General features: G+C 41.6%; 2 protein-coding genes and 1 pseudogene across 2 annotated transcripts; 1 reads left to right on the top strand and 2 right to left on the bottom strand.

The window, feature by feature from the left end:
• Positions 1–10247: 10247 nt before the first annotated feature.
• On the bottom strand, positions 10248–23084 carry LOC132540299 (U6 snRNA-associated Sm-like protein LSm5). Its single transcript, XM_060197087.1, has 2 exons — positions 23058–23084; positions 10248–10968 (listed from the first exon to the last, which is right to left on the bottom strand). The coding sequence occupies exons 1-2, from the start codon at positions 23082–23084 to the stop codon at positions 10669–10671; spliced, it is 327 nt and encodes a 108-aa protein (XP_060053070.1). The 3' UTR covers positions 10248–10668.
• Positions 23085–28444: 5360 nt separating this feature from the next.
• On the top strand, positions 28445–73345 carry GMPS (guanine monophosphate synthase). Its single transcript, XM_007521081.3, has 16 exons — positions 28445–28739; positions 37787–37968; positions 41409–41523; positions 43806–43903; positions 46628–46731; positions 49004–49197; positions 49430–49595; positions 51244–51395; positions 52499–52672; positions 54603–54708; positions 56944–57059; positions 58858–58983; positions 60805–60920; positions 70481–70611; positions 72598–72770; positions 73223–73345. Exons 1-16 carry the CDS (start codon positions 28713–28715, stop codon positions 73322–73324), a joined length of 2082 nt encoding a protein of 693 aa, XP_007521143.1. The 5' UTR covers positions 28445–28712; the 3' UTR covers positions 73325–73345.
• A 27242-nt stretch (positions 73346–100587) lies between these two features.
• Positions 100588–109762, bottom strand: part of LOC103111761 (small ribosomal subunit protein eS26-like) — a 10497-nt pseudogene continuing 1322 nt past the window's right edge.

Here is a 109762-nt window from a genome sequence, read left to right as displayed (position 1 = left end):
CTCTGGGCATTTAGTGTTATACTGTTCTAACACATGTGCTGCCTGGGACTAAACTCAACCTCATGCTTTAGAGCCAATGCTTTTATCCATTGTACCACCACCCAAACCACTGAAGTAATTTTTTTTTTTTTTTGTCTCCAGGGTTATTGCTGCAGCTCAGTGCCTGCACCACGAATCCACTGCTCCTGGAGGCTATTTTTTCCCCTTTTGTTGCCTTTGTTTTATTGTTGTTGTGGTTATTGTTGTTGTTGGATAGGACAGAGAGAAATGGAGAGAGGAGGGAAAGACAGAGACGGGGAGAGAAAGAGAAATGCCTGCAGACCTGCTTCACTGCTCGTGAAGATTTCCCTCTGCAGGTGGGGATCAGGGGCTTGAACCCAAGTCTTTGTTCATTATAACGTGTGCTTAGCCAGGTGCACCACAAACTGGGCCCCGGCTTTTCGCTCTCTCTCTCTCTCTCTCTCACTTTATTTCTTTTTACCACAGCACGGCTCAGCTCTGGTTTATGGCAGTGTAAGGGATTGAACTTTGGACTTTGGAGCCTCAGATAGAGTCTCTTTGCATAACCATTTTGCCATCTATCCCAGCCCCAGGGGATAGATGGCTTGCTCTCCCCTCTCATTTTCTTTCTGTCCTCCTAGATAAAATAAAATGGGGAAAAAAATTTGGCCACCAATCCCCCAGCAATAACTGGTGACAAGAAAAAAAAAAAGTTAGCACACTTGTTAGATCTAAACTAAAATTTAAATAGGAAACCAAACCCTACAAATACCTTTCTGAAAATGAATTTTATGCACTGTTTCCATAGACTGCACAACACCAAGAGTTAACCCTAGTGTAAACTGTGGGCTTTGGATGGTAGTTATATTTGAAGGTTTTATCTTGTATAGCAAATATCCCACTGTGATGGCAGCGTGGGAATGGGGGTGGTCGATATGTGAGTGGGCTTGGGGGAGGTTACATGAGAAGTCTCTGTACCTTCCTCCCAGTGTTGCTGATAAAACTGCTTTAAGATGTGTCAATTTTTTAAATATTCAAATTCATGAGAGAGCTCAAAACACCACTCAGTTCACTATGTGGTTTTTTGAGCTAAATTATGAGGTGCCAGGCTTGAACCTGGGACCGCTCTCATTTAAATTCTGTTCATCGTAGCTGTGGTATCTCCCTGACCCTACATCTGTTTTGTTAAATTTGTATTTCAAAATACGTACATTTTGTTTCATTAAAGTAAGAACTGTAAAAAAGCAATTTGTGTGATTGTTTAGTGACTAGGGATAAGGAAGATACAATGAATTAAAAGTGGCAGGTTTCAGGAGTCGGGCAGTAGCGCAGCGGGTTAAGCACAGGTGGTGCAAAGTGCAAGGACTGGCGGAAGGATCCGGATTGGAGCCCCTGCCTACCCACTTACAGGAGAGTCGCTTCACAAACGGTGAAGCAGTCTGTAGGTAGCTATCTCTCTCCTCTCTCAACCCCTCCTTTCTCCATTTCTCTCTGTCCTATCCAACAACAACGACATCAATAACAATAATAGAGATCGCTTTCTCTCCTCTCCCGGATCAACTAGGAATACCAAAGGAGACCACCCGGACCGAAACAAGACAGGACTAGAATGACCACAGAAACCCAGTAAATCACCCGTGAGTACAAACACGCATGGCTGGTGACAGAGAGGAGAGAGGGGCCTAAGGAGAGATTAAGTGACTGCTAACAGTTCGACAGTTTGTCAGTGGAGACACCACCTCCAGTCTGCTCCACCAACAAGGGGACAGCTTAAGGGAGGAAAGGACTCCCCAGAGACTCACCAAGTACAACTCTGAGTCTCCATTGCTACTACCCTCAGAATCTGGAGAAGCAACAGGGAGGGACACCAGGGCACAGAGATCTAACCGGGAAACTCAGGAGAAGACCTATACCTCGGTGGCATAGCTGAAGGGCTGTGAAAGTCTCTTTGCATAACCACTGGATTATCTCTGCCACACCCTGCTTTATCTCTTGGCCAGGAGTCATTGATTAAGCCAAGAAGCCTATTGATAGTTTAAAAGCCCTCAGGCTACCATAGCCTACAGGGGAAAAAAAAAAAAGGCTTTTACACCACTGAACTCCAACTCAGGGATTGAAAAAACTGTTAACTTATATAAAATGGTTAAAACAACAAGAAAAAATAATGGAGACTCGAACCAGGACAAGAGTCCAGCTAAAAGTCCTCCAGAGGGCGAAGCACAAAACAACGAGTTCAACATCCAAACATTAGCTAAGGAAATAATAACAGGAGTGAGTAAAGAATTTGAAAAAATTATAATCAGAACTGCAGGAACAACAAATGAGAATATGGAAGAAAATTCTAATAATCTCATGGTTATTAGAGAGCTGAAAGCTGAAATTGCTGAACTAAGAAGGCAACTAGCTGAACAAGCTAAAACAGTATCAGAGCAGGGCAACAAAATAGATGAACTCCAGAAAGCAGTAGAGGGCAGAGAGAATAGAATCAATGAGGCTGAAGACAGAATTAGCAAGATTGAGGATGAATTAGAGACAACTAAAGAAGAAGTAAGAGATCTCAAAAAGAGATTAAGAGATGCTGAAAACAACAACAGAGTCCTATGGGATGACTTCAAAAGAAACAATATACGCATTATTGGCTTACCAGAGGAAGAAAGAGAAGGGGAGGAAGAAAGCGTTCTCCAGGCCATAATAGCTGAAAATTTCTCTAGTCTAGACAACACCAAAGACATAAAGATTCAAGAAGCCCAGAGGGTCCCAAACAGAATTAACCCAGACCTAAAGACACCAAGACATGTCATACTTAGATTGGAAAGGAATAAGGATAAAGAAAGGATCCTCAAGGCTGCAAGAGAAAAACAAAGAGTCACCTACAAAGGAAAACCCATAAGATTAGCAGCAGACTTCTCCATACAAACACTACAGGCCAGAAGAGAATGGCAAGATATCTATCGAGTGCTCAATGAGAAAGGCTTTCAGCCAAGAATACTATATCCTGCTAGATTGTCATTCAGACTAGATGGAAGCATCAAAACCTTCTCAGACAAGCAACAGTTGAAGGAAGCAACCATCACCAAGCCTGCCTTGAAAGAAGTTCTGAAAGGTTTGCTATAAACAACCAGACCACCACAAATAGAACATATATCAAAACACTCTAAAACTCTACAAGAATGGCGTTAAAATATCTTCAATCTTTCATATCAATAAATGTGAATGGCCTGAATTCACCATTAAAAGACACAGAGTAGGAAGATGGATCAGAAAACACAACCCAACAATATGTTGTCTACAGGAAACTCACCTAACGCAACAAGACAAACACAGACTTAAAGTGAAAGGATGGAAAACTATCATTCAAGCCAATGGCCCACAAGAAAGGGCAGGAACAGCTATTCTCATATCTGACATGATAGACTTTAAAATACATAAGATTAAAAAAGATAGGAATGGACACTACTTAATGCTCAGAGGATCAGTCAATCAAGAGGACTTAACAATTATTAATATCTATGCACCCAATGAGAAGCCATCTAAATACATCAAACTTCTACTGAAAGAGCTACAGCAATATATTAACAGTAACACAATCATAGTAGGGGACTTCAACACCCCATTATCTCAACTTGACAGATCATCCAGGAAGAAAATCAGTAAAGACATAAGGGAGCTAAATGAAGAGATAGATAAACTAGAACTATTGGACATTTTCAGAGTCATTCATCCCAAGAAACTGGAATACACATTTTACTCAAATCCACATGGATCATTCTCAAGGATAGACCATATGTTAGGCCACAAAGACAGCATCAGCCTATTCAAGAGCACTGAAATCATCCCAAGCATCTTCTCAGACCACAGTGGAATTAAACTAACACTTAACAATCAACAAAAGATTAGTAACAGTGCCAAAATGTGGAAGCTCAACAGTACACTTCTTAACAACTTCTGGGTCAAAGAGGAAATCAAGGAAGAAATCAAAATGTTTCGAGAGTTCAATGAAAATGAAGACACAAGCTATCAAAATATTTGGGACACAGCTAAAGCAGTCCTAAGAGGGAAGTTCATAGCTATACAAGCACACATTAGGAAACAAGAAAAGGCACAAATAAACAGCCTGACTGCACATCTTAAAGACCTAGAAGAAGAACAACAAAGGAACCCTAAAGCAACCAGAAGGACAGAAATTACTAAAGTTAGGGCAGAAATAAGTAACTTTGAGAATAGGAAAACCATACAAAAGATCAATGAAAGTAAATGTTGGTTCTTCGAAAGAGTAAACAAAATCGACAAACCTTTAGCCAGATTCACAAAACAAAAAAGGGAGAAGACCCAAATAAATCAGATAGTAAATGAAAGAGGAGATATCACAACAGACACTGCAGAAATTCAACATATCATGCGAGGCTTCTATGAACAACTATATGCCACCAAGTTAGAGAACCTGGAAGAAATGAATGATTTCCTAGATACCTACCAACTTCCAAAACTAAGTAAAGAGGCAGTGGATAACATGAACAGGCCCATCACAGCTAATGAAATTGAAACAGTTATCAAAAATCTTCCCAAAAATAAAAGTCCTGGACCAGATGGTTTTACAAATGAATTCTACAAAACTTTCAAAGAAGAACTAATACCTCTACTTTTAAAAGTCTTCCAGAAGATTGAAGACACTGGAATACTCCCTGCCAGCTTCTATGAAGCCAACATCACCCTGATACCAAAAGCAGACAGGGACACAACCAAAAAAGAAAACTACAGACCAATATCTCTGATGAACATAGATGCTAAAATATTGAACAAAATTCTAGCCAACCGGATACAGCAGTATATCAAAAAGATTGTTCATCATGACCAAGTGGGGTTTATCCCAGGCATGCAAGGTTGGTTTAATATACGTAAATCAATCAATGTGATCCATCACATCAACAAAAGCAAGACCAAAAACCACATGGTCATATCAATAGATGCAGAGAAAGCCTTTGACAAAATACAACATCCCTTTATGATCAAAACACTACAAAAAATAGGAATAGATGGAAAGTTCCTGAAGATAGTGGAGTCTATATATAGCAAACCTACAGCCAACATCATACTCAATGGTGAAAAACTGGAAGCATTTCCCCTCAGATCAGGTACTAGACAGGGCTGCCCACTATCACCATTACTATTCAACATAGTGTTGGAAGTTCTTGCCATAGCAATCAGGCAGGAGCAAGGAATTAAAGGAATACAGATTGGAAGAGAAGAAGTCAAACTCTCCTTATTTGCAGATGACATGATAGTATACATGGAAAAACCTAAGGAATCTAGCAAGAAGCTTTTGGAAATCATCAGGCAATACAGTAATGTGTCAGGCTATAAAATTAACATTCAAAAGTCAGTGGCATTCCTCTATGCAAACACTAAGTTAGAAGAAATTGAAATCCAGAAATCAGTTCCTTTTCTATAGCAACAAAAACAATAAAATATCTAGGAATAAACCTAACCAAAGAAGTGAAAGACTTGTATACTGAAAATTATGAGTCACTACTCAAAGAAATTGAAAAAGACACAAAGAAGTGGAAAGATATTCCATGCTCATGGGTTGGAAGAATTAACATCATCAAAATGACTATATTACCCAGAGCCATCTACAAATTTAATGCTATCCCCATCAAGATCCCAAGCACATTTTTTAGGAGAATAGAACAAATGCTACAAATGTTTATCTGGAACCAGAAAAGACCTAGAATTGCCAAAACAATCTTGAGAAAAAAGAACAGAACCGGAGGCATCACACTGCCAGATCTCAAACTATATTATAGGGCCATTGTCATCAAAACTGCTTGGTACTGGAACATGAACAGACACACTGACCAGTGGAATAGAATTGAGAGCCCAGAAATGAGGCCCCACACCTATGGACATCTAATCTTTGACAAAGGGGCCCAGACAATTACATGGGGAAAGCAGAATCTCTTCAACAAATGGTGTTGGAAACAATGGGTTGAAACATGCAGAAGAATGAAGCTGAATCACTGTATTTCATCAAATACAAAAGTAAATTCCAAGTGGATCAAGGACTTGGATGTTAGACCAGAAACTATCAGATACTTAGAGGAAAATATTGGAAGAACTTTTTTCCGCATAAATTTTAAAGACATTTTCAATGAAACGAATCCAATTACAAGGAAGACTAAGGCAAGTATAAACCTATGGGACTACATCAAATTAAAAAGCTTCTTCACAGCAAAAGAAACCACTACCCAAATCAAGAGACCCCTCACAGAATGGGAGAAGATCTTTACATGCCATACATCAGATAAGAGTTTAATAACCAACATATATAAAGAGCTTACCTGACTCAACAACAAGACAACAAATAACCCCATCCAAAAATGGGGTGAGGAATTGGACAGAATATTCACCACAGAAGAGATCCAAAAGGCCGAGAAACACATGAAAAAATGCTCCAAGTCTCTGATTGTCAGAGAAATGCAAATCAAGACAACAATGAGATATCACTTCACTCCTGTGAGAATGTCACACATCAGAAAAGGCAACAGCAGCAAATGCTGGAGAGGGTGTGGGGTCAAAGGAACCCTCCTGCACTGCTGGTGGGAATGTCAATTGGTCCAACCTCTGTGGAGAACAGTCTGGAGAACTCTCAGAAGGCTAGAAATGGACCTACCTTATGACCCTGCAATTCCCCTCCTGGGGATATATCCTAAGGAACCCAACACATCCATCCAAAAAGATCTGTGTACACATATGTTCTTGGCAGCACAATTTGTAATAGCCAAAACCTGGAAGCAACCCAGGTGTCCAACAACAGATGAGTGGCTGAGCAAGTTGTGGTATATATACTCAATGGAATACTACTCAGCTGTAAAAAATGGTGACTTCAGCGTTTTCAGCCGATCTTGGATGGACCTTGAAAAAATCATGTTGAGTGAAATAAGTCAGAAACAGAAGGATGAATATGGGATGATCTCACTCTCAGGCCGAAGTTGAAAAACAAGATTAGAAAAGAAAACACAAGTCGAACCTGAAATGGAATTGGAGTATTACACCAAAGTAAAAGACTGGGGTGGGTGGGTGGGGAGAATACAGGTCCATGAAAAATGATGAATGAAATAGTGGGGGTTGTATTGCTAAATGGGAATCTGGGGAATGTTATGCATGTAAAAAAAAAAAAAAAAGAAGTAGAAACGCAAAGCAGAAATTGACTGAGTTTGGAGTATGGCACCAAAGTAAGAAAGCAGAAGTATACTAGAGTTTGCAGTGAGTACCTCCCTAATACTTCCTCTCCACTTTTCCAAGCTTTGGGTCCATGATTGCTCAACAATTTGTTTGGCTTTGTATGTTAACTCTCTTTTCAGTCACCAGGTTCCAGGTGTCATCAGGATGCCGGCCAGACTTCCCTGGATTGAAGACACCACCAATGTGTCCTGGAGCTCAGCTTCCCCAGAAACCCATCCTACTAGGGAAAGAGAGAGGCAGACTGGGAGTATGGACCGACCAGTCAACGCCCATGTTCAGCGAGGAAGCAATTACAGAAGCCAGACCTTCTACCTTCTGCAACCCTCAATGACCCTGGGTCCATGCTCCCAGAGGGATAGAGAATGGGAAAGCTATCGGGGGAGGGGGTGGGATATGGAGATTGGGCGGTGGGAATAGTGTGTAGTTGTACCCCTCCTACCCTATGGTTTTGTTAATTAATCCTTTCTTAAATAAAAAAATAATAATAACAATAATAACTACAACAATAAAACAACAAGGGCAACAAAAGGGAATAAATAAATAAATATTAAAAAAAAGAATTTTAAAAAAGTGGCAGGTTTCATTCACTATTGAAACTGAAGGAAATCTGCTGAGGCCTGACCCCTACCCTCACCAAAAGAACTTATCTCACTGTAACAGACTGAAGGGGATGGGCTGGAAACAAGCAGACCTTCACCTACACAGAAGAACTTACTCCTGCCTACACCGGACACATCTGACCAGAAATATCTCTGAGTGGATTATAAATCTAAGACCACCATTGCCAAAAATATCCCTTGAGTTAAGGAGCTAAAACCCAATAAACCCCCTGGCTGGGCTCTCACTTCCCTGACCAGGGCTCCTAAAGACACCCCACCCCCAGCCCCACAGGCTACTGTAGCTGCTCTTCTCAGGCTTTTCCTTGGCTATTACATTAAAATGTTCCTTGGTCTACACACCTGACTCTACTTGTCTTATTTCTGTTTCATATTTCTAACAGAAACTTTCTGCAACTATTGGGAGTTCATTCTATCATTGTGGGACTTTTGGGGGTACATGTTCAAAATCTCCGTAATAAAAAGTAAAAACAAGAACTCAGTCAGAAATAGTTTAATAGCAATTTTTTAGTTCTGCTATTTTTAGTTCCAGAAAATACAAAAACATGATTTTACTGGAAGTAAAATTGATGGTGTTGGGCTGGTGCAGTAGCGCAGCTGGGTAGTGTGTTGCTTTGCTATGTGCACCACCCGCGTTCAAGCCCGTCCCCTGCCACACTGAAGGGAAACTTCATTGCTGTCAACTCTTTGCTTTAGAAGTTCTCTCTGCTTTGCTGCCTCTGTCTAAAACTAAAATAAAATGAGCAGCTTTGAGCTCCCTGGTTCATTTCCCAGTACTACCATAAGCCAGAGCTGAGCAGTGCTCTGGTAAATAAATAAGAAGAAATAACATTTAAAGTAACAGCATCTCAGAATCAGTGGGAAGGGGTTAGGGGGGAGACATGACTTAGAGAAAACACAAAAATTAACTCAGCTTAAAATATTCCCCCAGGGGCTGGGTGGTAGCACAGCGGGTTAAGCGCATGTGGCACAAAGCACAAGGACTGGCGTAGGGATCTCGGTTCGAGCCCCTAGCTCCCCACCTGCAGGGAAGTCGCTTCACAAGCTGTGAAGCGGGTCTGCAGATGTCTGTCTTTCTCTGCCTCTCTCTGTCTTCCCTTCCTCTCTCCATTTCTCTCTGTCCTATCCAACAACGACATCAATAATAACTACAACAAAACAAGGGCAACAATAAAAGGGAATATATATATATATATATATATATATATATATATATATATATATATATATATTCCCCCAAACTGGGAGAGTCAGGTGGGTAGTGCAGCGGGTTAAGCGCAGGTGGCACAAATTGCAAGGACCCGTGGCAGGATCCCGGTTCGAGCCCCCCGCTCCCCACCTGCAGGGGAGTCGCTTCACAAATGGTGAAGCAGGTCTGCAGGTGTCTTTCTCTCCCCCCTCTGTCTCCCCTCCTCTCTCCATTTCTCTCTGTCCTAGCCAACAACAACGACAACAATAGTAACTACAACAATTTTTTTAAAAAGACAACAAAAGGGAATAAACATATTTAAAAAAAATTCCCCGAAACTTCCAGACCTGTAGGCTCCAAGCTCTTCTATGGACAATACATATAAAAACCAAAACTCAAAATTTATTTGAACAATAACTTTTGTTTTATTGGTGATTGGAAAAAATCCAAGGTCTCAATACATATAAAATATTCACACCGTCAGTGAACCACATGGCTGGCATCCTTAGAATTTTTTTTATTACTTTGAGGAAAGAACACAATCAAATTTATTGGAGTATGATGTACATGCAGCAAAATGTTAGTGTTTAGCCCTGTGACTTTGGACAAATATAAACCATATACAACAAATAGTTGCATAGCCGCCAACACCGCATTCAAAATATGAAAGTTTTATAAAAAAATTTATTAAAACAAAATAAAGAGAAATGGAGAGAGAATCAAAGCATCACATACAATGCCAGAATGGAAGTCAGGGTCTCATACTCCAGGGTCTAACACTTTAGTCATTGTGCAACCACCTAGGATACAATATGAAATAGTTTTATTTTTAAAAATACCCTTGTAATCTTTCTTCCTTTTCAGTAATATGCTAGAACCTTTTCATAACTCTTATTATTTTTATTTTTTATATATATTGTATTTATTTTCCTTTTTTGTTACCTTTTTATCATTGTTATTATTGTTGTTATTGATGTTGTTACTGGATAGGACAGAGAGAAATGGAGAAAGGAGGGGAAGACAGAGATGGGGAGAGAAAGACACCTGCAGACCTTTCCATTGATATTTGCCCACTTTGCTTGCTTTTTAAAAAAATTATTTATTCCCTTTTGTTGCCCTTGTTGCTTTATTATTATAGTTATAATTGATGTCACTGTTGTTGGATAGGACAGAGAGAAATGGAGGGAGGAGGGGAAGATAGAGAGGGGGAGAGAAAGATAAGACACCTACAGACCTGTTTCACTGCTTGTGAAGCCACTTCCCTGCAGGTGGGGAGCGGGGGTGGGGGGTGGGGGTGGGGACTTGAACAGGGATCCTTACACTTTAGGCCACCTGCGCTTAACCCTAGCGCCTGACTCCCGGTTTTTTATTTTATTTTATTTTATTTTTCACTAGTAACCAAAACCAACTTTATTTAAGCATAGAAAGAACAAAATGTTCTTTTCCCAAGATAGCCATGATCAACTTACAAAAGTGAACATTTACAATGTATTTTCAAAGCGTTTCCCTTCAACAGGAAACTTAGCTTCACAGAATTCAAATATTAAAAGCTTACAAAAAATTCTATCTTCTTGTTAGTATGAGACAAAACAGAATCTAGTGTAAGTCCAGGAAATCCATTCATACTTCAGGTCCTTCTCCAGGGACCAGCATTGTTATATTATTTCCATTTAGCAAAATCTGATCTAATTTAGTTACTCTTCTTCCTTCTGGTGTGATTTCAAATTCAGTGGCATCCTCCAGGACCATGTCGACGAAGTCATCAAATCCTAGATGTGTCCCAACAATTTCCTTATCACTCTTCATAACAATGTGAAGTCTTGATCCTGTGCATTTGTCCACAAGCTCTAGAGGCAGCAACTGAAACGGGTTGGTGGTAGCGTAAGACGCCGTGGCTACGCCGGAAGTGGCCGCCGCTTGCTTATTTTTTTTTAATCATTTATTTATATATTTTGGATAGAGACAGAGAAACTGAGAGGGAAGGGTGAGATAAAATGGAAGAGAAGGCGGGCACACCTGCTTAAGCACAAACATTATAGTCCACAAGGACCCAGGTTCAAGCCCCTGGTCCCCACCTGCAGGGAAGTCTGCTGCAGGTGTGCAGCAGACTTCTCCTCTATACATCCTCCTCCCCTCTCAATTTCTATCTCCATGCAAAAATATAAATAAATAATATTATTTTTAAAAAGTTTTTTAAAAGACCTTTAAAGAAAAAGAGGGACACCTGCGGCAGTTCTCCTGGCTCCTGAAGGTACACACCACTGCCTCCCCCAACCTTTTCTGAGTACTAGTCCATCATATGACTACACCTGCACGTGTTTATCCACTCGTCATTTCAGGGACACCTGGGTTGCTTCTGGCTTGTGCCAATTGTGATTAAATTCACTATCAATACTTATACACAGACTTTTTTTTTGTCTAGTCATTAATTTTCATTTTTCTTGGACAATTGCAGACCTGCTTCACCGCCCGTGAAGCGACTCCCCTGCAGGTGGGGAGCCGGGGTTCGAACCGGGATCCCTATGCCAGTCCTTGTGCTTTGCCCCACCTGCGCTTAACCCGCTGCACTACAGTATTTTGCACTCTTGCCAGCAGTATGTTTGTCTATAAAAGGCATCTGTCCTTCCAGGTTTTCAGAATTACCATAGATTAGTTCATTTTTTTCATTTTTTGGTTACTTATTATGGGCTAGAGACCGAGAGAAATTGAGGGGGGGAGAAAGAGGAGGAGAAACAGAGAGACACCTGCAGCCCTGCTCCACCACTTGGGAAGCTTTTCCCCTGCAGGTGGGGACCAGGGTCTTGAACCTGGGTCCTTGTGCACTGTGATGCGGGCAGCTAACCAGGTGTGCCACCACCTAGCCCCATTAAAATTTTTTTTCTGTTACTTTATATTGGATTTCAGAAGGTTGGGAAAATGATACCAAACTATTTTAATTAGAATTCCATGTTAATCATATTTGCAGAACCATCATGCTGTCTCCCCAGCCCTTTTAAATCATATTTGTATTGTCTTATTTATGGATTTTATCCCACCTTTTCTCTGTTAGGATATTGGTAGATTTTATTTTAATTTATTACATTTTTCTGATATTATATACTAATTTAGAGATTAATATACTTACTCATTTGTTAACAAAATTTCCCCATTTCTTGCCATGTTCTAATATACAGGGTTTTCGAGATATGGACAGAGTACATAATCCTCTACTAAGTCATTTGCTGACATACATTGAATCCTCACAGCAGGTGAGGCACTAGAATCTATTCTGAAAGTGACTACATTTTGTGTAATGCCTTATCATTTACAGAATTCTTTGACCCATGCAAGGATTCCGGTTTAAGCCCTGGGCTACCCACCTGCAGGGGGATTGTTTCACAAGTGGTGAAGCGGGTCTGCAGGTTATCTTTTCCCCCCTATCTTCCCCTCCCCTCTCAATTTTTCAAGCCTATCCAAAAAAGAAAATCAAAAAATGGGGGTCGGGCGGTAGTGCAGTGGGTTAAAGGCACATGGCCTGAAGCACAAGGACCGTCGTACTGATCCCGGTTCAAGCCCCTGGCTCCCTACCTGCAGGGGGGTCACTTGACAGCCGGTGAAACAGGTCTACAAGTGTCTTTCTCTCACTCTCTCTGTCTTCCCTCCTCTCTCAGTTTCTCTCTGTCCTATCCAGCAACAACAGCAAAGACAACAATAATAGCAACATCAAGGGCAACAAAATGGGGGGGTGGGAATGGCAATAACCCCAGCAATAACCCTGGAGGCAAAAAAATAAAAAATTAAAAAAATGGCCACAGGAGCATTGAATTGGTATTGCAGGCACAGGCTCCCTTCCCCCCCCAAAAAAAAAGAATTATTCCATATATTTAATTTCTAATTGCCTTAACACTCATTTACAACACTATAGGATTTCAGGAGTAGTTTCACAGGATTGAATTACTATAGAATTAGAATTACTAAGAATCAGATTGATTACTATAATTATTTGTTTGCAAATGTGTTTGTTTTAGTTAGCTGTATTCCACATACAAAGGGAACCTTTGACAGTTGTCTTTTATTTCTTATTTCACTTAGCATAACCACCTCCAGTTCCATCTGTTTTTGTCCTAAACATCATCACTCCATATTTTAATGATTGAGTAGTATTTCATTATATATGTATTATACACTGTTGGGTAGTTGCCATCTCCCCCTGGCTTCTTCTTATCCATATGCCTATATAGGGATTTACTGATCCAAAGGTTTGGTCTATTTACATAAATCACTTTTACATAAAGCACTCCAGGGCATTGGTGGTTCAGTTATAGGATTCTCGCCTGTTCCGCCCCCTCCTTGTCACACTCTGATTTTCACCAGTCACTTTTCTCTCCACCCTCTCTATATCACATCCTGTTTCCACCCTACTTGGAGAGTATAAAAACAGCTGCTCTTCTGATTAAAGACACTTGGAAATTGCTTTCCGGCTCCGAGAGTTCCAGAGTGTATCTCCTGTGGAAGTTGGTGCAGCACGCGTTCCTGATCCCTCTCCCACACAGCAGCCTAGATCAGCTCCAGTTGAGTTCTCTCCAACCCAGAGAGCACCGGCTCGGGAAGAAGTACCCTCAGGCTATCCCGGCATCTGGCGCCCGGAACAGGGACCCGTAAGCAGCAGATTTACAAGAAGACATCTTAGATAAGTACACACCTTTTGGGTATCTGCAATATTGTGTTAAGGCACTGTGATTTTTTTTTCTTTTTTATTGTTTTCCGGAGATCTTTCCACCATGGAAAATCTTTTCCAAATCCTGCATTCTTTTTCCAATATACAATTTTTATATATCTGGGACATTTTTCTCGGGGCTTCACCTTATATCCTGTTGATCATCATAGCAGCTTTTAAGGGATATATAGGGCAACCTCTCAAAAGGCTTAAGAAACTAGAGGCTGAGGTCCAAGAGATAAAGGAAGTAATCATAGAACTTAACCAGCACCTTAAAAACAAGAAGAAGCAAAGGCCTGTCGTGATCTTGACCCACCCTAATTCCTCTGCATCTTGCCCTGAGGCCCCTATTTTGGCATCTTGCCCTGAGGCCCCTATTTTGGCAGACACGTGTCCGAATTCTCCTTTGGACTCCACAGCCACTTCTTCGGCCACCCCCATTTTGGCAGAAACGTGTCCGGAACCTCCTGCTGCCTCCACGGCTGCTTCTTCACCCCACCCTGTTTTGATAGACACATGTCCGAATTCTCCTGTAGCCTCCAAAACCACTTCTTCGGCCACTTGTCCAGAAGCTTCCACTTCAGTGACTCCTCCTACCACTACACACTTATCAGAGGAAGTCCACACATTTCCGGTCAATGTTGCCCCCAATAGACAAAAACCTCAGGCCTGGTATCCATATTCCGCCACAGACCTGAAGGAACTACGCCAGGCTATCAAAGATGACGGTGTTCATGCCCCATGGACCAGGTCCATTTTACAAGGCCTGCTTCAGAACCTTAATACCCCTCAAGATTGGAGAGATATGACTCGTGCTACGCTCCCAGGCCCCCTCTTCCTGCAATGGGAGGCATTCTTTCGCGATGAATGTTTACAACAATCGCGGAAAAATATTCAAAATCAGCCAGAGGGTAATTTTGATGCATTGTTTGGAACAGGCCAATTAGAAACAGGGATTCAACAGGCGGAAGCCAAGTTTCCAGCGGGGTATTTTGATCAAGTACGCCTGTGTGCATTAAAAGCATGGGAGCGATTAACACCACCCATGGGAGCAGCCTCAGCCCCCATTCTCTCCCTGCAACAAGAACCTGATGAATCCCTCGCTAAATTCATTGCCAGGGTCCAGTCGAGTTTGGAAAGGAAGATTTATAATCCTGACGCTCGTTTTCTCCTACTGCGATCCATAGTCTGGGATGGAATGCTTCCGCATTTTCGACAGGCCTGTATCACTCTTAAAAATGAACACCCAGATACTTGGATTCTAGCTACACAGGATCTCAGATCAAGCTCTTTTCAAGGACCTATGTTACAGGCCTATGCAGCTACCTTACATAAGCAAAAAGGAGCTTGCTTTCAGTGCGGTCGCCAAGGGCATTGGCGTAACCAATGTCCAGAAAATAGACCGCGACCCCGCCTCCAGTCAGGGCGACCCCACCTCCAGTCAGGGCAACCCCGCCTCCAATCAGGGCAACCCCGCATCCAGACAGGGAATCAGAGACCACGAATGCCTTGTCCCAGATGCCAGAAAGGATTTCACTGGAGGAGAGATTGTTGGTCAAGGTTCCATAGGAACGGCACGCCTCTGCCAAATGTAAACAGGGATTTAAACTAGGTATGGGGCTTCCCTTAGCCCCGCCCCCAAGAGGGAAGGAAGCAGGTCGCCCGCTTGGTGCTGTGCCCTTCTTCCACAAACAGAAGCCCAGCTTGGGACCCAATCCGTCGCTATACCCACCACGCCAAGTAACAATAACAGAGGGTGAGCAGAAGGAGGAACCCGTGGTATGTGGGAACTTCCAGCATAGAAATAACCGGCTGGAGCAAGAGAACAGCTCGAATTCAGAGCCTGAGATTTTATGGACCACCCCTGTTTTAGAAAGGGGTCACCCAACTATGACAGTAAAGATTGGTAATATTCCTTTTAAGTGTTTGATTGACACGGGAGCAGATAAGACAATATTAAGACAAGCAGAGGTTCCCCAGAGTTGGGAACTCCTCCCAGGACCACGCTTACATGGTGTTGGAGGATTGACTCAGGCATTCCGCACACGAGATTCCCTTGTGTGGGAAGATCCAGAAGGGACTACCGGACGCTTTCAGCCTTTAATAGCTGATATAAGCACCAATTTATTGGGAAGAGACTTGCTGGAATCTTTAGATGTAGTGATATCCTCAGACACCTCTGCAGGACACCACACTCACTCCTGTGAGACCACTAGACCCAACCAGCACCCCCAATACTAACTGCCACTGTTCGTAACAGAACTCCCCGCTTAGATTGGCTTTCTAATGAGCCTGTCTGGGTGGAACAGTGGCCTTTGCCTAGGGAGAAGCTAGAAATTTTAAAAAAACTCGTCCAAGAGCAGTTATCGTTGGGACACATTCGTCATTCTCGGAGCCCATGGAATACTCCAGTCTTTGTAATTAAAAAGCGCTCAGGAAAATGGCGCCTCCTCCAAGATCTTCGTGCAGTTAATAAAACCATGCAGGTTTGGGGCTCCCCCCAAAGGGGTTTGCCTCTTGCTTCCGCAATTCCCACAGGAATTCCAATCATAGCTATTGATATACAGGATTGTTTTTTCTCTATTCCCTTACACCCACAAGATTGTAAACGTTTTGCTTTCTCTGTTCCTTCTATTAATAATGCCAGCCCTGCCGATAGATTTGAATGGGTGGTACTGCCCCAGGGCATGGCTAATAGTCCTACTATTTGTCAAGAGGTTGTTAAATCTGCCCTTTTTCCATATATTCATAAGGGCCTTAAGGTTTTTCATTATATGGATGACGTGTTAATATGGGGAGAATTAGATACAGATCTCTCCGCCCTACGTGATTTTCTAATCCCTGCCTTAAAGAGAAGTGGACTTAATGTAGCTCCTGAGAAGATACAGCTAATCCCTCCAATATCTTTCTTAGGCTCAGAGATTTCCCTAACGCAGATTCGTCCTTTAAAACCTTGTGTTACTTTTCCTTCTAATCTCACTCTTGCTTCTTTACAAAGTTTTCTTGGAAATTTGAATTGGCTTAGGCAGTATCTTTATCTGCCTACGAGCTGCCTGCAACCACTGTTCGATCTGTTAAAAGGAAACAAACAGCCCTCCTCAAAGCGTATGTTAACCCCCGAAGCATCCTTGGCTCTGGAAAAAGTTAACCAGGCTCTCCAGGACATGCACCTCGTTCGATTCTCCCCCTCCTCTCCAGTAAATCTTCTAATCTTTAACTCCACCCCCACGGTAGTGGGGGCATTGTGGCAGAAACATGGCGTTCTCGAATGGCTTCATACGCCAGTAGGCGGAGCTCCAAGACTCCTTACTGAGATTGATGCCTTAGCATTTATGGTTCACCAAGGAAGAAACAGATCGGTTCAGGTCTTAGGAAGGGAACCAGATTCAATCATTCTTCCCTTTTCTCTCACTGATACAGAATGGCTCATACGCCACCATTCTCGTTTTGCCATAAGTTTAATGGGTTTTCCAGGACAATTAGATAATCATTTTCCCTCTAATAATTTGATAGCTTCTTTACCTCTGTTGCCTCTACTAGTACCTAAACTTTTCTCTTGAGATCCCATCCCCTCTGCTCCTACAGTGTTCACTGATGGTGGAAAAAAGGGAGCTGCTGCCCTTATATATTATCCAGACCAGCAATACCCCAAACCTCTCTTTACTGAACTTCCTGATAATTCCCCTCAGTACAAAGAACTTTATGCTGTTTTCCTTGCATTAAAAGCTGTACCAGAATCCTTCAACCTTTTTTCTGACAGTGTGTATACTGTTAACTTACTTCCATGGCTTGCTCGATCTTATGTAAGAATTGATGACAACCCACTTTCTCCTCTTTTAATTCAAATTGCCTCTATGCTCTGTTCTCGAACCCATCCACTGTATGTTCAGCACCTACGTTCCCACAGCCCTCTTCCTGGTCCCCTGTCCGAAGGGAATGCTGCAGCTGACCGCCTTGCCTCCACAGGAATTCTCCTAGCCTCTGTCTCTAATCCTGCTGACTTTCATTCCCTAACCCATGTTAATCTTAAAGGTCTTCAAGCTCGATTTCCTGATATTCCTCTGCCACAGTTAAAACGTATTCTTGCTACATGTTCCTCCTGTGCAGGTCTAATCAAAACACCTGCTATTCAGACTCTGGGGGTTAATCCTCGAGGTTTAAAAGCCAACGCTCTTTGGCAAATTGATGTTACCCACATACCTAACTTTGGCAAACAAAAATATGTGTTCGTCTCAATTGATACCTTCTCTAAGTTTATGTGGGCTACAGCTCAGACTGGAGAAAACTCAAAAAAGCTTATAAGCCATATGCTCTCCTGTTTTGCTGTAATGGGCTTACATCTTCAACTTAAAACGGATAATGGACCTGCTTTTACCAGCAAACAATTTAAAGATTTTTGTTCCCTCTGGAACATTACTCATACTACAGGCATTCCGTATAATCCACAGGGACAAGGCATTGTTGAGAGGGCCCATCAAACTCTTAAGGCTCAATTAAATAAAGAAAAAGGGGAAATGTACCCCCCTAATATCCAGCTGGCAAAAGCCTTAACTACATTAAATCTCTTTAATATTTACAAAAACTCCGACCAACCTCCTATAATTCTTCATTGGCAAACACCACCCACCCTCCCAGCTATTAAAGTCAAATGGAAAGACCCACTTGATAAAATTTGGAAAGGACCTGACCCCCTGTTGACTATGGGGAGGGGTTTCGCATGTATTTTTCCACAAAATTACTCCAAGCCTGTTTGGGTTCCTGCCCGCCATGTCCGGCAATACCCACATGATGGTGCTGATATCCCTGAAGAACAAGAAACACTGCAAGAAGACTGGCTGCAAGAGGACTGGCTACAGGATGCACCCCAGGATCCATAATACAGCATGGCAGAATAAAAAAAAAAAATCTGATTCACAGAACTCTCCCCCCCCCCCCCCCGAATGAATGTCTTATGCTATGACTGGCCAGTTGTGTTTTGTGAGTGAGTGAGTGAAAAAAAAAAAAATTGAGTGAGTTGAGTGACCAAAATTTTTGTATGACCCATTGTGCTCAGAGTACTCTGAAAGTTAACTGACTTTATATCAAACGGCTGGACACAGCCATGGTTTCTGGAGATGTCCAGAAACAGTCCAAAAATTGTTCATTCCCCCTTTTGATTTCTTTTTTAAGTCTTGATATCAATATGAAATGTTTAGTCTTAAACTGTGTGAGTAAAGATGGTTCAACTATGACAGTAGTTCTAAATTCACATTTGAAATGATATATCTTATTTACAAGTTTTTCTCCTCCTGTGTGTTATAAACTATATATTTAATATGCGTGTTTCAAGTTTGGTAAACATTAACTTGACAGTTAAATCGTAACTTCGAAGTTACATTTTTACGAGAAGAGGTAAAATCAATTCATTTAAGTAACTGAGTGTTTAAGGTAAAACTCTAAATATTCAATGTGACAATTCATCATCTCCTAAGTTAAAATACAAATTCTCTATACAGGACATTTTGGGAGGGCCCCCAAAAATGTCCTGTAAGCTATCTTGTGGAAATTAATCCACAACAAATTTGGCATCAATCTGATATTGTAAATGTACCAAAAAAAAAAAAAAATTGTCACTAAAATGTGTTAACTCTAGTAACCTGAGTTTGCTTAAAAACCCAATGTAAAAATAGTCAAGAATCAATATATGTAACTTAAACTCGGTATGAAAACTTTGCTATATAAAGACTGCTACATGAGGTCACGTAAGATGACCTTTACACAAAATTATAAAGATACCTAAACCAGTTATAATCATTGAGTTATCAATTGTAGTAAACTTCTAATTTGTTACAAAGTTTTTTCATAAGTAATTGACTACAGCTATGACAAGCCTTCGCATAAAGAAGCATCTGCTCATATAGAATCCCCAGAAATCCATCTTGGACCCCTGACCTCTGACATCACCCACAATTACAGCCATCCCCAGAAACCCATGATGTGACCTGACACGATCTGGAGAACCTGATTCACAGACTCCGAAGGACAAGACTTTCCTACTGCCTTTCTCTCAACCATCGGTGTCTGCTCTTCCTGCTTCTGTTTCGCCCATCATGTTTTGGCGGTTCCAGGTCACTCTCTACAGAGAAGAAAAGTTCCGGTGGCCGTCCTCCTCCATCAAGATAGACGTGTGGCATTTATTTCCTGGCCGTTGACATTGGACTGATGCTTCTATAGAACTTGCTGGACACTCCTTTTATACTCCTGGACTTCTTGAAGAATGACTGTAGCAGGCTGACTCGGGATTTTGCAATGCCAGATCACCCCTCTAGCCCCTCGGCTTATCAGGCCCCCACTCCTCCACCCATCAGGCTCACTCTGTCTCTTGCTACTCTTACTTATCCCTCCGTCTTGTGCTAGTTCTTTTTAAAGACACTTACACACTATCATTCTGCTTTCTTCCCAACAGGTTTCCGTTCACCCCTACACTGCTATTCCCCTGACAGAGATGAAGCCTTTTACAGACATTGACCCAGTTATATATGGCCATTAAGTAAGAGGAAGATGTTGGGGAATTGTGAGGATATGGTTGAGCTTGGAAGGGCTTGAGCCTGAGGGGTGTGTCAATCCTGTTAGTCTCTCTCTCCTCGGAGAGGTTGAGCAAGGAGGGACAGTAGAACCCCAAAAAAGGTGTGCCTCTTATCAGTCTCCCTGCCTCACAAAGTGCCCCACACTCCTGATACTATGGCAAAAAGTTAAAAAGAAAGGGGGAGATGTTGGGTAGTTGCCATCTCCCCCTGGCTTCTTCTTATCCATATGCCTATATAGGGATTTACTGATCCAAAGGTTTGGTCTATTTACATAAATCACTTTTACATAAAGCACTCCAGGGCATTGGTGGTTCAGTTATAGGATTCTCGCCTGTTCCGCCCCCTCCTTGTCACACTCTGATTTTCACCAGTCACTTTTCTCTCCACCCTCTCTATATCACATCCTGTTTCCACCCTACTTGGAGAGTATAAAAACAGCTGCTCTTCTGATTAAAGACACTTGGAAATTGCTTTCCGGCTCCGAGAGTTCCAGAGTGTATCTCCTGTGGAAGTTGGTGCAGCACGCGTTCCTGATCCCTCTCCCACACAGCAGCCTAGATCAGCTCCAGTTGAGTTCTCTCCAACCCAGAGAGCACCGGCTCGGGAAGAATTACCCTCAGGCTATCCCGGCAATACACCACAGCTTTTTTGTTAACAAATAAAGCTGCCTTTAACTTTTATCTAGAAATCCTTGTTTAGACACATCTTTCCTTTTCTCTTTTTCCAATATTTTATTTTTATTTATTAATGAGAGGGACAGGAGAGAGAAAGAACCATATATCACTCTGGTACGTGTACTGCTGGAGATTAATCTCAGGACCTCATGCTTGAGAGTCCAGCACTTTATCACCTGCACCACCTACTGAACCACATGACTTATTTTGAAATTGAATTTATTTATTTATTTTGCCTCCAGGCTTATCTCTGGGACTTGGTACCAGCACTACAAATCCACACTCCTAGAGGCCAAAATTTTTTCCATTTTATTGGATAGGTCAGAGAGAAATTAAGAGAGAAGGAGGAGCTAGAAAGGGAGAGAGAAAGATATACACCTGCAGACCTGCTTCACTGCTTTTGAAGCATTCCTCTTGCAGGTGGGGAACTGGGGGCTTGGATCAGGATCCTTGCTCACATCCTTGCATTTAGTACTATGTGCACTTAACCTGATGCACCACTACCCAGCTCCCCAATCAATTCCTTTTTTTTTTTTTTTTAAAAAGATTTTATTGTGGTTGGGGAGGTGATGCAGTGGATAAAGCACTGGACTCTCAAGCATGAGGTCTGGAGTTTGATCCCCGGCAGCACCTGTACCAGAGTGATGTATGGTTCTTTCTGTCTCTCTTTTCCTAGCCCTCTCATTGATAAATAAAATATTTAAAAATATATTTTATTTATTAACGAGAAAGATAGGAGAGAGAGAAAGAACTAGACATCACTCTGGTACATGTGCTGCCAGGGATTGAACTTGGGACCTCATGCTTGAGAGTCCAGTGCTTTATCCAGTGTACCACCTGTTGGACCACCAATTCCACTTTAAAAAAAATTAATATTTATTATTTTCCCTTTTGTTGCCCTTGTTGTTTTTAATTGTAGTTATTATTGTTGTTATTGATGTCGTTGTCATTGTTATATAGGACAGAGAGAAATGGAGAAAGGAGGGGAAGACAGAGAGGGGGAGAGAAATATAGACATCTGTAGACCTTCTTCACCGCCTGTGAAGCGACTCCCCTGCAGGTGGGGAGCCGGGGACTCGAACCGGGATCCTTACTCGGGTCCACTTATCTCGCTGCACTACTGCCTGACTCCCCAATTACACTTTTTAAAGTCACTTTATTTGCAAAATATTGACTTACAAAACTGCTTCATTTAAGAAAATATTTTTAATCTATTTTTTTATTACTGGATAGAGACAAAGAGAAATTGAGAGGGGAGGGAGAAATAAAGAGGAAGAGAGACAGACACCTGCAACCCTGCTTTACCACTTGTGAAGCTTTTGCTTTGCAGGTGGGGACCAGGGGCTTGAACCTGAGTCTCTTGCACACGGTAATGTGAGTGCTTAACCAGGTGCACCACCACCTATCCCCACTTCTCTATTTTTTGTATATTTATTTATTTTTTTAATTGTTGTTGTAGTTGTTGTTATTGATATCATCGTTGTTAAATAGGTCAGAGAGAAATGGAGAGAGGAGGGGAAGATAGAGGGAGAGGAAGATAGACACCTGCAGACCTACTTCACCGCTTGTGAAGCAACTCCCCTACAGGTGGGGAGCCGGGGGCTTGAACCCGGATCCTTACCCAAGTCCTTGTGCTTCGCACCACGTGCGCTTAACCCGCTGCACTACCGCCCGACTCCCATTGTTATTTTAAAGGTCTTCCACACTGTTTTCCTTAAGAGCTATACCAGTTTGCATTCTCATCAATGGAAAATACTTTCCAATACTCCAGGGTTCCACGCTTGGTTCCTGGTAGCACCACAAGCTAGAGTTGAGCAGTAGAAACTATTGGTCACCAAACTTCTTTCCTATTTATATTCTAACAAGCTAGTAAAGAAATGTGACAATAAGCACTGGGATAGACAAAATTCACGCCCAATTGACTAAAGGATGGAGAAAGATGGAGAGAGAGATGTGAGTGAGAGACTAGAACGTGGAGAAAGGAAGTACATTGGTGAGTACTGCATAGATGTATTTGTCCCACCTGAACAACACGTTTTACACTTTTAAAGCGCTGACTAAGTGATCACCTACCTTTTCCAGCAAGTAACTAAGTGCCATCATTCGGGAATGAAATCTTACATAACATGGGACTAGATATGAAAAGGCAGAATTTTTAATAAAAGGTTTTATTTATTAATGAGAAATTAGGAGAAGAGAGAGAGAGAAAGAAAGAACCGGACATCACTCTGGTACATGTGCTGCTGGGGATCAAACTCAGGACCTCATGCTTAAGGGTTCAATGCTTTATCCACTGTGCCACCTCCCAGACCACAAAACGCAGACTTAGTAAAGTTACCCTGCAAGAAAACTTTCTTTCTTTTTTTTTTTTTAAATATATATTTTTAATATTTATTTTTATTTATTTATTCCCTTTTGTTGTCCTTGTTGTTTTATTGTTGTAGTTATTATTGTTGTCATTGTTGTTGGATAGGACAGAGAGAAATGGAGAGAGGAGGGGAAGACAGAGAGAGGGAGAGAAGGATAGACACCTGCAGACCTGTTTCACCGCTTGTGAAGCGACACCCCTGCAGGTGGGGAGCCGGGGCTTGAACCAGGATCCTTATGTGGGTCCTTGTGCTTAGCGCCACCTGCGCTTAACCCGCTGCGCTACAGCCCGACTCCCAAGAAAACTTTCTAATCATTAACAATCCCTAAGTAACATTGCACCACACTGTTTTTTCTTAGCCACCTCCAACCTGATATCTTGGTTGAACTGAGGCTCTGAATGTAGAGCTGATTACCAGGAAGATAAAATTTAGAGGGCTGGGCCATAATGTACCTGATTGATTACACATGCTGCAGTGCACAAGGACTCAGGTTCAAGCCTCCAGGTCCCACCTGCAAGGGGGAAGCTTCACAAGTGGTGATGCAGTGCTGCAGGTCTCTCTCTCTCTCTCTCTCTCTCTCCCCCTGTATTCCCCCTTCCCTCTCATTTTCTTTATTCTTTTTTTAAAAAAAACTTTTAAAAATTATCTTTATTTATTGGATAGAGAGCCAGAAATCAAGAGGGAAGGGGGTGATAGAGAGGGAGAGAGACAGAGAGACACCAGTAGCACTGCTTCACCACTCGCAAAGCTTTCCCCCTGCAGGTGGGGACCAGGGGTTCAAACCCTGGTCCTTGCGCATTATAAAGTGCACTCAACCAGGTGTGCCACCACGTGGCCCCTCTCTCTGTTCTATCAAATTAAAAAATAAATAAACATTGGAAAAGAGAGATAACCAGAGCATCACTCTGGCACATTGCAATGTCAGGAACTGAACTGGGGACCTCAATGCTTAAGAGTCCAACACTTTATCCACCACATCACCAACCCAGCTATACTTAATTTTAAAAGGTCTCAAGTTATAAAGTCTCTTCTCTGGCCACATTGTAATAATGTCATCATATTGGAAACTAATCACCCCATGCCCAAGGAACTGGGTTCAAACCCCGCTCTTCACCTGCAAGTGAGAAGTCTCACGAGATGTGAAGCAGTGTTGCAGGATCTCTCTCTCTCTCTCTTCCCCTCTCTATCTCCCCCTATCCTCTCAATTTCTCTCTGCCCTATCAAAATAAAAGAAAGAAAAAACAGATTGGTAGATTTATCATGCAGGCACTAAGCCCTGTGGCAGTAACATCACATCACAACATAACATAACATAACATAACATAACATAACATAACATAACATAACATAACATATCTCTGGAAAATCTCCCAAATGTTTGTAAACCAAATAACTTGCTTTCAGATTATCCCTTAATCAAACAAGTAATCAGAAAGGAAACTAGACACTATTTATAACTGAATGAGGGCCAGAGAGATAGCTCACCAGGTAAGGGACATGCCTAGCCATGTTCTGCTCAGGTTCAAGCCCCAGCACCACAGTTTTCAGGAAGTTCTAGTGCTATGGTGTCTCTCCCTCTCTCTTTATGTGTATAGATCTGAATGAAATAACTTCCTGGGTGGCGGTGTCAGGCCCCAGACCTGAAAAAAAAAAAAAATGAATGAAAATATAAACACAATCTATTAGAATATTTGGGATGTCACTATAGTAATATTTGGGGGGAATTTATAGAAGTAAATACATATATTTGAAAAGGAGGTTTCAGATAATGATCTCTGATTTCAACTAAAGAGATTAGAAAAAGGGGCCAGGAGGTAGTGCACCTGGTTAGGCACAAACATTACAGTGTGCAAGGACCCAGGTTCAAGCCCCCCGTCCTAACCTGCAGGGGGAAAGCTTCACGAGTGGCAAAGCAGGGCTGCAGGTATCTCTCTGTCTCTCTCCCTCCCTATCTCTCCTTACTGTCTCAATTTCTCTGTCTCTATCCAACAGTAAATGAATAAGTACATTTAAAAGTCAAAGAAAAAAGGGATTAGAAAAAGAGAGCAACTTAAAGAATAGTAGGAGGGGCTGGGCAGTGGTGCACCTGACTGAGCACATATGTTATAATGCATAAGGATCCAATCCAGTTCAAGCCCCTGGTCCCCACCTACAAGAGAAAAGTTTCTTGAGTGGTGAAGCAGTGCTGTAGTTGTCTATCTTCCCCTCCCTTCTTGATTTTTCTGTCTCTATTCAATAAATAAATTAATTAAAAAATAAACCATAACCCTACCCATTCTTGATAAAAGATTCTCAGGAGGGAACTCTCTCAACTGGTAAAACCTTTTCTAATGTCATGGTACAGTGATCTTGGACATTAAAATCTGGAAAAATTTCTATTTTGAACTTGTTTGGCCATCTAGCAAGGCATGAAGATAGCAATGTGGACTGGAGTTCAGAAGTGAGCTGACAGGGGTCGGGCGGTAGCACAGCAGGTTAAGTGCATGTGTCGCAAAGCGCAAGGGCTGGCCTAAGGATCCCAGTTCGAGCCCCCGCCTCCCCACCTGCAGGGGAGTCGCTTCACAGGTGGTGAAGCAGGTCTACAGGTGTCTGTCTCTCTCTCCCACTCTCTGTCTTCCCCTCCTCTCTCCATTTCTCTCTGTCCTATCCAACAACGAACATCAACAATGGCATTAATAATAACCACAACGAGGCTACAACAAGGGCAACAAAAGGGGGGAAAATGGCCTCCAGGAGTGGTGGATTCATGGTGCAGGCACTGAGCCCAGCAATAACTCTGGAGGGAAAAAAAAAAATCTCGGGAGGTCAGGCTGTAGCGCTGCGGGTTAAATACACATGGCACAAAGCGCAAGGACCAGATTAAAGATCTCGGTTTGAGTCCCCGGCTCCCCACCTGCAAGGGTGTCACTTCATAAACGATGAAGAAGGTCTTCAGGTGTCTATTTCTTTTTCCCCCTCTCTGTCTTCCCTTCTCTCAATTTTTCTCTGTCCTATCTAACAACAATGGCAACAACAAGGGCAACAAACAGGGAAAAAATGGCCTCCAAGTGGATTTGTGGTGCAGGCACTGAGCCCCAGCAATAAAACCCTGGAGATAAATAAATAAATAAATAAATAAATCTGCCCCAGCGTGAAGAGTTAAATGAGAAGAAGGTTAGGAAAATAAATACTTTAGACTTCTCGTCTAAGATGGACAAAAAGAAAACAGACATGAGAAAGTGGTCATAAGCCATCTATGGTGCACTGTAAGACAATCTCAGTTTCAAGACAGAAGAAGGGATTAATAGAGTAAAAGGATGCCGAAGAAAAACTGAACCAACCAGCAGATTGATTGCCCTGTAAGGCATGCTCCTTGGCATCACACTGGAGCACCAAGTCACTGGGGGAAGCATCACTCTATGAAAACAAACAAACAAAATAAAACAAAAAAACGGTATGGAAGTGGAAGAACCATGTATGTGCAAACAAAACACAACACAAAACAAGCAGACAGACAAAAAAACTGTACAGGAGTAGGGTTCTGGTACATGTAAAGATAGAAGACTTATTAACTAGATATGAGAGTTTCACAAGAGTTGGAGAAAGAAACCAGAACACACACCTTGGTACATGCAGGGTTTAGGATTGAGCCAAGAATCCCGGGTATACAAACCATTTCTCCAGTCACATGTTATATTCTTAGCAGTGAACAGAAGTGACCAGCAAAATATACTTAAGGTAGGCACCATCTAATATATAGGCGAGATTTGGCCAGTCCTTCAAACCAGCATAACACATTCTATGTCAGGACCCTGTTGATAAAGGTTAAGGCTCTCCTATTGGTTGCTGCAGTGTTCTCTGAATTGTTCTTTCAGACCTACCCAGAGAACTCAGTATCTATGGCTTTAGAGAGTTCAAGTAGCCAAATTTCAGCTGAAACAAAGGTACGTGAGGCCCTCTAGTGACTAAAATGTTTTTTGTTTGTTTTGTTTTCTGTTTTTTGTTTTGTTTCTGTGATTGTGCTTTCTGGAAAATGCAAAAGGGATGTTAGCTTCCTTCCCCAGGTCTCAGGAAAAACTGTTAGGTATGTGGGCTCCTCTTCTGTTGCCTCCTTCCCCTAGAGTCAGAGAAATGTCATTAACACTCAGGGTCTTCATTTGTAGAAAGTGGATGAGACAGATCCTACCACACTACTTTCAAAGGACAGTTAGAATAGTTACTTATCTATTTACTTTTTATCGAGTGGCGTGTGTGTGTGTGTGTGTGTGTGTGTGTGTGTGTGTGTGTGTAGCTCTTATCCGCTTTTTCAAATACAATGAGAGGCAGGGGAGAGCGGGAGAGACATCACAGCAAGGAGACAGGTGGTGGCGCATTTGGTTGAGTGCACATGTTATCCTCAAGGACCCAGGTTCAAACCCCTCCTTCTCACCTGCAAGGGGAGTAGAAGGTTCATAAACGGTGAAGCAATAACTACAGTTGTCTCTTTCCATTTGTCTCTCTCCTTCCCTCTCAATTGCTTTGTTTATATCCAGTAAGTAAAAACTATATATGTGTATATATACTTAAAAAAAAAAACACCACAGCAATAAACTTCCCCCACTGCGGTGGAGAATGGGCTTAGACCTGGGTCACCTGCATGCCCAAACCAGGTTGAGTCAGTTTGCTTTTAAACGTGAATTTAGAAGACGTGATGTTTTGGGAGATTGTTTGACTCTGACTCTCCTTAATATAGGGGGGAGAGGCATATGCTAAGAGCAGCTTTCGGGGAGGCCAGATCCCAGGCACCACCAACCACACAAGGTCACCATGAGTTTTGGGCAGACTGGCAGAGTTGGGACTGAGCCCTGTGGCTGCCAGCTCCGCATACTTACAGCACACGTGGGGGCAGACAAGCGAGATGCTGGCGGGGTAAATTCCTCGGGGAGGGAAGGGCCTACGCGGAGGGCGGGGCTAAGGACGCAGGCCCCGCCCCCAGTAGACGCGCAGGACATGGATGGGTTTCAGTTCCCGGGGGTGGGGCCAGCGCCTCAGGCTCCTCCCCCGAGAGCGGAGGTGGGCGGGCCTCTGCCTCAGGGGGCGGGGCCGTGCCGCAGGGCCTCCTCCGAGGCGGGGCGGTCCAGCTGCGGCGCACTGCGCGTCCGGGTTGAAATCCTAGCTGAGCGGGCTGTGGCTCCTCCCCGCGGCAGCCGAGGCGGAAGCGGGAGGCGGGGGCGGTGTGCGCACCGTGGTCTTTCCCCCTGGCTCCGGGCCCGCGCTTCGCCGCCTTGACTGGGTCTGGCGCTTCGCAGGCGGCTTTCTTCCCCCAGCCTCCCGAACAGGCCTCCTCGGCGGCCTGCACGCCCGCTCGCCGGCCTCCCGCCCCGTCTCACCCCGCGCCCCGATGGCGCTTTGCAACGGAGACTCCAAGGTCAGTTTTGGCGGGGGTCCCGGGCCCCCAGTCCCCGGGCTGGCCCGCGGGGGCAGCAGGAGGCACAGCCGGCCCGGCCCAGGCGGCGGCGCTTTGTGGTCCGGGCGGCCGCGCTTGGCCCGCAGGGTCCCGGCCCCGCTCGGCGCGCTCGCTCGCTCGCTCGCTCGGGGGCGGCGTGAGCTCGTGCGGGCCGGGGGGCTGCGTGTCCCCCGCGACTACATGCACGAGCCCCCCAGCCTGCCCCTGCGGTCGCTGGGGGGCCTTTGTGGCGCTCAGGGCGGCGGAGGCGGAGGGTCGAGGCCTCGTGCTGGGCCGCCCGGCTATTCCCGCCACCTCCGCGCCGCTTGCGAGGGCGACGACCTGACCCTGCGCGGCCCCCTCGTGTCTGCCGCCACTTCCCTCCCGGTTTTCCATCAGCCGCTCGCTTGCAACAGGCCCTCCCCGCTCCCCCCAGCCCTTCCGCCAGCTGCGCCCCCCCCCGGTACCCCTCACTTTGGCCCGCTGTCCCCCTTCGTTCTCCCGCTTGGGGGGCAGGTGGCCCTAGGGTCGCTCATTTTCTCCCTTTCCCCAGCTCGTGGGTGCAGGTGTATCACCCGCGCGCTTCTAGCTCTTCCCTTTACTATTCCTTAAGAGTGGTTTGTTTATTTATTTTTATTTATTTATGGGGGGCCTACAACTTGTTGGGGGAATCCTCTTGCCGAGAGCTGCCATTGGGGGTCCAGGAGCAGGGCAGTTGTCCCCTCGGTGCTGCGTGGCGGGGGTTGGGAATGTGCCAAGTCTCCCATTCAGCCTGGGCTCTATACCCTCGCTTGTGCCTCCTAGATCCGGCGCCTTCTTCTTCCCCTTCCGCGCCGAGACTTGGTGGCCCGCAGCCCCACCAGACCCGCACCAGGCTCAGGCAGGTCCATAGCAGCGGCCTGATCCGCGCCTCCTGTGCGGTGCCGCGGGTCCGCGCTGCGTAGTTGCTCGCTGAGTGGCATCCAGGTGTCTCTGCAGCACAGCTGCCAGCCAGGCTGCGAGGCTGCCCCCATAGTGCCCAGGCCAGGAGTTCTTACAAGGGCCTCACCTAATTGTCCCATCTCTGGGTTGGTAAACATTGCATAACATGTAGTAGACATTCGAAAAGTACTTACTGAACAGATGAGTAGAAACTAAGGTGGTTGATACATGGCCCCCCTTTTTTTCAGATTTATTTTTATTTATTTTTTTAATTTATTATTTTTTTCCTTTTTGTTGCCCTTGTTTTTTTATTGTTGTAGTTATTATTGTTATTGTTGATGTCGTCGTTGTTGGATAGGACAGAGAGAAATGGAGAGAGGAGGGGAAGACGGGGGAGAGGAAGAGACACCTGCAGACCCCACTTCACCGTCTGTGAAGCAATTCCCCTGCAGGCGGGGAGCCAGGGCTCAAACCGGGATCCTTATGCCGGTCCTTGTGCTTCATGCCACGTGCGCATAACCCGCTGTGCTACTGGCTGACCCCCCAGATTTACTTTTTTTTATTTTAAGAATTTATTTATTTATTCCTGAGAGATACAGGAGGAGAGAAAGAACCAGATATCACTCTGGTACATGTGCTGCCAGGGATCGAACTCGGGACCTCATGGTTAAGAATCCAGTGCTTTATCCACTGCGCCACATTCCGGACCACCAGATTTACTTTTTTATGAGTGAGAGACCAAAGCGCTAGTCAGGTCTGACTTGAGGTGGTGCCCGGGGGCTGAGGTTGGGGACTCTTAGGCTTGCAAATTTGCGTGTCTGTGGCTTGTTTGACTCCTAGTCTCTCACAAGGTAATACTTTTCAATGAAACTAATGTGCAAACTAGATGGAGTGTTTTCTTGACTTTCCAAGAGTGAATGAAGGTCCTCAAACATTTGGTTTCTGACTGCAGAAGCTACCATGAACCATCCGCATTATACAGCTCTTTTCCTATGTATAGTTTTAACCTATAAAGCATTCTTCCTGTCTTTAGTTTGAGCCTTACAGCTCTTTGGAAAGATCGATTTTTGAGCTGGAGAAATGACTGCTATAGAGAGAACTCAAAACTGATTTACCTGACTTTGAAAAAAATAGAGATGATTTGACATGAAAATTTAGAAAAACATATATATTTTTTTAGTTTTAAAAAATTTTTAAATTTATTTCTTTATTGGGGAATTAATGTTTTACATTCAACAGTAAATACAATAGTTTGTACATGCATAACATTCCCCCAGTTTCCCATTTAACAATACTACCCCCTCTATGTCATTTATCATCCTTCATGGACCTGTATTCTCCCCACCCACCCAGCCCAGAGTCTTTTACTTTGGTGCGATATGCTAATTTTTTAATATTTATTTTATTTATTTTCCCCTTTTGTTGCCCTTGCCACATTGTTGTGGTTATTAATGTCGTTGTTGTTGGATAGGACAGAGAGAAATGGAGAGAGGAGGGGAAGACACAGAGTGGAAGAGAAAAGACAGACACCTCAGACCTGCTTCACCACCTGTGAAGCAACTCCCATGAGGTGGGGAGCTCGAACTGGGATCCTTACGCCAGTTCTTGCGCTTTGCACCATGTGTGCTTAACCTGCGCCATCGCCTGAAGAGACTCCAAGAAATATTTTTAATGAAAGATACAGAAAAAGACCAGAGAGACCACTGCTCAACTCTGGCTAAAGGTGGTGCTGGGGATTGAAGCTGGGATTTCAGTGCCTTAGGCATGGAAGTCTTTTGTATAATCATGATGCTGTCTCCTTGGGCCCAAGTCTATTATTATTTCATGTACTCCTTAGAAACCCTTATTTGAGGCAGTCGGGCGGTAGCACTATATAAGCACATGTGATGCAAAGCGCAAGTACCAGTTAGGATCCGGGTTCAAGCCTCCGGCTCCCCACCTGCTGGGGAGTCGCTTCACAGGCGGTGAAGCAGGTCTGCAGGTGTCTCTCTGTCTCTCTGCTTCTCTATCTCCCCCTTCTCTCTCAATTTCTGTCTCTATCCAATAACAAATAAGTAAATAAAAATTAAAAAAGAAACGCTTATTTGTATTTTATAATGATATAACACTATATCATACTTGATATATTTTCTATTTTATAATCAATCATTTTGGGAGGCAATAAGAACAATTCAGTGACAGAATTGGAAGTTGTTTTTTTTTTAACCAGGGCACTACTCAGCTTTGTCTTATAGTGGTGTGGGGGGATTGAACCAGGGACTTTGGAGCATCTGAGATTCTCTTTGCATAACCATTATGCTATCTACCCTCCATCCAGAAGCATTTTCAAGATGAACAGTCCAGGAAAATAGCATACTTTCATCAAATCTATGGTCATTTTGTTTTATTTTATTATTATTATTATTTTTAAAAGAGCACTGATTAACTCTGGTTTTTATGGTGGTGTTGAGAATTGAACCTGGGACCTCAGAGCCTCAGGCATGAGAATCTTTTTGCATAACCACTATGCTATCTATACCCCCCCCCCCCCCTTTAAGCTGTGTATTTATTACCAGAGCACTTCTCAGTTCTGGTTTATGGAGATGCTGGAGATTGAACCTGGGAGTTCATAGCGTCAGGCATAAAAGTCATTATTTAAAAAAAATACTTTTTTGTCTACATTTTATTTGATAAAGACAGACATTGAGGGTGGAAGGAGGGAGCGAGGGACACCTGAAGCCTTGCTTCACTATTTGTAAAGCTCCTCTGCAGGTGGGGACTGGGGGCTTGCATATTGTAACTTATACTGTCAGTTAGTTGTGCCTCTGCCCAGCTCTGAAAGTCATATTGCATAACCATTATGCTGTCTCTCCAGCCCCAAATCTATGATGCACTCCTGAGAAACCTTTACAAGTAAACCACACTGTGTCATTGATCACCAGACACATTTCAAGGAAAAAGATATTTACAGTGAACATAGCTCAGTGGTAGAGTCCGTGCTTTGCATGTGTGAGGCCCTGGCACTGCACAGATGAAAGGGTGGTGCATAAATTGAAGGGCGAGGACAGCCTGGGAGGAGCAGTGACTAACTTGTTCACTTGAGATTCCAAGTTTGTTCCCCTCAGCATTGCATATGCCAGAATGATGCTCGGGTTCTATCTCATGTTAAAAATTAAAGGTGGGGGGGGGGAACGGGCAGTAATGCAATGGGTTAAGCGCACATGGCACAAAGCTCAAGGACTGGAGTAAGGATTCTGGTTGGAGCTCCCTGCTTCCCATCTTGGGGGGGGGGGGGGGTCGTTTCACAAGTGGTGAAGAAGATCTGCAGGTGTTTATCTTTCTCTCTCCTCTGTCTTCCCCATCTCTCGATTTCTCTCTGTCCTATCCAACAATGACAGCAATAATAACAACAACAATAAACAACAAATAACCTCCAGGAGCAGTGGGTTTGTAGTGTAGGCACCAAGCCCCAGCGATAACTGGGGGGGGGGGTTAAAGGAGGGGGGAGATAGACCACAGTAGTAGAGCCGGCCAGACCTTGTTTGAGCCCCAGGTACCACACTGAACCACAAATGTATGGATGAAGTCACAGCCCATTTAACTTCGTCTCTGCAGCCAGGGAGATGGCTCCGGGGGCGAATAGAGCTCAGGCCTTGTTTATTTGGGGCTTCAATTGTCCTAGGACTCCACATACACTATAGAAGCAGTGCTCTGTTCTCTCAAAATGGATCTTTAGGGCTGGGGAGAGAGCATAGTTCTGCAAGAGTTTCTTTCTTGAAATTTTTATTGGTGGGGATTAATGGTTTACACTAAGTATTGCTGTTGGCACATGCAAAAGACTTATAAGCCTGTGTCTCTGAGGTTCCAACTTCAATTCCTATTTTAAAAAAGTAGGTCTTTTACAAAGATGCTTAATTATGGGAAGCTGTACATAATAAAGTAAGTGAAACGAGCCCTGCTTAGTTCTGGTTTATAGCAGTGCTGGGGATTGAACCTAGAACCTTTTGTGCCACAGGCAGAAAAATCTTTGTACATGACAATCTTTGTACATAACCATACCCCCAACCCCGAAATGGCATTTTACAGAGGGCCTCCTGGAAATCTGAGTAGGCGTCTGTTTTCCTTAGCTTGCCACTTCAGTTTTTCTCTGGAATGTGATGCAGGTACTGTGTTCAGGTTGACTTGGTACCTGTGTCTCTGGCAGTTGTGTACATAACAGTCATAAATTCAAGTGGGGACAGAATTGATTTTGACTTCTAATTTCAGCTTCTATCAGTGTTTTATAACATTTATAAACATTTTCTTTTTATAAAATGTTTGACGTTATAGAAATTTGGGTACGCACCCCAGAAGCTAGTGCAGTAGATAGTAGTAAAGCCTGGGGCGTTTAGGAGTGAAACCCCAAGTTTGATTGCCAGTATTGTATGTGCCAGACTGACGCACTGCTTCTCTTTTTCATAAAGAAACACACAAACTTTGTTTTTTAATCTTTATTTATTTTGAGTAGAGACAGAGAAATTGTGAGGAGAGGGGGAGATAGTGTGGGAGAGAGACAGAGACACCTGTACACCTGCTTCACCACTCATGAAGCTTTCCCCCTGCAGGTGGGGACCAGCGGCTTGAACCCAGATCCTTTCGCACTGTAATGTGTGTACTTAACCAGGTGCGCCACTGCCTGGCCCCAATACACAAACTTTTTAAAATTGAAAACAGTTGGGGATGAGACTCAAGAACTGTAAAAGCATTGAGTTTATTATTATCATTATTATTATTTTATCCTCACTGTGTCATTTTAGAGCTAGAAAGAATCTGTGTTTAGGTTTTCTAACTGGAAAATCCTAGTTTTTCTTTATTTCTTGACTGTTTTGGTTACACATTCAAGGCAGGGATTGTTTCCTTAGTTACAGGAGCTGATAAACGTTATTTAAGATCCTAACATACTGGGCTGTCAGAAAAGTCATGAGGTATTTTTTTTTTCCCCCCCCAGAGCACTGCTCAGCTCTGGCTTATGGTGGTACGAGGGATTGGAGCTTCAGGCATGAGGATCTCTTTGGGTAACCATTATGCTATCTACCCCCGACCCAGTTCTATGTTTATCTGTGCAAAAATCCATCATGACTTCTCCGATAACCCGGTAGTAGCATGTGAGGTGGCACAGCAGACAGAACACCTGACTTCCAAGCAGGAGTCCCAAGTATTACATATGCTAGGCTAATGGCCAGTTCTTCCCCACCCTCTCCATGTAATCAGTAAATTTTGTTTTCTTTTAATCTTTTTTTTTTAAAGATTTTAAAAAATTTATTACCTTTTGTTGCCCTTGTTTTATTGTTGTAGTTATTGTTATTGTCGTTGTTGTTGGAGAGGAGAAATGGAGAGAGGAGGGGAAGACAGAGAGGAGGAGAGAAAGACAGACACCTGCAGACCTGCTTCACTGCTTGTAAAGCGACTCCCCTACAGGTGGGGAGCCAGGGATCCATACACTGGTCCTTGTGCTTCGTGCCACGTGCACTTAACCCTCTGTGCTTCTGCCTAACTCCCGAGGCCCTGAGTTTGATTCCTGGCACTGTATGTGCCTGACTGATGCTCTGGTTCTCTTCCTCCCCTTTATTAATAAATAAATCTTTAAAAGTAATTACCTAGGTGGCTGTGTGAAGGTGCATCTGGTTGAGTGCAAACCAGGAAGTGGGTTTGAGCCTCAACTCCCTATCTGCAGGGGGGATGCTTCATGAGCATGGTGAAGCAGGTCTGTAGCTATTGCTTTTTCTCCCTCCCAATTTCTGTCTGTCCTATCAAATTAAAAAAGAACAAAAAGGAAAAAATGGCTGCCAGGAGTGGTGGATTCATTTTGCAGGCACTTAACTCCAGCAATAGCTCTGGTGGCAATTAAAAAAAAAACAACATACCTCCCCCACCACAAGAGCATAATCAGAATACTATTTAAACTAGCATGTAATCTCTGCAGTTGGTGATTTGAAAAATAACGTTAAATCCACTGACTAAACACACTACAGTAGATGAGAAATTCTCTGGTTATGAAAATATGATTGATGTGTGCTGATCTTGGCTAATGCAGTCTCCTAATCTTCAATAATAACTACAGGTGTTGTTTATTTATATATTTATTTTTAATTAATTAATTATTTTTATACCAGAGCACTGCTCAGTCTTATGGTGTTTGTTGGATTGAATCTGGGACCTTGGAGCCTCAGGCATGAGAATCTGTTTGCATAACCATTATGTTGTCCCCCTCACGGGTCTATTTTTTCCCTTTTGTTACCCTTGTTTTATTGTTGTTGTGGTTATTATTATCATTGTTACTGATATTGTTGTAGTTGGATATGGCAGAGAGAAATTGAGAGAGAAGGGAAAGAGAAAGATAGACACCTGCAGAGCTGCTTCACCACTTGTGAAGCGATCCCCCTGCAGGTGGGGAGCCAGGAGCTTGAACCAGGACCCTTAGGCCAGTCCTTCCGCTTCACGCCATGTGTGCTTAAATTAACCCTCTGCACTATGGCTCTACCCCTTGGCTTTCTTCCTTTAAGCACACAAGCAAACTATTTTATTTTATTTATTTATTTATTTATTATTTTTTTTATATATATATATATTTTAATTTTTTTTAATTTTTTTATTTATTCCCTTTTGTTGCCCTTATTGTTTTATTGTTGTAGTTATTATTGTTGTTGTCATCGTTGTTGGATAGGACAGAGAGAAATGGAGAGAGGAGGGGAAGACAGAGAGGAGGAGAGAAAGACAGACACCTGCAGACCTGCTTCACCGCCTGTGAAGTGACTCCCCTGCAGGTGGGGAGCCGGGGCTCGAACCGGGATCCTTATGCTGGTCCTTGTGCTTTGCGCCACCTGCGCTTAACCCGCTGCGCTACAGCCCGACTCCCCAAGCAAACTATTTTATATTAGTGTCACCAGTAATGGAGTTTAAAGTGACATTGTGACTTCTTCGGGGGAGGTATGAAAACACTAGTGGAAAATTACTGACCCCAAGTGTATATTTGAAATCTAATCACAAGGTAGCAAACAGATCCTGCCTGTATGACATTCAGTGAGAAGCTGGTGTGCACTTTTTTTTTAAATGGGGTTAATGGTTTACAGTACAGTCATTGACATTTAGACATGACCCCTCATCTCCCCAAGATAGGATCCAGGAGACACTTGTTCTTCTGTTTGGTCTACACTTTTAAAGCATCAATATTATTGTCCATAAAGATCACAAAATGGTGGAGTTTCAGATTAAAGGAAATAGTTACATGACAGCGCATGCTAGTGTGTGGTTCCTAGATAGGATTCTGGAATTTTCAAAAATAACAGAAAGGACATGATTTTAGAGAAATTTGTATTAGATGTTAATAAATGTTAAGCTTCTTGAGTGATAGAAGTAATGTTATAAAGAGAATGTTACTACTTTGTAGGCAGTCACACTGAAAAGTTTTTTTGGGAGTGAAATACAGACTTTAGCTTTTCTTTTTTTCAATTTTAACTTTCTAGTCATTTAGTGACTTTCCTTTTTTTCTTTTACTTTTGTCTTTTCAAGATTTTATAAGTACAGTAGATTTTTCTATAGCATTAAACTATTTTGTTACAGCTGGGTGGTATGATCACCCTTAATGCACAGATGCTTATACATAAAGTGATTGTCATAATAAGTAGTATCTGGGGGCCGGGTGGTGGCACACCTGGTTGAGTGTACATATTACAGTGCACAAGCCCCTGGTCCCCACCTGCAGGAGGAAAGCTTTGCGAGTGGTGAAGCAGTGCTGCAGGTGTCTGTCTGTCTGTCTGTCTGTCTATCTATCTATCTATCTATCTATCTCCCTTCCTCCTCTCAATTTCTGGCTGTCTCTATCCAATAAATAAAGATAATAAGTAGTAATAAGTTTTTAAATAAAAACAATAAGTAGTATATATATATATATATATGTATATATGAGTGCTTTTAAGGTAACTCTAATTTTCTTTTTTTTTAATTTTTATTTATTTTTTTATTTATTTTTTATTTAAGAAAGGATAAATTAACAAAACCATAGGGTAGGAGGGGTACAACTCCACACAATTTCCACCACCCGGTAACTCTAATTTTCATAATTAAGAAGACCTCTGTGTTATTATTTACAGCTGGAGAGTGCAGGGGGGGACCTGAAAGATGGTCACCACCACTATGAAGGAGCTGTTGTCATTCTGGATGCTGGTGCCCAGTATGGGAAAGTCATCGACCGGAGAGTGAGGGAACTGTTTGTGCAGTCGGAAATCTTCCCCTTGGAGACTCCAGCATTTGCCATCAAAGAGCAAGGATTCCGGTAGGCTTTTCACTTCAGCTTTCTTACTATGTGCTCTTAACCTCATGTGCTCTTAACCTCATGTGCTATCACCCTCACTTCAGCATTCTTGAGTATGAGATGGCTTATTATTAATCTGTTTAGGGACTGAATATTTTAATGGAAATAAGATAAGGAATGGTCTTATAAGAAATTTCCTATTAAGAAAATTTGTTTTAGTTAAAAAAGTCAACTTTTATTGCACAGTTACCAGTACTTATCATTTGAATGTTAGAATATTTTATTATGTTTTATAGGATTTCTGGGTCAGAGTTTGATCTAGTTAATGTGGTAAAACTGTCATTCATCCTAAACCATTGATCAGAATAATATGCAGTGATCTGAATAACCAAATGGTAAGAGATCTCAGGCAGCAATGAGTCTTTTGCTTTCTTTTTTCTTCCTTCCTTCCTTCCTTTCTTTCCCATTCATTCATTCATTCATTCATTCATTCATTTTTAACCAGAGCATTGCTCGGCTGGTGTGGGAAATTGGACCTGGGACTTTGGAGTCTCAAGCATGAGAGTCTTTTTGCATAACCATTAAGCTGTCTCCCCACCCACACCTCACCTTGAGTCTTTTTCTTTTTAATTCTTTTTTTTTTTTTTTTTTTAGAATTTATTTATTCATGTGAAAGGAGAGAGAGAGAAAGAACCAGACATCACTCTGGTACATGTGCTGCCAGGGATTGAACTTGGGACCTCATGGTTGAAAATATAATGCTTTATCCAGTGCGCCACTTCCCAGACCATAATTTTTTAAGAATTTATATATTTAACCATGAGAAAGAGAGGGGAGAGAAGGAACCAGACATCACTCTGGTACATGTGCTGCCAGGGATTGAATTTAGGGCCTCATGCTTTATCCACTGCGCTACCTCCCGGACCACAAGTCTTACTTTCTATACCAAGAGACTAGTTTCTAAAGTATGAAGATGAATTTAGGGCTGATTCCATGGTTTGTACTCAAAATAGCACCTACATTACATATATATACATATATATACATATATATATATATATATATATATATATATATGTAATTTAAAAAAAAATTTATTTATTGGATAGAGAGAGAAATCAGGGAGGGAGAGTAAGGATGAGAAAGAGACCTGCTTCATTACTCGTGAAGCTTTCTCCCTGCAGGTGGGTCCAGGGGCTTGAACCTGGGTCCTTATGCAGTGTAACGTGCTCACCTAGGTGCGCCACCACCTGGCCATATAATTTCTTTAACTGCTGCTTGTTAATGCTGTTTTCTCATGGAGCTGATCCCTTTCCCCCCTTCTTTACTGGTGGTCTCCAGCAGCTGTAGTTGATGTTCTGAATTGCTCGTTTAACCTTAGTATCATGTTTCTTCCAGGATTTGTTGTGTGTAGTTTCCTTTTCTTTTTCCTTTTCTCTAAACCTCTCCCTTACCATCCCACCCTCCCCACTTCTTTACCAGAACACTGCTCAGCTCTAGCTTATTTATGGTGGTGCTGGGGATTGAGTCTGGGTCCATTGATACCTCAAACATACAAGTTTCTTTACATAGCCATAGGCTATCTCCCCAGCCCAGTTTTTCTTTTAATGTGATTCCCCCCCTCCATTAAAAATATGCTTAACTTAAAAAAAAATTTTTTTTATTTATTCCCTTTTGTTGCCCTTGTTGTTTTATTATTGTTGTTATTGATGTTGTTGTTGTTGGATAGGACAGAGAGAAATGGAGAGAGGAGGGAAGACAGAGGGGAAGAGAAAGACAGACACCTACAGACCAGCTTCACTGCTTGTGAAGTGATGCCCCAGCAGGTGGGAAGCCGGGGGCTTGAACCAGGATCCTTACCCTGGTCCTTGCACTTTGCGCCACGTGTGCTTAACCCGCTGCGCTACTGTCCAACTCCCAGAAATATGCTTAACTTTTGATGACTTCATAGCAAGTAGGTTGTCTCCAGTGATCCTTGTTTCTGTAGCAGAGTGAATTGGAAGTCAGAAAAGCCAGATCTAAGTTTAATTCTGTTATTAGTCCTAGGATACAGGTCAAAGACACTTTTTTTTTGTTTGTTTATTTATACCAGAGCGCTGCTCAGCTTTGGTTTATGGTGGTGCAGGGGATTGAACCTGGGACTTTGAAGCCTCAGACATGAGAGTCTCTTTGCATAACCATTGTGCTATCTACTGCCCGCAGCTATTTATTTTAAATTGTAGAATTTTATAGTAAGAGAACCATTGAGTCTATCCAATTCTGTGGTCTTGATTACCATTTAGAACCCATTTAGAGGAATCAAAAAACAAATCTGAATGACTGCCTGTCAGATCTAAGCACCTTCATTCTTCTGATGCCAAACTAGTTCCCAGACTAAGTTTTTGGAATGGGATAGCTAAATCCTTGGCAGTCAGTATCTAAAGTAATTGTTTTCCCTATCACCTGGTCATGACATTTCATGGATCCTCCTTTGCTTGGAGTTTCCTCTCTGCTAAGGAGAACAGGGAACTATGCAATACGATGACTTTTGCTATTTAATTCTTTCTGTCGAGTTGTCTACTTAACCACTAGTTTTCTAGAGCAACTATTAGTTTTATAATACATGAGACATCTTTCTTTTTTGAGGGGAGGGGAAGGTAGAGAGGGAGAGAGGCAGACACCTGCAGCCCTGCTTCACCATTTGCAAAGCTTTCCTCCTGCAGGTGGGGGCCGGGGCCTTGAACCTGTGTCCTTGAGCTCTGTGACACGTGCACTCAACCAGATGCGCCACCACCGAGCCCCTCATGAGACATCTTAAACCTACTGATTTTTAGAATCTTGATCTGCCTAGCATATAAAATTGGCACCTGGAATGACTTAGGGCTTACTGCTTGTACTTGTAAGTTTGCTTCAAATGATAGGACAGAACTAGAAGACACAGCTCTTCTCAAGACTTATTGTAAAGAATTTTCATAATTGGTTTAAGTACTATTTGAGTTTTATCCTTGATAAGCTCATTTGTTTTCTTTTTAATAGTATTAAGGCACTCATAACCTCCAATTGCGTAGCAGATTAATGAGAGATACTGGGCATTACTCCCATGGTGGCTGTCCTTTATTAAACCAAATGTGACACTGAGATGCTGGAGCTCTTGATGGATTAAGTATATTTCATAAAGATGACCCACTACTACTAGAGTAGGTTACCTTCTCTCTTTGGCTGGAGATAGGTCAACAAACAAAATGCCTACCATACTTCATGTTTCCAACACAAAGTTCAAAGACTGGGGCTTTTGGAATCACATGCATTATGGTTTTTTATTTGTTTATTACTATTCTATCTTATCTGGAAAGGATAAAGGGTCTGTCAGGAGCAGTAGAATCAAGCAGTCATGATGCCCTAGTGACAATCATTCAGCAATCAGAAGTTCTTTGCTGACTTTTTTTTTCTTACTTCACTGATTCTTTCCCCTAAATCCACAGTGCCATTATCATCTCCGGAGGGCCGAATTCCGTGTATGCAGAAGATGCTCCCTGGTTTGATCCAGCAATATTCACTATCGGCAAGCCTGTTCTTGGAATATGCTATGGCATGCAGGTATGAATGTGAATGCTTCAAGAGTTGACTTAATTTTACTCTGATTCCCACTACATTAATATTTTCTTTTTGGGGGTGGGTGTTTAGGTTATTTAGTTGGGTGAGGTGATTGTGGATGTGTGGCACCACCTTTCTTGAATTACTAAGCTAGGCTAAAATGTTGATCTGAGTGGCAATCTTTTTTTAGAAAGAAACATTACTACATATAATAAAACATCTGTTTTAAAAAAGCCCACATCCGGGGGCCAGGTGGTGGTGCAGCGGGTTAAGTGCACTTAGTACGAAGCATAAGGACCTGCAGAAGGATCTGGGTTTGAGCCCCCAGCTCCCCACCTGCGGGGGGGGGGGGTCACTCTGAGAGTGATGAAGCAGGTCTGCAGGTATCTCTTTGTCTTCCCCTCCTCTCTCAATTTCTCTCTGTCCTATCCAACAACAACAACAAACAACAATGGGGAAAAATAGCTGCCAGGAGCAGTGGATTCATGTTGCAGGCACTGAGCCCCAGTAATAACCCTGGAGGCAAAAAGGAAAAAAAAAGTCAACATCCAGATTCACAGTTGTAGAAATAATAAAGTTCCTGTCCATTTTTACCCAGTTACCTTGCTGACATTTTTAGCCATTTGAGAGTAAATTGTGGACTTGATGTTCTATCAACTTGAGCTTCGTAATTACTAGGACTCTGTCTTACAGAGTCACAGTACAGCTATCAGAAACACATCAATTCAATGTTATTATCTAACTCCCAGGCTATATTCAGTTTCACTCTCTCATTAATGTCACTTCTAAGTCTGTGATCCATCCATGGATAATACTTAGATCTTTCCTCTTTTGTCTCCTTTAGTGTGGAATAAAATTTTTTTTCTTTTTTTAAAATATTTTATTTATTTATTCCCTTTTGTTGTCCTTGTTTTATTGTTGTAGTTATTATTGTTGTTGGATAGAACAAAGAGAAATGGAGAGAGGAGGGGAAGAGAAAGATAGACACCTGCAGACCTGTTTCACCGCCTGTGAAGCGACTTCCCTGCAGGTGGGGAGCCGGGGGCTCAAACCAGGATCCTAATGCTGATCCTTGCTCTTGGCACCATGTGTGCTTAACCCGCTATGCTACCGCCCAACTCCTGGAATAAGAATTTATTATGGAATAGACATGCCTAGATTACTACGTAATGCAGATTCTTGTTTGTGAAACTCTTATGTGCATGTACTTGATGTTGGAAAGTCTGGACATACATGCTAACAGAGAGAAGGACTGACTCTTGGAAAAGGAGGGCTAGACTGAAAAGGCCATTTTAAAATAAATGGCATCTGTGAAATTTTAACTGTCAGCTTAATTGGAAGACCAGATTTTTTTTTTTTTACTTTCTTGTTTATCCTATCTTCACAACACAGCTTTTTCTACATCCTTTCAAGACTGTTCCTTTGGGGACAGCAATTAAAACAGCTTGCAGGAATTTAAACCTGTTTACTTTTTTAAAATATTTTTATTTTATTTTATTTGCCTCCAGGGTTATCACTGGGGCTCAGTGCCTGCACCACAGATCCCCTGCTTCTGGAGACTATTTTTTTCCCTTTTTGTTGCCCTTGATTTTTTTAAACCTGTCTAGTTTTTTTTTTTTTTTTCATTTTCCCTTTTGTTGCCCTTATTGTTTTTTTATTATTGTTATTGATGTCATCATCATTGTTGGATAGGACAGAGAGAAATGGAGGGGGAGGGGGAAGATAAAGAGGGGGAGAGGAAGAGACACTTGCAGACCTGCTACACCACCTGTGAAGTGACTCCCCTGCTGGTGGGGAGCCAGGTCTCGAACCGGGATCCTTACATCGGTCCTTGGCTTTGTGCCACTTGCTCTTAACCCGCTGCACTACTGCCCAAAAAACCTGACCAGTTTGAATACCACAGATCTTCTGGTTGTCTGCTGTGAGCTCAGTGTACCTTTTAAAATCCTTTTAAATTAAATTGAGATGTAAGTATTAAAGACATCTCCATTTATTTTAAAATAAGATGAATTAATTATAAAGTATACTAAGTGGAAAATGTGTTAGTGTTTAACAGAAATTAACCTCAGGTTCAATTTTGAATCTAGATTTGTTTTATTACTATGCTGCTTAATAAGTGTATAGTTAAAATAATATCATGTTATCTGTATTTATTCAGCTCACCTTATTTTTAGATATAATAGATATTCTTATAACAAGGACTAGAAAATGATTAAATTAGCATAAGGAAATGGATGGGTAGTTTCCTTTTTATATCAACATCAATTTGTTTTCCCTTTGAACAGATGATGAATAAGGTATTTGGTGGTACAGTGGACAAAAAAAGTGTCAGAGAAGATGGAGTCTTCAGTATTACTGTGGATAACACATGCTCGCTGTTCAGGTATAGCAGACTCACAAAAGCAAAATTGGGAGCAGGTAGCCTAATTTAAGGTTGGGACTGTTCTGCTTGTACTTCTCTTTGGCACTGCATGCTGATTGCTAGCCATTGCAATTTTCTCAATCAGCTGTTGGAATGTGAGCCTAAACATGAATGTGCAGGTATGGCAGATGGAGAGCATTTAAATGATCCTGCAGCTACCCACCTGCATTTTTACGTACCACCATGTTCTTGTTGGGCACTCTGCAAGCATCCTGTTTTGTTGGACTCATTACTAAATAGGTGTTGTATTTTCCCCTGTGACACTTTCTCTGGAACTGTACTCAGTGGACTATCTTTTTAACTCAGTAGACTGACTGATTTTATTGCTAGGTGATGATAGGCATTATGATTCTAATCTTTAAGTGAGCTTTTTCCTGGCTTCCTATAGTCATTTATCTTTTGTTTTCTGTGGGGAAAAATGTCACTGATAATCATGGAGATAGCAAAGTGGTAATGCAAAAGGTTTTCAAGTATGAAGCTTCAAGGTCTCCAGTTCAGTCCCTGATTACCCCCTCCCCCACATCATAAGCTAGTGTTGAACAATGCTTTTGTTAAACAAAAATGCCTCTAAGTTTTTATTCAATTTTTCCAAAAGATTAAATAAATGAATAAATAAAGTATTGTGTTGTGCCACAGTGAAAGACTGCAGGGAAGGGGCGTTCAGGTCCTGGAGCACAGTGGTGGAGGAAGACCTAGGTGGCAGGTCAGAGTGTTTTGCGGAAAACAGAAATTTTACACTTGTACTGTAAACCACTAATTCCCCCAATAAGATAACAGCAACAACAAAACCTGACATTTTAATCATTTGTTTATTTGTATATTTTTTTCCATTTTCTGTTAAGATTCATCTTGGTAAACTATTAATAGTTTCTCTTTTCAATCTAAGTTTTACTTTTGTTTTAAATGCACATTAAGCAACATTAAACCATATTAAGTGCATTCAGTGTAAAAATGTGGCCTGATATCAACTAATGAGCATGTGATTTTTAGTGTAGTTTCTTTTTTTTTTAAAAAAAAATTTATTTTATTTATTTATTCCCTTTTGTTGCCCTTGTTGTTTTATTATTGTTGTCGTTGTTGGATAGGACAGAGAGAAATGGAGAGAGGAGGGGGAAGACAGAGAGAGGGAGAGAAAGATAGACACCTGCAGACCTGCGTTACGGCTTGTGAAGCAACTCCCCTGCAGGTGGGGAGTTGGGGCTTGAACCGGGATCCTTACTCCAGTCCATGTGCTTTGCGCCACCTGCACGTAACCCCACTGCGCTACAGCCCAACTCCCAGTGTAGTTTCTTTTAACTTTAACTACTTTTAGTTGCAGATTTATTTGTTTACTAGTATTTTCAGGCTCTATTGACTTTTAAAATGATTCTCAAAAGTTTTTTTTAATATAAGGTTTTTATTTAGAGCTTGGGTGGCAACACACCTGGTTGAGTACAGTTGTTAGAATATGTAGGGACTCACATTCAAGCACCCCCCCCCCATATCACAACCTGTGGTGGGGGGAGCCTTACAAGCAGTGAAGCAGTGCTGTTCTTTCTCTCTGTCAGTTCCTCTCATCTTCTAGATAAAAAGAAGGAAGTGGGGGTAGTAGGCCACCAGGCATGATGGATTCGGCATGCAGGCACAGAGCCCCAACAATTACCCTGGTGGGGAGAAAATTATTGTTTGTGGAGGAAGAGGACCAGAGCATCAATCACTCTTGGCACATGCAGTGCTTGAGGTTGAACTTTGGACTTCTTACTTGAGAATGCTTTACCCACTGGGCCGCTTCCTGGGTCACTAAGTTAACTGTAATGAATAGTTCTACAATTTGGATAGAGACGGCCAGAAATTGAGAGGGAAGGGGGTGGTAGAGAGAGGGAAAGAGACAGAGAGACAGACCTGTAGCACTGCACTCTCAAAGCTCTCCCCTTGCCAGGTGGGGATCAGGGGCTTAAACCCAGTCCTTGCACATTCTACCCTGTGCACTCAACCAGGTCAGGTGCACCACCACCTGGCTCCTATACTGTCTTCAGTTAGTATGAAAAATTACAGAGTTTTACCTAACTCCTTTAAGATTGCTTTTTTAAAAAATTTTTTATTGAAGAAATGTTGATTTACAAGATTGTTGTTGTCAGGGTTCTTTTCCCAAGATACAAAAATTACTTTGTAGTTTCTTGAAATTATTCATTATCTGTATGAGCTTATATACCGACTTTATATGTTTGTCTCAGTTTTTATGGGTTTCCACTTGTGGGATTTACTCCTCTTCTATTGACTTTACTTCAACTGGGTATAATAAATTTAAATTCTGACTACTGTAAAATTAAAATATTTTGATCTACACATATAGCAAAGTAGTATTATAAAATCAAAGAACAAGCTTCCAGCTATAAATTGAGTAAGTTTTGGGATTTATGTACAACATGGTGAATGTAGTTTTGACACTATATATGTGAAAGTTGCTAAGATTGGCTCTTAAAATGTTCTTACCACACACACAAGACAGCCATGTCTGGGGATTGATGTGCTATCTAACCTTGTTGTGGTAGCTATTTCATAAAATGTATTAAATTACCACTGTACACTTTAAACTCATGCATTATTATATGTCAGCTTTATCTCAGAGAGATCTTTCTTATAAAGCAAGCACATAAGTTCGTCTTTAAAGTATTTGTGTATTGTGTTTTTTTTGTGTGTGTATAGGGGCCTTCAGAAGGAAGAGATTGTTTTGCTGACCCATGGAGACAGTGTAGACAAAGTTGCGGATGGATTCAAGGTTGTGGCACGTTCTGGAAACATTGTGGCAGGTGAAAATTCTCAAATTTTTGCAGATTAAAAAAAATTTTTTTAAAAATATTTATTTATTTTCCCTTTTTGTTGCCCTTGTTGTTTCACATTGTTGTGGTTATTGATGTTGTTGTTGTTGGATAGGACAGAGAGAAATGGAGAGAGGAGGGCAAGACGGGGAGAGAAAGACAGACACCTGCAAACTGCTTCACCGCTTGTGAAGTGACTCTCCTGCAGGTGGGGAGCTGGGGACTCGAACCAGGATCCATACACTGGACCTTGTGCTTTGTGTCACGTGCACTTAAACCGCTGCACCACTGCCCAACTCCCATAAATTTTTGCAGATTTTAGCAAATCGTATAGGACCAGTAAGGTATTTCACCCAGGAGGGTGTCTGCTTTGCCATGTTTGTGCCCCAGGTGTGAGTCTGGGCCCCACTATACCTCAAAGTTACCCGAGTCTTAAACATATTTTTCCCTGTGAGATTTATTTGGTTGGTTATTTATTTATTTATTTACAAAATGGAAATATTGACAAGACCATAGGATAAGAGGGGTACAATTCCATATAATTCCCACCACCAGAACTCCATATCCACCCTCCCCACCCCCCGAAAGCTCTCCTCTTCTTTGTCCCTCTGGGAGTATGGACCCAGGATCATTATGGGGTGCAGCAGGTGGGAGGTCTGATTTCTATAATTCCTTCCATTTGTCTGTTTTCATTCCCACCAGGGTTATGGCTGCTGCCCTATGGCAGCACTAAGAATCCACTGCTCCTGGTGGCCATTGTTTCCTTATCCCTCCCTCCCTCCTCCCCTTCTCTATTAGATAGATAAGACAAGAAATTGAGATGGGAGAGGGGGAGAGAGATAGATAGGCACCTGCAGACACCTGCTTCACTCATGAGTCTTCCTCCCTGCAGGTGGGGAGTGGAGCTTGAACCCGGGTCCTTGTGCATGGTAATGTGTGCACTCAACTGGGTGCACCGCTGTTGGGCCCAATTTTTCATTTTTAGGAATGTCATAAACACCAATCATTAATTTATGAAGAGGATTTAATTTTGGGGGAATTATCCAGAAATTATTTAATAGTCTGCTCTGAGATCCATTTCTAAATGTTTATCCTAGTACAGATAATTTACACATAAAACCAGCTACTTTTCAGGAAAAACTGAACCACCATTCTAGCTTACTTAGTTGGTAATTATTTTTTTTCTACCAGAGCACTGCTCAGCTCTGGCTTATGGTGATATGGGGGATTGAACCTGGAACTTTGGAGCCTCGGGCATGAGGGTCTCTTTGCATAACCATTATGCTATCTACCCCCATAATTGTGCTTTTTATAGTCTGCCTTAGGTATATGTGTGTGTGTATCTTAGATGTTTTCAGAGCAGCAAATGAAGCACTTTGGACATTACTCTGAACCATAGTAAGACTTTGTATGTCAGATCCAGTTGTAGACTTTTTACATATTTATAAATTATTGGGAATTAAGTGGGGGGCTTTTGGTGCCTGTGTGACTTTACTGCTCCTTGCAGATTCCCTCTTTGATTTTCCTTCTTTGATATCAGAGAGAGAGAGAGAGAGAGAGAGAGAGAGAGAATGAATGAATGTAGAGACAGTAGAAAAGACACCATAGTACCACGCTCCCACCTGAGAAGCTTCCCCTTTGCATGGCAGCCCCGTGTAGTAGCTTGCCACTTAAAACCAGGTCCTTCTGTGTGGTCAAGGGTATGCTCAACTGGGAGACCTATCAACTGGCTTCTAAAAAGGACTTTCTACATCATTATTACTAGGGTCAGTGTTTATCGCTAATGAAATTTCCATCACTTGACCTTTTAGAGAATGTTTGCCAGCTCATGATCTAAAGCCAGTTTTCTTTATTTTTTTAGGAAGAAGGACTAGTTTCCTGGCAATTTGTGACTTTAACTTGCTTATTTGACCAGCTTATAAATAATCATGAATGTAAAGTACAAGAATAATTTCTGATAAAGTTCTATATATGAGGGATTCTTATTTATTTATTTATTTATTTATTTTTTGTCTGGGAAACTCTACAATGAAGCTTTCAAGGATAGTTTTTCAGGGCTGGTGAGTTAGCATAGTGGTTATCAAAAGATCTTAATGCCCGAGATTCTGAGGATTCAGGTGCAGTGGGAAAGAAAAGAAAAGAAATAAAATTATATCAAAGATAAGTTTTTAGGCTATAGAATTCTAGGTTGGTTTGAATTCTAAGATTGGGTTAAAATTGTCCAGAAGAAAGTTTATAAATTTCTGATATTTCTTCCATAAAGGCATAGCAAATGAATCTAAGAAATTGTATGGAGCACAGTTCCACCCTGAAGTTGGCCTGACAGAAAATGGAAAGGTCATTCTGAAGAACTTCCTCTATGATATAGCGGGGTGCAGCGGGACTTTCACTGTGCAGAACAGAGAACTCCAGTGCATTCGAGAAATCAAAGAGCAAGTGGGCACCTCCAAAGTCTTGGTAAGTGGCTCATGCCTCATTCTATTCATGACAGTGATGCGGGGACTCAGCTGGCTCCCTCCACAGCCCTTTACTGCTGAGTAGGTGATCCTGAGCTTTGTGAACTGTGTCCCCCTGGGTACTTTTTTAGTTACTATGCTTCACTTTGTCCTTAGATTATGACTTGAACTGTTCTTTATGTTCTGTTCACGTACTCTTCTCAGTCTGAGTTTTCTTTTTCTGTCCTATACAGGTATTACTCAGTGGTGGAGTGGACTCCACTGTTTGTACAGCTCTGCTGAATCATGCTCTGAACCAAGATCAGGTCATTGCAGTGCACATTGACAATGGCTTTATGAGGAAACGTGAAAGCCAGTCTGTAGAGGAGGCCCTCAAAAAGCTTGGCATTCAGGTCAAAGGTATTGAAGACCCTAGACAAGTCAGCACTTGGTCAGTCTAACTTTGTGAGCATGGAACCTCAACCAAGTCCAGTTATCCCAGTGAGCTTACCACTAAAAAATGTTGTTGTGGACTTTTTTCCTTTTACATTTTAACTATTTCTGTTTCAAGAGGGGGCATCAAATAAGATATTGCAATGACTTGATAGTATTTCCTTTTGTCTTCCTACTCTAACTTGATGTCTAATGGATGATATTAAGAGTGGCCTTGGGTATTGCAGAATTAAGCTAAGATAAATGGTTGAGTCTGGGGGTAGAGTGAGTCAAGGTTTAATGGTCTGTATGTGGTTTGCAGTTGATTGTGTCTGCCATTAAATTCCCATTAGGCATCTAAGTATTAACTTGTGATTTACTAAAAGCTCTCCAGATTGTAAAACTTTCAGCCCCACAAAACCTACATCCGTTCCTGCTAACTGACAGTTGGATGGAGGACTCCAAAATCTTGGAATGAGGGTGAGAGAAGGAAGCCAACACAAAGTAAAACTTGGAAAGGCCAAGGAATTGAGTAGTGGTTTCCCTGTGCTCGTGGTTCTCTGGGTGAGCCTAAAATAGATCAGTTGAAAATCTTTGAAATAGACTTCTGTAATGCAGGGGAAAAGTGCTGCTTCCCCTCCTATTCAGAAGATTCTGGACTTACTCTTTAGAGAAGCTAAATGAGAGTTTTTGAACTTAGGCATATCAACAGCAGATGTTGTTGAGGAAAGTGAACGTGAGATTCCACATTACTAGCAGAAAGAGTAAGTAAAAGGGAGTCGGGCCCTAGTGCAGTGGGTTAAGCGCATGTGGTCATGTGGTCATGTGGTGCAAAGCGCAAGGATCGGTATAAGGATCCTGGTTTGAGCCCCCAACTCCCCACCTGCAGGGGAGTCGCTTCACAAGTAGAGAAGCAGGTCTCAGTTGTCTGTCTTTCTCTCCCCCTCTGTCTTCCCCATCTCTCTCCATTTCTCTCTGTCCTATCCAACATGGACGACAACAATAATAACTACAACAATAAAACAACAAGGGTAACAAAAAGGAATCAATCAGTAAATAAATTTTCTTTAAAAAGAGTAAGTTAAAAATCTAAAAAATGAATCCCTTACTTTGTTCAACTAAAAGACTGCTGATGGGCAGGAGATTGGAATAGCTTTCTGGAATACTTGACCAATTTAGAGACCTACAGATACCCTGTGAAACCTCCAGCTGTCTTGGCATCTTATAGTGAGTCCCATTTGTTTGGCCTTATACTGAATAGAAATCTTAATTTTTAAAGCCCAAGGATTTATTCACTGTGCCACCTCCTTGATCATGACTATACGTCAGGCCACTATGTTTGAACCCTTGCTCTCTTATTCGTTGGCACCTTGTCACTGTAGCTTTGCTTGTGAAAAATATAGCCAGCATAGCTGTTCTGTCATGGTTGTTGCTTAGGAAAGCCCACTGATACCCAGAGGAACAGAGTGAGTGCCTGCATCTCCACTCCATCAATCATGGTTTATTGGGTAGTTCTGAAAGAGGTAGGAAGATTATGGGGCAATTAAATGATCCATCTAGGGTTTTCTTTCTCTTCTTTGATCTGTGTTTTCTTTAAAACCTTCTGTTAGTTTCAACACCTGTCTCTCCTCCCCAGTGATAAATGCTGCTCATTCTTTCTATAATGGAACAACAACCTTACCCATATCAGATGAAGACAGAACTCCACGAAAAAGGATCAGCAAAACGTTAAATATGACTACCAGCCCTGAGGAGAAAAGGAAAATCATTGGGGATACATTTGTTAAGGTACCTTCTCAGTAGCTGCAATGTGTACTTCTCTTGATAGGAATTTTAGTGTTTGTTTCTCTTTAACCATTATATCAGATAACCAGATTTGCTGAGCGATTTTCATTGATTGTCTGGCTAGGTGTTTTACTGTACGTTGCTCTTTTACTGATGAGTAAAGACAGTTTTGTGTTACTAGAAACACATACCAATATTTTAGCAATTAGAAACAGGTATTTTTTTTTTTAAAGATTTTCTTTTTTTAATTTTTTTAAAAATATTTATTTTATTTATTCCCTTTTGTTGCCCTTGTTGTTTTATTGTTGTAGTTATTGTTGTTGTTGTCGTTGTTAGATAGGACAGAGAGAAATGGAGAGAGGAGGGGAAGATAGAGAGGAGGAGAGAAAGATAGACACCTGCAGACCTGCTTCACCGTCTGTGAAGCGACTCCCCTGCAGGTGGGGAGCCAGGGTTCGAACCGGGATCCTTATGCTGGTCCTTGTGCTTTGGGCCACCTGCACTTAACCCGCTGCGCTACAGCCCGACTCCCTGTATTTTTCTAGTAGGACTTACTATATATATGGAGTGAGAGGGACAGGGAGAGAGAGAGAGTGACTTCATCCATAGAGAGGAACCAAACTAAGGAAAACAAGCAATATCCAGTGAGGACAATTGTTGTATATGGACTCATACTGCAGAACTGAGGGCAGTGGGAGGATGGGGCTGCAAGGATGAGGGTTTCCAGTGGACTTGAGTGAAGGGATATTAGTGTTTTGGCGGTGGGTGTAATCTGTATTGAAGAGGCGTGAAACTGTACTTCAGAGCAGTACAGTCTTACAAACTGTGGTTAACTGAAAAACAAAAAGAGCAAGTATTTTCAGTTGATATTAGAATTTAGTTCTCTGGGTATTTGTTTCATTAGCTAGATTTTAGGTTGCTGAAAGGAATGTTTGCACACCTTTTTCAAATGTTAAAGCACAGTCCTCTGGAATTTACTTCAAAGATTACTGATTTCATATTCTGGTCAATATTGTTATAGAACTCAGAGAAATTTAACTGAAGGTATGTCATCATTGTTGTTAAAGCTTCATCTAAAAGGACTGTTTCACTTCTGTCGCTTCTAGATCGCCAATGAAGTAATTGGAGAAATGAACTTGAAACCAGAGGAAGTTTTCCTTGCCCAGGGTACTCTACGGCCTGATCTCATTGAAAGCGCGTCCCTGATCGCAAGTGGCAAAGCTGAGCTCATCAAAACGCACCACAATGACACAGAGCTTATCAGAAAGTTGAGAGAAGAGGTAAAAATCTCGGGACACTTTTCCCATAACACTCTGTGTCCCTTAACTGTTCTTTAACTCTGCAGTTTGATAGTATGAAGTGTATTTGTGTTGCTGTGAAATAAAGCTCTCACTTTTTTATCTTGGTAAAGTGTAACTTTATATCTACCGAACAGCAGCTACCCTTTTCTCCCTCTTCCTAGTCTCTGGTCATTACTGTTTTGCTTTCTGTTTGTATTAATCATACTTTCTTCAGTAAGTGAAATCATACATCAGTTGTCTTTCTGTGAACATCTTAATTTCACTTAGCATTAATATGGTACCTTAAGGTTCATCCATGCGGTAGCCAGAGATAGGAAACCTTTCTCTTGAAGGCTGAGTAATAGTTTATTGCTTGTGTGTACTTTTTGTCCTCTTTTTTTTTTTTTTAAATTATCTTTATTTATTGGATAGACAGTCAGAAATCGAGAGGGTAGGGCAGATAGAGAGGGAGAGAGACAGAGAGACTCCTGCAGCCCTGCTTCACCACTTGCAAAGCTTTCCATCTGCTGGTGGGGACCGGGTCCTTGTGCACTGCAACATGTGCGCTCAACGAGGTGCGCCACCACCCGGCCCCTTTTTTGTCCTCTTTTAAAAAAATTTTTTAAAAATATTTATTTATTCCCTTTTGTTGCCCTGTGGTTTTATTGTTGTGGTTATTATTGTTGTCATCGTTGTTGGATAGGACAGAGAGAAATGGAGAAAGGAGGGAAAGACAGAGGGGGAGTGAAAGATAGACACCTGCAGACCTGCTTCACCGCCTGTGAAGCGACTCCCCTGCAGGTGGGGAGTTGGGGGCTCGAACCGGGATCCTTACTCCAGTCCTTGCACTTTGTGCCACCTGTACTTAACCACTAAGCTACAGCCTGACTCCCACTTTTTGTCCTCTTAACCATTGGTGATTACTTGGATTCCTTCCACTGTTTGGCTGCTGTAAATTGCGTTACTTTGAACATGCATTTGCAAGTCTCTCTTAGAGACCCAGCTTTTCATTATTTTCTATACATGTCAAAAAGTGTTGTTGCTGGATCAAATGGTACTTTCAACTTTTTGAGACTTTTTTAATGCTTGCATAGCAGTTACACCGTATCACAGTCTCACCCACCTTGCACAAAGGCTTCATTTGGCTCACACTATACCTAAATCTGTTATTTTCCCACTTTTATACTAATTATAATGGTTGACTGATCTTATTGAATGTGATATGATGTCTTGTGGTTTTGATTTGTTTCTTCCTAATAGTTAATGATGTTGACATCTTTTCATGTGTTTATTAGCCACTTGTAAGTGCTGTTTTTTTTCTGAAATATATGTAGAGATCTTCTGTTCATTTGTAATTGTATTATTTAACTTAATTGCATCTTAAGTATGTTTTATATATGTGAGTTATAGACCTTTTATCAGATATGTTCTTCCTCCTGTGGGTTATCTTCTTTCTTGCTAACATCATTTGGAGAGTTTCAATTTTGAAATGCCAATATGACATTTTTCTGCTTGTTAGAAATTTTAGCTGAACTGGATCAGAAGTAGGGAATAAATATGTTCTTATTATATTTAAAATGCTTAAAATATCAAATAAGATAACTAAAATATTAATCTAATTCCTCATAAACACATAGGAGGAAATACACTAAAAAGATGCTTTTAAAAACTGTTTTTTTGTGGTCCGGGAGGTGGCGCAGTGGATAGAGCATTGGACTGTCAAGCATGAGGTCCTGAGTTCAATCCCTGGCAGCACATGTACCAGAGTGATGGCTGGTTCTTTCTCTGTCCTCCTATCTTTCTCATTAATAAATAAATTAAATCTTAAAAAAAACTGATTTCTTAATTTAAGGTGAAAGCCAATGATTTTTTTTTTTTTTCCATTTGGGGAACTAGTTTTTTTGTTTGTTTGTTTCCCTTCTTCCTGTAGGGGAAAGTAATAGAACCTCTGAAAGATTTTCATAAAGATGAAGTAAGAACTTTAGGCAGAGAACTTGGACTTCCAGAAGAAGTAGTTTCCAGGCATCCATTTCCAGGTATTGCTCCTATCATCCCTGGAGTTCTGCTCATATATTGATTGATTGATTGATTGATTGATTTTTGTCTTCGGCTGTTGTTGTTGTTGGGTAGAGACAGAGAGAAATTGGGGGACGGGAGAAGGAGAGAGACACTTGCAGCCCTGCTTCACTACTCATGAAGTTTCCCCCATGCAGGTGGGGATCAGGGGCTTGAACCTGGGCCCTTGCACACTATAGTGTGTGCACTCAACCAGGTACGCCACCACCTGCCCCCCCTGTCTTTGGTTCTTTCATGTGATATCTAGGATTGAATTTTTTTTTTTTTAATATTCCCTTTTGTTGCCCTTGTTTTATTATTGTCGTTATTGATGTCATCATTGTTGGATAGGACAGAGAGAAATGGAGAGAAGAGGGGAAAACAGAGAGGGGGAGAGAAAGATAGACACTTGAAGATCTGCTTCACTGCTTGTGAAGCGACTCCCCTGCAGGTGGGGAGCCTGGGCTCCAACCAGGATCCATCTGTTGGTCCTTGAGCTTTGCACCACGTGCACTTAACCTGCTGTGCTACCGCCCGACTCCCAGAATAGAATTTTTATGGAAGCCTGTACCAATCTGCTGAATCTCCTTTCTAGTCCCCAATTGAGTTGCTTAACTGGTTTTTTATTTATTTTTATTATTTTTTTATATAGGATTTTCCTTCTTCATTTTCCCTTTTGTTGCCCATGTTGTTTTTCATTGTTGTAGTATATTTTTTTAAATAACGTAGTCTTCGTTCTAATATTAGCTTGGTGTTTGAAGGTGGGGCAGTGAGACTAATAATAGTGTTTCATTATACTGTCCTCTTCATATATCTGAAAATTCCCCTAGTAACTTTTCAAATAGACTGGTACATGTGTTATGACAAAATGTGCTTATTGAAGAGTTTTGTGACACTTAATATGTGGAATATCATAAAAAAAAAAAAAGGCAAGTCATAGTGTAAAGAGAATTGAACTATTCTAAAAACATGTAGAAAACTAAATTAAAAAATTTTTATTTATAAAATTTTTATTTTACATATTTATTAAAAATTTTTTATAAATATAAATTTATATTATAAAATTTTTTATTTTTATATTTTATTTATAAAATATAAATTTATGTTTTTTATTTAGAAAACTAAATTAAAAACATTTTTTTATTTATAAAAAGGAAACCTTGACTAAACCATAGGACAAGAGGGATACAACTCTACACAGTTCCCACCACCAGAACTCTGTATCCCATCCCCTCCCCTGGTAGCTTTCTTATAACGTTCTAGGAGTATGGACCCAAGGTTATTGTGGAAAACTAAATTTAAAAAAAAAATTTTTTTTATATTTATTTTCCCTTTTTTGTTGTTGTTGTTGTAGTTATTGTTGTTATTGATGTCACCATTTTTGGATAAGACAGAGAGAAATGGAGCAAGGAGGGGAAGACACAGAGGGAGAGAGAGAGAGAGACACCTGCAGATCTGCTTCACCGCCTGTGAAGTGACTCCCCTGCTGGTGGGGCGTCGGGGGCTTGAACTGGGATCCTTAGGCCAGTGCTCGCGCTTCACGCCACTTGCGCTTAACCCGCTGCACTACCACTCAACTCCTGGAAAACTAAATTTTTTAGAGGAAAAATTCCTCTTTCTTAAAATTATTTACTTATTTGTTTGTTTATTTATTTATTTATTTATTTATTTGGATAGAGACAGCCAGAAATTGAGAGGTGGAGGGTGGATAGAGAGGGAGACAGACAGACGACACCTGAAGACTTGCTTTACCATCGCAAAGCTTTCCCCCTGCAGGTGGGGACCGGGGGCTCGAACCCAGGTACTTGTGCACTGTAGCATGTGTGCTCAACCAGGTGTTCCACCACCTGGCTCCAAAATTACTCTTTTTTTTTATTATTAATAATTTAGTAGTGATTGACAAGATTGTGGGATAAGAGGGGTACAGTTTATCCAGTTTCCATCACCAGAGTGCCATATCCTGTCCCCTCCATTGGAAGCTTCCCTATTCTTTATCCCACTGGGAGTATGGACCAAAGATATTTATGGGGTCAGACAGTAGGAGGTCTGGCTTCTGCAACTGCTTCTCTGCTGGGCATGGGCATTGGCAGGTCAATCCATAGCCCCAGCTTGAGGAAACTGAATATTTAAAATAAAATAGTCTAAAAAGCTTGACTATGTATCAGTTGTACCTTAATAAAACTGGAAAGAATATTAAGTTACCGTTTTTACTCTAGGTCCTGGCTTGGCAATCAGAGTAATATGTGCTGAAGAGCCTTATATTTGTAAGGACTTTCCTGAAACCAACAATATTTTGAAAATAGTTGCTGATTTTTCTGCAAGTGTTAAAAAGGTATTAATTTATACTGGATTTGTATATTATAGGAACTTCAAACAGACATAAGAAATCAATACAAGGAACTAAATAGATTCCTTTTGTATTTCAGTATTTATAATGAATGTATTAGGATTTCATTATTTGAAAATTTAGGCTAATTTGACCATTGATAATATAATATTCTACAAAGACTCCTTTATGCAGATTTCTCTTATTAGTCATGTACAAGATTGACTAGCTTAAATTTTTAAAGTGCTGGATGTTACATATATATATGTATATATGTAAATATGTAAATAAAATATTTACATATATATTTAAGTATTTTATTTTTGAGAGAGATGCAGGAGAGAGAAAGAGAAACACCAGAGCACTGCCCAGCTCTGGCTTATAGTGGTGCAGGGGATTGAACCTGGGACTGCTATCTACCCCTGCCCAATATAAAATATTTTAAAACACCTTTTTATATGTATTGTAAAGAAAAGTAAATAATTTGAGCTTCAATGAGGATGAATAGAAAAAACTCTGAGACTTTTTATAAACCTGATGCCTAGAATTAATAATACTTGGTTTGAAAACCTGCAATCTAAATTTTTTAACTTTAAATGTGTTTGTAGTGCTTTCAGGCCAGGCAAGAAGTTAATATACATTCTCTTTGGAGTATCTTCAACCAGGTCTCAGAAAATACACACAAAGGGGGCCAGGTGGTGGTGCACTTGGTTAAGTGCACACATTATAGTACACAAGGACCCAGGGTCAAGCCCCTGGTCCCCACCTGCAGGAGGAAAGCTTCACAAGTGGTGAAGCAGGGCTGCAGGTGTCTCTCTGTCTCTCTCTCTCTTCTCTCTCTCTCTCTATCCCTCTCCTCCCCTCTCAATTTCTCTTGTCTCTACCCCATAATAAATAAATACTAAAAAAGCATGCATAACAAAAAAAGAACATTCATGCAGAATTCCAACAAATACGAGTTCACAACAGAAGATGACCAGATTTGTATAGAAAGTAAGGCATCGTGGGTGAGCACTAGCAGGAACAACCAGTAGAGCAGACCTCGGGCTCTGCTCATAGTGGAATTAGTGGTTAGATAATAATAGACAATACATAGAATTAAGAGAAACTATTGATAAGAAGAGTACGATATATGACAAAGGACTATCAAAAGTGAGAAATTTTGAAAACACAGTTCTAGAAATGAAAATAATACATGAAAATAATTATATAGAAACTAAGTAAACCCAAAGACACAGGCTGAATTGTCCAAAAACCTGAACATAGATAAAATTATTGATAGAAGGAGGTTCATCTAAACGGAGGAATTTAACTTTAACTTGTAACCGAAAGGAAATAACTTATTTGCAAGTATTTTAATTCCTCCACATCAGTGAAAGAAACCATGCCTCAGATTCAGGAATCATAACATACTCCCATTAAAATAAAGGAAGTAACTTGACACCTAATAGTCAGACCTAGAGAAACTTGTGGGTTGGAAAAGTAATAATAATAAGCTGCTGCAGAGAGATTGATTACCCTCCAAAGGCTAGACTTTCACATTATAAACATACCCTTGAGGTGTGTCCCTTGCTGGTAACAAGATTAACGCTTGATGTATGTAAATCTAGCCTGTACATACTATACTGCTGCTTAACTGCTCATAGTCCCAGCACATGGGAATGAAGTTCTTGTAGCACAGGCAAGTCAGAGATGCTGAAGAGACCTATCGCTATAAGCCAGTAAATACAGATACATAAGTAGTTGATATCAAAGAGTAAATGCACATATAAATATATTTTTATGTCTCCCTGATTTTTCTCAGCCACATACCCTATTACAAAGAGTCAAAGCCTGCACAACAGAAGAGGACCAGGAGAAACTGATGCAGATTACAAGCCTGCATTCACTGAATGCCTTTCTGCTGCCAATCAAAACTGTTGGTGTGCAGGTGAGTTGTGTGAATTTATTGTGATTTTGCAGTTTACTCATTCCACTGATCCTGAAATGACCTAGGAGAATGAAACATGTACATGCATATATATATATGCCCCAAGTTCAGAAGTGTAGAGAGGCAACTATTTTATAAGGGGCCAGGAATAGTTATTATAAAGATTTGCATGCTTGAGACTCCCAGGTTCAATTCCTGGTATCACCATAAGCCAAGTTGGTGTGTGCATATACTCATATACGTATGAATAAATTATTTGTGTGTATGTATTCATAATACATGAATATATTACTCAATATATATATTTATTCACATAAAATAATGGATGTTACAGAATATGGAGTGAACAAGATTATAGGAGCTAATAATTGTCATTCAGTGATTTTTGTAGTTTTTTTTAAATTTTATTTTTGAGAGAGATGCAGAGACACACACACACACACACACCAGAGCACTGCTTAGCTCTGGCTTATGCTGGTGTGAGGGATTGAACCTGGGACTTAGGAGCCTCAGGCATGAGAGTCTGTTTGTATAACCATTATGCTGTCTCCCCCGCCCTGTAGTTTTGAAATATTTGTCATCTCTAACTAAAAATGAAAATTTGAAGAATAGTTTGCTATGATTGGGTTGGTTAGCTTCTGCCTTGAAAGGCAGCTAGCAAGAAGTCCTGTTCTCATTTGCCCCTCTTGGTGTGAAATACATAGTAGCTTCAGCGGTCTCTAACTGCAGGAGCTACTGATGGCTGAATACACTACACTGACTCAGGTCTTGTTCTCAGCCTCTGTCTTTCTTAACTCACTGTCTTTCTGCCTCTTCCAACATCCTTGCTCTCTTAGACTATTTTTTGTTCTTGTTCTGTCTTTCTAGATGTAAAAGCATGTACGGATAATAATGTAGTCTCCACTTTTTTAAAAAAAAAAATTCATTTATTCCCTTTTTGTTGCCTTTATTGCTTTATTGTTGTAGTTGTTGTTCTTGGTGGTGGTGGTGGATAGGACAGAGAGAAATGGAGAGAGATGGGGAAGACAGAAACAGGGTGAGAAAGATAGATAGACACCCGCAGACCTGCTTCACCGCTTGTGAAGCGACTCCCCTGTCGGTGGGGAGCCAGGGGCTCGAACCAGGATCCTTATGCCGGTCCTTGCACTTTGCGCCACCTATCCTTAACCCGCTGCACTACTGCCCGACTCCTAATCTCCACTTTCAAAATGCTGTTCATAAATATAATGTCTTAAGTTCTTTCTTATGGAAACCACAAGTGAGATTTCTTTTGGGGGAAAAATGCTTGGATGGGTAGGGATGAGGAAGCTTCCTGTTATGTAGAGCTTGTAGTAAAATGAAAAGTGGAAAAGGTGTCAGTAATTCAACTCATAGTGGTAAAAAAGAGTTCCAGTTATCAGATAATGTGTTTATAATTTTTCTTTTATAAGAAAGACTCTTAAATGTACTCTTTTGCCACTCTTTAAAGTGAACATTATGAACTTTACTTGCTTTTTAGTTAGATTGTTATTCTAATTGCTGCCTCACAGTCCCTGTATAATTGTACCATAACTTTGTTTAACTGTTCCCTTTCCAATGGGCATTCAATTCACTCAGTTTTTCCCGAAGGAGGAAAAAAAAAAAAATAGCTGCAGAGAGATTTTAATTCAGGGTTTGTTTATATTGTTAGAGAAGCCTCAGCATGTACTTTTACTCAAACATGTTTTCATTTAACAAGGCAAAGGTTGTTATTAATGGTGGGGTCACTCAGGAAATATTTTCCAGGCCGTCTTAGGACTTCCTTTGCAATGCTTTGAAATTGTCGGTTTATTTTGCTTTCAGGGGGACTGCCGCTCCTACAGTTATGTGTGTGGGATCTCCAGTAAAGATGAGCCTGACTGGGCGTCTCTGATGTTCCTGGCCAGGCTCATACCTCGCATGTGTCACAACATTAACAGGTGTGTGCTGTGGGGGTAAGGGTGTGGCAGTGGTGTGATGTATCAGTGGTCTCCTCTGCTGAAAGCCCACAGTGCTGCCCAAGTGTACATACAGGTGTGCATGAGGCCACGCTGGAGCAGAGATTTTGATAATAGCCTGTGTTTTATTCCTTCATCAGAATACAAACCTCTACATAGTAAATTAATTTCTTTCTTTTGCTTGAAGTAGACAAAGGAAGCTTTTAACGTGTTTATTTTTTTTTTAATTTTATTTTAAAGTTTTTATTTATGAGAAAGATAGGAGGAGAAAGAACCAGACATCAATCTGACATCACATCTGAACCCGGGACCTCATGCTTGAGAGTCTAAAGCTTTATCACTGCACCACCTCCCAGACCACTAACTTGTTTATTAATAAGAGAAGGGGGGAGGGGGGCTGGAGAGAGAAAAAGAGAAAGCTCAAGCACACCAGAGCATCACCTTGGCACATGCAATACTGGGGATCAAACTAGGGACTTCCCACTTGAGAAGCCATCACTCCATCCAGTACCCTCTCACCCTTTGGCTCGTAGAAAGGTTTTTATTTTAGCGTTAAATAGCGGCAGCTTTACAACATCTTCCAAATTAACAGTGTATTTTGGCTATTGGTTTTATGGTGACTTGTTTTACTACTAATAAAGAATTATGAAAATATGTATAGGTTTTTCAGTTACCAATAAGAATTGCTGTTAGTAATAAACCCAGGAGAAATCAGAGAAAAGAAATGGGTACATGCCAACCATTATTAAAATAGCATTTTTGAGTTTAGTTTTTCAGATCCTGGTTTTCTGTACATATCGAATCTTTTTTGTTTGTTTGTTTGTTTCTTTATTGGGGGATTAATGGTTTACAGTCCATAGTAAAATACAATAGTTTGTACACGAGTAACATTTCCCAGTTTTCACATAACAATTCAACCCCCACTAGGTCCTCTTCAGCCATCACATTCCACACATTGAATCTTTACACGTTCAGTTTACACACAGATTTCTTAGTGTTGGATATTATCTGTGTGTAATGCTTAGTTGTACTGTCCTGTATTTCAGTACAATACATTTTAAAATCCTCTATTATTTAATCCTTAATTGCTAATTACATTTCTTATTTCACATTTGTTCTCTCCTTTCTCTGTTTTCTTCATTGGTATTAGGCAGCTTAACAATCAGAGGAGTTATTGAGATTTCAGTTGACTCAAATTTGCTACTGAAACTAGAACCTTCCCTGCTGGGTGTGTATAGTTCTATAATTGCCCACTGGGCTTGCCTCCAAGATACACACACTCACAGGGCAGCCATGTATTTAGTGACAGAGTGTACCTATTAATAGACTGATTCATACAGACCTAAGGCTTCCAATCCAGAAGTGTGTGTGTGTGTGTGTGTGTGTGTGTGTGTGTGTGTGTATGTATGTATGTATGTATTATGCAGTACCTGTTGTTGACTCCAGGATGTCACATGCTAGGCATGCACTCTATTCAGAGCCACTTCTAGGCCCAGCTTTTAAAAAATTACTTATTTTTGTGGTCCAGGAGGTGGCTCAGTGATAAAGCTTTGGACGCTCAAGCATGAGATCCCGAGTTTGATCCCCAGCAGCACATGTGCCAGAGTGATGTCTGGTTCTTTCTCATAAATAAATAGATCTTTTTTTAAAAAAAAAAATTATTTATTTTCATCAGAAAGAATGCAAGCAAAGCACCATCCCATGTAATCACACTTATTTTTGTCTTTGTCCTCTCCTGTGGTGTTGTGAATTGAGCTCAGAGCCTTACACTGCATCATCAGTAGTAAAGGCACATACTATACTACTGAGCTAGTCCACGGTCCAGACTTAGTGTACTGGGAAAAGTCAGTTGTTAAATAATGGTCAATTGTTAGATAGTGGTCAATTTGTAATTGACTGTTTTGAGTGTTTTTGCTAAAGTAGTGGCTCATAATTTATCTTCTGAAGAATGTTAATATCCTAAATTAACTTCAGAGGTTATAACAAAAATTCCCGCTCCCTAAAGCTTGACCTCAGTCCTTTTTCTTTTTTTTTTTTTTTTTTTTTAATATTTACTTTATATTTATTCCCTTTTGTTGTCCTTGTTGTTTTATTGTTGTAGTTATTATTGTTGTCATTGTTGGATAGGACAGAGAGAAATGGAGAGAGGAGGGGAAGACAGAGAGGAGGAGAGAAAGATAGACACCTGCAGACTTGCTTCACCGCCTGTGAAGCGACTCCGCTGCAGGTGGGGAGCCGGGGTTCGAACCGGGATCCTTATGCCGGTCCTTGTGCTTTGCGCCACCTGCGCTTAACCCTCTGCGCTACAGCCCGACTCCCCCCTTAGTCCTTTTTCTATGCGATCAGTATGTTTTCCATTTAACAACATTCTTACAGTTCATCGTTCTGTACTTTTTTCAAAAGATGCTCGCTTTACTTCTCTGCTCTCTCCCCCATTTTTCCTCTTTTTTAAAAAAAAATATTTTTATATATATTTTCCCTTTTGTTGCCCTTGTTTTTTATTGTTGTTGTAGTTGTTATTGATGCCATCATTGTTAGATAGGACAGAGAGAAATGGAGAGGGAGAGACAGAGAGGGAGAGAAAGATGGCTGCAGACCTACTTCGCTGCCTGTGAAGCGACTCCCCTGCATGTGGGGAGCCAGGGGCTCACAACGGGGTCCTTGTCTCTTCATAGTTTTCTTTTTTTTTCTTTTTTTTTTTAATAATTTATTTCTTTATTGGGGAATTAATGTTTTACATTCAACAGTAAATACAGTAGTTTGTACATGCATAACATTCCCCAGATTCCCTTTTTTTTTTTTTTTTTTTTTTATTAAAGAAAGGATTAATTAACAAAACCATAGGGTAGGAGGGGTACAACTCCACACAATTCCCACCGCCCAATCTCCATATCCCACCCCCTCCACCGATAGCTTTCCCATTCTCTATCCCTCTGGGAGCATGGACCCAGGGTCATTGAGGGTTGCAGAAGGTAGAAGGTCTGGCTTCTGTAATTGCTTCCTCGCTGAACATGGGCGTTGACTCGTCGGTCCATACTCCCAGTCTGCCTCTCTCTTTCCCTAGTAGGATGGGTCTCTGGGGAAGCAGAGCTCCAGGACACATTGGTGGTGTCTTCAATCCAGGGAAGTCTGGCCGGCATCCTGATGACACCTGGAACCTGGTGACTAAAAAGAGAGTTAACATACAAAGCCAAACAAATTGTTGAGCAATCATGGACCCAAAGCTTGGAAAAGTGGAGAGGAAGTATTAGGGAGGTACTCACTGTAAACTCTAGTATACTTCTGCTTTCTTACTTTGGTGCCATACTCCAAACTCAGTCAATTTCTGCTTTGCGTTTCTACTTCTTTTTTTTTTTTTTACATGCATAACATTCCCCAGATTCCCATTTAGCAATACAACCCCCACTATTTCATTCATCATTTTTCATGGACCTGTATTCTCCCCACCCACCCACCCACCCCAGAGTCTTTTACTTTGGTGTAATACTCCAATTCCATTTCAGGTTCGACTTGTGTTTTCTTTTCTAATCTTGTTTTTCAACTTCGGCCTGAGAGTGAGATCATCCCATATTCATCCTTCTGTTTCTGACTTATTTCATTCAACATGATTTTTTCAAGGTCCTATTGGTGAAATACAGTGATTCAGCTTCATTCTTCTGCATGTTTCAACCCATTGTTTCCAACACCATTTGTTGAAGAGACTCTGCTTCCCCCATATAATAGTCTGGGCCCCTTTGTCAAAGATTAGATGTCCATAGGTGTGGGGCCTCATTTCTGGGCTCTCAATTCTATTCCACTGGTCAGTGTGTCTGTTCATGTTCCAGTACCAAGCAGTTTTGATGACAATGGCCCTATAATATAGTTTGAGATCTGGCAGTGTGATGCCTCCGGTTCTGTTCTTTTTTCTCAAGATTGTTTTGGCAATTCTAGGTCTTTTCTGGTTCCAGATAAACATTTGTAGCATTTGTTCTATTCTCCTAAAAAATGTGCTTGGGATCTTGATGGGGATAGCATTAAATTTGTAGATGGCTCTGGGTAATATATTCATTTTGATGATGTTAATTCTTCCAACCCATGAGCATGGAATATCTTTCCACTTCTTTGTGTCTTTTTCAATTTCTTTGAGTAGTGACTCATAATTTTCAGTATACAAGTCTTTCACTTCTTTGGTTAGGTTTATTCCTAGATATTTTATTGTTTTTGTTGCTATAGAAAAGGAACTGATTTCTGGATTTCAATTTCTTCTAACTTAGTGTTTGCATAGATGAATGCCACTGACTTTTGAATGTTAATTTTATAGCCTGACACATTACTGTATTGCCTGATGATTTCCAAAAGCTTCTTGCTAGATTCCTTAGGTTTTTCCATGTATACTATCATGTCATCTGCAAATAAGGAGAGTTTGACTTCTTCTCTTCCAATCTGTATTCCTTTAATTCCTTGCTCCTGCCTGATTGCTATGGCAAGAACTTCCAACACTATGTTGAATAGTAATGGTGATAGTGGGCAGCCCTGTCTAGTACCTGATCTGAGGGGAAATGCTTCCAGTTTTTCACCATTGAGTATGATGTTGGCTGTAGGTTTGCTATATATAGACTCCACTATCTTCAGGAATTTTCCATCTATTCCTATTTCTTGTAGTGTTTTGATCATAAAGGGATGTTGTATTTTGTCAAAGACTTTCTCTGCATCTATTGATATGACCATGTGGTTTTTGGTCTTGCTTTTGTTGATGTGGTGGATCACATTGATTGATTTATGTATATTAAACCAACCTTGCATGCCTGGGATAAACCCCACTTGGTCATGATGAACAATTTTTTTTGATATACTGCCGTATCCGGTTGACTAGAATTTTGTTCAATATTTTCACATCTATGTTCATCAGAGATATTGGTCTGTAGTTTTCTTTTTTGGTTGTGTCCCTGTCTGCTTTTGGTATCAGGGTGATGTTGGCGTCATAGAAGCTGGCAGGGGGTATTCCAGTGTCTTCAATCTTCTGGAAGACTTTTAAAAGTAGAGGTATTAGTTCTTCTTTGAAAGTTTTGTAGAAACCATTTGTAAAACCATCTGGTCCAGGACTTTTATTTTTGGGGAGATTTTTGATAACTGTTTCAATTTCATTAGCTGTGATGGGCCTGTTCATGTTATCCACTTCCTCTTTACTTAGTTTTGGAAGTTGGTAGGTATCTAGGAAATCATTCATTTCTTCCAGGTTCTCTAGCTTGGTGGCATATAGTTGTTCATAGAAGCCTCGCATGATATGTTGAATTTCTGCAGTGTCTGTTGTGATATCACCTCTCATTTACTATCCGATTTATTTGGGTCTTCTCCCTTTTTTGTTTTGTGAGTCTGGCTCAAGGTTTGTTGATTTTGTTTACTCTTTCGAAGAACCAACATTTACTTTCATTGATCTTTTGTATGGTTTTCCTATTCTCAATGTTATTTCTGCCCTAACTTTAGTGACTTCTGTCCTGGTTGCTTTAGGATTCCTTTGTTGTTGTTCTTCTAGGTCTTTAAGATGTGCAATCAGGCTGTTCATTTGTGCTTTTTCTTGTTTCCTAATGTGTGCTTGTATAGCTATGAACTTCCCTCTTAGGACTGCTTTAGCTATGTCCCAAATATTTTGATAGCTTGTGTCTTCATTTTCATTGAACTCTCGAAACATTTTGATTTCTTCCTTGATTTCCTCTTTGACCCAGAAGTTGTTAAGAAGTGTACTGTTGAGCTTCCACATTTTGGCACTGTTACTAATCTTTTGTTGATTGTTAAGTGTTAGTTTAATTCCACTGTGGTCTGAGAAGATGGTTGGGGTGATTTCAATGCTCTTGAATTGGCTGATGCTATCTTTGTGGCCTAACATATGGTCTATCCTTGAGAATGATCCATGTGGATTTGAGTAAAATGTGTATTCCAGTTTCTTGGGATGAATGACTCTGAAAATGTCCAATAGATCTAGTTTATCTATCTCTTCATTTAGCTCCCTTATGTCTTTACTGATTTTCTTCCTGGATGATCTGTCAAGTTGAGATAGTGGGGTGTTGAAGTCCCCTACTATGATTGTGTTACTGTTAATATATTGCTGTAGCTCTTTCAGTAGAAGTTTGATGTATTTAGATGGCTTCTCATTGGGTGCATAGATATTAATAATTGTTAAGTCCTCTTGATTGACTGATCCTCTGAGCATTAAGTAGTGTCCATTCCTATCTTTTTTAATCTTATCTATTTTAAAGTCTATCATGTCAGATATGAGAATAGCTGTTCCTGCCCTTTTTTGTGTGCCATTGGCTTGTATGATAGTTTTCCATCCTTTCACTTGAAGTCTGTGTTTGTCTTGTTGAGTTAGGTGAGTTTCCTGTAGACAACATATTGTTGGGTTGTGTTTTCTGATCCATCTTCCTACTTTGTGTCTTTTAATAGGTGAATTCAGGCCATTGACATTTATTGATATTAAAGATTGAAGATATTTTAACACCATTCTTGTAGAGTTTTAGAGTGTTTTGATATGTCCTATTTGTAGTGGTCTGGTTGTTTATAGGAGACCTTTCAGAACTTCTTTCAGGGCAGGCTTGGTGATGGTTGCTTCCTTCAACTGTTGCTTGTCTGAGAAGGTTTTGATGCTTCCATCTAGTCTGAATGACAGTCTAGCAGGATATAGTATTCTTGGCCGAAAGCCTTTCTCATTGAGCACTCGATAGATATCTTGCCATTCTCTTCTGGCCTGTAGTGTTTGTATGGAGAAGTCTGCTGATAATCTTATGGGTTTTCCTTTGTAGGTGACTCTTTGTTTTTCTCTTGCAGCCTTGAGGATCCTTTCTTTATCCTTATTCCTTTCCATTCTAAGTATGACATGTCTTGGTGTCTTTAGGTCTGGGTTAATTCTGTTTGGGACCCTCTGGGCTTCTTGAATCTTTATGTCTTTGGTGTTGTCTAGACTAGAGAAATTTTCAGTTATTATGGCCTGGAGAATGCTTTCTTCCTCTCCTTCTCTTTCTTCCTTTGGTAAGCCAATAATGCGTATACTGTTTCTTTTGAAGTCATCCCATAGGACTCTGTTGTTGTTTTCAGCATCTCTTAATCTATTTTTGAGATCTCTTACTTCTTTTTTAGTTGTCTCTAATTCATCCTCAATCTTGCTAATTCGGTCTTCAGCCTCATAGATTCTATTCTCTCTACTGCTTTCTGGAGTTCATCTATTTTGTTGCCCTGCTCTGATACTGTTTTAGCTTATTCAGCTAGTTGCCTTCTTAGCGATTTCAGCTTTCAGCTCTCTAATAACCATGAGATAATTAGAATTTTCTTCCATATTCTCATTTGTTGTTCCTGCATTTCTGATTACAATTTTTTCAAATCCTTTACTCACTCCTGTTATTATTTCCTTAGCTAATGTTTGGATGTTGAACTCGTTGTTTTGTGCTTCACCCTCTGGAGGACTTTTAGCTGGACTCTTGTCCTGGTTGGATTCTCCAATATTTTTTCTTGTTGTTTTAACCATTTTATATATTATGTTATGAGTTCCCTTTATCAGTACTTTTCAAATTAGTGATCACTATTGCTTGGATTGACTTGTGTCTAAGTAAGTTAATTAAAGGGTTTACAGTGGTGCAAGTTAACAGTTGTTTCAATCCCTGAGTTGGAGCTCAGTGGTTTAAAAGCCTCTTTTTTTTTTCTTCCCTGTAGGCTATGTGTGCCTGAGGGCTTTTAAACTATCAATAGGCTTCTTAGCTTAATCACTGACTCCTGACCAAGAGATAAAGCAGGGTGTGGCAGAGACAATCCAGTAGTTATGCAAAGAGACTTTCACAGCCCCTCATCTATGCCACGGAGGTAGAGGTCTTCTCCTGAGTTTCTCGGTTTGATCTCTGTCCCCTGGTGTCCCTCCCTGCCACTGCTCCAGATTCTGAGGGTAGTAGCAATGGAGACTCAGAGTTGCACTTGGTGAGTCTCTGGGGAGTCCTTTCCTCCCTTCAGCTGTTCCCTTGTTGTGGAGCAGACTGGAGGTGGTGTCTCCACTGATAAACTGCTGAACTGTTAGCAGTCACTTAATCTCTCCTTAGGCCCCTCTCTCCTCTCTGTCACCAGCCACGCGTGTTTGTACTCACGGGTGATTTACTGGGTTCCTGTGTTCATTCTAGTCCTGTGTTGTTTCGGTCCCGGGTGGTCTCCTTTGGTATTCCTAGTTGATCTGGGAGAGGAGAGGAGAGGAAAGCGATCTGCTGCTCGTAGCTCCGGCTCCGGAAGTTGAATCCTTCCTCTTCATAGTTTTCAAACAGACATTTACTAAAAGCAGTGGCTAGTCATTCCTTTTGGAAGGAAATAGAATGTTAGCATGCCTTGATAGCATGCCTTCCCATGTCTGAGATCCTGAGTTTGAACTCTACATTCCATCGGAGCATAATAGCACTGAGAGAAACTCTGTGGATGATGAAGCAGTGCTGTGGTTGGTCTTTCTTTAAAAAAAAGGGGGGGAGGAGTTGACATAGGAGCAATAGCATGTGCAAAGCTGTTTCTAGCCCCCCCTCCTCTTTTTTTATTCCCCTTACCCTCCTTAAGATCTTATTTTGTTATCTTTTTGGGGGGGGGGCAGATCAGAGTGTCCCAAAGTGGAAAATAACAATAGTATTATTTATTGAATACATTTACGGAATTTACTATGTTCTCAGGAGTATCTAGCATATGTTAGCACTTTATAATTTCTGACCTTTTTGTCATCAAACAACCTGTTTACTTACCTCAGCACTCTCTGGGTGTATGTGGATTGGGTTCCTTGGGCCGCCACCACAAACTGCCACAAACTGGAATCCTTACACCACCAGATACTTGTGGCCTGGGAGGTAGCACACTGGATAAGACATTGGTCTCTCATGAAAGAAGTTCCAGGTTCAGTCCCTGCCTGGTATTGCATATGCGAGTGATGTTCTGGTTTTCTTTCTCTTCTTCTCTCCCTCTCATTATTAAATTTAAAAGAAGCACCAGGTACTTCACTCTTCCACAGTTTCAGAGCTACAAGTCTGAAATCAAGTTGTTAGCAGGGCTGTGCTCTCTCTCAGGTGCTCTGGGGGTGTCCTTCCTGTTCCTTCATAGTTGCAGATGTTTGGTGCTTATCTTTGGTTTATGGGTGTATCTTCAATGTCTGTCTCTATGTCTATAGACCCTCCCCTTTCTCCTGTGCATGCCTGTGTTTCTAAATGCTCCCATTTTAGAACATCATTTAGTGCATTAATGTGGACCATAATCCAGAGTGACATGAACTTTCTGCAAAGACCCTGCTCACACCCACAGATTCCTGTCTCACATCAAGTGCTGGGGGATAAGATACTCTCCAGCCTGGCAAATTGCTTGAAAAGTGGCTTGTGCTAATCATATCTGTACTGGCAGATCCTGAGATAGGAGCTTCCCATAGGAAATACTGGAGGAAGATTGTGGCACACAGACCCTTATCCTGTCTGTTTGGGGATTTAATGTGGGCTGAAGAGGCCTAAGAATAAATGTGTGTCTTGCTTCTCACACTAAAGATAATTAAAATTCTTACTTTCTTCTAGAGTTGTCTATATATTTGGCCCACCTGTTAAAGAACCTCCTACGGATGTTACTCCCACTTTCTTGACGACGGGGGTGCTCAGTACTTTACGCCAAGCCGACTTTGAGGCCCATAACATTCTGAGGGAGTCTGGTGAGTTGCTTCTTTTGTTGGTTGCCGCATTCTTTTTACTGGAATCTGGAAACTTGGGTTTGTGATCTAGTGGGAAGATAGAGCTTTAAATTTTTAGATGGCTCCATTTTATTATTTATTTTTTTACGTTATTTAAAAAAGTTTATTAGTCACATAACATGGCTTTACAAACTTATAACGGGGTATAGTTCCACACAGTTCCCACCACCACCTGACCTCTGTGTCCCCATTCCCTCCATTGGAACCTGTGGTAGTTCACCGAAGGTCACAAATAGGGGTTGACTATTATTTCTGTAACTGTCTGTCTGTCTATATTTCCCCCCAATTTTTCTATGGTCTTGCCTTCTTTTCCTTATTTAACTCTGGCAGCTCTAAGGTGCTGCCTTCATCTGCAGTCTGTCCACCTTGGCGATCATTTATGGACATGTACAGACTGGCTGGATGTCTGAGTCACTCAGCTACAGCTCAATTCCTAGCTAAGGCTGACCAAGATGATACCTTACTTTCTTTTTTTCTTACTGTATACCTTTTTTCTTGTAGTCCTGTATAGTGCAACTTTTTGTTTGTTTGCTTTAAATTATCTTTATTTAGTAGATAGAAACAGTCAGAAATTGAGAGGTGGGGATAGGGAGGGAGAGACACCTGCAGCCCTGCTCCACCATTCACAAAGCTTTCCCCCTGCAGCTGAGGACTGGAGGCTTGAACCTGGGTCCTTGAGCACTGTAACAAGTGCGCTTAACCAGGTGCGCCACCACCTCCTCCCCCCTTTTTTAAAGGCTTTTCTTTTTTTAAAAAAAAACATTTAATTTATTCCCTTTTGTTGCCCTTGTTGTTTTATTGTTGTAGTTATTATTGTTGTTGATGTCGTTCTTGGATAGGACAGAGAGAAATGGAGAGAGGAGAAGAAGACAGAGAGAGGGAAAGAAAGACACCTGCAGACCTGCTTCACTGCTTGTGAAGCGACTCCCCTGCAGGTGGGGAGCCAGGGGCTTGAACCGCTATCCTTATGCCGGTCCTTGTGCTTTGTGCCATGTACGCTTAACCTGCTGTGCTACCGCCTGACTCCCTTTTTGTTTTTTTATCTTTGCATTTTTGTGCCTTTTGTTGACCTCCCCGTTGAAGATTCCTCAGACAGGGCTGAGGTCTATCTCATGTTGGTAAGCACAAGTCTAGACACATTGATTGTAGTGCTGATGACCATGAAGTCAGTGTTCATAAATCTGTTATAGTAAGGTATCTTTAAACACACACAAAACAACATTAAATATGGATTAGTAGATGAAAATGTCAACCCAGGCTTGCCTGAATGTAAGCTCTATGTTTCACCATTCACTGAGAGTTTATAGTGTGGAATATATAAGCACCTTGAGTATTAACATACATGAACATAAATTGCATTGTTAACATATTACAGTTACCAGATCTATTATTTGTGATACAGATAAGCACAAAGTTTGCTTATAGTGGGGGCCAGGTGGTAGTGCACAAGGACCCGTGTTCAGGCCCTCAGTCCCCACCTGCAGGAAGGAAAGCTTTGCAAGTGGTAAAGCATGTCTGTGGATGTCTCTCTGTCTCTCCCTGTCTCCCCCCTCCCCCTGAATTTCTGGCTCTCTATCCAGTAAGTAAAAATAATTTTAAAAAAGATTTTAAAAGTTTGCTTGCAGTGATGTGATAGAAGTTGCACAGGGTGGGGAAGATAGCATAATGGTTATACAAACCAACTCTCATGCCTGAGGCACCCAGGTCCCAGGTTTAATTCCCCACACCACTATAAGCCAGAGTTCAGCAGTGCTCTGGCAGAGGGAGACACAGAGAGAGAGAGAAAGAGAGAGAGAGACAGAGATTGCACACAACTGGTGAGGCAAATCCTAATTAGGGGGGTGTGTATATGTGATTTTAGATGTTGACTGGCTTTATCTATTTGAACTCCTTGTCAGAACATTTGTATGCTGTGGTAATTGGTTCTTCTCATTAACTTCTTCCTAGGGTATGCCGGCAAAATCAGCCAGATGCCTGTAATTCTGACTCCATTACATTTTGACCGGGATCCACTTCAGAAGCAGCCATCCTGCCAGAGATCTGTGGTGATTCGCACCTTCATTACTAGTGATTTCATGACTGGTATACCTGCAACACCTGGCAGTGAGATCCCTGTGGAGGTAATCTGTCTTTGCTCTAGTATAGTTTCTGTACTTCAAACATTTCTTAATACAGTGATTAGGATAGGCTTATAGGCAGTGTTAGTATTTCTGTGGTTGGTTTTCTGTTCACAAGACAGGCTCACTCTCTCCCACCCACCCCATCTGACTTCAGCACATCACATCACATGCTTCAGTGCTGTAGTAGTGGCAAATTGCTGTCAGTGTTTCTGAACCTGTTAGAGACCAGTAACAGACATCATTTGTGGATTGCACTTTGACTTTAATTCACTTAGCATCTGTGGAGAGATGTGTGTCCACTACATAACAATGATCAAATCATCCTATGTACATAGAGGCCAGTAGTTCCAACTGATCACATTTTAACTTCAGATTACAGCTGCAGTCTCAGTAGATCTGTTAAACATGTGGTGGATCTTGGCTCTTTATTGATAATCTTTGTTTTATGGCAGGTTGTGTTGAAGATGGTCACTGAGATTAAGAAGATCCCTGGTATTTCTCGAATTATGTACGACTTGACATCAAAGCCCCCAGGAACTACTGAGTGGGAGTAATAAACTTCTTGTTCTGATAAAGTACGGTGTGCCGTTTACATTGATTAGAAACCATTCCCAGTATTGACGAACAGTCCAGTGAAAAGAGTTAAGGAGCGGCCACTTCCCATCTGAGTTCTCCACAACAAAGACCTGCGGCTTTACGACCTGAGTTGGGAGATAACTAAAAGAGATGGAAGATTGTCTGAGTAAGAGCAGAGCACCATTGCCCACACTCAGACAGACTGACATTGCTTTCGCCTTTGCTCCCTTGTTCTTATGTGTAATGTGTGTAATCTCACTGCTGCCGTCTCTGTCAGTGAAGAAGACGGAGGTGGAGGAGTGTGTGTGTGTGTGTGTGTGTGTGTGTGTGTGTGTGTGTGGTGTTTGATGGCTTTTAGAAACACCTTCGATTTAGCAGTGTACCTTTTGGAAACATGTACCTTTTGTTGGAGAAACTTGAGTTTCCCTGCTAATACTTTTCCTCCAAAGGGTGGGGCCAGGGCTGAGCATATCCGATGGAGGTATTCCAGCCACTCCCGAAGGGCACTGGGCCTGTCACATGTCATTTTGACATAGAAAGCATCAGTAATTTGTTGGAATACTCTCGTATTTTGTAGTATCTCAGCCGTGGGAGGAAGAAACTCAATTCAAAATGTTGTCGGTTGTGAAAACCACATAGATGCTGGTTGCTCTCTCACCCTGCTCGCTAGCCAGGAGTGCTGTACTTGCAGCCTGTCATCACCAGCCCCCACAGTCCTGCAGAGGAAGCTTCTCTAATCTCTCCCAGCACATGCTGCTTCTGGGGTAGCATAAAGTCTACCATTTTCACCTTGCTTGATTGCTCAGAACGGTTGTGAGGTCACAGAGACTGCTTGCAGTATCATGTAAGATTTCTTCACAGCTCTGACACGCTCTAGACAGGTGTCATTCTTACCCACTGCTCAGAAGACCCAGGATGAGCCCTGGTCTATGCAAGGTATGAATTGCTCAACCTTGTAACCCTTCCTGCCAGCTATTAGCAAAGCTACAAGGGCTGGTGTGGAAGGTGTTGCCACTGCCACCAGCTTCTGCCAAACCACTTGTACCACTCATATAAGCATTGTAAAAATAGATTGATTTATTTTCAGCCATTCGTCTCAGTATTTTAGCTGTATTTCTATTTTCTCAATACCAATTTCATCTCAGGTTCTTGGCTCTTAATTTTCAAGATCTTTGTATTAATCAGGTACATAGTTTTGCTTGAAACTCTCTTCTCTTTTTAGTGGTTCTGGGACTTGAACCTAGGGCCTCAGTGCATGCAAGGCATGCGCTCTACTGCTGAGCCCCTTCTTAACTCTTGCTTGGGATTCAGTGTTAGAAAAATGATAAAATCATGCATGGCAGCATCTGGGCCATGGCAGGGCTGGCCCGGAGGATAGGACAACTGTGTTGCTGGACCAGCAAGGGAAGAGCTTCTGTCTGTTGTCACAAAAAGCCAAAGCCCGAGACGAAGGATAATTTGACTTGGACAAAACTTGAGTGGTCTATTCTCCATCCTGATTGTGAGGTACTCTTCATAATGGCCTTCTGGAAAGAGGATGTGCTAATGATTTGGAGTCATGTTATCTTTAGAGACTAAAATAGACAACTTAGATAAATGCTTTGTTCATGTGAAAATCCTCTGGTAAAAGTGTATCATGATTTTGTGTTCAAGCAAATAATGGGAAATGTAGGAGTGTGTGATGAGCCTGCTTGTTCTAAATTGCGTTCTGTGTACCATCACTCCACTGAGACGCTATGTGAACAGGAATGAGGTTCATACAGGTTTGGAAAGTGCTGCTCACTTGTCTGTTCATCTTGGAGTTTCACAGTGTATAATATAGTCTGAGCAATTTTGGAGTTAATAGTTATTGTTAATCCATCTGAGCTCTGGTTTATTGTGGTGCTGAGGATTGAACCTGGGAGCTCAGAGCCTCAGGCATGGTCATTTACTATACAACCATTATGCTGTCTCCAGCTCAGATTAAAAATTTTTTTTAACCTAATATTTTCCTGGCCTTTGTCCAGAGTTCTTTTTTATATGATCTTCACACTAGAAAATTGTTTCTTCAAGGCACACCCTGACCTGGCATAGCCATGGACTTACTGGAATTCGAAAGTTCCTTAAGATTTAATACCCTCTCTGCTTGCTTTGAGCCATAGAGTATTTTTCTAGACTTTCATATCAGTTCATCTGAGGAGCTATAAGAAACTATTTTATTGTTCAGGAGGTAAGTTGAGCTTAGTGACTGTTAACTGAGTTTCAGAACACAGTGTCAGGTTCCTTTTGTCCCATTGGCCTTTCCTGAAATGTATTCTGGCACCTAAAATCATAATTATCTTCTGGAATAGTTATTTTTTTTTTTTTAATATTTCATGTGACATAAGAGTTTCAAATGAGAGAAAAGAAAAAAGCCAGAGCACTGCTCTGGGCTCAAATCAGAAGCCTCAGGCACTCAATTTCAGTTCCCTACCAGCTGCACCATTTCACAGGCCACAGGAATTGTTACTTCTGACCAAGTCTATAATAGTGACATCCTGACTGATGACTTTCTTCCATCCATGTTTATCCATGCCAGTCGAGACACTCCTCTCATTACTATTGTTCTGGGATACCACTCTGATTAGGTACCTGATGTTTCTTTGTATATTTTATTAGGAGTGGGAAGACAAGATCACTGAAACCATCATTTATTCCTCAAATTGGCAGGCATAAAGAATCCTTAAGAACCCTATACTCAGCCTACTTTACTGGCTCATCTGTGATGAACTGCTAGAAATAATAAGTGGTGCAATTTCTAAGTCTTTGAATTTGTCTAGGAGAAGGGGATTTTAGATTTGCGCAACCCCCCTTCTTTCCTTTGGTATCTATTCATCAAGGATTTAAATTTTTTTTTAAATTTGTTTAAAAAAGGCAACATTAACAAAACCATAGGATAAGAGGGGTACAACTCCACACAGTTCCCACCACCAGATCTCCGTATCCCATCCCCTCCCCTGATAGCTTTCCTATTCTTTATCCCTCTGGGAATATGGACCCAAGGTCATTGTGGGATGCAGAAGGTGGAAGGTCTGGCTTCTGTAGTTGCTTCCCCACTGAACATGGGCGTTGACAGGTCATTCATACTCCCAGCCTGCCTCTCTCTTTCCCTAGTAGGGTGAGGCTCTGGGGAAGTAGAGCTCCAGGACACATTGGTGGGGTCATCTGTCCAGGGAAGTCTGGTCAGCACCATGTTAGCATCTGGAACCTGGTGGCTGAAAAGAGAGTTAACATACAAAGCCAAACAAATTGTTGAGCAATCATGGACCTAAAGACTGGAATAGTGCAGATGAAGTGTTTGGGGGGGGGGGTTTCCCACCATTTTGTAGATAGCTAGTAGGCCTATTTTAGTTATATTTCAAAGGGCCTGCAGCTATACTAGTTTTTTTTTTTTTTTTCCCTCTGAGCCTGAAGTCTGATATGCAGGTGGATCCAAGTTATTGTCTGGGGAGGTGATGTCATGGCTGGGAAAGGGACAGAAAGCAGTATCAGGGAAGAGTAGCTCCCTAATATAGGGAAGGGGTATAAGTATTGTTGACTGTAAACCCCATCTATCTGATTTGGTCTGGGCCCCATATTCAGCTTAGGAGTCTATATGTGACCTGCGTCCCTGTAGATCTGAGCTCACTTTCTGTGGTCATGAGTAGAAACATTCCAAGCTACCCCAATAATCGACCCATCTTCCTCAGGTGTAGCATAGAGTATGTTGTCCATCCTCCCTTCGGAGGATGGAACATTCTCTACCATTGTTGATCCAAGTTGAGGGCAAGGTCCTATGGGGGACCCACAAAGGGGTCTTTTTTGTTGTTCCTGTTAGAGATGATCAGAAACAATGGAGGGATTTATTTGAGGTCTAGGCCCATCATGTCTGTTTGGGAATCTCAGGACTTCCCGAATAGGGTCCCAGCTGATGGTGTGGCCTGATAGAGTCATCATTAAAGTATGCCAGTCTCTTGCCCTTATTCAGCTTTTGCAGTCCTTGCTTTGCTAAAGTTAGCTTTGGAGTGAGTGAGAGAACTGTAATAGAAACTAGGTGAGGAGGATATCTTAAGTCTAATTGGATACTATTTCATTAGGAACTTTATACTGACTCACTGCAGACTATTGTGTACTTTTGCTTTCAGGTATATATTTTACCTTAGTTGATGGATATGTGTGAACATATGCTTTATTTCACAGTACCTGGTCTATATCTTGGTTTTGGGACTTTGTTAGGAAGTGAACCTCCTGGAATGGAATTAGAGAATTCTATGAAAGAAAAGGTCTCACCCAAATAATGAAGCTGAAGGGTTGACATTCCATGCCTGCCGTCTCTGGACACAGTCTGAAGTAAAGCATGCTGAGGTGGTTGATCATCTTCGCGTTGATTAGGGTGGGATCAACGGATGCGATATTATTTGGTATGAATTGAGAGACGCATGCAGGAAAGTGAGCCCCACCCTAAGGTTCCAGGACTGGGGGAAATAGAGGTTCTATAGTGGAAATGTGAGATTCTTGCTGTCTTAGGGTTAAAGAAGACAGTAGATAGTTATTGTTATAATCACATTATTTGGTAATTGGGTTAACTTTGAAAAATCCCTTTGTTAGGATTTGCTGTATCATACACAACATCACCATAATTTATGTCCTTTGACATTATTTGTATGTAGCTATGCCACCAGTTGCTTCTGTTCTCCCTGGTCTAGGCTTTTGAGAGAGTCAACATATCAAAGACTCAGTCTATGTGTTAAAAAGACTCAGTCTGAGCCTTTAAAAAGTTTGAGACATACAATTTTTCCCCTCATACTAATTAAATAGTGATTTATATGACTACAAATAGAAGTGTGCATAAACACCATTCCCACCACCAAAAGACTGTGTCCCATCCCACCCCCCACCCCCTGATGCCCCGGGAAGCTGAATATCCACCCTTGCCCTCACCTCAGGGTTTTTACTTCAGTGCCCTACTCCAGATTTAGTCAAATCCTGCTTTTAGTTTCCCTTTTTGTTCTTTCTCAACTTCTGCTGATGAGTGGGATCATCCCATACTCATCTTTATCTTTCTGACTTAGCTCACTTAACATAATTCCTTCTACCTCTGTCCAAGATGGGTCAGAGAAGGTGGGTTCGTTGTTCTTAATAGCTGCATAGAATTCCATTGTGTATATATACCACAGCTTTCTCAGCCACTCATCTGTTGTTGGGCACCTTGGTTGCTTCCAGGAATTGTGCTGCTATGAACATATGTGTACAAATATATTTTTGGTTGGGTGTTATGGAGTCCTTGGTATATCCCTAGGAGAGGAATTACTGGGTCATATGGAAGGTCCATGTCTAGCTTTGTGAGAGTTCTCTAGATTGCTCTCCACAGAGGCAATTTACATTCCCACCAGCAGTGCAAAAGGGTTCCTCTGTCCCCACAACCTCTCCAGCATTTGTTGCTGCTGTCCTTTTTGATGTATGCCATTCTCACAGGGATAAAAGGTGGTATCTCAATGTTGTCTTTGTTTGCATTTCTCTGACAGTCAGTGACCTCGAGCCATTTTTCATGTGTTTGTTAGCCTTTTGGGTCTCTTCTGTAATGAATATTCTGTTCGTATCCTCTGCCCATTTTTGGATGGGGTCATTTGCTTTTTTGTTGCTAAATTTGCTGAGCTCTTGTATATTTGGGGGATTAGTCTCTTGTCTGATGTATGACATGTGAAGATCTTCTCCCATTCTGTGAGGGGTCTCCTTGTTTGTGTTATAGTTTCTTTTGCTGTACAGAAGCTTTTCAATTTGATGTCAAGTCTGATTCCTTGCCATATTTGAGCTCTTATCCCACAGCTGCAGAACCTGAAACAAACCTCAGAAGCAGAAGGGTGTTCAGAGTCAATGAGCGGGACAGGTTAACTTCAGTGTTTTGCCACCAAACAGCTGTGATCCTGTCATGTTTCTTTAAGACCAGACAGCTGGATTAAATTGGAATAAAACCCCAAATTCTTAAATGTGAGCATGCATTGTACAATCAAATAGTAATGACCTTTTCTTGAAGCTGAACATGGTTTGCTTTCTTTGGAATCATTATTCTATTATACTTATCACTGTGCTGTATAGTAGTCTCTCCATCCTGGTTGGGAAAGTTGACAGCATGCATTACAAGCTATCAGGTTCCCATAGTCAGTTACGTGCAGCTAATTGTTAGTAGAACTGTATCTAGGATCCTGGCCTTTTGATCTCCATGTGAACAGTGATATTCTGAGGCTTTTAACATAAGGTTTAGATACTGTGTAACTGATCATTAGGAGTGTGTGTACTTCAGCTTACTCCTTTCCTTTAAGTGATGGATTCTAGAATCTTTCTGGACTTTCTCTCACACCTATGCACAATATGTATATATATATATCCCTAGTTCTTTCCACTTTTCCATGCTTCACTCTTCTGAATTTTCATTGCAATGTCGTAAGGCTTCACTTCTCATTAGAGTGGATATTACTGAATTAGCCAAGTGGCCAATATAGGGAGATGGGGGGGGGGTGTCTTGTTCACTATAGCAGTATGGATGACCTTGGCAATCAACAAAGTAGAGAAGAATCCCCAGAGACTGCCAAACATGTTAGCTTCTACCCCTACTCAATGTATATTCAAGAGGCTCCTCTAGTCTACCCACCTCTAACCTCTTTGTTCGGGTTCTCAACTGTGGATGCCTTGTCACAGTCCTTGAGGAGAACCTCTCGTAGAGTAAATTAAAAGAGAATCTTGATGGGATCTAGGCATTGCTAGCTTGAAATCTCTGTTGGGGCACATTGTTAGGGGGCATACCAGCCTTGACCGATCTATAGTTTAAAGTCTATAGACCTCTAGATGAGAAGAACACAGTTGCTATCTTGCCAGAGTCTCACAGCTGAATTTGTTCCGAGCCAGGTACCAGGCCCTGGAACTGACTCTACTTGTGTTGTTATAGGCCAGGTACTTCAGGGATCTGGCTGGGAATATTTATTTTCATGATCATCTCTGTTAAAATATGCAGTAACTATAATAGGATTCTCTTCACCTTTCTACTCCTTTTGCTTTTTATTTTATTATTTTATTTTATTACTAGAGCACTGCTTAGCTCTGCCTTATGGTGGTATAGGGAACTGAACCTGGGACTTTGGAGCCTCAGGCATGGGAACCATTATGCTATCTACCACTGCCCTCCTTTTGCTTTTCATGCAACATACTGAGCTGTCCTTGTATACTCTTGGGAATATTTCTGAGCCATAACATTTTATATAGTTCTTCTCCCCCTCCCCCCTTGCTGTGTCTTGCTCAGCCCCCAGGCCTGCCTGCCTTTCTTTTTTTGTTTAAGATATATATATATATATATATATATATATATTTTTTTTTAATTTATTTATGAGAAAGATAGGAGAGAGAAAGAACCAGACATTACTCTGGCACATGTGCAACCAGGGATCAAACTCGGGACCTCATGCTTGAGCGTCCAAAGCTTTACCACTACGCCACCTCCCGGACCACTCTTTCTTTTTAAAAAAATACTTTAAAAAGTAAGAGATACAGAAAGATGCACAAGAGAGACAGTCTTGCATAGCCACTATGCTGTCTTCACAGCCTCATTTCTTTTGATTCTTTAGAGAGCTGGGGCCACCTATTCATCTAAGTACCCTGGATGAGAATCATTGAACAGCTCCATCATAATTTTCCCACTAGGCTCTTTGGTAGTTTTGAATCCTGTGGCTTTTTTTTTTTTTTTTTTCCCTTAACCTTGTTAAGTAAACCTTGATTAGCAAAATTCTGAAAAGGGTTAGGATTGGGTTTTGCTGTTGGTTAGCTATGCTGCAAGTTCGGTATCTCCTAAACCCTCTGAGTCATCGTGGAGGCCTAAACCAGAGTACTCCAAATGGAGTGCATGCCTTTGGAGACAATAAGTATTAAGGGTAAGTAGTTTTCTGTCTTTAAATCTGCTGTTGCCAGTGTTGCATCATTACGATATTAAACGAAGAAGTGAATGTAACCTTTTGAACAGCTGTTTTATAAAGAGTTATTTTGTTAATTGAAGTAGAGAATCACTATGTAATCGTTCATGTTACACTGAAACCTGTGTTGTGCATTTTAGTAATGATGTTGGCATAAAATCGCTTTGCTAAATTAATGTGCAATGATCTTAATGCCTTTTGTCTTCAATATGCTTCATAAAGGAAGAAATAATCACATTTGGGGGCTAGGCAATAGCACAACAGGTTAAGTGCACATGGTGCAAAGCACAAGGACCCGCACAAAAATTCTGGTTCGAGCCTCCAGCCCCCCACCTGCAGGGGGTCGCTTCACAAGTGGTGAAGCAGTTCTGCAGGTGTCTCTCTTTCTCTTCCCCTCCTCTTGACTTTTCTCTGTCCAAGAACAAGGATAGCAATAACAATAATAATAACAACAGTGATAACATGAGCAACAAAAGGGAAAAAATGGCACCGAGCCCCAGTGATAACCCTGGAGGCAAGAAAAAGAAATAATCACATTCTTAGCTTTCATTAAGTTTCATTGTGAAGAGAGACCAGCATAAGCCTAGAGCAGTTACTATCAGAAAGCAGTAAGTAAAACTGCAGGGAGCCAGGTGGTGGTACACCTGGTTAAGCGCATAGTACTACGCGCCTGGGTTTGAGTCCCTGCTATGCTTCAGAAGTGGTGAAGCAAGTCCTCTTCTCTGCCTCCCCTAACCCCAATTTTTTTTTTCTGTCCTATGAAATAAAAAAGGAAAAAAAGGCGAGTGGGGAATGTCCACTAGGAGTGGTGGATTTGTACTGCCTGTACTGAGCCCAGGCAATAACTGGAGAAAAAAAAAATAGAAAAAAAAGAAACTGCAGTTGCTGTCAGGCTTCTGGATAATAAGCATGATCTGTCCAGGTTGGACAATGGCGTACCCAGTGAACTGCACACATTTCCATGCTTGAAGACGAAGACTTGGGTTTGGGTCCCCACTCCCCACCTGCAGAGAGGAAGCTTCACAAGCAGTGAAGCAGATCTGCAGTTGTCTGTCTTCCCCTCTTTTCTCAAAACAATGTAGGGGGGATGGAGGGTGGTGGTGGGGGAAGGCCACTACTAGCAGTGGATTTGTTCTACAGGGACCAAACCCCAGCAACAACCCTGGTGGCAATAAGTGAATAAACAAACATAGTCTGTTTCTCTTACACACACAGGAGGATATTAGCATTTCCCCCCAGAACGCTAACAAGGACACAGTATTGGACAGTTTTTTTTTTAATGATTTAATAGTGATCGACAAGACTGTAGGATTAGAGGTTTACAGTTCCTGCCACCAGAGTTCTGTATCTCATTTCCTCCATTGGAAACTTTCCTGCTCTTGTGGCCCAGGAGGTGGCGCAGTGGATAAGGCATTGGACTCTCTAAGCATGAGGTCCTGAGTTCAATCCCAGGCAACACATGTATCAGAGTGATCTCTGGTTCTTTCTCCTATCATTTCTCATGAATCAATAAATTTAAAAAAAAAAAAGAAACTTTCTTGTTCTTTATCCCTCTGGGAGCACTGACCCAAAATCAATATGGGATGCAGAAGGTGGAAGGTCTGGCTTCTGTAATTGCTTCTCCACTGGATGGACAGCTTTTTATTTAAATGATAAACTTAAGGGATGTGTGATTCCAAAATAAAAGTCACACATATACAGCACACAAATGGGCTGTTTGGAACAACTGCTATCAGCGTTGATCAAACCATCAAGGTAAATGTTAATTAGTGAGTTATCAATATGGAGACTAGAGGAAGTAGCCACATTAAGAAACTAAAGTTAGTCCCCATTCGACTTCCGGAGGCGGAGCTACGAGCAGCAGATCGCTTTCTCTCCTCTCCTCTCCTCTCCCGGATCAACTAGGAATACCAAAGGAGACCACCCGGACCGAAACAAGACAGGACTAGAATGACCACAGAAACCCAGTAAATCACCCGTGAGTACAAACACGCGTGGCTGGTGACAGAGAGGAGAGAGGGGCCTAAGGAGAGATTAAGTGACTGCTAACAGTTCGACAGTTTGTCAGTGGAGACACCACCTCCAGTCTGCTCCACCAACAAGGGGACAGCTGAAGGGAGGAAAGGACTCCCCAGAGACTCACCAAGTACAACTCTGAGTCTCCATTGCTACTACCCTCAGAATCTGGAGCAGCAACAGGGAGGTACACCAGGGCACAGAGATCTAACCGGGAAACTCAGGAGAAGACCTATACCTCGGTGGCATAGCTGAAGGACTGTGAAAGTCTCTTTGCATAACCACTGGATTATCTCTGCCACACCCTGCTTTATCTCTTGGTCAGGAGTCATTGATTAAGCCAAGAAGCCTATTGATAGTTTAAAAGCCCTCAGGCTACCATAGCCTACAGGGGAAAAAAAAAAAGGCTTTTACACCACTGAACTCCAACTCAGGGATTGAAAAAACTGTTAACTTATATAAAATGGTTAAAACAACAAGAAAAAATAATGGAGACTCGAACCAGGACAAGAGTCCAGCTAAAAGTCCTCCAGAGGGCGAAGCACAAAACAACGAGTTCAACATCCAAACATTAGCTAAGGAAATAATAACAGGAGTGAGTAAAGAATTTGAAAAAATTGTAATCAGAACTGCAGGAACAACAAATGAGAATATGGAAGAAAATTCTAATAATCTCATGGTTATTAGAGAGCTGAAAGCTGAAATTGCTGAGCTAAGAAGGCAACTAGCTGAACAAGCTAAAACAGTATCAGAGCAGGGCAACAAAATAGATGAACTCCAGAAAGCAGTAGAGGGCAGAGAGAATAGAATCAATGAGGCTGAAGACAGAATTAGCAAGATTGAGGATGAATTAGAGACAACTAAAAAAGAAGTAAGAGATCTCAAAAAGAGATTAAGAGATGCTGAAAACAACAACAGAGTCCTATGGGATGACTTCAAAAGAAACAATATACGCATTATTGGCTTACCAGAGAAAGAAAGAGAAGGGGAGGAAGAAAGCGTTCTCCAGGCCATAATAGCTGAAAATTTCTCTAGTCTAGACAACACCAAAGACATAAAGATTCAAGAAGCCCAGAGGGTCCCAAACAGAATTAACCCAGACCTAAAGACACCAAGACATGTCATACTTAGATTGGAAAGGAATAAGGATAAAGAAAGGATCCTCAAGGCTGCAAGAGAAAAACAAAGAGTCACCTACAAAGGAAAACCCATAAGATTAGCAGCGGACTTCTCCATACAAACACTACAGGCCAGAAGAGAATGGCAAGATATCTATCGAGTGCTCAATGAGAAAGGCTTTCAGCCAAGAATACTATATCCTGCTAGATTGTCATTCAGACTAGATGGAAGCATCAAAACCTTCTCAGACAAGCAACAGTTGAAGGAAGCAACCATCACCAAGCCTGCCTTGAAAGAAGTTCTGAAAGGTTTGCTATAAACAACCAGACCACCACAAATAGAACATATATCAAAACACTCTAAAACTCTACAAGAATGGCATTAAAATATCTTCAATCTTTGATATCAATAAATGTGAATGGCCTGAATTCACCTATTAAAAGACACAGAGTAGGAAGATGGATCAGAAAACACAACCCAACAATATGTTGTCTACAGGAAACTCACCTAACGCAACAAGACAAACACAGACTTAAAGTGAAAGGATGGAAAACTATCATTCAAGCCAATGGCCCACAAAAAAGGGCAGGAACAGCTATTCTCATATCTGACATGATAGACTTTAAAATAGATAAAATTAAAAAAGATAGGAATGGACACTACTTAATGCTCAGAGGATCAGTCAATCAAGAGGACTTAACAATTATTAATATCTATGCACCCAATGAGAAGCCATCTAAATACATCAAACTTCTACTGAAAGAGCTACAGCAATATATTAACAGTAACACAATCATAGTAGGGGACTTCAACACCCCACTATCTCAACTTGACAGATCATCCAGGCAGAAAATCAGTAAAGACATAAGGGAGCTAAATGAAGAGATAGATAAACTAGAACTATTGGACATTTTCAGAGTCATTCATCCCAAGAAACTGGAATACACATTTTACTCAAATCCACATGGATCATTCTCAAGGATAGACCATATGTTAGGCCACAAAGACAGCATCAGCCTATTCAAGAGCACTGAAATCATCCCAAGCATCTTCTCAGACCACAGTGGAATTAAACTAACACTTAACAATCAACAAAAGATTAGTAACAGTGCCAAAATGTGGAAGCTCAACAGTACACTTCTTAACAACTTCTGGGTCAAAGAGGAAATCAAGGAAGAAATCAAAATGTTTCGAGAGTTCAATGAAAATGAAGACACAAGCTATCAAAATATTTGGGACACAGCTAAAGCAGTCCTAAGAGGGAAGTTCATAGCTATACAAGCACACATTAGGAAACAAGAAAAGGCACAAATAAACAGCCTGATTGCACATCTTAAAGACCTAGAAGAAGAACAACAAAGGAACCCTAAAGCAACCAGAAGGACAGAAATTACTAAAGTTAGGGCAGAAATAAGTAACTTTGAGAATAGGAAAACCATACAAAAGATCAATGAAAGTAAATGTTGGTTCTTCGAAAGAGTAAACAAAATCGACAAACCTTTAGCCAGACTCACAAAACGAAAAAGGGAGAAGACCCAAATAAATCGGATAGTAAATGAAAGAGGAGATATCACAACAGACACTGCAGAAATTCAACATATCATGCGAGGCTTCTATGAACAACTATATGCCACCAAGTTAGAGAACCTGGAAGAAATGAATGATTTCCTAGATACCTACCAACTTCCAAAACTAAGTAAAGAGGAAGTGGATAACATGAACAGGCCCATCACAGCTAATGAAATTGAAACAGTTATCAAAAATCTTCCCAAAAATAAAAGTCCTGGACCAGATGGTTTTACAAATGAATTCTACAAAACTTTCAAAGAAGAACTAATACCTCTACTTTTAAAAGTCTTCCAGAAGATTGAAGACACTGGAATACTCCCTGCCAGCTTCTATGAAGCCAACATCACCCTGATACCAAAAGCAGACAGGGACACAACCAAAAAAGAAAACTACAGACCAATATCTCTGATGAACATAGATGCGAAAATATTGAACAAAATTCTAGCCAACCGGATACAGCAGTATATCAAAAAGATTGTCCATCATGACCAAGTGGGGTTTATCCCAGGCATGCAAGGTTGGTTTAATATACGTAAATCAATCAATGTGATCCACCACATCAACAAAAGCAAGACCAAAAACCACATGGTCATATCAATAGATGCAGAGAAAGCCTTTGACAAAATACAACATCTCTTTATGATCAAAACACTACAAAAAATAGGAATAGATGGAAAATTCCTGAAGATAGTGGAGTCTATATATAGCAAACCTACAGCCAACATCATACTCAATGGTGAAAAACTGGAAGCATTTCCCCTCAGATCAGGTACTAGACAGGGCTGCCCACTATCACCATTACTATTCAACATAGTGTTGGAAGTTCTTGCCATAGCAATCAGGCAGGAGCAAGGAATTAAAGGCATACAGATTGGAAGAGAAGAAGTCAAACTCTCCTTATTTGCAGATGACATGATAGTATACATGGAAAAACCTAAGGAATCTAGCAAGAAGCTTTTGGAAATCATCAGGCAATACAGTAATGTGTCAGGTTATAAAATTAACATTCAAAAGTCAGTGGCATTCCTCTATGCAAACACTAAGTTAGAAGAAATTGAAATCCAGAAATCAGTTCCTTTTTCTATAGCAACAAAAACAATAAAATATCTAGGAATAAACCTAACCAAAGAAGTGAAAGACTTTTATACTGAAAATTATGAGTCACTACTCAAAGAAATTGAAAAAGACACAAAGAAATGGAAAGATATTCCATGCTCATGGGTTGGAAGAATTAACATCATCAAAATGAATATATTACCCAGAGCCATCTACAAATTTAATGCTATCCCCATCAAGATCCCAAGCACATTTTTTAGGAGAATAGAACAAATGCTACAAATGTTTATCTGGAACCAGAAAAGACCTAGAATTGCCAAAACAATCTTGAGAAAAAAGAACAGAACCGGAGGCATCACACTGCCAGATCTCAAACTATATTATAGGGCCATTGTCATCAAAACTGCTTGGTACTGGAACATGAACAGACACACTGACCAGTGGAATAGAATTGAGAGCCCAGAAATGAGGCCCCACACCTATGGACATCTAATCTTTGACAAAGGGGCCCAGACTATTACATGGGGAAAGCAGAGTCTCTTCAACAAATGGTGTTGGAAACAATGGGTTGAAACATGCAGAAGAATGAAGCTGAATCACTGTATTTCACCAAATACAAAAGTAAATTCCAAGTGGATCAAGGACTTGGATGTTAGACCAGAAACTATCAGATACTTAGAGGAAAATATTGGAAGAACTTTTTTCCGCATAAATTTTAAAGACATTTTCAATGAAACGAATCCAATTACAAGGAAGACTAAGGCAAGTATAAACCTATGGGACTACATCAAATTTAAAAGCTTCTTCACAGCAAAAGAAACCACTGCCCAAATCAAGAGACCCCTCACAGAATGGGAGAAGATCTTTACATGCCATACATCAGATAAGAGTTTAATAACCAACATATATAAAGAGCTTACCAGACTCAACAACAAGACAACAAATAACCCCATCCAAAAATGGGGGGAGGAATTGGACAGAATATTCACCACAGAAGAGATCCAAAAGGCTGAGAAACACATGAAAAAATGCTCCAAGTCTCTCATTGTCAGAGAAATGCAAATCAAGACAACAATGAGATATCACTTCACTCCTGTGAGAATGTCACACATCAGAAAAGGTAACAGCAGCAAATGCTGGAGAGGCTGTGGGGTCAAAGGAACCCTCCTGCACTGCTGGTGGGAATGTCAATTGGTCCAACCTCTGTGGAGAACAGTCTGGAGAACTCTCAGAAGGCTAGAAATGGACCTACCCTATGACCCTGCAATTCCCCTCCTGGGGATATATCCTAAGGAACCCAACACATCCATCCAAAAAGATCTGTGTACACATATGTTCTTGGCAGCACAATTTGTAATAGCCAAAACCTGGAAGCAACCCAGGTGTCCAACAACAGATGAGTGGCTGAGCAAGTTGTGGTATATATACACAATGGAATACTACTCAGCTGTAAAAAATGGTGACTTCACCGTTTTCAGCCGATCTTGGATGGACCTTGAAAAAATCATGTTGAGTGAAATAAGTCAGAAACAGAAGGATGAATATGGGATGATCTCACTCTCAGGCCGAAGTTGAAAAACAAGATTAGAAAAGAAAACACAAGTCGAACCTGAAATGGAATTGGAGTATTACACCAAAGTAAAAGACTCTGGGGTGGGTGGGTGGGTGGGGAGAATACAGGTCCATGAAAAATGATGAATGAAATAGTGGGGGTTGTATTGCTAAATGGGAATCTGGGGAATGTTATGCATGTAAAAAAAAAAAAAGTAGAAACGCAAAGCAGAAATTGAGTTTGGAGTATGGCACCAAAGTAAGAAAGCAGAAGTATACTAGAGTTTGCAGTGAGTACCTCCCTAATACTTCCTCTCCACTTTTCCAAGCTTTGGGTCCATGATTGCTCAACAAATTGTTTGGCTTTGTATGTTAACTCTCTTTTTAGTCACCAGGTTCCAGGTGTCATCAGGATGCCGGCCAGACTTCCCTGGATTGAAGACACCACCAATGTGTCCTGGAGCTCAGCTTCCCCAGAGACCCATCCTACTAGGGAAAGAGAGAGGCAGACTGGGAGTATGGACCGACCAGTCAACGCCCATGTTCAGCGAGGAAGCAATTACAGAAGCCAGACCTTCTACCTTCTGCAACCCTCAATGACCCTGGGTCCATGCTCCCAGAGGGATAGAGAATGGGAAAGCTATCGGTGGAGGGGGTGGGATATGGAGATTGGGCGGTGGGAATTGTGTGGAGTTGTACCCCTCCTAAAATAAAAATAAAAAAAATAAAAAAAATAAAAGAAAAAGCTATCCCTAAAAAGGGAAAGCTATCAGGGGAGGGGATGGGATACAGATTTCTGGTGGTGGGAACTGTGTGGAGTTGTACCCCTCTTATCCTATGGTTTAGTCAATGTTTCCTTTTTATAAATAAAAAAAAATTTTTAAAGGAAAAAAAAAAAAGACATATGTCCCTGTCTCTCTTAAACAAAAAAAAAAAAAAAAAAAGAAACTAAAGTTACTGCTATAAGGTGGCTACATTGCTTACCTGTTTGTTTTTCAAATCAATGACCTGATCTTCCCTGCTATCTGAGGAGACTATTGAATCAAACTGTTTTTTGAATTTTTTGCCTTTTTTTTTTTTTTTTTTAAATTAAAGCACTGCTCAGCTCTCATTTATGGTGGTGCTGGGATTGGACCTGGGGCCTTGGAGCCTCAGGCATGAAAGTCTTTCTGCATACCCATTTTGCTATCTTCCAGTCCAGATTTTTTACTTTCTTAACATGGCTCAAAACAAATATATCACTAAATTTTCCCTTTTAAAAAATATTTATAAAATGGAGACACTGACAAGACCATAGGATAAGAGGGGTACAGTTTCCACCACCAGAGCTCCATATCCCAACCCCTCCCCTGATAAACTTTCCTGTTCCTTAACCCTCTGGGAGTATGGACCCAGGGTCATTATGGGGTGCAGAAGGTGGAAGGTCTGGCTTCTGTAATTGCTTCCCCTTGGAATATGAGCATTGACAGGTCAATCCATACTCCCAGCCTGTCTCTCTCTAGTGGGGCTCTGAGGAAGTGGAGCTCCAGGACACATTGGTAGGTTTGTCTGCCCAAGGAGGTTGGGTTGGCATCATGGTAGCATCTGGAACCTGGTGGCTGAAAAAGAGTTAACATATAAAGCCATACAAATTGTTGACTAATCATGAACATAAAGGCTGAAATATTACAGATGAAGATTTGGGGTCTCTGTTTTGGAAATAGCTACTAGGTTTGTTTTAGGTATATTCCAAAAGGCCCATGACTTGATTACTTTTTTGCCTGAGCCCAAAATCTGATATGCAGGTGGACCCAAGTTATTGTCTGGGGAGATGATGTCATGGCTGGCAAAAGGGCTGGAAAGCTGGATCAGGAAAGAGAGTAGTTCCCAAATATTGGAAAAGTGTATAAATGCTGTTGACTTTAAACCCCATCAATTTGATCTGGGGTCCATAATCAACATAGGAGCCTACATAACCTCTACATCCCTGTAGGTCTGAACTTGCATTCTGTGGTCATCAGTAGGAGCATTTCGAGTTGCACCAATTTCAGGACCCATCTTCAGGTGGTAGAGTATGCTATCCAACCCCTCTTCAGAGGATGAAACATTCTCTACCATTGTTGATCCACATTGAGGGCAAGGTCCTATAGGGGCCCCTAAAGGGGTTCATTGTGTTGTTCCTGGTGGAGATGACCAGTGACAATGGAGAGGGATCTATTCAAGGTCTAGGCTCATCGTGTTTGTGTGGGAATCCCAGGACTACCCAACTAGGGCCTCAGCTGATGGGGTGGCCTGATAGTCATCATTAAAGTATGCCAGTCTCTTTCCCTTATTCAGCTTTTGTAGTCTTTACTTGGATAAGGTTAGTTTTGGAGTGACTGAGGGAAATTACTGAATTTTATTTTTTTTATTGTTGTAGTTGTTATGTCATCAATGTTAGGACAGAGAGAAATGGAGAGAGGAGGGGAAGACAGGGAGAGAAAGATAGACACCTGCAGACCTGCTTCACTGCTTGTGAAGTGACATCCCTGCAGTTGGGGAGCCGGGAACTCGAACCGGGGGTTTGAAGTGGGATCCTTAAGCCAGTCCTTGCGCTTCGTGCCACATGCGTATAACCTGCTGTACTACCGCCCAACTCCCAGTTACTGAATTTTTATCTTGGACTCACAAATCTGTCTTTCCACCATTTATTTTTCACACAGTGCCACAGAATAAGCTCAGGGCATATACATGTGCAATATTACTGAACCACTTCTCCAACCCAAGTCTTATCTCTTAATTTTGACAGAGATAGCAAAGCACCATTCCTTACAATTATTCCTTATGTAATTAGTGCTGTGGCCCCATCTGTTTTCTGTCAGATTCTTGGTAAAAGTCCTGTTAAGGATATTGAATGACAAGTGTTTTGAAAGAAGTGTAGAGGCTCCATTACTGGTATCTTTGTAGTGACCCTCAACCAAAGTAACAGTTTCCTTCATTATGTGATGATAATGTTGAAACAACTTAAAGACTTGGGGGGGCAGCAGGTGGTGGTGCACCTGGTTGAGCACACATACTACAATGCACAAGGACCCAGATTCACTCCCCCAGTCCTCACGTATAGGGGGAAAGCTTTGTGAGTGTTGAAGCAGTGTCTCTCTCTCCCTCTCTATCACTCCTTTCCTTGTCAATTTCTGCCTGTCTCTATCCAATAAATAAAGATAACAAAATAATTTTTTAAAAGATAATTTCTTCTGCTATCATAGTAGTTTGAGAAAATATACATACATTGAAAAATACTTCTCATTTTTAAAAAATTTAAATTTATTGAACAAAAGGAGTTGGGCAGTAGCGCAGCAGGTTAAGCGCACGTGGCATGAAGCACAAGGACCAGTGTAAGGATCCCAGTTCGAGCCCCTGACTCCCAACCGGCAGGAGGTTCACTTCACAGGCGGTGAAGCAGGTCTGCAGGTGTCTATCTTTCTCTCCTCCTCTCTGTCTTCCCCTCCTCTCTCCATTTCTCTCTGTACTATCCAACAACAATGATATTAATAACAACAACAGTAATAACTACAACAATAAAACAAGGACAACAAAAGGGAATAAATAAATATTAAAAAAAGAATATTAAAAAATTCATTGAACAGAAATTGAGAGGGAGGGGAGACCTGCATCACCACTTGTGAAACTCTTGCAGGTGGGGACCAGGGCTTGAACCTAGGAACCCAGGTCCTTAAGCATGGTAATGTGCACCTAGCCAGGCACACCACCAGCTGCCCCAATACTTTTCATTTGTAGATAGCTAGAGTTAATGGACTGTGCAATTCAGTAAGCCATGAAATACATGAGCACTGGTGGCCAGGAACATTTCTCATCTATGTTAATTGTTGCTCAAATTTCTATCACAAAACACTGTTGAATTTCTATCAAATTTCTATCACAAAATTCTATCACAAAATTCTATCACAAAATTTCTATCACAAAATTCTATCAAATTTCTATCACAAAACACTGTTGAAAATAACCATTTGTTGACACATGGCTAAAACTTCTTATCTCATCCTGATAGGTATCTGTAAAACACTCTCACCTCCAGCCTAGCTCCCTTTCCACCAATATGCACCAGGACTCCAAATTTTCTCCTAGTCCCTCTTGGCTCTCCCTCCCCAGAGTCCTTTGCTTTGGTGCAATACAGCAAACCCAGTCCAAGTTCTACTTTGTGTATGCCCTTTCTGCTCCAGTTTCTTAAATTCTGCCCATGAGTGAGATTATCCCATATTCATCTTTATCTTTTTGGCTTATCTTAACACAATTCCTTCAAGTTCCATCCAAGATGAGGTGAAGAAAGTGCTATCTTCCTCATCCACAATTTAAAAACATTTATTTATTTCCTTTTGTTGACCTTATTGTTGTAGTTATTATTGTTGTTGTTATTGATGTCGTTGTTGTTGGATAGAACAGAGAGAAATAGAGAGAGGAGGGAAGATAGAGAAGGGGAGAGAGAGACACCTGCAGACCTACTTCACCACCTGTGAAGCGACCCCCCTGCAAGTGGGGAGCCGGGGGCTCCAACCAGGATCCTTATGCCAGTTCTTGCGCTTTGTGCCACCTGCGCTTAACTTGCTGCGATACAGCCTTACTTCCCACAATTTTTTTTAAAAAGGTTGGCAGCAAAATAGAGATGTGCTGTGATTTCTCTCTCTCTCTCTGTGTGTGTGTGTGTGTGTATGTGTTTGGACTTTTTTTTAAAAAAAATTATTTATTTATTAGCGAGAAAGATAGGAGAAGAGAGAGAAAGAACCAGACATTATTCTGGTACATGTGTTGTTGGGGATTGAACTCAGGACCTCATGCTTGAGAGTTCAGCGCATTATCCACTGAGCCATCTCCTGGACTACATTTTAGACTTTTTAATTTTTATTTTTAATTTTATTTATTTTTATTTTAGACTTTTTAAAAAGCTTTTAAAACATGTTTTACTTATTTGGTTTTAGTGAGAGAGAGAGAGAAAGAGAGACCAGAGTTCTGGCTTATCGTGATACTGTGAATTGAAATTGAAACTCTGGGGCCTCAGGCATGAAAATGTTTTGCATAACCATTATGCTGTGTACCCCAAACTTGTTTTTTTTCTTTCTACCAGAGTACTGCAAAATTCTGGCTTTTGGAGGTGCAGGGATTGAATCTGGGGATTTGGAGCCTCAAGCATGAAAGTTTTTTCGCATAACTGTTATGCTCTTCCCCACCTAGTGTCATAAATTTTAGGTGGGTTCTCATAAAGAACTAGCTCTTGGGCGCTGGGAAGTGGTGCAGCGGGTTAAGTACACATGGCACGAAGCACAAGGATGGGAGTAAGGATCCCAGTTTGAGCCCCTGGCTCCCCACCTGTAGGGGAGTCGCTTCACAGGCAGTGAAGCAGATCTGCAGGTGTCTTTCTCTCCCCTCTCTGTCTTCTCCTCCTCTCTCTATTTCTCTCTGTCCTATCGAACAACAACGACATCAGTAACAATAGTAATAATAACCACAACCATGATAAAACAGCAGGGCAACAAAAAGGAAAAAATGTAGCCTCCAGCATCAGTGGATTCGTGGTGCAGGCACCAAACCCCAGCAATAACCCTGGAGGCAAAAATAAATAAATAAATAAATAAATATTTAAAAAAAGAACTAGCTCTTACCTACTGAGTTAAGATGAGTTAAATAAGTTACTTATTTTACTGAGTAAAATGTATATTAGATCTTATTTTAGCTCCATCAGTTTTTGCAGTAAGTTGGGAGAAATGTCATAGTCTTTGGAAACAGAAGTTGAACCAACTGTAAAGAGATTAAGCAGCCTAAGTGACTGTACCCTGCATGGCAAAGTACACGAACTTGTATAAACTCACAATATGGGGGGGTAGGTTTTTTTTTCTTGCCTCCAGTGTCATTGCTGAGGCTTGGTGCCTGCACCACAAATCTACTGCTCCTGGAGGCCACTTTTTCCCTTCTGTTGCCCTGGCTGTTTTATCATTGTTGCGATTATTATTTTTATTGTTGTTATTGTTGGATAGGACAGAGAGAAATGGAGAGAGGAGGAGAAGACAGAGAGGGGAGAGAAAGACAGACATATGCAGGCCTGCTTCACCGCTTGTGAGGCGACCCTCCTGCAGGGGGGAGCCAGGGGCCCTAGGATGGATCCTTAGCCAGTCCTTGCAGTTTGGCCATGTGTACTCAACCCGCTACACTACCACCTGACCCCTGGAGGGTAGGTATTTTTATTCCAGTTCATACAGGGACCCATAGAATGCAAAACTCTAAGAACAGGGTTACAACAATTCAGCTTAGGGCAGGGAAGATAGCATAAAGGTTATGCAAACAGACCCTCATGCCTGAGGCCCCCAGGTCCTAGGTTCAACTCCCTACACCACCATAAGTCAGAGCTGAGCAGTCCCCTGGAAAAAAAAAATGCACAAAGGACTGAAAGATCATAGAGAAATATATAATCAAAATTTGGTATACAGATTTAATAAACTACTGTACAGCAGCTTGATACAGAAAAGATTTATGCATCGCTCCTGTGCTGAATATCGGCCCCAGATCAAACCTGTAGGGTTTATAGTTACCAATATTTATATACTTTCCTCATATTTGGGAACTACTCTCTTCCATGATCCAGCTTTCTGGTTCTTTTTCCAACTATGACACCATCTCCCCAGACAATAACGTGGGTCCACCTGCATATTAGCTGTCAGGCTCAGACAAAAACTAGTATAGTCATGGGCCCTCTGGAATATACCTAAAAATAGACCTCCTAGCTTTTTCCAAAACGAAGACCCCAATCTTCATCTGCAATATTCATGCATTTAGGTTCAGGATTAGTCAACAATTTGTTCTGCATCATATCTTAACTCTTTTTTCAGCCACCAGGTTCCAGATGCTACCATGATGCCAACCGGCCTCCTTGGGCAGAGGACCCCTTCATGTGTCCTGGAGCCTTGCCTTCCCAGATCCCTGACCAATATGGAAAGAGAGAGACAGGCAGGACCCACCTGCCAACGCCTATGTTCAGCGGAGAAGCAGTTACAGAAGCCAGACCTTCGAACTTCTGTACTCCACAATGATCCTGGGCCCACACTCTTCAGAGGGCTAAAGAAGAAGGAAGCTATCAAGGGAGGGTATTGGATATGGAGTTCTGGGGGTGGGAAATGTATGGAAATGTACCCTTTTTATCCTGTGGTCTTGTCAGTGTCTCCATTTTATAAATAAAAAAATTATGTGTCACACTGTAGATATAATTTTATCTAAATAAGTCTCAGGACCAGATGATATCAGGCACATCTGGTAGAGGACACATTAACGTGTGTGCAAGGACCCAGGTTCAAGCCCCTGGTCTCCACATAAGGGGGAAGCTTTACAAGTGGTGAAGCAGGGCTGCAGATGTTTTTCTCATTCCGTATCACCCCTTTCTCTTTAAACTTCTCTCTGTCTCTATCCAAAATAAATATATAATTTTTTAAAATTTTATTTATTTATTTATTTATTTATTTATATTACTGGATAGAGACAGAGAAATAGAGAGGTGAAGGGAGATAGGAAGAGAGACAGAAAGACACTTGTACCTCTTGCTTTACTACTTGTGAAGCTTTCCTCCTGCAGGTGGGGACTAAGGGCTTGAACCTGGATCCTTATGCACTGCAATGTGTGCACTTAACCAGGTGTGCCACCACCTGGCCCCTCCAAAATAAATATGTCTATAGGAAGATTTGGAAGATCAAGCTTGAGATGTTAGAATGGGTGCGGGTCAACCTTACCAATGTGTCCTGGAACCCTTCCTCTCCAGAGCCCTACCCCACTAGAGAAAGATAGAAACCGGCTGGGGGGCGGGGAAGGGGGATAGATTGACCTGCCAATGCCCATGTCTAATGGAGAAGCAATTACAGAAGCCAGACCTTCCACCTTCTGCACCCCATAATGATCCTGGGTCCATACTCCCAGAGGGATCAAAAATAAGGAAACTTTGGGCACTAGCGCAGCAGGTTAAGTGCCAGTGGCACAAAGTGCAAGGACCGGTGTAAGGATCCTGGTTCAAGCCCCCAGCTCCTCACCAGCAAGGGAGTCGCTTCATAGGTGGTGAAGCACGTCTTTCTCTCCCCCTCTGTCTTCCCCTCCTCTCTCCATTTCTCTCTGTCCTATCCAACAACAATGATATCAATAACAACAACAATAATAACTACAACAATAAAACAACAAGGTCAACAAAAGGGAATAAATAAATAAATAAAAAGGAAACTTCCGATGGTGAGGATGGGATATGCAACTCTGGTGGTGGGAATTATACCCCTCTGTCCTACAATCTTGTCAATCATTATTAAATTAATAATAATAATAAAGGAGGGGCTGTAAAAGATTTGGATTGGAAATAAATAAAAAGGCTGAAATGTGATCCATTCAGTTTTGTAAAATTATTAAAGACATCAACAACAAATGTTATTCTTCTTGTACATTTTGGCTAAAGGTAACTTAAAATTTTCTTTCTGACATATGAAGATGGAAGAAATTTCACAATTTGGGAGTTGGGCGGTAACACAGCCGGTTAAGCGCAGGTGGCACAAAGTGCAAGGCCAGGCATAAGGATCCCAGTTCCAGCCCCCAGCTCCCCACCTGCAGGGGAGTCACTTCACAAGCGGTGAAGCAGGTCTGCAGGTATCCATCTTTATCTCTCCCTCTCTGTCTTCCCCTCCTCTCTCCATTTCACTCTGTCCTATCCAACAATGACAGCAACAATAATAACTACAACAATAAAACTGTTGTGCCCAGAAGTTCAAGTCCCGATCTCACGCAAAGAAGACCAGAATCACATGCAATAGCAAGAGCCTTTATTATCAAGCTTAAGCTTGGGCCGCCGATACCCTTCCAAGCAAAGGGAGAGTCTGCGACCCTGATCACTTCTCATCCCACCTTTTTATAGTTATCACAGGACGAGCACAGGTGGAAATATTCACATGAAACAAGGAACAATTGGCCTTGAGCCAACAGCTGCTCTCAATATTTGGGCTCTCCCTCCAACCCCACAAAAACAAGGGCAACAAAAGGGAATAAATAAATAAATATTAAAAATAAAAGAAATTTCACAATTTAGCTTGAGCTGAACAGTGTTCCTTCCAAATAGGAGTCCAGTTGCTGTGGTTTCCGGTCTACCAGGTGCACACTGCATGCTGAAGGGCTCCTTTAGTTCAAATTAGTGAGGTCCTCCTGAAAATACTACCAGCCAGCCTCCACCACCCTTACTTAAGCAATGTTCTTGTAGAAACCAGACGGCAATTTCTGCAAATGAAACTGCTTCAGTGGCAGAGAGTAGTTGAATTTTATAAATCCCCTTTGCTCCTTTCTTCATTCTCTGCCCATTTTTCCATTAATCCTCCCTGTGTAGATCTAGTTAAGTGTGTGAAGTACCCTTCATGGAATGGGTGGTGCTAATGAAAAGCCCAAATCTGGGTCTCTTAAGAGTTCACCTTTTGTTTGCAGAGCCTGGGAAGCTCCCCTGGTCTCTGCCACATGAAAGTTTTACAGCAACTGCAACATTTCAAGAGAACACATATCAGGGTGGGATGAAAGTTGGAGCTGTCTTCCCAGCAGACAGCTCCCTCCTAGAAGGCTGGATTTATTGGATCTCTCCCTTTTCCTCCAACATTTGAATTTCCAGATGCTTGTTATTAGTTCAGTTTTTAAAGCCAAGAAATGCAACCAAATTGTGAGGAAACACTGCAAACTTGGGCTCCTGGGCCCCCAGAACAGATGCTAAGTTCTTTCAGCTTGTGTTATCTTGTGTTTCCCCAGTGCAGAGCCACTATTGCTGATAGTGCTTCTGTGGTCAAATGAAATATCTTCCAGCTGATTTCTGTTTAGTTATTTGCAAACTAGAAACACTGCATTCTAAAAGCAGTCACCAGATGGATCATATGCTTGCACAGCTTTTAGCTGAATGTCCTGCTAGAACCATAAGTTGCTATTAATGTTTGTGCACTGGTGTGTGGGTGCCGGGATAGCCTGAGGGTACTTCTTCCCGAGCTAGTGCTCTCTGGCTTGGAGAGAACTCAACTGGAGCCGATCTAGGCTGCTGCGTGGGAGAGGGATCAGGAACTCGTGCCGCACTAACTTCCGCAGGAGATACACTCTGGAACTCTCGGAGCCGGAAAGCAATTTCCAGGTGTCTTTAATCAGAAGAGCAGCTGTTTTTATACTCTCCAAGTAGGGCGGAAACAGGATGTGATATAGAGAGGGTGGAGAGAAAAGTGACTGGTGAAAATCAGAGTGTGACAAGGAGGGGGCGGAACAGGCGAGAATCCTATCACTGAACCACCAATGCCCTGGAGTGCTTTATGTAAAAGTGATTTATGTAAATAGACCAAAGCTTTGGATCAGTAAATCCCTATATAGGCATATGGTTAAGCAGAAGCCAGGGGGAGGTGGCATACTACCCAACATGTGGGTGTATGTGTATTTGAGAAAGAGTGGGAGGGGAGGAGAGAAAAAGAGAGAGAGTTCAGAATTAATTTAAAACTCAAGCAATTCCGAAGGGTTGTTTGTTTGTAGAAAGTTTTTGAGAGGGCTAAGAAGCAGGTCTGCAGATGGTTATCTTTCTTTCTTCTTCTTTTAAAAAATTTTTAAAAATATTTACTTACTTTCCCTTTTGTTGCCCTCATTTTATTGTTGTAGTTATTACTGTTGTTCTTGATGTCATCGTTGTTGGATAGGACAGAGAGAAATGGAGAGAGGAGGGGAAGACAGAGACGGGGAGAGAAAGATAGACACCTGCAGTCCTGCTTCACCGCTTGTGAAGCGACTCCCCTGTAGGTGGGGAGCTGGGGGCTCGAACCGGGATTCCTACACCAGTCCTTGCGCTTTGCGCCACATGCACTTAACACGCTGCACCACTGCCCAACTCCCGATGGTTATCTTTCTATCTCTATCTTTCCCTCCCCTCAATTTCTCTCTGTCCTATCAAGTATAATAGAAAAGAATGAAAAGAAAAGGGAAAAAAAGGAAAGAAAAGAAAAGAGAAAAGAATGGCTGCTTGGAGTGGTGGATTCCTAGTGGCAGCACCTAGTCCCAGTGATAACCCTACTGGGGGAAAACGATTCCCAGGCAGCAAGTATTTTGATAGAGAGAAATCTAGAGGAAAGGGAAAAGACAGAGAGACATCTGCAGCACTGCTTAACTGCTTGTGATGCTTCCCTCTTGCATGTGGAGACCTAGGGCTTGAACCTGGGTCCTTGTGCACTGTCACATAGGTGCTCAACCAGGTGCATCATTGTCCAGTCCCAGTATATACATTGCTTAAGTCAAAGATTGTCTTTTTTTTTTAAGTGTAATTTCCACTTTATTTTTTCTCAAGACTGCTTTTCTTCAGCTAACAACTCTTAATTTTTTAAAATTTTATTTATTTATTTTCCTTTTTGTTGCCCTTGTTGTCTTTTTTAAATTGTTGTTGTAGTTATTATTGTTGTTGTTATTGATGTGGTTGTTATTGGATAGGACAGAGAGAAATGGAGAGAGGAGGGGAAGACAGAGGGGGGAGAGAAAGATAGACACCTGCAGACCTGCTTCACCGCCTGTGAAGCGACTCGCCTGCAGGTGGGGAGCCGGGGGCTGGAACCCGGATCCTTACATCGGTCCTTGCGCTTTGCGCCAACTGTGCTTAACCCACTGCGCTACCGCCTGACTCCACAACTCTTAATTTTTAAAAAATATTTATTTACTTTTTGTTGCCCTTGTTATTTTCATTATTGTAGTTACTATTGTTGTTGCCATTGATGTTGTTGCTGTTGAGCAGATCAGAGAGAAATGGAGAGAGGAGGGGAAGACAGAGAGGGGGAGAGAAAGACAGACACCTGCAGACCTGCTTCACCGCCTGTGAATCGACTCACCTACAGGTGGGGAGCCGGGGGCTAGAACCAGGATCTTCACACCGGTCTCTGCACTTTGCACCTCGTGCGCTTAACCTGCTGTGCTACCACCGCTCAACTCCCAGGTAACAACTCTTACATAGGCTTTGGTGGAGGTTGTGAAGCAGCACCTGCAGGTCTAAATCATAGTGGGGGTGAGCGGTCCTTCCTGGCTTCATGAGAGTGACTACTGACCACCTTGCTGTGAATGGTGCAACTTACCCAGTAATGTAATTTCACATACAGTTTGGGAAGCACATAAGCATCAAAGACACTTACTTCAGAGCTATCCCCGACAGGGGTGGCTTCTACTATATTTTGAATGACAAACTTCTGAATGGCCTTGTCCTTGGGCTTGCATTGGGTGCAGATAGTGCAGCGAATAGGCTGCACGTGGCCCTGGCCCTTCTTGGAATGCCTACTGTTCCTTCTTTTTCTTGGTCATCTTGGAAGTAAGAACCCAAGAAAACCAAAGACTGTCTTTCAGCCCCAGAATCATTGGTAAAGAGCCTGTGGAAACACAAGCTCTTTAGATTTCTTCTCAGAGGCAAACTTGAGAAGGTGATTTTACATATAGTTGTCTTGTCTTCCTAATAAGAATCCCAGTTGCCAAGTACTAAGTTAGACTTTGAACTATCTCTAAACTCCTCCGAGGTAGTCACAGAAGGGATTCTGAGTTGAGGCACTATCACTGGATGGGGCCATTAAGGATTGTCGTATGCTTTACATTGGTTTGTTCTAGCCCTCCCCCGCCAAGAGAATTGGATCAGTCCTGTTAATTTCGCGGGCCTGCTTGGCCCCGCCCCAAGGAACCCCGAGAGAGGGTTCCTGAGTCCGAGAGTTCCTGAGTTCCGGAGTTAGAGTTTCAGAATTACAGAGTAAGAGAGAGTTCCACAGTGGAAGAGTTTCAGAGGGTTCCCCAGTACGAGAGTTCCAGAGTGCCAGAGTTGGAGAGTTCCTGAGTTCAAGAGTAAGAGAGAGTGTTTGTGCCGCCGCAAAGAGACAGCAGAGTTCTGTTTGGTGATTAGTTTGTCTTAGTTTATGAATCGTTGTTCCTGAATAAAGAAATACAGCTTCCCTGCCCAGCCGTTGTCTCCGCGTCTCTGTTACCCGCCGTGAAGCTAGCCCGGCCGGCAAGAGCCTCCGAAATTTTAGCAACAAAGGATGGTACCAAGGGAACTCCATGGAGTATTGCTGCAATGTCTCTCCTCTCCCAGTAATGACAACAACAATAATAGATGAGGAGATTCCATAATGGATCTATGAAAAGACTTTCATGCCTGAGGTACCAAAGGCCCCAGGTTCAATCCCCAGCACCACCATAAGCCAGAGCTGAGCAGTGCTCTTAAATAATAAATAATAATATTAATAGTAAATTGATTGGGCCAGGGAGTCCTCTTGGCTATACTATGCTTGCCTAATACCCTGAGTTCACTTCCAGGTCACACAATAAAAAGTAATTTTTGATCTCACCAATGTATCTTAGAAGCCCACCTCCTCAGAGCCCTACACTACTAGGGAAAAATAGAAACAGGCTGGGGATATGGATCGGACCTGTCAATACCAATGTCCAGTAGAGAAGCAATTATAGAAGCCAGACTTCCCACCTTCTGCACCCCATAAAAGATCTCTGGTTCATACTTCCAGAAGGATAAAGAATAGGAAAGCTAGGAGTTGGGTGGTAGCACAGTGGGTTAAGTGCATGTGGTGTGAAGCTCAAGGACAGGCCTAAGGATCCCGATTCGAGCCCCCCTGCTTCCCACCTGCAGGGGAGTTGCTTCACAAGCAGTGAAGCAGGTCTGCAGGTATCTATCTTTCTGTCTTCCTCTCTGTCTTCCCCTCCTCTCTCCATTTCTCTCTGTCCTATCCAACAACGATGACAACAATAATAACTACAACAATAAAACAACAAGGGCAACAAAAGGGAATACATAAATATTTAAAAAACCTTTTAAAAAAAGAACAGGAAAGCTTCTAATGGAGGGGAAAGGATATGGAACTCTGATGGTGGTAATTGTATGGAACTGTACCCCTCTTATCCCACAATCTTGTCAATCATTATTAAATCACTAATAAAAAACCTAATTTTTGTTTATTGATGGAAATTGTCTCAAGTGATGAACAGTATAAGAAAGTCATCAGAGACTTCTCCAGAGGGCCTTTAACTAGGAAGGTGATCCCAACCCTGGTCCAATGCTGTTTTCTTCTTCTTAGGGAAGACTAAAGAGAAGGTTGTGGATACGGCTTGTGTTCAAAGTTGGAATGTTCCAGCTGACTGCTATTGACTTAGCGTGGCTTTGCAGGCGGCCTTAAGGATCAGCTGCGTGTGGGCTTGACTGCACCTCACACAGTTATGGGGTGATGGAGATGGGAGGCAGGAGGTTTGGAAACAGAGTGATTCCAGACATCCCTATGTCCGGGGTACTGATGGAGCACTTAAGGGCATTAGGAGTTGGGAGCTCCCAATCAACCCTTTCCTTTAGAGAAGCCATTCATGACATCATCAATAGCCCACTTGACTCTAGAGTACAGAACTTGCTCTGCTCAGTGTTCTGATTGTGCCTCTAGTCTGATGCTCCCCATGAGATAAGGTCTGGGTGGACTACAGGAGATGGGCATAACTTGCTTGACCAGTCTGCTCCTTGCACAGAATTGCCCAGAACACATGGAACCCAGATATAGCTCAGTTGCAGTTTCTCTTCTCACATCCTTGTACACCCAAAACAATTTTTGAGGGATACATAAACTTAAGACCCTTTTCCTGAATACTTTTTCCCCTCATTGATACACTCTGGGGTTGGCGGTGGAGGATTCAAAGCTTCTCATGGCTTTATTTTATCTATCTATCTATCTATCTATCTATCTATCTATCTATCTATCTATCATCTATCTATCTATTTTTTACCCCCAAGGTTATAACTGGGGCTTGGTGCTGGCACTATGAATACACTGCTCTGTCTTTTTAAAAAAAATTATTGGATAGGACAGAGAAATTGAGAGGGGGGAGGGTGATAGGGAGAGAGTAAGATAGACATCTGCAGATCTGCTTCATTGCTTGTGAAGCATCCCCCTGTAAGTGGGAAACTGGGGGGCTTGAACACTTCCCATGGCTTTGTTCACAACCCACACCCTTGGCATTGGGACACCAGCACTTAACTTACTCTTTTTATCTATTTGATTTGAGATTAAAGTGAGAAGATGCATATGGAAGTGATTGTAAAGTCTGTTAGAAATGGAAGACCAGAAAGCAGCAGAAAGGGTTTTAAAGGATCACTATAAGGTCAGAATTAATCCATTATTCTCTTAAGAGGAGATAACCTATTCCTTTTAAAATCTGGATGGGCAAAAGACCAACCAGAGTGTACTTAGCATAGTTCTAAAAAAGTTAGGTTTCTGTTTCTTGCTGTAGCATGACTGAAAGCTCCAAAGAAGTAAGGTATTGAAAGAAGCTTCTTAAGGGGGTGTGGGTGCAAGATGGTTGATCCACAGTGGATTTATAGAAAAGAGGCCAGTTCTGAATGGGACATTTCTGGAATCAAGAGCAAGATTTTTAAGTATAAATCTCAACATTCATGAGTCTGATAGAGTCCTGGTGGGATAGGTGCTTTTTTGAGAAATGTTAGAAGGTAAAAGAACAGCACAGTTGCCTGGGAGGTGGCACAATGGATAAAGCACTGGACTCTCAAGAAGTATATGGTCCTGAGTTCAGTCCCTGGCATCACATGTACTAGAGTGATACTGTGGTTTTCCACCCCTCTTCTCTGTCATTAATAAATAATTAATAAAGAGAAAGAGGGGGGCTGGATGGCAGTGCAGCGGGTTAATCTGCACATGGCGCAAAGCACAAGGACCAGAGTACGGATCTCGGTTCGAGCCCCCAGCTCTGTCTTCTTCACAGATAGTGAAGCAAGTCTGCAGGTGTCTTTTTCTCCCCCTCTATCTTCTCCTCTTCTCTCCATTTCTCTCTGTCCTGTCCAGCAACAACAATAATGGCAACATGAAAACCATTTGCATAACCGTTATGCTATCTCCCCAGCTTGAGGAAAACATTTTGATATCCCGAATATTGATAACATTTTGTTAGCTATTTATCAGACTGAGAAAACATGACCTTGAACCAAATACATTTATTAACTTTAAAAGAATTTCATCTTAACAGCCTGATAAATTATTTTCCTCAGATCTCAAAGTGCTTTTGATCCATCCAGAAGAAGACTATGACAATTAAGCCACAGTAATGGGATCCTACTTCACACTTTACAGTGAAAAACCATGTACTGATAACAGCACTTGTTAAATTGTACAAAACAAGTAAGACACAGACAGTATTAAGTAGCTCACTCAAAAAAAAAAGTAGCTCATTCAAAATGTACAAACGGGGGTCAGGCAGTAGCGCAGTGGGTTAGGCACACGTGGTGCAAAGCACAAGAACCTGCGTAAGGACCCGGGTTGGAACCCCCAGCTCCCTACCTGCAGGGGAGTCGCTTCACAGGACATGAAGAGGTATCTCTCTTTCTCTCTTTCTCTCCCCCTCTCTGTCTTCCCCTCCTCTCTCCATTTTTCTCTATCCTATCCAACAACGAACGACATCAACAACAACAATAATAACCACAACAAGGCTACAACAAGGGCAACAAAAGGGGAAAAAATAAAAGGCCTCCAAGAGCAGTGGATTCATGGTGCAGGCACTGAGCCTTAGCAATAACCCTGGAGGCAAAAAAAATGTACAAACAACATTCTCAATGTATCTCTGGTTAGTTTTTAATGTGCATGCATGTGTGAGACTCTACAAGTTCACCTAAGATTTTTGTCAGGTTGATTTGAACCATCCTCTGTCCCAGAAAGCCAGATCCCACTTTCCGGTGCAACATCGCCACCCAGTGTTCACAGCTGTCAGCAGTGACCTCCAAATGGATAGAAAAACTTGGAGGTGGGGTGTTGTGGTTTTGTAAGAAGAGGAAATGGTGGAAACTCTTTGTTTAATGTTCCTTTATTGAACCCAGTGACCTGTATGAATGGTTTCTTAGAATAAAGGATCAAGAAACCCTAGACACTTCCCATGGAGGTGGGGCCTTTCATTGTGTGTCTGTAGCTGCATCCTGTTTCATCCTCATTACAAGCTAGGCTTTGTCTTTGTTCTTTCTTTGTTGATTTAAATATGAATAAATTAAAGTGTTGAACAGTTAAGTAACTTGCATAAGGTTCAGACTTGGGAGAGACTGGCTTCCTAGTCTTGGAGACGGAGCCTCCTACTTTGACACTGCTATTGTAAAAATCTGGATATTGAGTGCCCAGCTGAGAGCATACACTACCATGTGCAAGGACTCAGGTTCAAGCACAGGCTCCCTGCAGGGGGAGAAGGGATGCTTCACAAGTGGTAAAGCAGGGTTGCAGGTATCTCTCTCTCTCTCCCCTCCTCCTCCTTTTTTCTGTCCTATCAAATAAAATAGAAAAAAGAAAAGAAAAAGAAGGGGAAAAAAAGAAAGAAGAGAAAAGAAAAGAAAAAAAAAGAAGAGAGAAAAGGAAAGGAAAGGAAAGGGAAGGAAAGGAAAGGGAAGGATGTGGTGTGGATTTGTAGTGCTGACAAGGAGCCCCATCGACAACCCTGGTAGCAAAAACAAACAAACGCAACCAGTGGGTGTTTCTGGCTCTGACTTTTGGTGGCATCATGGATTGAACCTATGACTTCTCCCATGCATGTCTAGTCTTTTCATTCAGTTAGACAGAGACAGAGAGAGGGAGAGATACTATAACACAAGACCTTCCTCCAGTGAAAGCATCTTTCGTGTGATGGTGGGTCTCAAATTCAGACCAGGTGTCACAAGGTAAGGCCTTACCTGATGAACTCACTCTCTGTCCCCTGAAATAGATATTTTCAAAATAATACATTTACCATTTGGTAACTAAAAAAAAAAAAAAATTTTTTTTTTTTTCTGTAAGTCTTCCACCATTAGGGTCAGATCTTGAGGTATTTTGTGCTAATGAAATTTGTGTGGCTCAGAAGGTGGAGCCTGTATAAATAAAGCACAGGGAGTTTGATCCTTGGAATCACATACGCCATAGTGATATTCTATATCTCTCTCAGAAATGTAGAGAGAGAGAGAGAGAGAGAGAGAAATTAAGCAAGTTAAAAAATAGTATTTGTGACCCAGAGCACTGTGACACAGTGCCTACAAGTGCTGGACATAGGTCCTGAGTCTAAACCTTGTCATTACATGTACCAGTGGCATTCTGATTCTCTTTCTCTCCTATCTCTATTTCATAAATAAAAATAAATAGGACGGTAGTGCAACAGGTTAAGTGCACATGGCACGAAGTGCAAGCGCATATGGCATGAAGCATAAGCGCACATGGTATGAAGCGCAAGGACCACTGTAAGGATTCTGGTTCGAGTCTCCGGCTCCCCACCTGCAGGGGGTTCTCTTCACAAGCGGTGAAGCAGGTCTGCAGGTGTCTATATTTCTCTCCCCCCTCTGTCTTCCCCTCCTCTCTCCCTTCCTCTCTGTCCTATCCAACAATGACGACAATAATAACTACAACAACAATAAAAAAAGAAGGGCAACAAAAGGGGAAAAAAAGCAAATTTAAAAAGTTTGGGGGTTCGGGCGGTAGTGCAGCAGGTTAAGTGCACGTGGCGCAAAGCACAAGGCAAGGACCGTCATTAAATATCCCGGTTCTAGCCCCGACTCCCCACATGCAGGGAAGATGCTTCACAGGTGGTGAAGCAGGTCTGCAGGTGTCTATCTTTCTCTCCCCCTCTCTGTCTTCCCCTCCTCTCTCCATTTTCCTCTGTCCTATCCAACAACAATGACATCAACAACAACAAGTAATAACTACAACAACAAAACAACGAGGGCAACAAAAGGGAAAATATATAATAATAAATAAATAAATAAAATAAAATAATTGTATCAAGTGGGGGTAGATAGCATAATGGTTATGCCAATAGACTCTCATTGAGGCTCCAAAGTCTCAGGTTCAATCCCTCACACTATCATGAACAAGAGCTGAGCAGTGCTCTGGTAGAAAAAAAAACAAATGATATCAGTATGTAGAAAGGAAGATATTAGAGTTGGTAGAAAGAAATCTGTGACACCAGGAGAGTTGCTTCCAGAAAGAAAGTTGAGTAGATAGTCCTTCTGGTGCCAGAGGAGCAAGGCTGATAAGAAAGAGCAGACTTGGGGACTGACATGGTAACTTTCTTCCTGCTTAGGGGTGAATTTTAAAGTGAGGCAGGGTCAGAAATAGGCAGGTAAGGTATATTTTCAGGTGACAGTTGAAGCCAGATTTTCTTTTTTTCTTTAATTTCAAATTTTACTAAAGTAGATGTTTATTCTTTGTAAAAAATATTTTATTTATTTTATTTTTGATAGATGCAGAGAGAGAGAGAGACACACAGAGTGAAATACCAGAGCACTGCTCAGCTCTGGCTTATGGTGGTGCGGGGAACTGAATCTGGGACTTTGGAGCCTTAGGCATGAGAATCTGTTTGCATAACCATTATGCTATCCCCCCGCAGGTGTTTATTATTTGGAAGACTATGATTCCTTTTTTTTTTAAATAAAAATATATTTATTAATGATTGAAAAGGAGAAAAGAGAGAACAGGGATGGGGCAGGGCAGGTTGTGGCAAACCTGGGTGAACGCACATGTTACAAAGCTCAAGGACCTAGGTTCGAGCCCCTGGTCCCCACCTGCAGGCTGAAAACTTTGCAAGTGGTGAGTCAGGGCTGCAGGTGTCTCTCTGTCTCTCTCCCTCTTTATCACCTCCTTCCCTCTCAATTCCTGACTGTTGCTATCCAACAAATAAAAGTAATAAAAATAATAATAATAAAAAAGAAAGAACCAGAGAGCATCACTCTTAAAGGAAATATTCTGAGACCTGACCCCTACCCTCAGGGAAAGAACTTATCTCACTGAAACAGACTGAAGAGGATGGGCTGGGAACTAGCAGACCCCTCAGACATACAGGAAAAACTTAATTTAGTTTTGCCTGCACTAGACACATCTGACTGTATATATCCCTGAATAGATCATAAATCCTATGGAGACCACCAACCCTTCCCATGCCAGAAAATAGTCCTGAATCAAGACCCTATATAAGGCCCATTAGCCTGTTCCAGGACGGGTTCCTAAAGTTCCCCTCGCCCCCGCCCGCCCCCCCCCCCCCCGCCACTGTAGCTGGGTTTCTCAAGCTCCCTCTGCCCCACTGCATTAAAACTTTCCTTTACACCCCTAACTCTACTTGTCTCATTTGTGTCTCATCTTTTATTTATTTATTTTTTTTTATCTTTTACCAGAGCACTGCTCAGCTCTGGTTTACGCTGGTGTGTGGATTGAACCTGGGACCTTGGAACCTCAGAATCATTTTGCATAACCATTATCCTATCTATCCTCACCCCTCTGTCTTATCTAACGACCCTGACATATGCAATATCAGGGATGAATGTAGGGACCTCATGCTTCTAGGTCTAGTCCTCTAGCCACGGCTCTGCTTCCCTGGCCACTGGAAGTTGTGATCATGAGAATTTCTTAGTTCTTTAGTGTTTAACATCCTTACACTTTTTGTTAAAGCAGCAATACCCAATGATTAGGAGGGGGCTGCACCACTAAGGATATAAAGACTATGTGTTTTAGTCTTTATATACAGAGTCACTGCAAAGCCAGTCACTTGATTGGGAGTTAAGGGGCTAGCCTGGCAGGAAATTGCTTCCCAGAAAACAGATGCAGCAGAAGAGGTATAAGTAAGTGACTTTTCTGAAAGAGGCTGTTTAGAATGTGCTGTGCCTGCAGGGTCTGAATGTTTCTCTGCTGAGAAACATTCAGGTCTGAATGGAAGGGTTTTTTTTTTTTTTTGGTTACTTACGACACACTGGAGGCTCTGTAGTAACTGTTCTGTTAAAACAGCACAAACCTGCTTCTTAGTAACTTTGGGCCTCTCAGTAATATTCCTCACCTTAGAGTGAGTGAGACAAATGGAAACTAATCGATTATTCATATTTGGTTCTTTCTCATGATAAAAATATAGGCAAACCATACTGTCATTATATTGCCTGATTAAATACAGAAGTAGGGAGGCGGGCGGTGGCTCAGTGGTTAAGCGCACGTGGCACAAAGCACAAGGACGGGCGGAAGGATCCCAGCTTGAGCCTCCAGTTCCCCACCTACAGGGGAGTTGCTTCACAAGCGATGAAGCAGGTCTGCAGGTGTCTATCTTTCTCTCCCCCTCTCTGTTTTCCCTTCCTCTCTCCATTCCTCTCTGTCCTATCCA

Source organism: Erinaceus europaeus, chromosome 9, assembly GCF_950295315.1.
Source record: "Erinaceus europaeus chromosome 9, mEriEur2.1, whole genome shotgun sequence".
NCBI classification, from domain to species: domain Eukaryota; kingdom Metazoa; phylum Chordata; class Mammalia; order Eulipotyphla; family Erinaceidae; genus Erinaceus; species Erinaceus europaeus.
Note: the sequence above shows the minus strand (reverse complement) of the source record. Positions and strands in the feature narration are given on the sequence as shown.

What these genes read in the sequence shown, in the direction of transcription:
- GMPS (XM_007521081.3), top strand. Translation starts at nt 28,713, where the DNA reads ATGGCGCTTTGCAACGGAGACTCCAAG. An exon ending in TAACATTCTGAGGGAGTCTG is followed by an intron (nt 70,612 to 72,597) that starts GTGAGTTGCTTC and finishes ACTTCTTCCTAG; the next exon opens with GGTATGCCGGCAAAATCAGC. An exon ending in GCAGTGAGATCCCTGTGGAG is followed by an intron (nt 72,771 to 73,222) that starts GTAATCTGTCTT and finishes GTTTTATGGCAG; the next exon opens with GTTGTGTTGAAGATGGTCAC.
- LOC132540299 (XM_060197087.1), bottom strand. Translation starts at nt 23,084, where the DNA reads ATGGCACTTAGTTACTTGCTGGAAAAG. An exon ending in TTAGTTACTTGCTGGAAAAG is followed by an intron (nt 10,969 to 23,057) that starts GTAGGTGATCAC and finishes AAAAAAAATAAG; the next exon opens with CAAGCGGCGGCCACTTCCGG.